At 42.1% G+C, this 108,170-nt stretch overlaps 1 protein-coding gene and 1 pseudogene across 5 annotated transcripts; one reads left to right on the forward strand and one right to left on the reverse strand.

The window, feature by feature from the left end:
- Positions 1–28,521: 28,521 nt before the first annotated feature.
- On the reverse strand, positions 28,522–30,325 carry LOC121433237 (annotated as a pseudogene).
- Positions 30,326–54,708: 24,383 nt separating this feature from the next.
- Positions 54,709–107,736, forward strand: Dync1i2 (dynein cytoplasmic 1 intermediate chain 2). 5 transcript variants are annotated; one of them, XM_041631485.1, is made up of 18 exons: positions 54,709–54,869; positions 57,169–57,285; positions 60,132–60,249; positions 71,029–71,046; positions 71,836–71,926; positions 76,605–76,664; positions 78,856–78,971; positions 89,600–89,695; positions 89,913–90,075; positions 90,180–90,279; positions 90,718–90,843; positions 91,839–91,985; positions 92,368–92,481; positions 92,795–92,928; positions 93,848–93,992; positions 102,933–103,073; positions 105,368–105,493; positions 107,077–107,736. In XM_041631485.1, the coding sequence occupies exons 2-18, from the start codon at positions 57,178–57,180 to the stop codon at positions 107,188–107,190; spliced, it is 1,917 nt and encodes a 638-aa protein (XP_041487419.1). In that variant the 5' UTR covers positions 54,709–54,869; positions 57,169–57,177; the 3' UTR covers positions 107,191–107,736. The 5 variants fall into 5 exon arrangements, with proteins under 5 accessions (XP_041487419.1, XP_041487418.1, XP_041487421.1 ...); XM_041631484.1 differs by lacking the exon at positions 54,709–54,869 and adding an exon at positions 54,941–55,092; XM_041631487.1 differs by lacking the exons at positions 54,709–54,869; positions 76,605–76,664 and adding an exon at positions 54,941–55,092.
- The last annotated feature ends 434 nt before the right edge of the window (positions 107,737–108,170 follow it).

The raw sequence follows: 108,170 nt of genomic DNA on the forward strand, positions 1-108,170 counted from the left end.
CGGAAATGACACCAATTGGCCCTGAACAGTTTGGAGGAGGGGGTTGAAGTGAGGAACTCTGAACAAAAGCCTGGGAGATAATTTCAGCTCTGGGGTGAGTTCCCTGGAGGCTGTCTAAACACTTGGTCCTTTGAGCGTACATTCATCATTTCTCAGGCCAAACTGAATCATATTTATGAGTTTGCAATCACTGCTGTCGAGGGAGAGAGAAAACCGAGTGACTTTATTCCTGAAGGTTTGGTACTTGTGCACAATGGCTACGTCACAAGCTCTGACAAAGGGGGAAATGTGAGCCAGGGTCTATAGAGGCTGGTGTTTGGCTCAGTGGGAAAAGCAGCGTGAGTTAAACACGGACATAAAGGATACAATAGCATCAGGGGAAGCTATCTTTGTGTTTCTCAGAAGATATTCCTATACTCTGCTAGGCACCATGGTTTGCCCTGTTCTGTTTCTGGAATATTCTGATTTGATTGTGCTTCCTGATTGCACAATGGCAACTTTGCTAAATCAATTACTGCTTTCGGCGACACTCAACTGGAAAATAAACCAGCGGAACACGTGCTCACGTAAGGTTGTGAACTCATCACTCACGTGCAAACACGCCTGCATACGGCTGAGGAGGGGTATCCAAGAAACGTGACACATTCACCAAGGAAAACAGATCTACTAACGTGGAAGCATAATTTGTAATTACAATCCCTAAACTCCTTTGTGCAAAACTTGGAGACCACTCCCTCTTTGGGAGACCAAAGAACTCAGTGTCATCGTGTGTCAGATCCCCTGAAGTTGTCCTAGGCAAATATAGGCTTGGTCAGGTGAAAGGTCGCTGTATAGGGACAGGAATACACAGATTTTCATGGAGATTCAAAGTGAGATGTTCCCGGTCATTATGACAGTTTGATTTGTTACACAAATCCTTAAAGCAAGATAAATTCATACTTCACTATATAAAATAAATCAGATGCCTGATGTCTTCTTGTATCAAAAAAGGAATGCTCAACAGAGGTCATAAATAATGTACCATATCATGGCAGTGCTTTAGAGATTATACATTACATATCCTGTAATTAAATATTTACAGCGCAATCACTTTATGGCCCCAAGTCTGATTCCACTTACTGACGTGTGAAAACTTCAGGGGCTCTCTCAAGGTGCAACTCCATCCGTACAATGGAGCTGAGGTGACTGAAGTGCATACATGCACTGCTGGCTGAGCAGTAGCACATGCACATTGCTGGATGAGCTCTAGAACACATGCATTGCTGGACTAGCACACATGCATTGCTGGCTGTTCTTGATTGTGGATGTGATATGGCCCTCAAGCTCCTGCTGTTGATCCCCGTGGATGGACAGTGACCTGGCGGTGTGAACTAAAGTAAACCCTTCCTCCCTTAGGTATTTTATCACGGCCACAGGGAGTTCAGCCAAGGCCTCGGAACTTCTTTGTGCTGTTGTTTCAGTTTTGTGAGACAGGGTCTCTCTCTCTCTCTGGTGCCCAGGCTGGCCTTGAACTCAAACTCTCAAACACAAGGTTCTGACCTCAGTCTTGGAAGGGCTAGGATTACAGGAACCCACCCCCAAACCCGGAAGTACTGTGCTAATTATGGAGTGTTCTTTTGGGGTGCTGGTTGTGAGAACCCGACCAGCTCGTCATTTGGTGACGCCCCATTGAACAGCAGCCACACAGAGCAGTAACAGGCTGTCTGACAACAGCTGCAGATGGGTCCCCAGGTCATTGTGGCATAGTCACTGATATGTGTGCAGGTACACATCGTCCCATCTCTGGTCACCTCAGCTAACGCCGAGTAGGGAACAGAAAGGGGTCCCTTCGAATCCTTCACAACCTATAGATTCATAAGCAGATAGATATGGTTTGAATTATCTTAGCCCTAACGAAAATTGAAAATGTGGCAGTGACTTCAGGACTGGCTGGGAGGTCTTCAGAGAAATGTTAGTGAAAGCATCATTGCTCTTTATTATTACTGTTGCTGTTGTATATTTATTGTGTGTGCCTGAGTGTATGCACATGTGCCCTGTGTGTGCAGTACCCACAGTAGTCAGGAGAGGGAGCCAGATTCCCTAGAACTGGAGTACCGGCCACCATGAGCCACTTGCCGTGGGTGCTGGGAAGTGAACTCAGGTCCTCTGGAAGAGCAACCAGTGCTCTTAACTGCTGAGCCATCTCTCTAGTCTTGTTCTTGACTTTAATAATGTCAGGGATTCCTGAGGAAAATGTTACTGGGACAGGACCAGAGGAACAAAAGTTTGGCAACACTGTCGCCTGTGGTCTCAAGAAGAATGAAATGATGGCCTACCTGAGGGGATTGTTTCTGGAATGGAATGGAAGGTACTGCCTGGTTTCCCACATTGCTTGCAGTGAAACAGCATCCAGAGGACGGAACCCAGAACACTGCCAGGTCACTCCAAGGGCAAAGTCAAGGGTTTAATCATCTAACTGTCGACTGCCCAGGGGTGCTTAAGGGGTCACTTCATAGACCTTTTAAGTACACATGAGGCTTGCAAGCCTTAAGAGAGTCCCATGGAAGCTTTGGGGGGTTCTGAGAGAAAGAGGGGTGTGCATTCTGCCCAACAGAGTTGATTATAAATCAATTCATATGGTTTTAGTTTTCTAATGAATTATGATCAGCTAGGACTGAAAGGAATATTCAGACTTTGGAATCTCAAATATCTGAGAGCAGAATGCCATCTAAGGAAACTCTTGGGGGAGGATAAACAAGTCCTCCCTAAATGCTCCTTTGGGGTCTTTCTTTTACCTATTCAGAAAGCGTACAGACACATTATGGCTCCGAAGAGCTAGTCTTTTGTGGAAGGAAAGTCTACACCTGTCTATGATCATAAGTAGCAAAAGCAGACAGAAACTTCTCGTTTCTAATCCCCCAACTCTTTGTCTGAAAAGGAGAGATAGGCTGTGACGCCATTGCTGGCTGTTGCCTGGGAAACCCCACCTTCATCACAGGGCAGCTCTTGTCCCTCCCCAGCCTCCCAGAGCCTGTGGCACCTCCGTGGCTCCCAGGAGCCCCGGTTCCTTTGTTTAGATAGACAAAGCTCAATTATTTGGCCGTCTGTGAGTCCGCAGTACTCTAGATTTTCACGTCAAGGTCTTGGGCCGTGGGCCTGATTCCAATTCTGCAGGGGATGCACTGTTTAAAGGCCTTCAGGTGGGTGTGAGTGAAATTGCAGCTCGAGGAGAATGTAAAGAACTCATCTTCTATGGGATGATTGTAATGGCCTTAAAATATGGCTGAGGATCCTTGTAAGTCCTTGTAGGGCTCACAGGTCTACCCCTCCTCCCGGGGCTCATATTGAGGATGCTTGCAGTTTTTGGCAAAACAACACCCTGTTTTTTTTCCTGCGCTCCCTCTGCCCCCGCTGGGCCTGGGAATTTCCCACCTGCCTGGGGGGGGGGGTTCCATTGTGCAGCAGTTAGGTATATAAGGCTTTTTCTAAGCTTGAATAAACTGAATTCGGCACTCTCTTCACGGATGAACCATGCCTCTTGTGTGTTCCTTAATCTCCAGGCCCTTGGCTCGCGAACCGTACAGTATCACGAACTATACCGTAACACAGGTGTTACAAGTCCTCCCAACAGAAGGCAGATCCAGCTGCACTCCTTGGGCCTCCGTGTCTTGCTTTCAACAGACTGGACATGGTAGACGTGGTTACTGTATGTCCTGGCTAGTTTTACATCAACTTGACATGAGCTAGAGTTATCTGAAGGACGAGAACCTCAACTGAGAAAATGCCTCCTTAAGATCCAGCAGGAGGGCATTTTCTTAATTATTGATTGGTGAGGGAGGTCCCAGCCCATTGTGGGTAGTGCCATCCCTTGGCTGGTGGTCCTGTGTTCTGTAAGAAAGCAGGCTGAGCAAGCTATGGGGAGCAAGCCAATAAGTAGCACCTCTCTATGGCATCTGCATCAGCTCCTGCCTTCGGGTTCCTGCCCTGTTTGAGTTCCTGTCCGGACTTCTTTTGATGATGAACAGTGCTGTGGAAGTGTAAACCAAATAAACCCTTTCCTCCCCAACTTGCTTTTTGTCATTGTCTTAGCTAGGGTTTCCATTGCTGTGAAGAGATACCATGACCATAGCAACTCCTACCAAGGAAAAACATTTAATCCGATGTCTTACATTTTCAGAGGTTCAGTCCATTATCATCATGGTACGACATCGTGGTGGGCAGGCTGACATGGTGCTGAAACTGAGAGTCCTACATCTTGATAAACAGGCCACAGGAAGTGGTCTGAGATACTGGGCGTGACTTGAGCATATATGAGACCTCAAAGCCCACCTCCACGGTGACACCCTTCCTCCAACAAGGCCATACCTCCCTTTGAGGTTCCCTTTTCTTTCAAACCACCACAGTCATGGTGTTTCATTGTAGCAATAGAAACCCTAACTAAGACACTACACGTCTTCTCAAACAAGGCCACAGAAGGGGACACAGCTTTTGCCTTCTTGTCTTTGCCATTAGGATGTCAGCCTTTGGATCTAGCTGCTGCCGTGTAAGGACATCAGGAAGCTGTAGAGAAAGAACCTGTGGAGATGCATGTGTCTCTCAACCATAATGATAAATGGGGGGGGGGTCAAGTTACAGAGTGAGAGGAAAGATCTGGGTGTAGCTCTATGGACAGAGTCCCCACCTGCTACCCATGAAGCCCTGGGTTCAAACCCCAGGACTGTATAAAGCAGGCCCTGGGGGTACACACCTACAGTCCCAGTACTCAGGACGTGGAGACAGAGACAAAGTTCTGGATCATCCTTAGCTACATAGCAGGCCAATCGGGGATATGTGAGACACTGAAAAGAGGCACGTAGGGTGGGGGAGGCAGATGAGTAGACAGAGTGTATTTAAACACAGAGTTGATGCTTTGTACATTGTAAAAGCAATGTTTTTAATAATAAAAGTATTAATACACAGCTCATATCCATGCCCCTATGGGTGGCCCAGTTAAGCCTGGTAGATCACAAAGGAAAAAAAAAAAAGACAAGACATGAAAATGGGTTGGGGACTCTGTGACAGAAGGAGGGGACTGGTGGGGGCAAGAGAGGAATTAGATAGGAGGGGCGGTGACCGGAGCGCATCACATACATGTGTGACATAGTCAAGGAACAAAACCCCTTTGTTTAAAATTAAAGGGAAAAGAAGCTGATGTTTTATACTATGTCTGGATAAAAGTGCAAAGAAGTTAATAGGAATGGTGAACATGGGATTCAGGGAGTGAACACTACAGGAGCTGTCTGTTCTGCAATAATCAAATTAGAACCAACTTGAAAAAGGTTTCTCCTTAAGAAGATAGCAAGGGAGGGTGGCCTCACCCTGCTGGGGATATGACCTTTGGAATGTCAGCCGGAGGGAGTGACTTGCTGCAGATGTAAGTCCTGCCTTTGATGAGCAGACGAAAACTCATTCGGTTTAACATTCAGCGTTCTGATGCGTTTATAAATAATTCCAATAGTAACCTTTTTCATTGGGGAAACACCTGTACAGTGCCAGCTCTGATTACTCCCTGTGGATATTGCTTAGCTCAAAATTAATATATCATACTTTCAAGAATGACAGACTGTGGGCTGGAATAGGAGAAAACAGTAATTTATAAGATGGAGTAATTACTGGAGAATCCAGGTACTATTTACTGACTTTCTTCTTTGTTCTCAAGCCAACAAAATTATCGAGTCCACATTCCAGAGTCCTTTATTAGCCTTAATCTTAGGTTGTCTATCAAAAACAATACTGTTGTGGATTAATAAACACCACAAACCCATAATAAAGCGCGCAGGCTCCTGGTCTTCCCAGGTAATAAGTGAGCTCAGCTGAAGCATTATCAAAGTGACTGACTGGCGGTCCTTTCTCCCTGGCTGCTCACTCCGCCTGGGACGGCCTCGCTGGCTGCGCTACCAGTAACATCCACCAGGTGGCAGAAACCCCACGACTGCCAACCGCAGCGGCCTTAGAGGGCGACAGAGGCCACCTCTGGATACTCAGCCACCGGGAAGGTTTAGCTCCAGAACTAGGTTTGGTTGTTTCTTCGAGAGATGGGGTTTGGGGAAATATTGTGATAATTTTCAATTAAAAACTATTGATGCTAATTACAACAAAAACACAGCAATAATTTGGTATATAGCCATGAAAGTCTCCCCTCTCTTCTCTTTGTATAACATAGTAAATTTTTATTTTTGACAATGTGACCAGGCAGAAATATGGGGACTATAAAAGATTTTCAGGGGTTGAAGATACTATGATATATAACACACAGAAGACTTTAGGGAAAAGAAAATCTCTACCTCTGTGTGTGTGTGAACGTGTGTGTGTGTGAACAGGGACTCTTGGCACCTCTATTCGGTGTTACTATGGGTCCGAACTCTAAAAACAACAACAACAACAACAACAACAAAACACCCACATTCTGAAAGGGCATTAGGCACGTGAACATTTTCGGGAAACGCACGTCAAGGGAAATCCACATTTAGAATATCCAAAGAGAAGCCTCTTCCTACCAGACAAGCCAGTGATTATAAAAGTGGAATTTGGCAGTTATTTTAATGATCGTGGGAAAGGCACACATTACAGGTTTATGGTCAGAGAATTATAGGAATGAACCACGAAACATGTTATGGTCGGTCAACTCTTGGAACCTATGAAACAATGAAAACTGGGGTGTGTAAACACCAAGGTTATAGAGGAAGAACAGGTCAGAAAAACAAGCTGGCCTTCAGATTGGGACGTGCTTAGAGACTAGCATTATGTTTAGCTAGGAGAAGGAAGAAAAGCATGGGGTCAGCTGGCTCTTAATAGTCCCCGGCGCGTAAAGATTAACAGCAGCTACTGGACCACGTCCTAAACCGTACAGGGTCTCAGTGCAGAGAAGTGTCTCCTCCCGTCTGGCCAAGGGACTGCTCTTCCAAAGTTCTGGCTCTCTGCTTCCCCTCAGATCAAGTTACCCTAAGAGGAGGAGAGTCTCCCCCGGGATAGAGGGAAGAGTGGAGGTTCTTACAGGCCCTCAGAGCACATCCTTTAACCAGCGTTGCCCTGGAATCTTTTTGGGGGGTTCCCAGCAGTGTCTGAAAGGCTGCTGGCGGAGGGGCTCAGTACGAGAGCAGACCACTTGGAACTTGGACTGTCTGGTGGCACTGAATGTCATCTTTCTTCTCGGTGCATAAACGGAAGTTAACTGTGTGGCAACTCTTCTGTGTTAAAGGGTATGCTTTATTTCTTACATTATTTTCCTCTTCTGTCTTCCAACCATGAGTCTGCCGTGCAGGTTTACCGGTGCTGGGAAACTGAATCTGGAGGAAAATAGGAAGCCCAAGAACAAGAAGCCTTTCAGATTTTTAGAAGTGTGAGCCATTTCTCAGAAAGCCCAAAAATTGTGGCCCTATAAGTTTTCACAGTGGAAGGAAAGCCAGAATAATACGGGCAACTTCTGCATTGTGCTTTTAAGAGGAAACGAGAACCCCTCCTTCAGCTCTTTTTGCAATCAGGAGAGTGGGGGGTGAGCACGAGGCATCCGGGTGTTATAGATGAGGGCAGTCTGACCAAGAAGAAAGAGAAACCTGGGCCTTCCGCCACAGCGGCACAGAAAGTTATCAAAGAAAATAGTCTAACTGGTGTTAAAACCGGTGGACTCCTTTCCCTCTCTGCTGGGGTGAGTTTGCTTTCCAAAGTCTTGGTCTCTCAGCTCCCCGAGTCCCTTTCAGGCTCTGCCCTCTTCCGCACTGTAATCAACGAGGTCAGGTTCAGGTTCAAGAGACCGTTTGTTCTGTATGTTCCTTCTTTGCTCTCTGAGACCTGCAGTTCTCAGCTGTGTGCCCCGTAACAGCGTCATACAATGTTTTCTGCTGAGCTCCATTCTCTCCGCCAAGCTCTCGGGCAGCCAATCAGCACCTGCCACTCCGCCGTCCGCCAAACTCTCTAATGAGGCTCCAAACCTCTGCGCTCCTTCTATTCGGGCTGTAGTTCCATGTTTCTGTCTCTCACTCTTGACTGTCTGGTTGCACAGTAGATTGGGGCCGCTTATCACCTGCAGAAAACTCTACTCACGGGCTCTTACGTAAAACTGCCAGGGCTGGGGGGTTACTAACCTCCGGAAAACAAATACTCTCATGACACAGCCACTCTTAGAACTATCTGTACCTAGACAAGGCGGATCCAAAAGCTGATACCAGGGGCACACAGTCTCCCCATAGGAAAGCTACCTCTGGGGTTTGAGAAAACAGTGCCTCCTAGCGGGAAGCCAGCTTTTAATGCAGGGTACAAGAGAGCTCCCCAGCTGCATCTTCTCGAGAGTGGGTAGCAAAAACAACTGGGACAAGCTTTGTTTAGACGGCACCCGAGAGGGCTGGACTCAGAAAAGCTGTGTCCTGGAATGACTGACAGTAACAGGCGCTGGGCCTCTATCCTGTGGGCGCCATGGGCTCTGAGCACTCTCTTGAGAGTTCTCCAGGGTTAATAACGAGAATACAGCTGAGTGCGGTGACGCATCCCTGTAATTCAGGCACCTGAGAAGATGAGGGAGGGGATTGCCCCAGGTTCAATGCTAGCCTGGACTACACAGGAATATCTTATTTCAACAACAATAACAAAATTCAGCTAAACAAACAAACATACACCAACTTAAACAACAACAGGAAAACAAACTGTAGCTATGACACATTGAGCTGTAAAGGGCAAAGGATCAGGGCTGTCTTCCAGACATTAGAACCAGGGCTCAAGGGTATGCCAGACCAAGAGCAAGAGCGAGGGAGTTCCAGATTCTCAAGGTATATCACTAGCAAAGCTTATTCTATAGTAGAATTATAGTATGGAAGAGCGGGGGTGGGCTGTGCCCCGCTGCCCTGCTAGCTTAACCCCCGAAATAACTACACAGAAATTGAATTAATTAAATTACTGCTTGGCCCATAAGCTCTAGCCTCTTATTGGCTAACTCTCATCCCACCATGTGCTCCTGAGTCCTACACTCCAAAAGCAATGTAGACTCCACTGACTTTTTGAACCATAAAAAAAAAAGCTAGACATTGTATGACAGATTGTACTCTTGGCACTGGAAAGGGAGGGGTAGGCAGATCCCTGGGGCTCAGTGGCCAGCACTTCTATCCGAATTGCTGAGCTCCTGGTTCAGCCAGAGACTCTGTCTCGGGAAGAAGGTTGAAAAGTAATTGAGGACAGTTGGTGTCAACCTCTGGCTTCCTCAAATGTGCACACACAAGGACACACACAAAAGAATTTTAAGACGATACAACTATTCAGACTGCAGCGATGAGGTAATGTTCTTTGTGTTGTCGTTTTGTTTTCGAGACAAGGTTTCTCTGTGTAGCCCTGGCTGTTCTGGAACTTGCTCTGTAGACCAGGTTAGCCTCAGACTCACTGAGATCTGCCTGCCTCTGCCTCCTGAGTGCTGGGATTAAAGGCGTGCGCCATCACCACCTGGCTATGAGACAAGTCCTTAACCAACAGAGAGGGGAGATTTAAAGTTGACCAGATCGCATCGGATCCACACAGCATGCCAGCCCTGGTTGCGCTCTCAAGTGGTCCCGATGGCCCCGCTGTCTCATTTGATCTCCATAATCAGATTATGAGCTAACGGCCCAAAGAAAAACCCGTCTACACGTGACACACACAGGAAAATTATTATACAAAAAAACCAAACGGACTTAATAAGAGGGGTAAGTTTGCTACAAATAAAATCAATATGCGAACTACAACTTCAATCTATACTTTAGTGAAAATATGATTACAAGACACAAGTTGCAAAGGCAACAGAGATGAAGGCTTATTAGAAATTTTTCTTTACAATATACATAAGATTTTTATGGTGAAATCCACAAAGATAAAGTAAAATATACCCAAAGACACAATGAGGTAAAGAGGATCTTTATGACCAGCAGCAACTTGACTGGGGACTCCTGTAGCCCCATGTCCACGGCTCCTCTGAAGGCTGAGTTTAAAACCTCTATAAAGTCTGTTCGTAATTTAGAAGTTGCTGTCCACAGTACATTAGCTTCAAAACTCAGCTCCCATCTCTAGGAGCTTCACAGTTCTCATTCTTTCCACAAGGAAAACACTAGACCTAGTTAGTTCCAAAGACTAAGGCAGCACTCAAGAGACAGCGCAAACCGCACCCAAATCCTTCAGACAAAAACAGCAGGATCTGGAGCAAAGTGGCTTCCAAGTTTGGTTAGAAGTCTTAAGGCAACATAGGAAGCTGAGGCAGGGGGATTCTCTTGAGCCTAAGAGTTCAAGATAGAGTGCATAGATAGAGAACCCCCCTTTTCTCTTTCTCTCTCTCCCTCTCCCCCCCCACACACACATAAAATAAAGAGTTTAAGTGGCTGCTTCCTGACCCAAGCAGAAAAATAGCAGCAAATGACCTTGCAGGTGTCATCCTTAAGAGGAGAAAAAAGGGGAGGTCTATTTTAGGATGGGTTAGGACTGGCGGTAAAGGAGGTAGGGGATGATAGAGAAGGAGACAAGAGAAAGGGGGCAGGAGTATTTGTCCTGGAGGGACAAGGGACTGCCTCAGGATAGAGGGGAGACAGATGTAGTCCATAGGCAAATGGAGGTTTATAAGGTAAAATGGGAAGTCCCCATTAGGATGAGGTGTTTAATTTTAATTGGGCATGTTAATTAGGTGAGTCAAACAAAGAGGGCTTACCAATTCATCCTCCCGAGGCTGTCTACAAAGACCAAACAAGGGAACAGACCTTGGTGGTTAGATTATGTAATCTAATAGGTTTTAGCAAGGCAGGGGAAATGGGGGAGAGGGACAAGGCCTGCCAGAGCCACATGCCCGAGTAGGCTAGTGTCTCTTCAGCTAGCTTACTGGTTGAATAATAAGCACATTTACCCCCATAATGAATTCACTGTTATCCATGAGAGATTTGTGCCATTCCCCACGGATGCAGGAATCTGGAGATGTTCAAATCTCTTATAAGTGATGCCTACATCCTACAATTCCCTTTAAGTCATCTCTTACATTACATGTGGTACCCAATACAATATGCATGCCATGTTAACAGTTACATGGTGTTGTTTAAAGAACTATACGGGAAAAGAAACCTACACGCTCAGTACAGATGCTGTCTAAAAAACGTTTTCAACCTATGATTGATTGATTGATTTAAGGATGCAGAACCTTCAGCGAGTGAGGGCTGACTAGCCTCCTCCACAGTCCCAGGCCTTGGCTCCAGGCCAACTAGTTTCTTGCTTTTGTTATTTGCAACAGAATCCAGGATTCAGGGTGAATAAAAGAATTGAGCAGAAATATAATTCTCGATAATATTGTCTCTGTACCGTCTGCGCTTATCCTTTCTGTGTCTCCCCAGGGAGAGAGCAGTTATTCCTCCTTATGCTAAATCCAGCTGTCTCCCCCATGGCGGTCATGTAAATCCTGGCACCAAGCATGCAGTGGAATAAAACCAAGGCTGTGGGAAGCTTTTACTGGAGAGCAACAGGCGGCCCCAAGCCCCAAACTGCTTCAGCCATTTTCTCCTAAAAATGTAGGGTTCTATTCATCAAAAACTTTTATATATTCTTGTGATTTTCCTTAAAAAGAAAAAAAAAAGGCCGAAGAAGAAAAACCAACACGATACACAAGCTAAGAATAAAGCCTCATGGTTCACAGACCACGACATTTTTTCATTTTCCAGAGTAAGTAAATAATTTCGGAGAGGCCTGGCACAAGACTGGGGAAGGAGGGATGTGCCCTGCAATGACACAGCTAAGTGGTTCTATTTGAAGGGAACTGTCTCCTCCCCAGACCCCTAACAACGCGAATTACCCAAGGGCCAGGTGTGGCACACTAAAACTTGGTTTTTAATGTAATTTTGAAACATCAGACTTCTTGCCCTCGCTTCTCAAGCAAAAGAGAACCAATTACTTAGACATGGCTAAAAGTTGTGCCCAGTTGTCTGGAAATGCCAGAAGAGGGTATTGAAACTCTTAGGATTAGAGTCATAGGTGGTTGTGAGCTGCCATGTGGGTGTTGGAAATCTTTCAGGCCCTCCGGAAGAACAACCAGTGTTCTTAACCACTGAACCATCTCTCCATCCCCTAATACTTTTTGAAAAACCATGCCTTATCCTTATGTCTCCATTCGTTGATATCTTTGTCAGATAGAGAACGAAGGAAAAGGCTTCAAGCCAGAATTTGCAGTCTTCCCAGATAAAATTGTTCATGTTTATTCTGCTTGTGCCATTATAACAAAACACCTGGGATGGGCACTTTGTAAACAACACATGTTGATCACAGCTGTGGAAAGAAGGAAACAGAAGATCAAGACAACCATAAATGACTTGGCTGACAAGGGGTCCTGGTCTTCAGGTCTTCTGGATATTTTAGCTAAAGAACCAGAAGCCTTCAAACCATACAAGATTATGAATAGATTTCCTGTAATGCAATAATAGGTCTCTTCACCAATACAGTAAGCCAGATCAAGCCAAATTGAAAAAGCAAAAGAACAAGTATATTTGAGCAAAGCAACTCCCGGATGAGTCCTCCAGCCCCAGAGATTGGGGCCAGAGAAGTCACACAGTCGAACTAAAGCAGAGAGCTTATATACCCTGTAACAGAGGGGGTGATGATATGTCCCTGCTGGGTTTGTGCCCAAGTATGTCAAAGCTGAGCTGGTGTGGGATTCCCCTCTGCATGCTGTGAATTTATTTTATTATCATTGGTTAATAAAGAAGCTATTCTGGCCTATGACAGGGCAGAATACAGCTAGGCCAGAAAACTAAACTGAATTCAGGGAGAAAGAAGGCAGAGTCAAGGAGACGCCATGTATCTGCTGAAGAAGAAAGACACTGGAACCTTACCAGTAGGCCACAGCTTCATGGTGATTACACAGATTAATAGAAGTGGGCTAGTTTACCATGTAAGAGCAAGCTAGGAATACACCTAAGCTATTGGTCAAACTATGTCATAATTAATATAGTTTCTGTGTGATTATTTGGTCTGGACGGCAGGAAAACTAAAGAACAGTCTCCACTTACACTGAACACTTATGTAGGGTTTTGGGCTACTGGCAACTCCAGGGGAGGGGCTGCCGCAATTGCCAAGAATGCAGAACTGGGCTTTTTGGAGCCTTTTCTTTCTTGGCGATTCATTGAGAGGGTGGGGTTTGGAAAGAGAGGAATGGGGCTTTCTGGATCAAGCAAGAGTGAGCTGGAGGCTCCAGTAGAACGATTCTAATTGGGGAGGTGATGAGAATCCCTATAAAATGAGGTAGTTGGTACTGTGGCTTCAGTAGCTAGTTCAGTGTAATAGAAACTTAACTGAACTACCGTAGTTAGAGACGGGGTGTTCAGGAAGTTCCTGAGTTTAAATAAAGCTGCTAGAGCGGAGGCCCTGGTGGTTCCACAAGGAGAGAGCACACGGTCATTCTCTTACACTGCCATGAGCCCAGACTCTGGGGTCAGCAAGGTCACTCAGGGAAGACAGCTGCCACCAAGGCTGACAAATCCGAGTTCAATATCTGGAACCAATATGGTGGAAGGAGAGATTCGACTCCAATAGTTGTCCTCTGACCTCCAGGTGTGTGTGCGCGCACACCCCCCCCCCCCCCAATACAGACAGTGATATTTTATTTTTGTTTTAATAAATAAAACTTGCCTGACGATCAGAGGGTAAAACTAAAGCCACTATAGGCCAGGCTGTTGGCAGGGGGCGGGTGGGGGGTGGAGTCACACACCTTTAATCCCAGTACTAGGGAGTCACACACCTTTAATCCCAGCACTAAAGGGAACAATAAAACAGGAAGAGACAGAGGCTCAGGGCTCAGTCTGCAGCCACCCAGCCTTGGTAGAGATTTAGACTTCCCTAGAGGCTTGACTGCTTTGCTTTTCTGATCTTCAGCTTGAACCCCACTATCTGTCTCTGGGTTTTTATTATTTGTACCACACATACACACGCATAACTAAATGCAATAAAGAATTTTAAGGCATACTGAGCAAGGGAGAGTCCATAATTCACCCAGGACAACCGGCAAGAGCTAATCATGGGTGGTAGAGTGCTGACTGGAAAAATTAAAGCTAACGTGGCAAAGGTGTAGACAGGAGGGGTTGTGCCTTGCCACAGGGTGTCAGACAGCAGGGGTTGTGCCTTGCCACAGGGTGTCAGACAGGAGGGGTTGTGCCTTGCCACAGGGTGGTAACTGAGGAGAGCCCCAGGAGAGCGCCCCATCCAGCATTGCTTCTGAACAGATATGGGGTAGTGACGGTTGGGGAGCAGGTCCAGCACAGCAAGGTGTTCTCTACTGGACTGGGCGGTGGTGGTGCACGCCTGTAATCCCAGCACTTGGGAGGCAGAGACAGGCAGATCTCTGTGAGTTTGAGGCCAGCTTGGTCTACACGAGCTAGTTCCAGGACAGGCTCTAAAAAACTCCATAGAGAAACCCTGTCTCAAAAAAGATGTTCTATACTGGATCAAGGTGTCCTCTCTTAGCCCAGAGAGGGGGCCAACATGGCTCAGGGAACACACCCAAGAAAAGAGATTGCAGAAGTGACTCCCTCTGACTCGAACGTAGAAACAGCTAGACTGTGGGCCCTGCTTCCAAGATGTTGGGATTAAAGCCACCAGCTGGACACCTTTTTATAGAGCCAAGACCATCCGCCCAGGGATCGCACCACCCACCATGGGCTGGGCCCTCCCCCATTGATCGTTAAATAAGAAAATGCCTTACAGCTGGCTCTCATGGAGGCATTTCCACAGCTGAGGCTCCTTCCTCTGGCGACTCTAGCCTGTGTCAAGTTGACACACAACACCACCCTGTACAACACCTTTTAAAATAAAATAAAACACTAGATTTTTCTATCTTTGTAAATCAACTTGAAATCCATAGGTGTGGCTGACTGGTGGCTACCGTGTGGGATTCAGATTGGACTGCGTTTCAAGAACCCGCTGTAAACAGTTGACTTCCACTAGGGGGCGCACAACGCCTGGGTGTCTCCCACTGCAGGGCAATATTATTTCGCGATAATTTCTTTTGAATTAATGAACTTCACTCTATCTAGAAGAACTTCCTCCTATCGATGATTTCATCGTTTTGAGGGGTAACCATCAGCAAAGGCGAAGGAAGGCTTCTTCCCTCTCACCCCAGAAAGTGTGATTTGAATCAAAAGACCAAAAATTGTGTTTGTTTAGTAACATTGTAAACCGACTTGAATGAGCTTCAGTTTATTGCAGCTGATATCCATTATGATGCCTGAATTGCCCTCCACTTGATCCGAGGAAACCTCGCTGCATGAACATCTTAGCCATGACCTTAGCGGTTTTTACACCTTCCCTGTCTTTTATATGACTAGATGTTCTGGCTGTAATCATTTGCTGCTCAGATTAGCTACTTTTGTGAGAAGTACTGGTCCTTTTGGGAGGGAGCGGGGGTGAGGTGGGTGAAGAATTGTGTTCAAACAGCACAGCAGTCTGGGTGCCCAGACTTGCAGTAGAGAGAGCTCAGGATTGTTTTCCCTTTTAAGATGCACCGTGTATTGAGATTTTCAGTTCAAATTTAGGACTACATGGTGTTTACTGTCCTGATTTTATATGTAGCTTTTGTGTTGAGCATCTCAGTTCCTAATGGATGTGTGACTTTATCTTATTACATGCATAATAGTTTAGAATAACTATAGTCATGCTACTTCCAGTATCACTCCTGGGAGAGATGTCAGGAGGCATCACAAGGGGGGGACAGGACGGGGAGGGGGGACCGGATGGGGAGAGGGGGTGGGACGGGGAGGGGGGACCGGACGGGGACGACGACGACAAGGACATGGGACCCGACTGAACAGAGCAGTGTTCAGCAGCAGAGAGAAGCAGAGCTAGAGACATAGAGCAGGGCCCCTGCGGACAAAGGAGTATGTCAGGCTTCAGTCACCACTGGCTCACTTTGCCCGTTACCACTTACTAGGATGGTACTACCGCTTGGCCTGCTTGGCCCGCAGGCCTTGTGTGCTCAGCCTGTTGGATGAGGGGATCACCGGGCCACTGTGCTGCCCTCAGGCTGCAAACACCATGGTCATGCCTGGGGTACAGGCGGGGAGGGCAAGGCAGCGTGCGTGCGTGCGTGCGTGCGTCCGTGTGCGCAGCAGCTCTGTCTGGTTCTGCCCCCCACCCCATGTACTGCCCAGCTGCACGATAACCCTGACCCTGAGCAACAACAAGATATCCAAGATGAAAATGGTTCACTTCCTTAGTTAAGCCTCCTTGAAAGATTTCTGTGAGTTGGAAACCAGGTTGAGGTTCACGATCCTGCTGCCGCCAGCTGCCGTACCCGGCGAAGCTAGCTTCTTTTGTAATGGTATAGAGGCCTACAGAGGCAGAACTGAAAATGAGAGACATAGAAGGCTTCTGTGCCGACCTCTTCCTGCCCCCCTCCCCAAATGAAACAATCCAGAAAGGAAACTATGAAAAGAGCCCTCAAAAGTTGTGATACAGATGATGAAGGGCTTGCTCTTCACGGTTGATGGCTTCTGGTGGGGGTTGTGGGGAAGGACTCAGTTTTCTTTAAGGGGCTGGCGGCTGGGAGTTTGATCATGCTCTAATGAGTATACAAAATGAGCTGTGTGGTGTTGTGTGCGTGTGTATGTGTGTGTTGGTGGGGGGACTGGTGCATAAGGGTGGGAGGGTGGATCCAGGAGGAATACGAAGCAAGTATGATGGGGTGCATTGTATGAAATTACCAAATTGTTGGGAGCAGTGAAACCCCAGATCCTGAATTTCTTGTAAACAACGTGTTTTCCCCTGATCTGAGTGCCTACAGCTGCTCTGAGCACGAGACCCTCAGGAGTTCCTGATGGCAGGGGAATGGTTTCTGGTGCGTTTCGCTGGGACATGGCTATCCTTATATAAGCTGCCCCGTCTGCAATAAAGGGGGCATTCTTGGGGCGTTCTGGCATCAAGGATTACCTGTGTCTCTGTCTGTGCTGACTGTCTCTGTGTGTCCTTGTGTGTTTCAATCTCCAGTCCCTTGCCCAGTTCACAAACGGCATGGCGGTGCATAGAGCACAGATGGGCGTAGTGCGCCGCACCAAATAATTAATACAAATATTATGTTTCGGTTGGTGTGTGTGGGGGGAGATGTCAGAGGTTGAAAGTGGAAGCCAGCAAACCCCTCTGAAAATGAAGCTTTCGAAGGCTGGGAATGCCGACCTGGTTGGCTGAGAGCGTACCTAGTGTCTGAGTCACGGTTCTGTTGCTGTGAAGAGACGCAATGATTTAATTAGGGGCTTGCTTACAGCGTCAGAGGGCTGGTTCATTATCACCATGATAGGAAGTAGACAGGGGCGGTTGCTGGAGCAGCAGCTGAGAGCTTTCCATCCTGACCACTGGTTACAAACTGAGAGGGTGACACTGGGCTAATGTGGGCTTTTGAAATCTCAAGACTTCTTTACATCTGGATCTGAAAGTAGGAGGGAGGGGGAAGAGAGGGAGGGAGGCAGAGGGATTGGGAATGGTGATAGTCTTCTGACACCTCAGAGCCTGACCCTCATCACACACCTCCTCCAAGGCCACACCCCCAATCCTTCCCAAACAGTTCATCAATTGCGGACTAAGCTTTCGAATATGTGAGCCTTTAGGGTGGGAGCATTTCATTCAAACCACCACACCTAGAACCAAGGTTACATTCCTGATCAAACACACAGATACACACACACACAGACACACACAGAGACACACACACACAGACACACACACACACACAGACACACACACACACAGACACACACACACACACACACAGACACATACACACACAGACACACACACACACAGACACACACACACAGACACACATACACACAGACACACACACACAGACACACACACACAGACACACACACACAGACACACACACACAGACACACACACACACAGACACACACACACACACACACACACAGACACACACACACACACAGACACACACACACACAGACACACACACAGACACACACACACAGACACACACACACAGACACACACACACAGACACACACACAGACACACACACACAGACACACACACACAGACACACACACACAGACACACACACACACAGACACACACACACAGACACACACACACAGACACACACACACACACACAGACACATACACACACACACACAGACACACACACACACAGACACACACACACACACAGACACACACACACACACACAACAGACACACACACACAGACACACACACACACACACAACAGACACACACACACACAGACACACACACACACACAACAGACACACACACACACAGACACACACACACACAACAGACACACACACACACAGACACACACACACAGACACACACACACACACAACAGACACACACACACAGACACACACACACACACAACAGACACACACACACAGACACACACACACACACAGACACACACACACACAGACACATACACACACAGACACACACACACAGACACACACACACACAGACACACACACACACAGACACACACACACACACAGACACACACACACACAGACACACACACACACACAACAGACACACACACACACACAGACACACACACACAGACACACACACACACACAGACACACACAGACACACACACACACAGACACACACACACACACAGACACACACACACACACACACGTGTGCAGTTTTGTTTTGGCAGTTCTATTTGCTGTACATTACATCCCAAGCAAGTTATATTTTAAAACCCCTTTCAAGCTTTTTCCTATGTAGTTCAGAATTCACAACTTACTCTCTAATAGGTTTGGAATTTTCATGGTTCTTTTAGTCATAAAAACAATTTCACCAGGTGGTGGTGACCCAGCACTTGAGGAACAGAGACAGGCGGATTCTCTGTGAGTTCAAGACCAGCCCTCAGCTAGGGCTGGGACTTCATGAGGCCCTCCACATTCAGGCTGGGATTTTTGGCTGGCTTGGTCTTGTGTGTGCTGCCACGGCTGCTGTGAGCTCCTCCATGCAACAGCAGTGATATATCCAGGAAATACCACTTTGCTGTAGATGGCTGTCACTGCTGGCCCTCACAATCTTTCATCCCCTGCTTCCACAATGATCCCCGAGCCTTTGGGGAAGAGTGTGCGATATATTTGAGCACTCCACAGTCTTATTCTCTGTGGGTCTCTGTGCTACCTACTCTCTCTCTCTCTCTCTTTGAGACAGGGTTTCTCTGTGTTAACAGGTCTCTCTGACTGTACTGGAATTCGCTCTGTAGACCAGGCTGCCCTCAAATTCACAGAGATCCAACTGCCTCTGCTAGAATTAAAGGTGTGTGCCACTTTAAGAAGATTCTCTGATAAGGGTTGAAAGACACATTGAGAAATGGGTATAATGATGAGGATTTAGAGGGGGCATTTTGTTACTACATGAATTTTTAGGAAACCAATAAGTAGATTCTCCCTGGGACCTATAACATAGTCAGTCATGGGTTTTTGGCCCAGTTAAGGGTATCAGGTACGAGTTTTGTCTTGTGGAACAGGCTTTAAATGCACCCAGAAAGCGATTGGTAACTCCCATACATTCCTACCAACGCTGCACATGTGAGCATGTCTTGCCATGATAATATGTATATAATTGATTATTATAGCGCACAGTGGTCACAGCTGGGTAAAACAGTTGCTTATTTTCTCCGCTGCTAGCCTGTATAGACCCTCCCAGCACTGTGAGAAACAGCTAGCAGGAATGAGGCTTCTGGACAGCCATTTTAAAAGTTAGCCTTGGTTTGGGTTTATCTCTCTTACTCAGATTAGTAAATCTGACCCATAAAAGATTATATAGTCCTATGAGCCCCCCAGCACGCCTGCTTCCTCCCAGGGATCCCCGCCCCCGCCACTTCTTCCTTTTGATTTGATCAAAGTGAGGATAATGGTAGCGATGGCCTGCGCGTCTGCTTTGCATAAGTGCGGGTCTGAGCAGCGGCTGAAAATACCAAATGGCTTCGTTCTACGTTTTATGTTTGTTAGGGTCACAAAATAGAGATGAAGTCATCGCACATTTTCTGCGGAGATGCGCTTTGCACGCGAAGCTTAAGATGATCGCGGCAGTGAAAGAGCAGCCTCGAAACTCACCGTCTTCAGAGAGAGATTTGGGGGCGCACTTAGGGGTTCCAGAAAAAGATGCCCGAGAGAGGTCGCTGAGTTCCTCCTTACCTTGTTCACCTCTGCACTAGGCGATCTTAAGGAACTGGCGATGCCAAAAAGAGATTTGCAATCCAGCTTCATGGGTGGCAGCCATGCCTGGCAGATCCAGAGACATAAGCTGAGAGGGCTCCAGGCACTGACATGCTCAGGAACCCACGGAAGCAGTGGATGGTGCTTCTAAAGTTCCCATGGGTCTGAGGCTATGGTCTCATGGTCTTCGACATGCCCATGCCAACAGCACACAGACACTCAGAACTTCATTCAAGGCTTCCTCTACTCCCCACAACATCTGGCCTGGTGTTGTCTGTGTCCCCATGCTTCTTACATTCTTCGCCATGCCTGCTGCTGTCTGCTAGATGGAGGCAGAGGACTCTGGAGGCCTACAGTGGGGGTGATATAGAGGGAAAGAGAATAAACATTTTAGGTTTTGTGGTCTGTGGTCTCTGTGGGAACCACACTACCAAGGCACCAAGGCAGCCGTCTACAGCACATGCACTGGGTGTTGTTCCAGCACAAATTTTATTTCCTCAAGCAAACAACACAGTGGAGGTCTGGACTTGCTTCCTAGGACTAAGTATTAATATTCCTGTGGCTATGGTCGTGGCTACCCCCTGTAACATGTCAGACTCAGATCTTTATCTGTGAAGTAAGTTGGACTGGATCTCAGCTCTTTAACAACTCTGGTTTGCCAGTTTTAGGACATCAGCCATTATGGCTACTCTACTTCTAGCCAGGATAGAGAGAGAGAGGGAGTGTGTGTGTGTGTGTGTGTGTGTGTGTGTGTGTGTTGGGCATGCATGCATACAGTTTGAGATGCTGTCAACTTTCTTACTTCATACTATCCCCCCACAAAAAATCAAATGAGATTAGCTCAAAAGGGCTAGAGAGATGGCTCAGGGGTTAAGAGTGCCTGCAGCTCTTCCATAAGAACCGGTGTGATTCTAAATACTTATGTCTGGTGGTTCAAAACTGCCTAATAACACCTTTTTCTGGCCCCAGTGAGAACAAACACACACAGAATCTCTCTCTCTCTCTCTCTCTCTCTCTCTCTCTCTCTCACACACACACACACACACACACACACACACACACACACATTGGGGAAACTGGAGCAGCCACCCATCAAGCGACGAGGAGAGCCTCGGGTCTGCCTACACTTCTAGGATGGGACAGATGAAGCAGAAAGCACAGAAGGATGAGCGCAGATTCTCATTGAACCAACCCACAGGGTGTCGGAGCCGGATCACAGGCATCCCCTGGGAGTAAATTGGGAGTGTTTCTTTGGGAGCTCTGCAGTGTCCTTTATTGAATAAGCACCCTGGGAGCTGGAGGATTGTTTAGCTCGCCAGCATCCAGAGGCATGGAGAAGAGTGATGGCAGCGGTCCTTCCACAATGGAGCAGTTTGCTCAGAGGAGGGAAGTTAATGTGTTAAAAGGAGCCATCAGCTGTCACAGGGAGGACAAAAGCCTGGATCCGTGTCTGTGTTTCGGGAGCAAGTTACTTCCCAGTATCCCTGAGCACAGGGACCCTCTCAGCCACACACAGCTAGAATGACAACAAATAGTACACTAATATTATTAAGAAGAAGAAAGTCTGTCAAGACACTAAAATCACATCGGTGTCTGCCCTAGGTTCAATATGTGCAGTACAACTTCAAAGGACAGTATTTCCTGGAAGACTAGAAAGTAGTCACCCCCTCCCAGAATAGTTATAGTAACTTTTTTTAATTTAAGATTTATTTATTTGTTTATTTATTTATTTATTATGTATACAGTGTTTGGCCTGCATGCCAGAAGAGGGCACCAGATCTCATTATAAATGGCTGTGAACCTCCATATGGTTGCTGGGAATTGAACTCGGGTCCTCTGGAAGAGCAGACAGTGCTCCTGATCTCTGAGCCATCTCTCTAGTCCACTGTAAAATTTTGAATGATTTATTTTTTTGTGTAGGTAGATGCATGTGAATTCTGTGTCTGCAGAGGCCAGAAGAGGACGTGGGATACCATGGACGCAGTGTTACAGGTGGTTGTGAGCTTGAAGACCTCTTTCCAGAGGTATCCTCCCTACATGGTTTAAAAAAAAAAAAGAGTATCAGAACTCAAACACACACACACACACACACTCATGCACATGCACACTCATGCATGCACACGCACACACAGACTCATGCGAACGTGCGCGTGCACACACATACAACGTGCGTGTGCACACACACACAAACATTCACATGCACCTTGCTGAGTTGTCCCAGTGCATTTCCTTTAGCTCACACATTGTTGCTACACTCCCAACTATCCCTGACTACCCCCCTTACACACCCAACCTAAGCATAGTTTCCCTCTTTGGGGAGATTTTACTTTTGTAGTGTGAACTCCTGTGTCAGATAAAACTGAGGAGTTGTTTTATGAAGTGCACCGCACAGGTTTCCTGATGATAAAAACATAGGTGAAAGGGGAGGTCATCTGGAGGGAGGTCAGGCAGTCAGGAGAAGGCTCAGTAGTTAAAAGCACATACCGCCCTTACAGAGCTCCTGAGTTTGATTCTAAGCACCCACCCACACCAGGGGGCTTGTAACTCCAGGTTCAAGGGATCCTACACTCTCTTCTGGCCTTGCAGGCCCCTGTATAACTTGAGGCAGGAAGATACACTTTAATCTGGGCATATCTTCTGCTGCAAGCCTATATAAGGACGTAGAAGAAGGAAGCTTTTGCTCTTTGCCTGCTTGCCGTCACCTGCCACCACATCCATTCCTTCACCAGCACTGAAGCCTACTTCTCCGAGATTCTAGGATACACTGAAGACCAGCTGAGAAATCCAGCTTTGTAGACTGAGCAACTGCTGTGTTCTTGGACTTTCTATTCACAGCCAGTCATGGTTGGTTTAACTGGACTGCAACCTGAAATCATTCCAATAAATCGTGTGTGTGTGTGTGTGTGTGTGTGTGTGTGCATAGAGAGAGAGAGAGAGAGAGAGAGAGAGAGAGGGAGAGGGAGGGAGGGAGAGACCATTCTATAAGTTCTGTTACTCTAGAGAAAACCCTGACTAATACAAGGGCTATATAATCTCAGTCACTTGGGAGGCTGAGATATGAAGATAGCAAGTTCCCAACTCTGCTTGGGCAGAGAGAATTCAAAGCCAGACAGGGCAGCTCAGTTTGACTGTCTCAAAAAGTAAAAAGAATGAAGAAGGACACTTAAAAGAAATCCCACACTAGCTCAGAATTGAGAATAATGGAGGGTTATTTATTCAGGCATAGACTCCCAGATCACAGTTCTCTGCTGGAAAGGGGAACAACAACCAAATCCCAGAGCCAGAAAAGAGGTTGGATGTGCACTTTACATGGGCATACCTAGTATAAGAGGTCACGGCCAAGTGGGCAGGTAACTTAAAGGCTACTGGCGGTAGGAATTCCTACAGCAAAAGAAAAGGAGGGCAGAGCAGCTGACTCAGTGCAAGAGCACTTGCCTTGCATGCGGAGGATTTCAGTTTCAATTCCCAGCAGTATTAAGACCAACTTAAAGGGGGGCTGTCAATGCGTGTTTTGACTTTGTAATATGCTTCATATACATTGGTAAGATTTTGTGCACTGGAAATGGACTCGGGCCCTTGCCTAAACAGTCCCGTAAGGGGGATACTATCCCACTCCTGTCCCCAGTCCAGTGGACCATTGATGAGAACGGATTGCGCATCCGCACGCAGTTCTAAAATACTTTTCCCACGAGCACCTGGTTTTTAGTGTTGAAGCAAGTTTCCCAATAAAACTCAACACTGGAAGAAGGGTGAGAAAAAAAGAAGTTATACTACTTTAAAAGACCCACCCTTTTTTGATCCTACTGCACGTACTGGCTTTGTGGGAGCCTAGGCAGTTTGGATGCTCACCTTATGAGACCTGGATAGAGGTGGGCAGTCCGTGGGCTTCCCACAGGTCAGGGAACCCTGATTGCTCTTCGAGCAGATGAGAGAGGGGGACTTGATCGGGGGAGGGGGAGGGAAATGGGAAGCGGTTGCGGGGACGAGGCAGAAATCCTTAATAAATAAATAAATTTAAATAAATAAAAAAAATAAAAAAAAAGACCCCACCTTGCTTTGAGCACAAACCCTGAGCCCCCAACATTATCAAGAGAGAATTTTCTTTTTAGAATTTCCTTTTAACTTTACTTATTTAGTTGTGAGGTTGTGTGCAAGTGGGGGTCACATGTGGGGGTCAGAGACGTAATTTGGGGAGTCAGTTCTCTCCTTCCACAAAGTGGGTTGCCAATAGAACACTCAGATCATCAGGTTTGATGACAAACACCTTTCCTGACTGCACCATCTCCATAGCGGGAAAGTGAATTGTCTTAGCATCACCAGAGCAAATATACTTTGTATTCCAGCCAACAGCAGGACCATTCAAATACAATTGATGGCTCTGATAGTGGCAGAATTCTCATAGGTCTTCCAATTGTTTCTTTTATTGTATCACTAGATAGCCCAGGCTGGCCTTGAATTTCTAATCCTCAGGCCTTAGCTTTCCAGTCCTGGGAGTGTGGGTATGCTAAAAAATCATGCCCATCCTGAAGAAGGACAAAGGATCTGCTAAAGAAGGTCAGAGGAGCTAGCCACTTTAAGACCTGGAAGGAAGTGCCCGCAGGGTTTAGGGACTCCAGGGTTGGCAGGGTCACGGAAACGTCCCATCTCAGGAGCAAAGGGATACACAGTTATTAAAATGCCTGTTGGTAAAGGCGAAGCGAAGACGGCTTACAGAACTTCTGCCGCTAACTCAGCGGCATTGCCGTTGGTCTCAGGCAACTCCCTTGTCCAACTGAAACTGAAGGTGCAGAAGCGAAGCAGTGAGAGCTTTGAGGAGAGCTCATCCGAGAGGAGAGCCCATGCCGTTAAAATTGTGATCTTTATGTAATTTAATTTCAAGCGCTCCGGAGCCGTTGCAGAGCGAGGAGTCACTTAAAGCTGTATCTGAAGTAGAGCAGGAAAGTGAAAGGGAAGACACTCAAGCGAGAAATTATCAGTGAGCAGAGGAGAATGTTGCTTCGCAGGTCAGTGGGGATGCTGTTTTAGAGGAATCCAGGACACTGAGATGATGCCCCTCCATCTTCAGCAGATAGGTTTTTGTTTGTTTGTTTTGTTTTTGTTTTTCAAGACGGGGTTTCTCTGTAACAGTCCTAGCCGTCCTGGAACTAGCTATTGTGACCAGGTTGGCTTCGAACTCACAGAGATTCATCTGCCTCTACCTCCCAAGTGCTGGGATTAAGAGCAGGCGCCACCGCCGCCCAGTCGTCTGCATCAGATGAAACAGATGTAGAAATTAGAAAGGCTGAAGAGTTAACTACGCATTTCAAAATACAAGAGCTCCGGAGACCAAGAATAAAAAAGGAAGAAGGAAACTTCCCAGCAGAGAAAAAGGAAAGAAAGGGAATGGAAAAGGAAATCTTCCCAACAGCGAAGAGGGAAGGAAATAAAAGGAAACTTCTCAGAGGAAAAAGGAGAAATGCTTAATCAAGAAAAAGGGGGTTTTCCTGTAAAGGCGGGGGGGGGGGGGGGAATATCGATTCAAGGCCTAAAAATTAGAGGGGATTAGTAAGAGAAAACTAAAGGAAAGGAAAGACCCTGTAGAAATGGAGGAAGAGCAAAAGGATCTTTCCAGTAGAAGAAACTGAGACCTGAGGCTAGCTACAGCTCTATGCTCTGCCTGCCTGTCAGCTCTCTCAGATCGGCCTGCCAGCGCGCAGCCGCAGCTTCTGAGTTAGGAAGAACCCACCTCCCTGCTGCAGCCTCCCTGCTGCAGCCTGAGCAGAGCCGCAAAAGCCAGAGCTTGGAATATTTTTATCTGTTTGTTTAACTTTGCTTAAAAAATTGTTGTTGTTGTTGTTGTTTTTCCTGCCGACCACGAATAACTCTATATTAAAGATCCCTTCGTGGAAAATGCTTTTTATTTTTCCCCAGTAGTGAGAATAACTCATTATCAATGGTCCCTTCATGGGAAAAAGAAAGATTTAAAATGGGCCCAGCTTCTAGTAAGAACAATTGCGGTCAGGGCATAAAGTGTTAAGTCAATACTATCTGAATTTCCAAAAATATTGGTAATTCGCTGTTTTGGGAGATGTTCTCTCTTAGTTGTCTAATTAATGTTTAAATTAAATGTTTTAATTTTCATAGTAAAGGAACTAAAAGAGCAGAGTTTATGATTTTTTTTTTTTTTTTTTTTTTTTTTTGGTTTTTCGAGACAGGGTTTCTCTGTGGCTTTGGAGCCTGTCCTGGAACTAGCTCTGTAGACCAGGCTGGTCTCGAACTCACAGAGATCCACCTGCCTCTGCCTCCCGAGTGCTGGGATTAAAGGCGTGCGCCACCATCGCCCGGCATCAGAGTTTATGATTTTAAACTATATTATTGGGTTTGCTCTTGTCTGTTTCTCATTACTGAAAATTTGGCTCTGCTCTTAAAGTTGCTTTCTAAAAATTCATGGTTAAATTCTATAAAAATGTTAACAGCTAAAACAAAATGGGTTGCTAGCTTGTTAAATAATGTGGCCACTAAGGTAAAAGCTCATAGAAAGTCATCTTTTACTGATAATGAGTTTGCAAAAATTGTTTCTCCATAAATGAAAGACAGGTTTTTTTTTTTTTGATCTACACTGTTAATAATTGGCAAATTGCATTAACATGTTACTTGGGGCCTACAAAAAAAGAATTCTCTTTTTAAGATTTTATAAAAATGGTCTGTTTCCCAGGAATTCACAAGAATGACCCCAGCTAAGACCCTAAGCAATAGAGGAGAGGAGGCCCAAACTGGCCTTACCCTGAAGTCAGACTGATGAATATCTTAAATATCACTATAGAAACTTCACCCAGCAACTGATGCAAACAGAGGCAGAGACTGCGTTGGAGTACTTACTGGACTGAGTGAGCTCCTGAAGTCCAGTCGAAGAGTGGGAGGAGTGAGAATATGAACAAAGAGGTCAAGACCATGATGAGTACACCCACTGAAACAGTCTACCTGAGCTAATGGGAGCTCACTAACACTAGCCAGACTGGGAAGGAACCAGCATAGGACCACACTAGTCCCTCTGAATATGACTGACAGTTGCATGGCTGGGGCAGACTGACGGACCATTGGCAGTGGCACCAGGACTTATCCCTACTGTTGTACTGGCTTTTGGGGATCCTATTCTCTTTGGATGGATACCTTCTCAGCCTAGATATAGTAGGGAGGGCCTTGGACCTTCCCCAAAGCAATATGCCTTACCTCTCTGAGGAATGGATGGGGGTGGGGTGGGAGGGTATGTGGAGGGAAAGGAAGGAGGGGAAGGAGTGAGAACTTGGATTGGTATGTATAATGAAAAAAGATGTTTGTTTTCTTTTTTAAAGAAATAAAAATAAAATAAAAAGTAAAGAAAAATGATCCGTGAGTATTGCCTAAAGTTACCTCTTAAAATGCTATAGAGATTGTTTTGTTTTAATGCTTTTATAGATGGCTTATGTAAAAAAAAAGATCATGTAGATAAAAGCTGGTGAAAAATTGCTCAGTTGTTATTACTTCCATATTTAAAAGGCAAAACAGCTCCAGTGAATAGGACAGGAGGTTTTGGAAATACTGGAAAAAAGGGATTTTGGCAAATGGTTATCGGTGATGAAAGGCCTTAGATTAAAGGTAAAATTAAGTGGGATTGAGATTAAAGGATTATTGTATTCTTGTGTTGATGTATCTATAATTTCACAAGAATCCACCAAAAAACCAACCAACCAAAAAAAAAAAAAAAAAAAAAAAGCAAAAACAAGCCAGGCGGTGGTGGTGCACACCTTTAATGCCAGCACTTGGGAGGCAGAGGCAGGCAGATCTCTGTGAATTTGAGGCAAGTCTGGTCTACAGAGCGAGTTCCAGGACTTGCTCCATAACTACAGAGAAACCCTGTCCCAAAAAACCAAACAAAACAAAACAATTTCACAAGAATCCCAGGATCCCACTTGGCCCCTACAAGAAGATTCCGCTCAACTTTATAGGCGTTGGAACCTTATCTCAAGTAAATCAGAGTGTAGAGTAGGGTCTGAAGAACAAGTGTAGGACCCAACTATGACAAGCTTAATAGGAGCAGACCACCAAAAGGAAGTTCTTAACTTCTTTTTTTTTTCTTATCAAGGATTAATTTAATTTTAAAAACAAATACAAACTAGCAATTCACTCTTTCTCAACTTGACAGTTCACCAGTGGTCTGACTGTCAGTTAAAAACATACATCTCACAATTTGGTGGTCCCAAGTTTAAAAAACAAAAAACCGCACAACAAAAGCCAAGTGAAGTAGGTGTCTGAGCCAGGAGTATAAATATTGCAAGATGTCATTCTTATTCCTGAATAAAATTTATTAATTTTTATAAATTTATAAATTTTTCCTCAGGAATTTTCTCGTAACAAACCCAGGTCCAAAGTAGCTTCAGAAATGAGGCATATTATGTATGATTATTTTTCTTCTTAAGCTATATCCCAAATTTTTCATATTCTCAAGAAAGTGACTAGAGTGGATAAGAAATAAGTGAAGTAGGTGTTCAAGCCAGGAGTATAAATATTGCAAGCTGTCATCTTACAATATTCATAGAAAATAATCACACACAACGCCCCATTTCTGAAGCCACCCCAGACCTGGGTTTGTTACTAGAAAATTCCTGAAGAAAAATTTAAATATAAGTCTGTGGCTTTGTTGAATTAAGCCCCCCAGTTAAAGATTTAGAAAACACCCATGGTTTGGGCTAATAGTATTGTTGGTGGCACCTATTGTAGCCGGATAGCTGAACAAAGTCTGTGTCTCAAACCAGTGTTAAATCCATCTCAGGGTTCAGAAGAAAACAAGGGGAGTCTAAATCACAAGTGCAGACATGTCTAGGATCCTTGTCCTTCTGGATCCACACTTCCTTCAGGGTCTTCATCATTGTAAATGTTCTCTGCCATCTGCCACATTTGCATGATATTGTCTTCTGATACAGAACAAATCACCCAAGGTTCATTGGGATTCCAGGAGAAATCAGCTATCTTGGCAGTGTGACCACCATGAATAAACAGCAACTCTGGTGGGCCATCTTCTGCATCTTCTGGGGACTGTTCTTCTCCAATTTTACTTAAATCCCACACATTCAACCTACGATCAGTACCGCTAGAAGCCAAAATAGTCTCATTGTGAGGTGACCACTGAACTTGGAATATTTCATCCTTATGTGATTCAAAGGAATGCAACTTGAGTTTCAGATTTCTCAGATCCCACAAGGCAACAGTCTTGTCAGCTGATCCTGTGGCAAGAATGAACTCACTGTAAGGATTGAAAGACAGGCAGTTCACTTCAGCAGTGTGAGCATCGACTGAGTGGCTTGGCTTGGAAGTATTGTTTGAACGAGTATCCCAAATCATAAGTTTCTGGTCATCAGCAACTGACCCAAACAGAGACTCGTGGAGCAGATGCCAGGAAAGGTCCTCTACTACTGCTGTATGCCCCGTGAAGATGGCCTTTGCATCCACCACTTTTCCTTCCTTTGGAACTGCACTGATGTCCCATAGGCAGATGGTATGGTCATCTGAAGCACTGAGTAAGTGCCCGCTGAGATTTGGATTCCAAGAAAGACCATAACCTTCCTTCTGATGTCCGCGGAGACGCAAATCTGGGTTGCACTCTCCAGAAGGGTCTGGTTTAGAAGGATGCTTAGTGTAGTCAAAAACAAGCACATCACTGGATGGAGTCCTTGTTGCATTGATGTAAGGGTTCTGGGGCCTGTACCGAGCCCTGTTGACTTCTCCTTCATGGTTGATCTTGATTTCTATTTCAATTTTCCCACTGACAGAGCCGAAACCTCCAAATTCTCCTTTCTCACTGTCATAGTGTGAGGCATCAAACTGAGCATCATCATTAGAGAGCTGCACACTGGCTATCACCAGGTGGTTTTGTTCATCCGATGTGTGTGTTCCCAGGACAAGTCGATGAATGCTGAAATCTTTCCCCTCAGGCCTGGTAACATCTGGAAGCCACTGGGCAGTTAAACTGGGCCACTCCAGGGCATGGGTCATCACCAAATCATAAAGAAAAGGGGTGTTTTTCTTTCATATTTTGTACTCCTCGTTGATCACACGTTCTTCCACCGCGTCGTCAAAGGCAGCTTCCTTGTCAGCCATGGCGGTAGGCGAGCCGGGAGGGGCTGGGGGGATCCCGGGGTCGTGTGTTGCAGGAGCGACGAGGAGGCGACGGAAGTTCTTAACTTCTAACCATCATCACCTGCCAGAGTAGGACCCAGCCATGATAAGCTTAATGGAGGCCTGCCTGAGTCTCAGTAGTTTACCCTGAAGCAATACCTAGTTGCAGGAAGGACCAAAAATTGAGATTAAGTAAACAGAGAATTCATCTGCAAAAGGTACAGATTAGGAAAGATCAATTGTATCCTCTTAATGATTTTTAAAAATTATTGGGTGATATTAACTAGCTGAGGCCTACAATTGGATTGTCTGCTTAAGAATTAACTAATTTGCTTCAGATTTTGCAAGGTGACTCAGACTTAAACAGTCCAAGACAATTAACAGCTGAGGCTAAAAGGGAATTATCTCAAGTAGAACAAAAGTTACAAAATGCCTATGTGGGTAGATTAGCTCTCACTAAGAGGTGTATTTTAGTAATTTTACCTTCAAATCATTCCCCTACTGAACCCATTATGCAGAGAGAGGATAATATTTTGGAATGGATTTTCCTAGCTCACAAACAGAATAAAAAAATTAAGGTCCTTTGTAAAGAAAGTTTCTGAACTAATTGTAAGAGGGAGAATAAGGCTTTGTCATCTGTCAGGCACAGATCCAGCTGAGATTGTGGTACCCTACACCAATGCTGAAATTATGCAATTGTGGGAGATTAATGATGGTTGTCAAAAAATTTGTAGTGATTTCTTAGGAGAAATTAAGAACAAATATCCAAAAAGTAAGCAGATTCAGTTTATAAAAAGAACTGCATGGATTCTTCCTCACATAGTGAGAAGGGAACCTATTTTTAGGGTTCTTACACTTTATACTGAAGCAAATAGATTAGGAGAGTCTGGTTATAAAGCAGGGAACATCAGCAAGGTTGTTCAAAGTCCACATGACTCAGTTCAAATATTGGAACTTTGTGCTGGTCTGATGATTTTATTAGACTTTAATGAGTCTCTCAAGATTTGCCCACTGATTCTCAATAGGCAAAAAGGGTTGTGTTGCATATAGAAATTGTTGAACTGATTCCTGATAGATCAGAATTGACTTTGCTATTCATGCAACTACAACAGGCATTCTGAGAAAGAAATTACCTACCCTAAATTATCCACATTCGATCCCACACTGGGCTGCCTGGACCTTTAGCCAAGGAAATGAGGAGATTGATCAATTATTGATAGGAAATGTGTTGGAAACCCCAGAATTTCATAAGAAACACCATGTTAATAGTAGAGGCTTAGAGAAAACTTTTCCATTACTTGTCAACAAACTAAGGAAATTATAAAAATCTGTCCTGCTTGTTCTTTTCATAATCAAGTTCCTTTACCTGCAGGAACTAATCCTAAAGGTATACAAAGAAATGAAATTTAACAAATGGATGTATTTCATTTAGCAGGTTTTTTAAAATTAAAATATGTTCATCTAACCATCGACATGTTCCAATGGGCATCTGCCTTAAGTTCTGAAAGGGCAAATAATTAAATGTGTAGGAGCCAGCCATGATAAACAAAATATGAACAGACCACCCAAAGGAAGTTCTTAACTGCCACCTATTATCACCTGCCAGTGTAGGACTCGGCCATCGAGAAATTTGATGGAGGCCTGAGTCTCAGTAGCTTACCCTGAGGCAATACCTGGTTGCAGGAAGGACCACAAACTGAGATTACCTGAGCACCACCCAAGAACAAGCCATCCAAAGGAAATGCCTAACGTTCCAACCACTGTAGATAGGATCACCTGCCAGTACATTCACCAGGACACCGCTGGACAAAGGTCAGCCAATCAGGGGTCCTGAACCTTAGAAACCCCTCATCCCCACCTTTACTACTATAAAAACCCAACTCTAACTGAGCTCGGGGCTCTCCGATTATTCCAATACATTGGACACATGGAGAGACCGAGTGTGCAAACTTGTATAAAATAAAAACTCAGGAAGGTCCAGGGAAGGTCACCAAGCTGTGACTTCAGCAAGGCCCCCCACAGTCGAAGAGAGTGACCCTCACCAGGCCCAGGCCTTTTATTTCTGTATTCAGGTCTTCTCTAGCTCCGCCCCTTGTGCCAAGCAGTCCCTCATAATTGGTCAGCAGAGCTGTGACAGAATTCCTGCAGCAAGAGACCACGTGAGTTACCTGGCAGGACACTCTCCAGTCTGCTAAAATGCCTCTGGGCTGTGCAGTGCACTCCAGGTTTCCAACTGTCACCCAGGCTGGGTTGACTTTTGGTGACACAGATATCTTTGAGCCATTTCAGTCCTATAAGTAACCCCTCCCCCATATTCCCATAACAAACCCTGATGAAACTCATTGGTTCCCTAAGCTGGGCTTCGGGTGGTGTTATTACTTTGGTCTGTTGTCAGTTCCCTATCTGGGGTGAGTACTCATGTTTTCATGTCCCCAGGAATAGTGTCACACAATAGCTTCTGATCCTCCTGCCACAACTTCCTGAGTGCTTGGGTCACGGGCTTGTGACTCCATGCCTGGCTTATAAGGTGCTGGGGGCACAGATGGCTTTATGCATTCTAGGTAAGTTCTCTACCAACTGAGGTACATCCCTAACACACTCAAACCGTTTTATTTAGTACCTTCTAATATATAGCCTTGGTTTCAAACTTCTAAAGCATCCAACTTATTGCCCATTGTGAATGGACAGTAATTTTGCTTATCCTTGCCATTGCTTTTGGGGCCAAAAACCTGACCTAAGAGAGGCCTGTCAGTCAACACACACTGGTTGTGGACACTGCGTTAAAAGTATGATGCAGTCGAAAACAAGAGCAAGAAGAAAAGACGCAAGTACATGAGCTGGCAGAAAATCTCTAACAGCAAGTGCTTCCAGCTGGAGGAGTGGTCCTCCGTGCAGAGAGCTGTCTGCTTGATGACCCCACCTAGAAGGATGCTGGCGGAGGAAAGGAGGGAAATCTTCTTAACTTCTCTGCTGAGAGATGGGGGGAAAACACGAGGCCATAAGCAGTTTTGGAGGAAGAGCAAATTATTTCTAGGGGAAATTAATGAGCCCAAAGAGCAGACAACAGTCCGGGACAAAGTTCGCGTGGTTGGCTTTTGTGTTGTCTCCTGCATGCGACCCTCGCTGATTAAAGGGAGATCCAGGACCCTCACATTTCTGCTGTCCCCATGCTTTGAGAGAGAAAGGAACAGCATCTCTTTTCCTTCTCTCTGTCTCTCCTGTCTTCTGGTAATCACCTAGGGCCTTACTTTCATAAATGGCTATACTTAGGAGAAAAAGGCAATAGCAACAGGTTAATAGTGTGCTGGTGTTACAGGCATGGCTTTTTCTTCTACTTCTTCCCTGTCTTTTCTCTCCTTCTTTCTCCTTTAGCGTCTGTGTTTTTTGATTTTTCTGCAATTAAAATATGTTACGTGGAGTCTGTCGAGATGGATCAGAGGGTAATCCATCTACCAAACCTGCTACCAAATATGACAGCCTGAGTTCAATCCCCCAGAACCCATATGGCAGAAGGAAAGAACCAACTGATGTCCACACGGCCCACATACATACGTGTGCACACTCAAAAGAAATACATACATGTGCACTCTCAAAAGAAATACACAAATATCTCTCTGAAATCCACACGGCACACATACATACGTGTGCACACTCAAATGAAATACATGTAATGTTTTAAAAATAAAAATGTTACATGGATAATACTTTATTTCTCATGCTCTGTCACTGAGATATATTTTCAACTCAAGACCATTTAAAAAATTTATTAGCTCATTCATTTGCTTTTGGAAGCAGAATTTTGTGTATTCCAGGATGGCCTCAAACTCCTGTGCAGCTGAGGATAACTCCAACCTTCTCATCCCTCCACCTCCACCTCCAGAGTCTTGGGATTACAGGCACGTGCCTCCATATTAAGTTTAACGCCATGCTTGTCTTGTGTGTGTCAAGCAAGCACTGTATCAGCTGACTTACATCCCGAAGACCAATTTTAAAAGCTGTTTAAAAAAAAGAAAACAAAACAAAAATGTGAAGGTAAAACTCACAGGCAAGGAAATCAGTGTGTGTGTGGGAAAACAAAACAGAGCAGAACAACATGGCTTGTGTCCAGGATAAACTGGGTTCTTCAGTAACTGCTGCAGGGCAGGGGCCGAGTTGACCTTGGCTCTGTCCCTTCTGCCCCTTCCTGTTTGTGCTCAGGCATTTGTGATCTCAAGGGGAGAATGAGAAAGTCGGGGTGAGAAGGGGGTGACAATACATACAAAGTCAGAAGCGGGGAAGAAATTCACAAAAGACTGACCAGACGGTTGAACAATATATGTATGATTAGACCACCTGTGTTTGTTTAACTGGCCTCTTTTCTACTATGTTCCAAAAGAATGGCTTTCAGGCCCTCCAGAAAAATCATCCGGCTTTGCAGAAAACTCAGCACTTCTCAAAGAAGGAGGATTTACGTGTAAGCCTCTTCAGTAAGGAAGACTGGAGACCCAGCCAGGCATTGGTTGGAACAAGTACCTCATATTTTCACAGTCCCTGAGCTTTTCCAGAGGAGACCACTAGGGGTGAGGGAACAGTAGAGTTGGAGGTCCCAGGGGTGCCAAAACCATCACACAGCTGGCCAAGCTTTCTGGATCTGGAGTGGATGGTTTCTGAGCTTGCGGGGCCAGAGTCAATCAGCAGACACTGTAAGCATCCCTAGTCTGGAAACGCTTACCCCTGTTAGTACTTGATGGAGCCCTCCAGGCTCTCACCACCTTCCTGCCAGGCTTTGTCTCCACGGACTCCCAAGGCTGCAGTTTGTCATCGTTTCCTGTCCCCGCTTTTCAGATCACAAGGTAAACCTTTCTCCAGACCAGGAAAGACTCAAGGTCTGCTATGATTTTGATCTTTCTGTGTCCTTAGGTCTTGGGGATGGTGACGAAGAGAATGAAATGAAATCTGGGATTCAAGAGCTGATTTCCCAAGGCAGTAGCTCTGTTTTACAAAACTCATCACCAAAAAAGACAAGGTCTCGGGCAAGATCCAGTTCCAAGGATCTAAGATTCAACAATGTCTGCCAAACAGTGCAATTAACAGAGGGGCTCAAGGCCTCAGCTCTTCCTGGAGAGCACAGGCCGTTAATGGTGGCTGGGGCAAGGAGGAGTCACATCGGGAAAGCCCTTGCTCACACAAATAATCCACCACCCAAGTTCATATGGGCAACTTAATAAATAAAATGCAGTGGGGCAAAAAAAAAAAAAGAGAAAGTAATGAAAAAATGCTTAATGGATGTATTTGATCAAAGTACATTATATTTGTATAAAATTATGAAAGAATAAATAAAATGTTTATAGAATTCATAAAATAAAAAATAAATAATTATGGGTTGAAGACTCATGTCTAGAGCTGATTTCTACTTAAATGAGTCCTGTAATGTTTAATAACTCAGCAAGATGGAACATGCTACGTTCTTTTTTTTTAACAATGATGCTTTGGACAGTGTGTTGTTTGGTACCTACTTTCCGATGTTGCTCCTGATGAGGATAAACCAGCTTCAGCAATTGGCAGCATTTCCTTGGCTGAAGCTAATCTATAGGCTTATGAGGGGAAAGGGGGAAAAGGTTAAAAGCAATTAGACTGAGGTGAGCTTGTACAACAATCAATTATAAACCAGAAGGGGGCGGAGGACGTACGAAGTTCGTCTGCCACTGCAAACTCGTTTTGTGATGAATGCCCTGACCCTATAACATTAATTTCCAGGGTGCTCAGCCAATCAGACGGAGGCTTCGCCTAACTAGTCCCGCTTAAGACTATTTTAAAGCACAATGTGAAGCTTGACTCGAGATTAACCTTTCTGAAATAAATAGTTCTGACTTCTTGCTGGGGAATGGAAGAGTTGGCTGCTGTCATACAGGTGTATTTTCTCACAAAATGTACAATTATGATTCTTTAACATTTTGAAAAGAGAAGATCAAGGCAATTTGGTTTTAAAACCACAAAAGTTTGATATTTGGCTGCAAGTTAATTTCAGAGAATTTAGCATCTTCGTCATCTGCACTTTGGATGTATCTTTTCCCTTTGGTTAAAAAATTCTTGTTGACTTTCTGCCAGTAAACTTAAAATTCAACTACCAGAGCCCAGGAGAGACTGATCAGTGCTATTATGACTTCAATGCTCATTTGACCTTCGTATTTATGTTAAAACAACAGCAACAACTTTGGGTCTGACATGCAGACTGTTTTCAACATATTTTTTCACTTTCCTTAACTACTTCAATCCCAGTACTCCAGAGGCTGAGGCCTGCAAGTTAGGGACCAACCCAGTCTACATGGAAGAGATTTCCAGGGGTACACACACACACACACACACACACACACACGCCCTCTTTGCTCAATTTTAGAATTTAAAAAGCGGTGTATGCTTTGAAGAGTTTAAAGGATATTGCAATACAGAGATGCGCCAGGAACTGTAGCCAACCCTAGCCAACTGGAAGGCATTTTCTTGGGGCTGGGCAGAGGAGAAAGAATGGAGAGGGTGGCCTCTCAAGGAAAGACACTGACCAACTCTGACTTCTGCCTCCAAGCAGGTCCTTGTGTTAGCGCTTTTGTGGGAGGTGGGGGTTCAAGCCAGGGTTTCCCTGCGTAGCCCTGGCTGTCCTGGAACTCACTCTGTACACAAGGCTGGCCTCAAACTCAGAGATCTGCCTGCCTCTGCCTCCCGAGTGCTGGGATTAAGGGAATACACCACTACCCTGGACAAGCATCTTTTCTGAATGTCAATGTAATGGTTTTTTTCTTCCTTTCTTTTTTTAATTGCTCAATGGTAATTGCTTTTCTGCTACAGTTGGGTTTTTTGTTTGTTTGTTTTCTGGTTTTTTAAATTTTCTTTCGGTTTTTGTTTGTTTGTTTGTTTTTTAGTTTTTCAAGAGGGTTTCTCTGTGTAATGGCCCTAGCTGTGCTGGAATTCCCTTTGTAGACTAGACTGGCCTCAAACTCACAGAGATCCCCCCTGCTGGAATTAAAGGTGTGCACCATCACTGCCAACTGGTTTTTCATGGTTTTTTTGTTGTTGTTGTTGTTTTGTTTTTGTGCACTGGCATTTTGCCTGCATGTATGTTATTGTCAGGGTGTTGGATCCCTTGGAACTGAAGTTCCAGATGGTTGTGACTACCATGTAAGTGCTGGGATTTGAACCCTGTCCTCTAGAAGAGCAGCCAGTGCTCTTAACCTCAGAGCCATCTCTCCAGTCCTTGGTAGTTGCTTTCTTCAATGTAATCATATTCTTAAAGTAAGCAAAAGAACAATGGTGAGTATTTACAATACAAAACAGATTGCAGGGGTTTGCATAGTCAGCAATTCAATATAAATGACAGTTGGGGTCAGGGATCAGCTGTAAATGCGATCAGACATACCAGGACACTGAGTATCAAATCCTCTTCACAAAAAGCAAATCTCTTACTCGAACGATGATTAAATTACAGTAGACATAGTTTGAAAGTGTTATGGATCTGATAAGAAGAGAAGGCAGAAAGATTGTAGGAGCTAGAGGTGATGGAGGACTTTAAGGAAACAACATCTTCCAGTCAGAACAGGACTCATGCACACATGGACTGAAAAGACTGCGCAGCATGTTCAAGACCTTCACAGGATCAAGTCAGAGAGACCCCCCAGTACTGAGAAGGGGACGTGGACCCACCCCTAATTAGGAAGCAATTTAAAATTGATACCTGCTGCAAAAGGAAAGATTCATGTTGTGCTTTGGATTTGGAGGTGACCAAACCCAAATCTGGGTAATTTGAGTAATTTATGATGATTGAACACACATTGAAATCCTTTAGTTCATTACATTTACAAAGACTATTTTTCCAAATGAGGTCCTATTCATGATCACTTACAATGGATGCATATTTCAATATATTAAAATATAGGGACCTGGGGGAAAAGGTAGAAAACAATGTAGGACTCAAGATAATGTTCATACCTGGAGTTTACGCACCGCTTGTAATAGACCTGACATTTGGCTCTCCACATTCTAAATAACTAATAGCAATCACTTAAATAAAACAAAATAAGTCCAAACAAATATTACAGCCCAGTCTGGCCCTGACCTTAAACTCTTGATCCTTCTGCCTCTTAGCTTCCCCAGTGTTGGGACTACAGGAGTGCCTGGTGCTAATCACTTTCATAGAAGGCAAAACAGCAAGACAGATCCTGTAGACAACATAATCTATTTCATCGCAGATGTCAATCTAAACCAGTCACAGAAATTCTATTATCTTTTGGTCATAAGTGGTTAAATCATGGGTTTGTGGCTAAATTTTGACAACTCAGACATAGAGGGAGGTTTTGAGGGGAGGATGGGTTTCTGGAAAAGTCTCCTTGTTCTTATGTTGAGAGACAAGACAGTGTTTATGAGTCTGTCTGCAGTCTCTGCATGCTGGAGCCCAAGGAAGCCAGAAGAGGGTGTTGGATGCCATCCTGCAACTGGAGTTGCAGGCGGTTGCGAGCTGCCTTGTGGGTCCTGAGACTAGAACCTGGGTTCTTTGTGAAAGCAGCAGAGACATGTAACCTCGAGCCATCTCCCCAGCCCACCTCCCTCTCCCAAGGACCTCACTAATGTCCCCAGGCTGGCCTCAGCCTCGTAAGTGTGGGGGAAACTATAGCCATGCATTGTGCCTGGGCTATGCAGTATTAGAGATCACACCCAGAGCTTTGCGTGTGCCTGCAAGCACTCTAGCAACTGAGCCATACTGCCAGCCTCTGGTGCCAATTCTTTGCCTGGATATTGTGTCAGGATATGTTTGGATCTGATGAGCAACTGTCTTGCTGTCACCCTGAAAATAAAGCCAAGATGCAGAAATGGGCAGAACCATAGAGTCTGATTTTTTAGCTTGCTTTGTGTTAATAACCTTGGTTAGATATCTGCAACTTTGACCTTATGCATATCTGTAAAGTTTTCAACTTATGATCCATTTACAGAAACATTCCGTCTAGTTTGAACTTGCTCTGAGGTGAAAATGTAGCTTGCCTTACACTGGGGAGAAATTGTTTTCTTCTGTTAGCCTGAGTAAAAGGAACAACACAGGCTTTTAAATGTCTTACAGTCCTCACGGGACAATAGATATAGTTATGAAGCATATCCTAGTATGTTTTATATATGTTAAAATTATACAACTAACGAGACCACCCTTCTTCCTGACCACCCATAGATATACGTGCCCATAATATTAGATGCAATCATGAGATTACATATACAGATCACGAGAGATTACACACTGCCGTGCAGGTGCTGGGGAGACATCATAGTTGCTTTTGCACACGTGACATTACAGACAGCAGCAACAGTTTCCAGAGTCGGTGGTCTCACAGGCCTTACCCAGATGGGATTCTCCTCCATCAGAGAATCATTCCCCTGGTGGGTTGGCATCTGAACGCTAGTTGTCACCTGCTGCAACTTCCACGGCCTCTGAGAAAATGGTTCATTTAATTACTCTTCTCAGAAACAAGGACTATGCCTTCCTTAATAGCACTCATGTGTTTAGTGTTCTGGGGGTAGTTTCTGATCATATGATTTTTGTATGTGTGGTGCACACTGCACTTGTGCACACTCAGTAGTTAGTTCTTGCCAACTTGACACAAACTAGAGTCACCAGAGAAGAGGGAATCTCAACTGAAGACTTGTCTCTGTCAGACCAGCCTAGGCTCACGTCTGTGGGGCATTTCATTGATAGTGAGCCACGTGGGAAAGCCCAGCCTCCTGTGGATGCTGTGGATGCTGCCACCCCTGGACAGATGTTCCTGGGTTACCTAAGAAAGCAAGCTGAGTAAGCCATGGGAAGCAAGCCAGTAAGCATCATTCCTCCGTGGTCTTTGATTCAGTTCCTGCCTTGACTCCCCTCCATGATGGACTTTGATGTGGAAGTGTAAGCTGACATAAACCCATTATTCCCCACGTCCCTTTTGGTTGCGGTCTTTATCACATCAACAGAAGCCAACCTAAGAAACCAACCATAGAAACCACTATGCATGTGTTCATGTATACATGAGTGTGCTCCTATATATGTGCAAATGTATGTGAGCATGAGGTGTCTTCTATTGCTTCTCCATTTTTTTTTTTTTTTGAGACAGGGTCTTTCATAGAATCTGGAGCTCAAACTTCAGCCAGGTTGACTGGCCGGCAAGCTGCAGGGATCTGCCTGGCTCTGCCTCTCCAGCACCAGAATTGCTGGTGTGTGGCATCACGTCTGCCCTTTACACGGGTGATGGGAGCCAAGTTCAAGCCCTCATGCCAGCCCATCTCCAGCGGAGCCACCTTCCAGCTCCTGTTCTTACAAGTTTGAAAATAAAATTTAAATGGTAATCTCTTTAAAATAAGTATTAAGCGTATACTGTGGTGTACACTGTGCTTGGTTTTACACGGTGCAACATTTCAAATATGTATTTCCACATTTCAATAAATGCATGTCTTCAGTTATATTTATACAGCATCATTATTAACCACTTTCTATTACTCCACTAGATAGAATATGTATGTTTGCTGGGGTATGGGGATTGATGCTTGTGACTTCAGCCCTTAGGCTAACGACAGCAGAGAGTGAGGCTAGCCTAGGCTAACAACAGCAGCAAAAACATGTGAGTTTTATAGGATAAACAATTGCACAGCCCAACCAGAAGTATGGGATTCTTAGACTTCTTCAATAATTTTGTTGTTATAAATAAAATTTCATAATATTTGGGATCCAGTTCCTGTAAACCTTCTCACTAAAGTCCTAACTTCCTTAGTGGAATTGAGGATTCAATGTATTTGTGTTATGCTAAGTTTTAAGTAAATATTGCAAATTTCAACAGGCACTTTAAAACATTTTTATATGTTATATACTTAACTTACAGAAACATTTCCCCTTCTTTCTCCATGTTTAGCCTCATAACCAGCTTATATTAGGCTGGCAGAACATTTATTACTCTGAAATGTAATGGGTTTTATTTTAACTAAAATAAAAAAAAAATCAATCATCCAGCTGCTCTCTTCCTTGAATTCCTTCCATACCTGGCGTCCTAATCATTGGTTTTGTACCCTAATCTTTTGGTTTATTAATAAAGGCAAATCTCTCTAGTAGTTCTATTCATCTTTTGATTAAATTGATCATATTGCATAGAACTGTAAGCTGCCAGTATTCAAGTGCATTCAAAGGAGGTTGTGCCAGGCTTTTTTGATTTGCAAATCTACATGTAAATGCCATTCCACATGGCAGTTAAATGCTCAGTCTTCTGATATTAGCGCAGCATGAAAAGCAACAGTTTTTTTTATATTTGCAAGAATACATTTCCCTTAACAACACGCATACGTTAGTATGCATACATATGTATATGGCTTTTCTATTTTCTACAATGGCCTGCTTTATTGCTTACAGACATGAAATCAATTATTTAACTACCAGACCAACTTACATGCAAACACGTTTGGCTATTGTTTCTTATCTGAATGAGATCACTAGCTAGACGCTTCCTTCTCTTCTACCTCAACCTGGGCAAAGGAGAGTATAATTTAGGAGTTTACTTAATGATGAACTATGTTCAAAGGCTCAGAAAATGCTGATGACCAGAGGGAGAAAGCAGTTCACAGCAAGGACTACTTCATTCACACAAAGCTGAAAAAAAAAGAGAGAAATATGGCCTATTTCGGAACAACTATTATGGCATGTGTGAGTTTCCTTAAGTCACGGGAGCGTGCAAAGGCCATTAAAAGCCAGGATCGTAGGTCAGCATTCTTGGGAGGCATTGTGGGCATGAGATTCTCAGGGTTTGCACATACGTGGGGAAATCCGGTAGTTAGAATCAGCACATGGGAGAGTGGTACCCTGACTTTAATCTTCTCAGTGAAACAATGAACTAATTAGCTGTTATGAATCATTGGTCTACTTTCCACACCTTTGGGGATCCATTTCACCCAGGACTGAATGGAACCAGGCCTGTGTTCTGCTCCCCAGCGGTGACCTCTCTGATTCAAATGTAAAATGCTCTTGCAGTGAAATTCACTAGGACACAATGTCCAATGGAAAGATTACATTTCCAGTGGGCCAGAAAGATATTTGCCAGCATCTCATTAAGGCTTCGATACAAAGTCTTGGATTTCAATCAGAGCTGAGATAGAATGGCAATAATCCAGCAGCAAGATGCAAGCCGGGGCTTTGTTTCCCGTAGCATTATGCACCCCCCTCCCCATCTACAATAAAATCTTGCAAAAATTTCCAGGAGACTAGCTATGGAAAAGAAATAACCCCATAGTCATTTTAATGTCAGCCACACAACACGCTCTATGAAGCCCCCATGGCCTGATAACTTTGCCTCTCACTCTAGGAGGAGAAGAAGGTGACATCATTTACATTTAGTCCAACACGTGAGAGAGGTGGGAAAAAAAAATCCCCGCACCGTAAAGGCTGCCTCAATTCTCCCACCTCTGCAGACCCACCTCCCATCATTAATATGGTCCAGTCATTTCCTACCAGCATTTTCTTCTCTGCCCCTAGAAGTAATTTACTGACTTAATGGAAACGGGAGAGATTTGCTTTAACAGACTTTATGAATGTAAGCAGCTCCCACTGGAACCTTTCCCTCTGGAGAGAGGTTATCCTTTGGCCGGGGGGCATTTGTAATAGTTCAGTAATCAAAAAAGATCTGCTTCCTCGGACTTGCTAATTTGCTCCGTCTCTTAAGTAACAAAAGGGTCTAAACCCTGCCTCTCAATTTAAAGGGAGCCTCGTAAAAGCTTCCAGCTTAGGAAGAAATAGGAGAATTCACATCTGAGCTTTTAGCCCCATTTCAATTTGTGCAAGCCTAATATCACGGGAGCCTGATTTCAGCAGCGGGGAAGGTGTGGCTGTCTGTGGAATTTAGTTCTCTATCTGGGAGGGAGTTGCTGGGGGAAACGTACGGACAGGGCAAACTGCTGAACAGATACAGCGCGTTTTCCTCGGAGGATCGGAATTTCTGAGTCCTCAGCAGGTTTCATGTGAAACTGAAACTTCCGCCTTCAAGTCAGGACTTTGGACTGGGTTTTGATGAGAGGGTGAGGGAAAAAAAATCAACTGCATTCTTCTTAAATTGCATGGTTGCATCTCAGTTAGGCACAGCTGTGTCCCCAGTGTGCCGCATAACGCGGGGCGATAGGATGGTCCAGCCATTGCCATGGCTCAGCCATGGGGAGAAACGTCCTTTGGCCTTGTGTTCTTTACTGACGCCTTTGGACTGGTTGCACTAGCTGGTCCTGCTTTCAGATGCTAAATCCTGAGTCCCAGTTCAGCTAGACAAAACATGCTACTTCGTGGGGAAATGTATGGTGAAGACAGGGAGGGGCCCGTTAAACCAGAAACCAGATGGAATGAAAATCTTTCAATTTATAAATCTGCCAAACAACTTCGAATTTTTCAGATACACAATTAAGAGTCGAGATAACCAAATATGCCAAATCTGTAATGTTATTCTATTTTTTTGTTTATTATTTTGGTTTTGAGACTGTTTCTCATATAACCAAGATTAGCCTCAAATTCACAAACTGCTGAGCATGTCCTTACACGCCTGTTCTTCCTGGCTCTACCACGGAACTGCTGGGTTTACAGGCCTGAGCCACCACATTCTGGGTTGAAATTTAAATATGTTTTCTCACTGTCCCTGAAGCCCTTGCCTAACCATGGGTTCATGCTAAGTAGAATGGTTGGTAGGAAAGGGCCTCTGCCCAAAGCAGAGCTAAATTAAACTAAACTATCTCCTCTGCAAATACCATCCCATGGATTATTGAAAATCACAGTGATTTCATCAGCCGTGGTCAGCTCCTCCCAAATCTGAAGACAGATGAAGACAATCACGGTTGGTTCGGAAGTGTAAGGGAAGAATGGCAGCTAAGGAAAGAACACGTTTAAGGAGCTGGGTGTGGCTGCCTGACGGAAATACAAACAAGATGGTTTCCCTTCCAAAACAGTCTTTGTCTGTGTCCGTATTCTTCCGGAAACGTCCCGGCAGATCGAAGATGAGCTTCCTGATTATGATGTCTAGGTGCCATCCAAGGACTTTACCTGGCCTGGCTCATCGCAGATTGGCATGTTTATTAACACACTAATTCATACTAAAATCTTCCAAGGACCAAAACACAATAAGTAAATCCCAGCTTGGAATACACTTTTGTAGACAATGACTTACAAAGATAGGAGCACGGAGGACTTCGGTTGGTCACGCGCTTCCTGTGTTAGCAGGAAGGACCTTTGTTTCATCATCAGTACCCATGCTGAAATTTGGTGCCGCGCATAGCAAGGCATGCTGGTCATTCTAGAGCGGTGGAGATACAGAGAGGCAGCTCCCTGGGGGTTCACTGGCCAGCCATTCTAAACCACTGGGTAATGCTCCAGACCAGTGAAAGACCTTGCCCCCTCCCCCAAATAGATAAAATAAGTAAATAAAAAAGTGGATGGATAGTGTCTGGGAAATGACACCTGAGGATGTCCATATTCACCTTGCTTCTCTCCATGTCCCTTGACGACTCCGCCCTCTTCTAACCCATGTTCTCTTTTTCACAAGTCCCACCTCACCTTTTCCTGCCTAGCTATTGGCCAGTCAGCTCTTTGCTAACCAATGAGAGTAATACATATTCACCATGTATAAAAGGTTGCTCCACAGCAAACTTTTACCTATAAAGTTAGTTGAACAGCCCACTTGATAGACACAAACATCTCTATAGTGGTGACTTCTAGTCTTTTTTCTTTTTCTTTAGTTTTTTGCTATGAGTTGAATCCAGGGTCTTGAACACACTTGAGATATGCTACGTCACTCAACTATTTCCCCAGTTCACTGACTATAGTCTTTTTTTAAGTTTTGTATTATTACACACTAATTATTTACGATAATCTGTTTCATTATATTTTATATATGTGTATGATTATTTTGATCATATTCATCCCAAGATCCTCTCTTGACCTCTTCCACCTCTGTTTGTAGTAAGAGGTCACTTGCTTGTTCTCGGCAGCTCAGACCCAAAATAACCACACAGAAACTATATTAAGTAAATCACTTCTTGGCCCATTAGCTCTTGCTTCTTATTGGCTAACTCTTACATCTTAATTTAACCCATTTCTAGTAACCTATGTATCGCTATGAGGCTATGGCTTACTGGGTAAAGTTCCGCTGTCTATCTCCAGTGAGGCTATGTGGCTTCTCCTTGGACTCTGCCTCCTTTCTCCCAGCATTCAGTTTAGTTTTCCCCACTAGCTCTATTCTGCTCTGCTGTAGGCTCAAGACAATTTCCTTATTAACCAATGGTATTCACAGCATACAGAGGGAAATCCCACATCACCTGTTGATCTTCTCCTTAACTTGTAGACTTCAATCTTAACAGCACTATAAGTACTGATAAAATTCAAACAGTTTGCTTCAGGATTTTCTAATTTCTTCCACATTCTGGAGTTCTGTGGAAATTTGACACATACAGCCTCAGCCCTCAGTGTCCAAAGACCCGAAATCCCTGACACCACAATCCTTATGTCTGTCTTGGAGGTGATCCTACTAGTGTTGGTCTCTTGGGGGTAGTGGGGGAATGTCTACCCATCTGATAAGAACATTTCCTCCCAGAATCATCTGACTCCTCTAGGGTGCCACCTTGCCTGGCTCGGAAATAATTTCTAAGTAAGACATTCATTTATTTTAGCCCACTGTTTTGTTCTACAATGGCTTGAAAACAATATATTGGGCATCACGTCACATTTTCCTTGTTTACCTTTTTACCATGTGTGACCAGGTTCTTGCCTGCATTTCTAATCCTAGGAACACATTCGCCATCTTACGTCTCCACACCCACCTCGTCACCACCACTGCCTCACTTTCCCCTAGTCTATTGTGTCTCTGACTCTGGAGCTACCTTGGATCTCAGCACTCTGGATTTGTGTGTGCTTGAGATGGTCTCAGGATGATTTGATTCATACTTGCTACAACACCACAGCGGCCCTGCTGGAACCTCTGGAAATAATGGGTGAGGTACCAGTGATGAAACCCACAGTGGTCAGTGTGCGGATGTGGAATTGGGAAGATGATGTTTAATGCCCTGTGGCTTCAGGAACTGAAGAATACAAGATCCCTTCAGTGAGACTGGGAATAGAAGAGGCTTGCTGGGAAGCCTTGTGCCAGTTGAGTGTGAGGAGCCTGTGGAATCTGCAAGAGATACGTTGGAGTCTGGTGCCAGCCAGGACCCTAAATTAATTCTCCAGATCAGAGGGGAGGTGTGGGATTAAAGACACAACTCACATGATTTTATCGCGAGGGAGATTCTCAGTGATCCCTCATGAAATCCTGAGTTCACATCCTGAAAATTTCTCTGTGTTTATTCTCCAAACAGCCTTTATATCAAAACATAAACTGAGGGGGAATTCATTAGCCTTCTGTTTCCTAGGTAACCAGGTGAATGGCTTTAGTCACGTCCATACCTTTGCCACACCTTTCTATGCCCATTTTGTCACGTCTTCCTATCTTCCTGCTCTGTATGCCAGCTCTGTCATGTAAGCTGAATTAACATCTCTTTTCGGGCATCCAAATTACAAAAAAGGAGCAGAACAACATCCTGACCCTTTTTTAGGGTAGCGACATCCTGTCTGGAAGGCTACAGTGACCACCTCAGGTGAGAACTATGGCTTGAGAGCCTGGCTGCTGTACCATGTAGAGTTATGGGCCTACAGAGTTACCCAGTGGGGATCAGGATATACCACTTGAAAGCTCAGGAGACCATGTTACGTTTGTGTAAATATTTCTCAGTGTGTAAGGGTGTGAACCAATAGACACACATGCATATATTTAGACACAGGCCAACACAACACTCTCATAGCAGCCCATGTATCTGCCAGTGATGGAGGTTTCCATATTCATATAGAGATAAATATTGGCTGGAAACATACTTAGTAAATCTAAGTTTCTTTCCTTTTATGCAAATCTAGGCATGTTGTTAATCAACATGCTGAATAATTAAAAGATCATTTCCATGTTAATGAAGAAAATCTTAGCCACTCTGAAATTTTCCTAGACCCAGAAAGGTCAAATGTTGAATAAATATTTATTCAAAGAGGAAGATGACAGGCCAATGCTTCTAACATGAAAATTAATCAATCTGGGTATGGCTCGGATTTTACACATTATCTGTGGTTAACTGCACTTTGGCTAGTGATTAGTAATTGCTGTCCTACATGCCCCATGTTCCAAAGAGAACATACTGAGCATCCAGAGTAGTTGAGAAAAAAAAAATTAATGATTTTATTCTACCTCAAGAAACTAAATCAATACAAGAAGCCTAGAGAGAATGAGCGTCCCTTCACCACATCTGGAGGGTGTAAGTTCCTTTAATGGGGCACTCATAATTCCCATTACAGTTAATGGGAGGGGTGTGTGTGTGTGTGTGTGTGTGTGAATGGAGGCTCACTGTCGCTATCAGAAAATGATTCCTTTTGTGTTGATCTCCTAGCTGTGTTTTCATTCTGCCTTTTAAAACCATTACACCTCACAGAGTTTTGAGAGCATTATAGGTAACTTTAGGAAGCCGTCATTATCTCCTCTCTCTTAACCACATAATAGGGGGTGGAAAAGTGAGAGCGCAGTATATACACCACGCTGAGTACAAGGAACTTGCCTTGAATTTCCGAGCCCCTCAGCCTATTTTCTGTAATGTTCAGTGGTGAATCACACTTAAGTGCTCCATCATTCACTAGGCTATGTGCTTCATGCCAAAGGTTACCAGATTACAAAAGTATCCTCAGCTCAGGAAGGACTCCTAATTCACCATCACCTTATTTTGACACTAAGAGAGAAAATATGTGCATCAAGACAAGTAGAGGAAATAATGGGGGAAAAAACCCATATTAACTTAACAATGCAGCAAACACTCTGAAGGGGAAAAAAATACAGACTGGAAGAATAATAAGGATAATAGAAAAGTAATGCTATTATATTATGAGAGGCTTGCCGGTCAGCTCATGAGCATTCCCTTGAGTGGGTAGGGTTCCTTAAAGAGCTTTCCTTACCATGAGAGGAAATGGGAAAGTTAAGATAGTTCCAAAGTTGGGAGAAAACATTTCTTTTCTGTCAGTGTTTCTGAAAGGGTCAAATACAGTTCCTGAAGGTGAAGTGGAAGAATTTAGGGAAAAAAACATTAAGAACGCGAGCAGCTCAGAGGAGCTATTAACATTTAAAAGATGAACGATCTTTAAGTCCCGGAGGCTGAGCCTCATGAACTTGGATAAGCAAAGTGAGATCTTAGACGACCCCCTAATTAATGTGGGGGAAAAGTAATAAAGATCACACACTTATGCAAAGATCTTGGGAAACATGTTCGTTGCCTGGTGAGAAAGTCACTGAAGTGTATCTTCAACTTTAATAGATTTCATTTTAGCAAAGTTTATCTAACCAAGTGACAATACAGATAAATACCAAATGATGTCATTGCTAGGCTCTAGAGAGACTGCTCACCAGCTAAGGGCACTTATGGCTCTTCCAGAGGACCAGAGTTCACGTCCCAGAAGCCTTATCAGGCAATTCACTACCATCTGTGACTCCAAATGATGCCTCTGGCCTCTGCAGGTGCCTGCACTCACAAGCATACACCCTGCACGCACATACATACAATTAAAAATAATCTTTTAAAAGGTGTCATTGGGCTGGGTGCTGGTGGCACACACCTTTAATCCCTGCACTTGGAAGGCAGAGGCAGGTGGAGCTCTACAAATTCCAGGCCAGCCTGGTCTGCAGAATGAGTTCCAGGACAATCAGAGCTGTTACACAGAGAAACCCTGTCTCAAAAAACCCCAAATAGATGATAGATAGATAGATAGATAGACAGACAGATAGATAGAGCCATTGCTAAAAGGTTCCTACACTGCTAACAGACCACATTTTTCTTTTCCACAATGACATAATTTCTGTGGTCTGTGTGATGTAGATAGACATCACAAGGCTATTGGTAATTGGTGATAAATCCTAAGGTTGACTGTTCAAAAAAGACCTGGTGAGTCCCATGACTCTTTGGAGATCCTGAACCTCTGGGTAGCAGAATACAGCTGTGACCCTTCAAACATCTTCATCTTCCTTTTGACAGTTTGCTCCACTGATCCTTTTTGTTCTTAACGTCTTGATCACTTACCATGCATACATAATAAGGAGGATGCATCTCTTGCAGGATATTTTATCGCACTGTGAACCCCGAGATTGCATTATTTACTGGAAAAACCTGCCTCTAGCTGTGGTGTGGCTCAGCCCGAGCACACACCTTTAATCTAAGAGCTTTCTGCTTGATTACTGTAAACAGAATTAAATAAAATCAACCATAGCTGGAGCAAGCATCCAGCTGAAAGGAAATAACCAAAGAGAGTAAGAGGAAGTCAGGAGGACAGAAAGAGCGATGCACAGGAAACAGGAAGTAGAAGGGAGGGACATCCAGTTGGAGGAGTTTTTGTTTGAGATGGCATAGGAGAAAGCTCTCTCTGTGGAGGAGGAAGCAACTGGGTGCTTTCTCTGCCTCTCTGCGCTCGCAGGTTTACACCCTGGCCTCTTCTGGAGGCAGCATAATCCCTCAATTCAAACTCTAGTACAGAGTTACAATACTGAAAACAGCCTGGTATTGACATAAAAACAGACAGGAGGACCAATGGAACCTAATCAAAGACCCGGATATTAATCCACACACCTTTGAACACCTGATTTTTGACAAAGAAGCAAAAAATATCAAATGGAAAAAAGAAAACATTTTTAGCAAATGGTGCTGTCATAACTAGATATCAACACGTAGAAGAATGAAAATAGATCAATATCTAGGACCATGCACAAAACTCATGTCCAAATGGATCAAAGACCTCAAACCACCACTGAAACCACATAGAACCTCACTGAACCTCATAGAAGAGAAAGTGGGAAGTACACTTGAAGGCATTGGCACAGAAGACCACTTCCTAAATATAACCCCAGTAGCACAGACAGTGAGAGATGCAATGAATAAACGGGATCTCCTGAACCTAAAAAGCTTCTGTAAAGCAAAGGACATGGTCAACAAGACAAAACGGCAGCCCACAGAATGGGAAAAGTTCTACACCAACCCCACATCGGACAGAGGGCTGATCTTCAAAATATACAAAGAACTCAAGAAATTAGTCATCAAAAGAGCAAATAATCCAACAACAACAAAAAAAATGAGTACAGACCTAAACAGAGAACTCTCAACAGAGGAATCTAAAATGGCTGAAAGACACTTAAGGAAATGCTCAACATCCTTAGCCATCAGAGAAATGCAAATCAAAACAACTATGAGATTCCAACTACACTTGTAAGAATGGCCAAGATAAAAAACACTGATGACAACTTATGCTAGAGAAGATGTGGGGTAAAGGGAACACTCCTTCATTGCTGGTGGGAGTGCAAATTGGTACAGCCCCTTTGGATATCAGTATGGTGATTTCTCAGAAAATTAGGAAACATGTTACAAGGAGGGCTGTTTGTTGGTCCCTGGCCATTTAGCCTCAAAATAATCACACAGAAACTGTATTAATTAAATCCCTGCTTGGCTCATTAGCTCTAGCTTCTTATTGACTAACACTTACATCTTAATTTAACCCATTTCTAGTAATCTGTGTATTGCCACGAGGCTGTAGCTTACTGGGTAAAGTTTCAGTTGGGCTGCTGGACATTTTCCAGAAGGGGAGTTAGGGTTGGGGTAGATTTCTTCCATCAAAGATGTACTGGGGAGTTACTTGTAAAACTCTGTTTGAAGTAGGCATTGGTGGACTTTCTGTCTTGTGCTTACCCTACAAGACCACGGAGTTAAGCTAAGACAAGGTTAAGCTATGACATTCACCTATTGCATCTCACCCTGTTTTGCCCTCCATGTTGGGGAATGAATTTAGGATATCATACTCATTAGGCAAACTCTCTTCCACTGAATTATAACCCAAACCTCTTCTATTTTCCCTTATCCTAAGCATTCCTTACTTCCTTTCCAGCACCTTGAAACAAGAAGGAGGGTGTTTTATCTAATAGTTTTAGGTATCTAATGGAAAAGTCAGCTGGGTGCCTACTATGCTTTATTGCTATCAGAGTATTAGTATAACCTTAACGTTTCTCTGATCTATTTCTCATAGTTTCTACTAATAATGCCTTGATTTATACCTTTCTGATTCCATTCCTAAATCTTCCAACACTACCCTCTACTTCTAAACTATCCTCTCCCCTTCCCTCCCCTCCCCCTCCTCTCTTCCCTTTCCCCTCCTCTCTCCCCTCCTATACTCTTCTCTTCTCTCCCCTCTCCTCCTCTCTTCTCCTCTCCCCTCTCCTCCTCTCCTCTCCTCTCTTCTTCTTTCCCCTCCTCTCTCCCCTCCTATACTCTTCTCTCCCCTCTCCTCCTCTCTCCTCTTCTCTCCTCTCCTCTCATCCCCCTGAGAGAGCTGCATTAGTGAGAGCAGGGATAGGGTACAGAGAGCTAAGCAGTAGAACGTGAGAAAACAAGGGAGGGATGAGGCCTGAGGAGATCTGCCATGTGATAATGCTCCTGTACACTATAAAGATTTGTCACTTGTATTGGTTTAATAAAATGCTGATTGGCCAGTAGCAGGCAGGAAGTATAGGTGGGTGACCAGACTATGAGAATTCTGGGAAGAAGAAAGGCAGAGATGCAGTCCCAACCAGATGCAGAGAAACTAAGACGAGAATGCCTTACTGTAAAAGGCACCAAGCCACAAGGCTTTTAGCCGTAAGACCAAACACAGAAAAGAATTATGGGTTAATTTACATTGTAAGAGCTAGTTAGTAATAAGCCTGGGCAATAGGCCAAACAGTTTAAAATTAATATAAGCCTCTGTGTTTTCTTTGGGACTGAGTGGCTGCAGGAATGGGTGGAATGGAAACTTCTGTGTACAGAGATGACTCTGTGGGCAAAGGCACTTGCCACCAAACCTGTTGACCCTGAGTTCAATTCCCAGGACCGTTTGGTAGAAAAAGAGAACAAACTCTTGCAAGTTGTCCTCGAATCTCCACTTGTGCACTGTAGCACAAGAGCACACACAAACACACACACACAAACACACACACAAACATGTAAGAATTTTTTGAAATAGATGAGGTAGCACTCAGTGAATGGCTATAATAAACCAGATGATAAAGAAGTGAACGAGAAAATAGTTACCAGAAGCCAGTGAAAACCAGAGTCATAAAAAGTAACCATCTGGCAGGAGGTAGAGTGGAAATGCTTCGTGTGAAATTATTGCTGGGAATGTAACTCAGAGGGGAAAGAGTGGGAAGAGTTGTCACATTGAAGGCGGTTAGAGGAACATGGGTAGACAAGGAGAGTGACATAGTCTCCCTGAGATGCCAGCCTCTATCCCGGGAAGATACTTTGAGGAGAAACACTGGAAAAACAGGTTAGGGGATGGCATCTAAACAGGACCAGTAGTGGCAAGGGGAGGACCAGGGGCTCTGTAAAATACCCCAACCAGAGTCCAGTCAGTGCACTAAGAACCTTAGGACACCTCCCATCCAGAAAAGAGAAGCTGTTACCTTCTCTTTCTTAAGGCTCGGTCTTCTATTTTCCCCAGACATTCATTTCTTGGTTCATTCCAGAGAACCAGCTCAGTGACTCCCTATATGAAAGACCAGCAACACCCATTACAACAACATCTTCATCTTCCAGCATTGTCTCCTTCCCTGGGACTCCTTGCTTGTTTTTTGTTTTGTTTCGTTTTGTTTTTGTTTTTGTTTTTTTGACAGGGTCTCTCTATTGTGTAGCCCTGGCTGTCTTGGAACTCGCTATGTAAATCAGGCTGGCTTGAACTCACAGACATCTGCCTGTCCCTGCTCCCCACCCCCAGCTGGGAATACAAACCTGTGACACCACACCCTGCAAGAAAGAATCTGAGGAACAAAGAAAACACCAGTAAACTGGCCTTTCTCCAGACCATTTTCAAAGAACTACCCAAAATATGAGCATGATCACGCCTTTCTCCTTTTTAAAATCTTTTCTTACATTTATTACCAATGGTCTCAGTCTAAGCTGGATATGTGACTTTGCCCTCCCACGGCTTCAATCCTCAGTTCTCAGCCTGCTGCCGGGGTGAATTATTTCTCTGTTTTCTACCATCTCATCTTTGTGCTTTAAACATATTTTCTCTCCTCCTCCTCTTCCTTCTGGGGTACCCTGGTACCTTTCTCCATCTTGTTTACATGGTTAACGTCCAATCATGGTTACATGGTTAACCTTCTGGAATCAAAGACTTGTCTCTGGAATCATCTCTTCATGAAATTCTTCCTCTCTTACCTGTTTCTATGGCTTAGTTACTCAATCTTGTCTTAACAGTTCATTGAACTGAGCACCCAGTCTTTTTCCTTGAAGAAGGGCGATGGGTTTTAGTTCTTATAGAATAAAGCTCCATTCCCGGTGCACGATGAGTGACACTCGGAAGAGCTCTTTCAAGTGAAGAGACAGAAACTAATGGAAAGAAGGAAACAAAGGTTGCTTAAATAAACACGCTTTGAAATTTTAGAACTCGAGATAATCTAAATTTAAGCAATGTGCTCTTGTCAGTTTTCTGGAAGATAAGAAATATCATGTTTTGGCATTAGCTTTAATAATTGGTAAATAATGCTGCAAATTGTTCAAACAAACTTTTCAAACCATCTGTGTTAGCCCATACACTTCTGATAATTTATATTCCAATAATTTTCTGCATATTTAAAATCTAATCAGATCCAAAAGTATAGTTTTTTTTGTTTTGTTTTTATTTTTTGTTTTGTTTTGAGACAGGATTTCTTTGCATAGCCCTGGCTGTCTTGGAACTCCCTCGGTAGACCAGGCTGGACTTGAACCCACAGAGCTCCGCCTGCCTCTGTCTCCGGAGTCCTGGGATTAACGGACTGAACCACCATCGCTAGGAATAAAATGTGTTCTTACCAAACATACTTTTAAGAGAAGAGTATTCTGCTATAAGATACTAGAAAATATTTTATATGCTACTTAATATATTTTTATTTAGATCTTGTGCACATGCTACATGAAGCCTCAGTAAACACATACACCTAAAACCCGTGCTCGAAACTTGCTAAAATTCTGTCCACAGGTAAGGTACATGTTTATAAACGCTTTTAAAAGGGTCCCTTTCTCCGTTTCAATATGGAAAACAACATTTCTTAAGATTTTGTTAATGTTGGGCTACGGATCTTAAGAAACAAGACATAACAACATTGTGAGCACTGTACAACCAAAGAAAACACTTTCAAGACAGATACTAGAATGTTCCTACTGTCATTTTAAGGTTCTAGGGGCCAAAAAGTTAAGACAGACTACATATCCCAGCATACCTTGCCTCTATTGGAGGCCTACCAGTCTCATGACTGAGCAATGCGCCTAGTTGCCGGGCCTTGTAGTTCTCTGGGGTGTTGTGGGTTCCGCCCCAGGATGTGAGGTGCAGTTGTCCAGTTTTTGCCAAAGCGGAAACACTTCGGGTCCTGAGGCCGGTGTAGATCTGTTTCACCCGTCAGCTTCTGTTTTACAAAAGGTAAGTAACTCCGCCCAGCCCCGCCAGGCGGCCCCGACTCTGCTTCTGTGAGCGACCGCGTCTCGGCGCAGCCGTTTGTCCCTTGGCTCTCGCCGTAGCGGCCGCCGCCCATCCCTCTTTGTGTGTCTGGGACGCCACGGATCTGCGGTGGTGACTGTTGGAGAGGGACGATCCCGGGAAGTTACCGGCCAAAGGAAGCTTTCTCCACCCCGCCACCTGACAGGTGGGTCGGCCGCGCTTCCTTCAAGGCCCTTTTGCCTCCGGTGGTGGCGTCGGAGCTCGCAGGGCCGGCCGGCCGATCGTTCTGACAGCGCTGGCCCTGGTGACTCTAGAAGGCCTGGGGAGGCCACCGCGGCCCCGCAACACTTCGGGCCGGAGCCTCGGTGCCTCGGGGCTTGCCCTGCATCGGTCCCGCGGTTCCAGGACACACCCAGCCCGGACCGCGTCCTCTTGGCCTTAAGCCCAGGGAGAAACTAATTCCTTAAGTTTTGCTTGGTTGTATGAATAAGGTCGCTACTCCTTGGGTCGGTAGCTTGTCCAGGCACTTGGCGTGTGTGTTGGAGGTCGCTGAACACTGAGAGGTTTTAACACCATGTTAGACACCTTCCTCTTGCCGGCGTTTTAAGAAAATGAGCCTGACAGTCACGGAGCAGTGGCTCTGGCCTGTCTTGAGGATGAAGGAGCTAACTGATTACCGGTGCTAAAGCCGGACAGACTAGTTACAGCTGACTGGAGAGATTACTTCTTTAATCTAGGTAGCAGGTAGTATTTATTGATATACTTGTTGACAGTTGACCGTAAACAGAAAAGAATACGTCCAGCCTAGCATACAGAGTAATGTGTATGGAAGCTCCCTTCAACAGCCCTTAACAGTGTGAAGCTTCTCAGAGACCTGGGAAGGGTGGGTGAAGAGACAGGGGCTCTTGCTTTGTGACTTGGCTGGGAGTTTATGTAAGGTACATATTATATGATTGCATTAAAGGGATTTCCCCTGTCACCTGCTCACCATTTTTTTGTCCACTGGCCTATCAATCCTTCCGGCATACTGTAATCAAAATCCCCCTTTTGTATTTACAGTGGGTGAATCTTGCCTCCTTACCATCTTGCACTTAATCCAAATCTATTGTGTTTGAGGTTTTTCACCCAGTTTCCTAAATCTAAAATATTTATTCTTGAAATTGTACCAAGAGCGACGCTGACAGAGATTAAACCAGTAATGTAGCCAAAGTAACAGATTCCTGGCTCCCATCTCACGCTCAGCCCCTAAGTTACTTTCTAGTTCAAAAAGATCCCAGTTCATCTTCGTATGAAGTCGTGTTCAAGTTTGTGATTCCATCTACTCTACACGTGGGTCACTTAGCCACTGTCATTTTAATGTTACGGTTACCATACTGTAAAAGTAACAAAAATGACAAAAACACAGTCCCAGGCTCAAATAGATGGCAGTCCAATATGGACCATTTTAGGTCCATTCACAGACAATCATGTAAAAAAAAAATGCCATTTGGTTTGATTGTTATGGGACATTGATGGAGCTTACAGGATTTTTAGGAATTCTCCGTTTAGTCATTCAGCCTTTTTATCGAATTTCTAGGAACAAATGCAGAAATATCTGTTAATATGTTTGCATTCGTGGCTGAAGACTAGACATTCTTTAAAATCCTGTCTTGCGGGGTTGGGGATTTAGCTCAGTGGTAGAGCGCTTGCCTAGCAAGCGCAAGGCCCTGGGTTCGGTCCTCAGATTCAGAAAAAAAAAAAAAAAAAAAGACAAAAACCTGTCTTGCTATGTATGGCCCATGCTCTTGGAACTCTTGTCCTGCTTCTGCAGAGCTGGGATTTCAGGTGTGAGCCATCATACTCTAAGACAAGTTTAGTGCCAACCCTGTCTTTTGTTTTAAACACTAGTTATGACTTGATCAAATACAGAGTCATCAAAAAACTTTGGATCTGGGTGTGCTGGCTGACTCCCAGCTCACCAGCGTCTTAGGTAAAAAGATTGCCATGAGGACAGCCTAGGCTACAGAGCGAGACATTGTTAAATTTGGTCTTAGGAACATTAAAGCACCCACTGTGTGCTAGCTATTGTGCTCAAATTTTGGATAATACTTGTTCATAATTTTTCTTATGTCTTAATAGTATAAGTACCTATGTTTTTATTATTTAAAAATATAACGTGTGTTTTCTTAGGTTTCATCGAAATTTTTAGTTTCTTGTCATATTTCTTGAAGTATTTTTTTTAAGTCTGCTACTTTTTTAAATCCATGTAATGATTATTATAAATGTTGGTATGATTTTTAAGGTCACAACCATGTCGGACAAAAGTGAATTAAAAGCTGAATTGGAACGTAAGAAGCAGCGGTTGGCCCAAATCAGAGAAGAAAAGAAGAGAAAAGAAGAGGAAAGGAAAAAAAAGGAAGTACGTTTAATTCAATAAAACAAACAAAACCCTTTAGTATGAATAAGTACATTCTGTTTCAAGAACTTAGACCTTTCTCTAAGAACTTTAGAACAATTGCAAATCCAGCAGCTGGTATTGTCAGTGTAGCAATTATCAGTGAATCTTACTTTAAAGCTAGGTATATGATAATGACAAAACTGGTATAGTATGATATTTTTAACAAGCTAAAAGTATTTCATATAATTTGATGCATTTCTAAGATTTGAGTTATAGAAATTGAATTTATTCATGTAGTCTTTTAGGGATATATGTTTTATGCAAAGTAAGATCACTGCATTATAATACTTGATATATATATGTTTATCATAATAAATTAATTATTTAGATACTTTGATAATTTGCTTTGATATTACTGGCAATATGAGCTATACATGACAATTTATTTGAGTAGTGGATTTGCATGTACTTAATGATTATCATGAGTTAGTCATTGAAATATATTAATGAACAATGGATTTAATAATACCAAAAAGGTACTTTTATCTTCTGATTTTGTTTATCACATACTGTAAGATATAAATATTCCAAATATACATTATCTCTAAGCTGGACACACTTTACTTGTCCTGCATTGACATGTATACACTGTTCCCTGTTGCAGCTCTTGGGGCAGATGTATTTATCTGCATCACAGATACATTTCAAATGGCCAGCATACCGTACCTTGCCCTAAGTTTGCCCGTTGTACCAAGCTTATGTATGTAAATGTCAGGACAACAGCAAGACTATTAGACATCTCTCAGGAGCTGGAGAAAGAGCATTAGCAGAAAAATAAGCAGAGTTTATCACAGTGACTCAAAAGTTATGTGCAGCGTTGCTAAGATACCTAAAGGACTGTGATTGAAGAGTTTCCTACAATTCTTTTCTCCAATCTCCCACCTTTCTGTGCTATACAGAAAAGGGCTGACGCTGTGCATTGGATATTTGATTGGATGGTTGAGACTGGCAGAGTCGATCCAAATAGTATTTATAACCTTAACCTGTTCAGTAGTGAGAGCAAACTTGATTTAAAGCCATAAGTGGCCTCTGAGGAGCAATTACTTACTATTATTTATGATTGATGTCTAACCTGAAATCTTTAAAACATTCTGAGACAATAAGCAGTGAGGGTCAGCTTGAAAACGGCATCTCTTCCACTATATTTTGATGAAAATAAGTTAATACGATATAAAAATATTGTGACTAACAAAATTCACTCGATATATGAGTGTGGTTGTCTACTTGACAAGCTTTCACTGAGAGCTTAAGCTTCCCTTGGTATTTTATATGCTCTAAGGATGTTGAGATTTGTCCAGTGTAGTTAGATTTTTCTAAAATTATATATAAATAACTAAAATAAAAGTTGGCAGCTGGACTTGGTAGTATGTGCCTTTAACCCTAAGACTTGGGAGGCAGAGGCAGGCAGATCTCTGAGTTCTGAGTTTGAGGCCAGTTCCAGGACACTCGGGGATACACAAAGAAACCTTGTCTTGAAAAAACAAAACAACAATAAGAAATTGGTAAAAATTTTTCTAACAAAAATGTTATATGTTATTAAAAAAAAACAAATTTTGGTTTTAACCTGTCCCAGCTGCGTGTTTTTGTGACTAAAATATGACCTGAAAGCTGGCCTTGGTGGCACTTGCTTGCAACCCTCCCTTCTTGGGAGGCTCAGATAGGAAGTTCTCGCAAGTCCGCAGACTTGAGGCCAACATGGGTAACTTGAAAAAAAAAAAAAAACACATAAAATAATGTTAATGTCTAGAATTTAAAAAAATGAGTTTTCTCTAGATTTTTTTTAAAAAAATTGTGTGTGTGTGTGTGTGTGTGTGTGTGTGTTGCCCCAGGAGAAGTCCAGAAGAGAGTCTAACAGCTGGAGCTAAAGGTGGTGTGAGGTGCCAGACGTGGGTGCTGCGGACTGAACTTGGGTCCTGTGCAAGAGCAGTGTGGACTCCCAACCACCGAGTCATCTCTTCAGCTTCTCTAGAAGAGTTTTTGATAAATATTCTTTATATAAATTCTTTGAAAATCTTACGTAGAACTTTAAAAATGTTTTTTTCAACCAATCAAATTTGTTATATAATTTAAATTATCTATTTCCTTCTTATGTCTTAAATTACTCTAATTTTTTCCCCTCTGTCACTTTTCTATCTAAACTTTTGTACTCCTAGAGCTGGAGACTTCCATGATTCCTGTCCCTGGTCATTAGTTTCATCCTATAAAGAATTTGAACTTGACTGTTTTTTAAAGAGTTGTTATGTATTTTAAGGCAGACTCTTGCCGTGTAGCCTTGGCTGTCCTGGAACTTACTATGTAGACCAGGCTGTTCTTGAACTCAGGGAAATTCTCTGTCCACTGAATTCTGGGATTACAGGCATGAACTGTAATTCTGTAATTCTGGCTGTTTTGAAAATATATTTGTGGAGGTACCTTGGATCCAATGAGAATGATGTATAAAAAGAACTTTATATTTAAAACTAATTTTATCCTAAAAGTTTACAGTTGTAACTTTGTTTAAAATATTTTTATATGGGGCTGGAGAGATGCCTCAGTGCTTGCGTGCACTGCTGCTCTCAGAGGACTGGGTTTGATTCCTGGTACCCATACGGCAGCTCACAAACACCGGTAGATCCAGTTCTAGGGGGTCCAACTTCTTTTGGCCTCCATGGGCACCAGGCAAACATGTGGTGCACTACACAACATTCAAACAAAACACCATACACATATGAATAAAAATAAATTTTTTTTTTAAAAGTAAAATATTTTTATAAATAGAAATGTGTTGTATTATTCATGAACTTGTGTTTTTATCTGAAAACATTTAGACTGATCAGAAGAAGGAAGCTGCTGTTGCTGTGCAGGAAGAATCCGATCTTGAGAAGAAGAGAAGAGAAGCTGAGGCATTGCTTCAAAGCATGGGGCTGACTACAGATTCCCCCATTGGTAAGGATCTGAATCTATCTATTTGTGGGAGACAGGCTTATGTTCTGTTGAGCGCAGACATGTCTGAGCTCAGTGCATTGGTGTGATATATACATATGGTCTTTGTCTCAAAAACGTTTATCATTTACTTGGAATTCCTTTTTTCCCCAGACATATTAGTATATAGTTATTTGTTTGAGAGATCAAGATTAATATCTACAAACACATACCAAGCTACCAAATTGAATTTTCTTACTTAAATCAGCAATTTACTGTGCATAATACTATGCTAAACTTAAAGATGAGTACTGTGTACTCGTTTTCATAGACTAGGTATCCAAGTCAGAGATCTGGCACTAGTACTCAAAAGCAAAGGAGCAGGAAGAGAAATTTATAGTATTTTCTCAAAGCAGTAAGAGGCATAATAATACTGGCTGCTTCACTTGGTCTTGTCCTTTTCCTGGGTTATTCATTGTGATGATTATATTAGACTAGTAGGCCACATAGAGATGCTGAGAATGATCTAGCTATACATCAGAAAGCATTCAGTGCTTACTTCATATATAGTTCTGTGTTGGGTGCTGCTATGGAGAATGTATTTAAGTGCGACAATGGCCTTTATCCTTAATGGACCTGGCATTTCAAGGTTAGTTTTTGAGCTAATATCTTTGTGTGTTTGTGTGTGTGCAGGCAAGTGCCCATGTATGTAAAAGCCAGAAGATAACCTTGGTTCATTCCTCGGGTGCTACCCATCTTCCTGACCTTGGGCTTGGAATAGAGTAGGCTGCTGGATCCCCAGTCTCCGTCTCCCTGGCTGGGACTACAGTCATATACCACCAAGCTGGTTCTGGGGCCAGAACTCAGGTCCTCATGCTTGTGTAGCAAGCATTTTACAATTGGAACTACCTCCTTAGCCATATTTCTAGGATGGTGAGGTTTTTGTTTTGGGTTTTGGGTTTGGTTTTTGTGACTGGGTTTTCTGCCCTGTCTGACCTTGAACTCTCAGCCCTCTTGCCTTGGCCTCCTGAGTGCTGGGATTACCAGTGTGTGCTGGCACCTAGACTGTAGGCTGACTTCATCGATCCTAGGGACACATACCAGAGGTAGTAACGCCTGTTGTGGAGCTTCCTGTCCTTAGTAAAGCTGGTGTTTCTAAAAGGTTTTAAGATGAAAAGCCTCATTAGTCTTAGGATCTGTTCATTGTTACTTCTTCCTGCTCATGGTTTTTCTTTATTGATAGTATTTGAAGACTATATTATTTTATATTATACATTAATTTTATATCTTTAATAATCCTGTGTTATATACTTTGATTTTAAAAACAAGTTAATTAGATTTTTTTGTTATCCTAGTAACTGAACCATATAACTTATTAGTTGTACAATTCTTGAGGGGTCTTGATTTTTATTTTCTGTGCCACTGTGTTATTTTTTTTTCCTTCCCTGTTCTTTTTGCCCCCTTGGGCTTCTCCGTCACTTGCTCATCTGTCTTAATTCATAGCCTGCCTCTGCTGTTGATTCTTGTTCTTTAGAGATGGTGTGGAGAGGCTCGCCCTCTTTCTCCACTTCTAGTTCTAGTGGTGCATAATGTAACCACTCTCTGCGTTTTTAGAATATAGGTTCTTTGGGTCTGTCTTCTGAGTCTGCATTTCTAATGTCTTTCATATTTGTGTGTGTTTAACATTGATGACATTGTACTGTCTAATTATTTATTCCATGTTGCTACATACTTACTTGGCTAGTTATTTTTGATCTATATTATATTCCATTATGCATTATATTTCACTTCCCCAGTTCCCTGGTACTGTGTCCTCAGGTTGCTAGTCTGTTTTAGTATCATAAATAGTGTATCTCCTCCCTTTGAAGGAAGCAGAAGAGTTTCTCTGGGGATGTGTCCAGGAATTGACTTGGCTGTGATGCTTTATGCAGGCTTACTTAGGTTCTACTTATCAGTCTCAGAAGTATCTACAAATATTAACCCTCCTGCGTCCATATTTTCACTGACTATTATCCAAGCTGCTGGCTTGGTGGGCATTTCTGTTGCTGTGATAAAATTTCCTGACACAAAGCAACATAGGAAGAGTTTACTGTAGCTCCCTGTTTGTGGTCACAGACTGTCAGAGGGAAGTCAGGTGGCAGGAACTCGAGCTAAGCTAGTCCCATCCCAGCCACAGCAAGAGCAGAGCCAAATGGGTGCGTGCCTGTGTGCTGCTCGCTCGATGGCTTGTGCTGGGCTCAGTGGTTCTGCTGTCGCACAGGTCAGAAGCCCCTGCCTACAGAGTGCCATTATCCACATCAGTTAACCTCTTGAAGACATCGCCCACAAACACGCCACAGACCAACCTAATATAGACGATATCCCATTACGACTCTTCCCAGGGGACTCCAACCTGTGCCTGACTGACAGTTAATGCTAACCGTCACAGGTAGCGATGATAAACCCAATGTTTTCAGTGCACACATACCCAATTACAGTGACGGAACGGCTGTCTCTTCATTTAACTGTTCCCATTCAGCTTGTCTCCTCTGGAATTTGCACGTGTGTTACTTTTGTTTGTTTATTATTGAGGTTTTTATCTTTTGATTTGTAGAACTTTTGTCTTCATGGTTTAAAAACAAAAACAAACAACCTTCTCCTAATCGGTTACCTGTTGACTCTGTTCTTAATCTTTATTGAAAAGAGTCCTCCATTTTCTGTACTCACATCTACCAATTACCCTCCTTTCTGATCTTGCTGTATAGCTGTCTGGAATCTGCTATGTAGACTGGGCTACCCGGTGTCTGTAGGCTTTCAGTGTGTATAGATGGGAAAGGAGAGCCTTTCCATAGAAGAAATGTGAGCCAAGACAGGGAAGTGTACTCAGAGAAATAGCCCATGGTTCATTCACTCTGCTGGATGACAAGGTAGGCAGAGAGAGGCTGTCGGAAATGAAGGGTCCAGCTAGACATGGAGAGCTTTGGGAGGCAGTTCCAGGTTTACCCAGGAAAGTGTATGGTCGGCTCTTCTTATCAGCTGCAGTTGTGGGCGTTTGTTTGGAGGATTTCTTCTTTTAGATTTTTTTTAAGTGTCTTTGAGTGTTTCACCTACATGTATGTATATGTATTATACATGTGCCTCAGAGGCCCGAGAGGATGTAGGATTCCCCCAGAACTGGAGTTAGGGATGGTTGTGAACCACCATGTGGTTGCTGGGAGCTGAACCAAGGTTCTCTGGAAGAATAAGAGTAAGTGTCCTTCTTTTAAATATTTTAAATATTTGCTGTTATTAGTGTATGTACCACATGGAGTGTTTGGAGGTCAGAGGACAGCTTCGTGAAGTTGGTTCTCTTCGCCTTCATGTGGATAAAGAGGATCAAATTTAGGCCTGTAGGCTTTTGTGGCAAGCACCTTTTCACACTGAGCTGTCTCACCACTATTTCCTATTCACTTTTGTTGGTGGTGTTGTTTGTTTTTTGCCTTTTTTTTTTTTTTTAATGAGGCAGGGTCTTCCTGATTGTCCTGGAACTCACTATATAGACCAGGCAGACCTCAAACTCACAGAGATCTGCCTCCTACCTCTCAAGTGCTAGAATTAAAGGCTGGCTTCTTTCTTTGTAATGAGAACTTAGTAAACATTTTACATGATCATAATTTCATTATAAAATTAATATGGTATAAATTTATAGTATTTAGACTTCCCATAAGTTTGACTTCCCTTTTGAACTGTGAAAAGTTTGAAACATTGATTTTTGAAACTCAAATTTCTGATATTTACTTTTACAGATTTTTAAGAAAAATTTTGTTCATCCACTCATTAATTCAGAAAATATTAAGAACTTTTGATAAGCCAGTCTTGGGGATGGACTTCTGAGTATAGACAAGGCCTTGCAGAGTTCCTGTAGTGGAGCTGGATATATCAGCGTGAGACTGAGGGCTGCATTGGATAGGGTGTTGGAAAAGCTGTGTGAGCGAGGACGGAATGATCAGAAGGGGCTCAGCATGTTAAAACTGTGAGTAGGAGCCATCCAGGTGGAGGCAATAGTGAGTACCAAGTCCCTGGGTAGATCCAGGCTTAGCTAGGCGTGTGTGATTGCAATGTGATAAGCCAGAGAGAAGCAAAGAGCGAAGTGGGTAGAGGCCAGGTGATTTAAAGCCTGGAGTAGGATACAAGAGTTTTGTTTTTTAACAAAATCAAAACCTTTATTAGTCTTTTAGAAAATAAACAAAACAAAACAAAAACAAACTACAAGATAACTATGATTAGCTTAGGCAATAGCTGTACATCTTTAAAGTATTTCCCTTTAACATAAACTTATGCTTATAGAATCTAAACATTAAAGGTTTTTTAAAGATCCAGAATTTAGCATAAGTCAAGGAAATCCATTTGTACTTCAGGTCTTTCTCCAAGAACCAGCGTTGCTGTATTACTGCCATTTAGTAGAATCTTATGTAATTTAGTAATCCTTCTTCCGTCCACCATAGCTTCAAATCCTGAGATATTGCCCAGCATCATATTGAAAAACTCCAAATCCTAGAAGTATACCAACAATTCCATTTTTATTCTTCATCTGTGTCAAGTCTTGATCCTGTGCACTTGTGCACAAGCTCTGATGGCAGGAGCCGCAAAGAGTAGCTTAGCAACAGGAACCATGCTGACAGTCTGGAGGGGTTTATAAGGATTTCAAGCCAAGACTTCCTTAAATAGAAACTGTACTCATCAGAACTGTAACTGGCCTTCAGCCGTGGATTTTGTATCCTCTCTTAGGTGACACTTGAGTTTGAAAGTATGAGGCAAGTTGAGTCAAATAAAAATGTCGCTAAGTCACTGTTCCTAGGCAATAACAAGCTGAATAAGAACCGGTTTTAGCTGGGCAAGTGTAGCACATGGAGTGTCATTTTGTATCCAGGTAGCACGTGCATGCTTAGGTAGAGATCATTTCCTTGCTGTTTTCTGTTAGTAGCTTCATTTTGATCGTATCACTGTTCTGAGGGGTGGCATATATGCCGGGGAACGCTTTGTGAAGTCAGCTCTTTTCTTCTACCTTTACCTGGGTTCCAGGGATGGAACTCAGGCCTGCAGGCTTGCACAGCACGCATCCTTATTGGCCAGAATGTCTTAAAAAAATCTCTTCTTTATTCAATTGTTTTGTTCTAAGTGTAGACATGAGAGAAAGGTGGAAAATGAAAGGTAAAGTATTGCTAATCTTCAAGCCATTAGTTTGGTGTTTTTGCTAAATTAAACTATGGAAAGACTGTAAATAGCTATGCTTTTTCTTTTTAATGAAAATGCTCATGAATGTGAGTGGTTTCTGAAAGATTTTGAACTTTTTAAATATTTTTCTTTTATGTGTATGTGTTTTCCCTGCATGTATGTATGTGAACTATGAGCATGCATGCTGTCTGTGGAGGTCAGAAGAGGGTTCAGCCACCAAGTTAGTGCTGGGAACTGAATTGGGAATCGTCTATGACCTAGTTAGGGTTACTATTGCTGTGATGAAAAAACCATGACCAAAGCAACTTGGGAAGGAAAGGGTTTATTAAAGCCCTATGCTTCCACATCACTGTTCAATTGAAGGAAGTCAGTCAGGACAGGAACTCAAACAGGACAAGAACCCGGGGACAAGAACTGTCCCCAAGGCTTGCTTAGCCTGTTTTCTTATAGAACCTATAAATTGGCTGCCCCCCCCCCCCAATCAATCACTGCTTAAGAAAATGCCCTACAGGCTAGCCTACCCACAACCAGATCTTCTGGAGACATTTTCTCAACTGAGGCTTCCTCTTCTCAGATGATTCTAGCCTCTGTCAAGTTGACATAAACTAGCCAGCACATTTTGTTAGAGCAGCAAGTGCTCTTGACAACTGAGCCATCTCTCCAGCCCCGGGATCTTGATTAAGTATAATCTTACTATTTGACATGGGAATATTTAGCCTCCTGTAAGAGTACAAAGTTAGATCTGGCCAAAAGGAACAGTTTAGTGCACAGTAAGTAAGCAGGATTTGGGAAACAAGCTAAGTGTCATTGCTTTATTGTAGCTTACAGTACTTATAAATAATGTAAATATGAGATCATGTTTACAGCAGAGCATAAGCTGATACACAGAATTAAGAATATCCTTAAATAGCTGCTGTGGCCTGGACTCTGTTTAAGATTTTAGCCTTTCCAAGTCCTCGTGGATCACTTTGTTATTTCTAAACTATTTTCCATCTCTTAGCTGATTTAACATAATGAAACCAATAAAGGGCTAAACACATTATGGTGATATTGTTGCCTTTAAACATTAGGCCAAAGTTGGGGGCAGGGACGGAAGGACAAGAGAGATGGCTCAGCAGGTAAGACTGTATACTCTAGCAGAAGACTTGGGTTAGATTCCCAGCACCCATGTAGGTAGATTACAGCTCCCTGTAATTCCAGCACCAGGGGATCTGATGCCCTCTTCTAACTTCTCAGGACACCTGCATTCCTGTGTACTGTGGCCACAGAAACATACACATAATTAAAAATAAATCTTAAAAAACAATTAGGCAAAATGCATTTCATAATCCTTAAAACATACACTTATAACCCCAATATTAACGCCTAGCACTTCTTTATAATTTGTCATGAAGAGTACAAAATACAGATAAAGTTGTTACTGGTTTTTTTGTTGTTGTTGTTTTTTCAATAATTCAGTTTCAAACAAACAAACTAACAAGCAAACCCAGAGGCTGGAGAGATGGCTCAGCAGTTAAGCACAGCTAGTATTCTTGTGGAGGACTCAAGTTCAGTTCCTGGCACCCACATGGTGGCTCACAATCATCTTTAACTCCAGTTCCAGGGGACTGGACTCCTTCTGACCTCTGAGGATACCAGGCAAATGTGATAATTTTTTAAAAGTCTAGTTTGTATCATGACCTAACGTATAGACATTTGTTGTATTTTCTCTATAAAAATTTCTTGAATCACTATCAAACATATTTCTCTTTAATATGATTTTTCTTTTTTTTAAATTCAATTTTTTTTTCTTTTGAGATGGGGTCTGATTATGCAGTCTTGGCTGGACTGGAATACACAGAGATTTGCCTGCCTCTGCTTTCCGAGTGCTGGATTAAATGTGTGCACCACCATGCCTGACTAGTTCTTTCTCTTCTTTTTCTTCTACATCTTTTTCTTCTTCTTTTATTTTTTAAAAATTTATTTTATTTTATTTTTATCTTTTTTTGGTTTTTCGAGAGATGATTTCTCTGTATAGCTTTGGAGCCTGCCCTAGAACTAGCTCTTGTAGACCAGGCTGGCCTTGAATTTACAAAGATCCTCCTGCCTCTGCCTTCCGAGTGCTGGGATTAAAGGGGTGTGCCACCACTGCCCAGCCTTTTTCTTCTTCTTAATGTCACTAATAAAACCTCTCATCATATTTGCTGGTAGATTGTTACTTAGTTGGCCATTTGGCTGGTTTTTGTCTGATTGCTCACATTTTAATCCCTGGTGCCAACACAGGCTACACTTTAAATATTTGTTCAGTTTAAGACCTACTTGGAAAGACCAAACAAAAGACACCCTTCTTTAAGATGTTGTAGGCAAACACACAGCAGATATTGAAATTTGAATATGTCCTAGAATAATGTTTTAACTTTTTAAAAAAATATTTATTTATTAATTTATTGTGTATACAATATTATGTCTGTGTGTATGTCTGCAGGCCAGAAGAGGGCACCAGACCCCATTACAGATGGTTGTGAGCCACCATGTGGTTGCCGGGAATTGAACTCAGGACCTTTGGAAGAGCAGGCAATGCTCTTAACCTCTGAGCCATCTCTCCAGCCCCCAATGTTTTAACTTTTAAGAGCTAAGTTTAAGCACAGCTTTGCTAGTTAAGTATTGTTTTCCTCTTCTGAATTTTCTTGTAACTTTTGGATATTTAAAATCATATTTTTAGAGAAAACACCATCCATGTTGCCAGGTCATTTTTTTCAAGTGTAACTTAATTTTTAAAAAGAATTTCATGACAAAGAATATTTGTTCTCTATGGTTTTTTGTTTTGTTTTGTTTTTAGAGACGGAGTTTTTCTGCATAGTCCTGGATGTCCTAGAACTGACTCTGTAAACCAGGCTGGCTTTGAACTCATCTGCCTGCCTCTGCCTTCTGAGTGCTGGGATTAAATATATATGCCACCACCACCAAGCTCTTTATGATATTTTAACACTATAAGATTATTTTTATTAACTTTATTTAAATAATTAATGCTTGGCCAGGCATGGTGGCCCAGGCCTCTAAAACCAGTGCTCCAGGGGCAGAAACAAGCAAATCTCTTGTGCATTTGAAGTCAGCCTGGTCTACAGATCGAGTTCCAGAACAGCCAGAGCTGTTACACCGAGAAACCCTGTCTCAAAAAAGTAAACAACAACAAGAGCAAAAACACATAAATATTCATTATCAGAAGAGGGGTATTATAAATGGAGAAATTAGTATTTCAAAGGTTAATATTTAAATCAATGTTTCATAGAAGGACAAAAGATGTGGATAGCTTAGATGTTCAGTTTTAGGGGGAGCATGTGTCCGTCCACAAGGGGAATGAGGCATGAGTGTTGTGTGTATTGATGCAGTAGCCGGGAGACCTCACGGCCGTGGGTGTATCCACTCACCATCTCTGCCAACGTTTGCAGTCTCCGCACTCCCCTGCCGTGGCTGCCTGTCTCTCTATGCTCTTTCTGGCAAATGAGCTTTTCCCAGAGTCTCTTGTACTACACACTGTCCTTAACCTCTGAGGCTTCTGTGAGTGGTGGATCAGAGCTAGTGTTCATTTTAAATCTGAGTGCATTTTTAGCTCTTTATGGTTAAGAATATTCTAGTTATTTCTTCACTGGTCAAATTCTGTAATGTTAATTTTATATCTTGGAAAACCAAGGTCTTAGGTGGTGGGTAAAGCCTTCTTAACAAAGCTTTTTGTCTGAGAGACTGAAACAGTTCCTCATTTCAGTGTTATTTATGTGGTCAGTGTTTTGTTTTCATTCCGTACTTCTTTGGTGCTGTCTTTGAACTTCTGTGTAGCTTAAATCCATTAGCATATTCATATGTTCTGACAATGCAAAACCTGTTATTGGCTTTTTTATAAACAGAACTTGAAATAAAGACATTCTGATCAAATCACTCACTATCTTACTAAGCAAATCATATGTGAAATACTTGATTACATATTACTACATATTAATGGCTTATGATATTTTTGAAGCCAATTATATTTACAAGCCATCGTTTAAAATGAATTCCAGAAGTGAGTCTTTTCTAAGACTTAGTAGCTCAAAAGTTCAGAGTCTTCTCCTTGCTGTCATTATTTCAGTCATTTGTTGAAGTCTGAGAGTGTAGTGGCATTGCCTCATTGCCTAATTCCCATATTCCTTTATTTTTTTCTGAGACTAATTGAGTACCGTGTGGTAGTCAGTTAGTTACCATTCCCTTGTTTTACATTAGCTTTTCAAAACCACCCTTTGATAACAGTGATTTGCATTTCCCAGGTAGTCCCTTCTGAGGCACATTACTTTCTGTTACAAGATGAAGTTAGTCAGCTAGATAGGAGCTCAGACTCTGTTGTGTGTCCTCTCCACCACTTGGCTTTAAGCAGCCTCTGAGCACTGAGAACAGAGTTTGGGGATGTTGGGGAGGAGATCTTTTTCTGAGTGCACGTTTAAAGTCACAGTGATATTTCTCCTGGCTGAATCACCGTGAGAATTTGGTAGCCCTGTCACTCTTGATTTTTTTTTTTCTGAAACATTCATTCCAGAACTGGTTAATATATTTTATTTATGTACATGCAATTTCTACTTATCTAAAGAGTTTTGCTGACATTTTTAATGCAGTCTTCACAAAGTGAGTTATGATTAAACTTATTGAATAGAATCATTGATACTTGAAATCACCAGAAAGAAGAAAAGACAATGAAAATGAAAAATATTTCTGATGCTTTCTACCAGAGAAATGTATTAATAATAACTTTACTATTTTCCTCAGTCTTTCTAATATGTATCTGTAAAGAAATTTGTTTCTCAATTATAAAATTATATATATAATTTAAAGAACATAGACTTACTATATTGGAGATCTTTGATATGGAAATACAGTGCTTCAATACAATTTAATAAAAATGTATTTGTGGGTATAGCACAGTAGACAAGCAGCTGTTACACAGTGCCATCCTTGTGTGCAGCTCCCCATGACAGGACAAGAAGACAAGGATTTTCACACCGCTACTTTACTTTAGATCCATCCCTTGTCAGCTATACTGAATTGTAGGTGCAGCACCTAGCACAGTGCCAGCCACAAGTGAATAGTATCAAGTTCCATAGGTTGCCTAGTGGCTTCTCTTACATTTAATCAAAATGTTAGAAATATTGGTTTTGTTTTTAATACTGTTTGAAATACAAGCAAGGCTCAGAAAACAAACATTCTAGCTGTGGCTTTTTCCATATATTACTGATTATATAATTAGGAATTTACCTTTTGTTTAGTAGATATTAAGTGAAATCAGAGCAACATGAAATGTGTTAGTCACTTAATGTTGCACACTGAAAGATTATTTTTAAAAGATAATTAGGATTGGGGACATGTGTGGTAAAAAGAAAATTTAACCAGAAGGTGGCAGTGATGAGCCTCCTGTTCTTCCTACTACGGTAATCAAAAAGTTTTCCAAATGTCATAACATGAAATGTGCATGTTTAACTGCTATTACATGGTGTTGAAACATTGGAGAAAAACAGTTGCTATTGCTTTATAAACTATGAAGAATGTATGTTTTCTCTAAGAAGGGATTAAGAATATTTTGGGTGTCTGTATCTTTGTCTGTACGTTCAGTTTTTTCTGAGTACTGGGGTAAGAAGTTATCATACATCTTACTGTGTGTAATTTGCATGTGTTGCTTTATGTTATGCATCATGTCTAGAAGGCATGCTGTTTTATGGCCTGCTTGCATTTTCCATCCAAATTGCTGGAAACTAATGAATGTTTTAAAGGAGCCATTCCTTTATCTATATCCTTTCTCTAAATTGCCTATTTTCAATGGAGAGAAATGGATTGATGAGAGAAATGGATTGATCTTAAATACTAATTTTTTGAGGCACTAGGGATCAAATCCAGGACTTTGCGCATGCTCAACAGGCACAGAGCTACGTCCCTGATCCTAAAATTGTTTGAAAGAAAATTATTAGACAAAGTTTAACATTTTAAAACAAATCTTAGAAAATTACTTGAAGCGTATTTCGAAGTTTTAATTTTGGCAGGGTAATCACAATTAACACATAAAATAGGATGGTCTTATAAGAGTGATGTTAAAAAAGCAAGAAGGAATGTTCTCCTTTGAAATTAGTGGCCGCCTTTGGTGATGGACAAGATGAAGATACATCTTTGCATAATCGTGCCCTTTAAACATAGAAAGCCTAGGTGCATCTTGCCAGAGAAATTGCATGAGTCCTCAGCATGATTGTTGACTGTCTTTTCCCCTTTCTTCCTGCTGTTCATTTTCACCCATAGATTTCTGTTGTTTGATTTCTTACCATGTTTCCTTTTTGTTAATTGCTTCATGTTGAATTATTTTTGAAACACTGTAAGCTAAGCAAGCTCCCCGTGTGGTAACAGCAGATACCTGTCTGTTTCACTGTTTAGTTCCTCCTCCTATGTCTCCATCGTCCAAATCTGTGAGCACGCCAAGTGAAGCTGGAAGCCAAGATTCTGGAGATGGCGCCGTGGGATCTAGGTATATAATTCTTTTTTAATATTTTAATGATAGAACAGAATGCATTCAGTGCCACATGCTGTCAGTGCTTTGGAAGGAGTCTAAATATTTATGTTGACTCATTACTTCTTAAAATCTAAACAGCATAGAAATACTCTTGTAAATTGGGGTAAATTTTTGCAACAGTATTTTAGCTGTCACACATTTATAGTAAATTGTTAAGTGGTTTTTATGATAATTTATATTAAAAATGGAGGTGTTCATGAATTTAAATTTGTTCTACTTAAACAAATGTACTGGTTATTGTGTGACTATTTTGACTACAAATAATATAGAACATCTTTGTTATGCTTCATTCCCAGTTGCTATTGAACATTGAAACAATTCAATTAAGCAGCCCAATTTTGTTTTATTAAGTAGCTGATTCTGTTAAATAGATAAAAAATGACCATAACATAAAATATCAGAGCTGGGTAGTTAAGAACACTTGCTGATCTTGCAGAGGACTCGGTTTAGGTTCTAGACCCACATCTGTCAGCCCACAGTCATCTGGAACTATAGTTCCAGGGCATCCAGCTTCTCCTGACCTCTGTGGGCACTGCACACACATTGTGCACATACAGACAAGCACGGTACATACACATGCACATACATAAAATAAAACATAAATTATCAGTGTTAAAGAATTACTACCAAGGAAACACTGATTTACTTAGAGGTTGTATTGAGCTTATGTCTGCCTCATAAAACTATATTCGTGCAGTTAGAGTAAATTAAGCTGGGTTTTGTATATGTGTGTGCCCCATACCTCAAAGCAAAACTACAGGTGGCATTGAGCACATTGGCCTCTCTAGTTCAATTTCTGGTTCTTTTTCCTTGTCGAGAAGGTAGAAGTTATCAGATCTTTTTCAAAATGTTATCATGGGATCAAAGAAATGAAATCTTTTGATGTACAATAAATATGAACATGTTATAACAAAACAAAAACTTGATTTCATGTTTGTTTTTAGGATTCTGCATACATGTTGAAATTTGTTTTTCAGAAATTTAGTAGTATTTCATCTTTTTTCTAAAAGCCATGTTGAGGAAAGTGTTGTCAGTTCTTCCTGTGCCTTGCTTGTGCATGGCAGTTGGCAGTTTCTGTTCAGCAGCACCCCTTCACTGCAGCTGAGACAAGTAAACACGACAGGTCAAATCCACAGTTGATTCAGAGTCCTTATTTGGGGCCAAAGTAAAATATCCTCCTCAGAAAAACATCTTAGCATCCTTTTAAAGGCCAAGTTATAGTCAGCAATAATGACTTAACTGGCATGTGCGAAGCCCTAGCTGTTGATCCCCAGCACAAGAAAAAAGGTTATTAAAATTTCTCATCTTTTTTTTCCCCCGTGCATGTGTGTGTGCCTCTCTGATTAAAAATAGACAATTAACTCTGAGAGGGAAATGAAACAAACAAAAACCCCACAACAAACTCTGCAAGTAAAAGGGGCTGGATGGCCCCAAAAGTCAACACTATATTCAGTTCTGAAATATCAGATTGTCATTAACAATTGAAGGTACAGAAATGGGCTGGAGATATGACTCGGCAGTTAAGAGTGCATCTTTCTCTTGCAGAGGACCCAGATTTGGCTCCCAGCACCCACACTGTGGCATACAACCATCTCTAATGCCAGTTCCAGAGAGTCTAATGCTTTCTTCTGATCTCTGCTGGAATCAGACACATATGCAGGCTAACACTCATATACATAAAAATAAAATCTAAAAAGATACCAAAAGCAAAACTTGAATTTGAGATGTGATTTCTGAAAGTGACCAATATAGCAATACTATTGTTGCAGGTAATGACAACTTTTATTTAAGAAAAAAATAAAGCTTTCTTTTGACAAGCAATATTACTCTATATAGAAAATACATATAATGAAGGCAGTTTAAATTAATTTTTATGACTACAGCTATTTGGTTTATGCTTCCATGCTCTTTGTTTTTAAGACAGGGCCTCAGCATGTAGCCCTGGGTGGTTTGGAACTGGCTCTGTAGACCAGGCTGGCCTCCAACTCAGACTCACCTGCCTCTGCCTCCACACTTGGCATTTCCACACTCGTCTATGCAAATATGTCAATATTTCTTTAAATACCTAATAAGCAGCTGATATTTTCAAGTGAAAGGGTTTTTTACTCTTCTACAACCAACATTTTAACAGTGAAAATATTTCTCACATGTTACTGTATTTTCTAAATTCTTTAGTATTACATGTTATCTTTATTTGAATAATTTATACTTTATGAGCTCATTGTTCCTCGTTTCAAATAGGAATAGAGGGATTATTTTAAAGCATTGTCAGTTTTTTTTAAAGGTAGTGTGTAACATTTATTTAATTTTTAAAGTTACTATGAGTTAAAAAGTGTTATCCTCCATGAATAACCTAGAAACTAGTAGAGAGGCCTTGGGCTGTTGTGAATTGGTCTGGGAGGGAAGTACTGGGGAGAAAACTGTTGTGTTGAACAAATAGATGTTCATAAAATTGCCAGCTTTATCTTAATTCCTGTAGGTTACCATGGAAGACAGATTCTCTGCTTTCACAGAATGCCATTCTAGTGACTGAAACATTAGCTTAAAGATGCTTTTTCTAAATGTTCAAAGGCGATTATGTATCTGTGCTTAATGTAAGGTATATTTTATGACTTTCTGTAATTTAAGAAAGCAAGTATCTTGAGAATTTTCAAGGTATTTGTTCTTACTAGAGGAAGAAAATAGTTTTTATATAAGTTTAGCAGGAAAGAAAAGAACTTTTAAATCCTAATTCAGTGTCCTGTGAAAGCACTGACTTACCTGAAAAAACTTTCAAGAGGGCTGTTTGTCCATCTCACACATAAAAATAGAAACCTGAATTTTGTTGATTTATCAGCAAGTTCCATAATGGGAAGATAATTTGTAGATGCTTAAAACTGTAGTAAATGATGCATTTCTAAATACACGGAGCACACACTGAGCAGCAGGGATGGTGGAGGAGTGCGGACAAAGGCCCCAGGCAATGCATGCAGTTGTTAAGGTGGCCCTGTGCACGCACCTGCAGCACCTGCAGCCGCTGGCCAGGGAGTCCAAGTTAGTTCTCACAAACAGGCGAAGGTAGAGTGGACACTGCAGCACAGGCTGCTGTTTAAATGACAGACGTTTCTGCTGGTGCTGCGGATCATTTGCAAGGCAGCAGAAAATGCTGCGCTTTCAGTTTTGCATGTTGGAAGTTGTGTTTCATTGTTTACTGTCTTAATCACTTTTGTTCTAAAATTTAAGCGATAGCTGTTGAGTCAGGCAATCCAGGCTTATCTCCCCCCCTTTTCCCCCTACTTTTGATTAGTTTATTTTTAAGAATTAGGATTATACTTTATATGATTAAAAAACCTTTTAATACATATAATCACTTATTTTGGATGGAGTATTTTTTAGTACTTGCTGTATTCTGAAATGAAGTGTTGCTCAATTTTAGACTAAAATGGCATTCTCAACAAGGAGGTTTATGTTATTGGTCAGCCTTTGTGTAATGTAGAGGCTGTTGACAGAACATTCCTTGGAGACCATCTCATCAAACTGCTTTTGGTTTAACAAAGCCTAAGTTTGTTGCTGTTCCTTGCTCAGTACAAAGTCGGTCTTCACTGCCCTCTTCTCTCATTGCATACATACAACCCTTTTAAAACCCAAGAGCTTTCTTCGTAAGAGGAATGAGTTCTCTTATTTCATCTAATTGTTTTTCATTGATAAATTATGCAGGCAAGCTGAGAAACCATTTGTTGTATTAAAATTTATAGAATTAAAGCTAGTTGTGTGTTTTATAACTTGTATAAATGAGAGGCAGGTACCCCACAAAATGCTGCTGTTACATGGAGAGCTGCACGGTGCCTTTCATCTGGAGCTGTGGACTTGACAAGTGTGGCCAACACACAGAAATGCCCGTGCGATAAAGTACCTTTTGTCTTAGGTGGAAAAGATCAGATAGAATAAAACAGCACTGACTTTATTTAGGATTGAGATTCTCCAAAAGTTAGGTAAATTTTTTTGAAAGGGAAAAAAAATCTATTTTTTTCCTAGATAAAGAAATCTTAGTTCTTTTCTAAAGCAGTGACATGTAAGCCCAAGGCAGTGCTTAACCCATGAATTACAGCAAGGTCACACTTTGGAAACGTTAGCTACTTTGTGTCCCAGTGGAATAGTCTTGGTTTTCTTACCAAAAGGCTTATGTGTTGACTCATTTCCTTTACCAGTATGGCAATTTCCTGCACACATTTAAAGCTTTGGGCAAGAATATGTTAACTATTTTTACTAATCTTTTTTTCATTAGGAATCTCAAAACTCTTTTTAACTCTTTCATAGCCTGTTTTGTTTACCATCCATAAATAATGTATATTTGGTTTGTGTGCCATAGCTGTTTGTGTCCCTTTTTGCGCAATACTAATTTCCTACATTGTGAAGATACATTGAATTGTTCTGGGTTATATGCCTGAATGCTTAACCACCTTGATGCTTTTTGTGTGCACTGGAGCATTGGAGTGATACCTAGTGTGAGGGCTTTGTTTGAGTCTTACTAACAAACACACGTAGTTCTTAGTTGTAAATAGTGCTTTAGTATTAGCCGTTTGTAGAATGCATTTGCTTGACTAACTTCTGACCTTTTTCACTAATGCTTCATGGTTGTCCTACAACCATTTAGGACGCTGCACTGGGATACAGATCCATCAGTTCTTCAGCTTCACTCAGATTCCGATTTGGGGTATTGCATAGATTTATTACCTTCTCTCTTTAATAATTCACTTGCTTCTTTGTGAAACTGTCCTAATTTTACTTTGCTTAAGTTTCTAATATTGTGTCTAGTTAAGACTAGAGTTATGTTTTACTGTGACATCTCATTTATCCTTTTAATTGAATAATTTATCCTTGTAATTGAATATTTTCTGAGTTACTTGATATGAAAATTAATTTTTCTATAATAAAATGAATCAGAAAGTCTAAAGTCCGGAAAGGAAAAGGATACGTTAGTCCCTATGCTCTGGCCCTGGACTCTGCTTGTTTGCTTATTGTATCACTGTTTCAGTCATTATTCTGGGCTCCAGCACAAATGAAAGTATTTGCTGTGGCCATTGTACCTGACTAAGATAGCTCTTTTCCCTTGGGGATTTGCAGATTCTGAAATATGTACTTGAACATTGCAGCGGAAGCAAGAATAGATAAGCCTAGATTACATACAGGGAAGTCTGCTTGCTCTGTCTTCTCCTCCTCCTTCCCTTGGTTCCTTACTTTGTAAATGTTGCTTTTGGAGACGTGAGGTATTACCTTTGCTCTTCTAGAAAGTCTTAGAATTAAAAAAAAAATGTTGTTTCCTTTTGCTATCAGGTTTATTGTGCTTTCAAGGTAGTAATTTGTTCTTAATAATGTTAGCCCGCCCTCCTTCTTCTAGGTAAGTGAGCGCTTTATTCTTTAACCGTCTGCATCTTAAAAGTCAAGAGTATAAAATTCTTATTTCAAACTTTATTCTTAGACTACTCTAGATTGCTTCAAGTATTCTTAAATTTTACCATTTAATTATTTGAAAATACTTTTTCTCCCATGACTAAGATATTCCTGAAGTAAAAAACACATTAAAAATGTTTCATGGCTCACATAGAGTACCTTAGAGCAAGAATTTTTGTTTTTTTTTTTTTTTTTTTAATTTTCTTCTTTTGAGATGATGTTTTCTGTAGCCCAGGCTGGCCTCAACTACTGAAACCAATGCTCATGTCTCCCAAGTACTAGGATTACAAATGTGTGCCACCTTGCCTGGCTCACGAATTAATTTTTCAGTGTGTTAATTTTATTCCATTTTTAAAATAAAGAATATAATATAGTCACTAAATAAAATGGAAAATATTTATATGTATTAACAGTGACAAAAATTGAAAAAGATATGTTTATAAAATGTGAGACATTTATTTCAGATACTAGGAAAGTTGCAATAATGTCTGTATTAGATGTCCTTTCAAGAGGATTTCATGATTAAGAACTTTTGGCAGTTGGGAAGCATACTTTAGTTTATAATTTAAATGCCTAACAACCAAGTGAAAATTCCCTGAATAGCTAAAACGAGATATTTTTCTTTTGGTTTATATTTCAACTCTCCTGCTATTTCCTCCATTTCACTAAATCAGAAGAGACTTCTGTAGTTTCATCATATTCAAGAAACCTGTTATTTAGGCTTAGAATATTTCAACCTTAGTTTGTTCACTATGAATCACAGATAATATTGACTATGTAGAGTTTGAAAAAATTAATAATTTATTTTAAAATCCACACCGATGTGATTCTAGTGTCTACTAAAAGTAAGAAGTAGAAAAAATGTCTGTCGAGATGGCTTGGAGGAAAGGCACGCCATGCTAGCCTGGCCACCTGAGTTCAGTCCCTGGAACCTGCATCAGGCTGATGGAGAGAAGTGACTCTCAGAGTTGTCCTCTGACCTACACGCATGCACACGTGCACACGCACACTATAAAAACTTTTCAGTCTTAAAGTCAGAACCTGGCACTGGTGAATGCAACTACACAAGGCCTGGGTGAGGTATTTGACTCTTCATAGTTGCTGGTTCTTCCAGCCTACCTACCATGTTTAGGAGTCCATTCTGAAACTCCTATTCTTTCAAACTGTATACATAATAAATAAATAAATTGTTGATAATAATAAAAACACCAAATTGGTTTTTAAAAGGAAAAAAGGTGCCCTGAGTGATTTATCTTTTGTCTGTGCTGCCTTCTAATCCTTTTGCTAAGATAAAGCCGGTTCATCTCTCACCTCATATTTCTCTAAGTAACACAGGGTTTTACATTTCAGTGCCAGATACATGTGAATGTTCGTTCTTAAGTTTTGAAAATAGCAAACTTGTTGTAAAATTTATCTTTCATTGTGTTTAAATGCATTTCTATTCACTCATTTAGACGAGGACCTATTAAACTTGGAATGGCCAAAATTACTCAAGTTGACTTTCCCCCTCGAGAAATCGTCACGTATACAAAGGAGACTCAGACCCCCGTTGCAGCTCAACCCAAAGAAGGTGAGTTTCTGTCCTTAATATGGCTGCCGTTACGACTGTGTTAAGTGAGTAGATTGGGTTAAGTGAGTAGACTGTGTTAAGTGAGTAGATTGGGTTAAGTGAGTAGATTGGGTTAAGTGAGTAGACTGTGTTAAGTGAGTAGATTGGGTTAAGTGAGTAGATTGGGTTAAGTGAGTAGACTGTGTTAAGTGAGTAGATTGGGTTAAGTGAGTAGACTGTGTTAAGTGAGTAGATTGGGTTAAGTGAGTAGACTGTGTTAAGTGAGTAGACTGTGTTAAGTGAGTAGATTGGGTTAAGTGAGTAGATTGGGTTAAGTGAGTAGATTGGGTTAAGTGAGTAGACTGTGTTAAGTGAGTAGACTGTGTTAAGTGAGTAGATTGGGTTAAGTGAGTAGACTGTGTTAAGTGAGTAGACTGTGTTAAGTGAGTAGATTGGGTTAAGTGAGTAGACTGTGTTAAGTGAGTAGATTGGGTTAAGTGAGTAGATTGGGTTAAGTGAGTAGACTGTGTTAAGTGAGTAGATTGGGTTAAGTGAGTAGATTGGGTTAAGTGAGTAGATTGGGTTAAGTGAGTAGACTGTGTTAAGTGAGTAGACTGTGTTAAGTGAGTAGATTGGGTTAAGTGAGTAGACTGTGTTAAGTGAGTAGATTGGGTTAAGTGAGTAGATTGGGTTAAGTGAGTAGATTGGGTTAAGTGAGTAGATTGGGTTAAGTGAGTAGACTGTGTTAAGTGAGTAGACTGTGTTAAGTGAGTAGATTGGGTTAAGTGAGTAGACTGTGTTAAGTGAGTAGATTGGGTTAAGTGAGTAGATTGGGTTAAGTGAGTAGATTGGGTTAAGTGAGTAGATTGGGTTAAGTGAGTAGACTGTGTTAAGTGAGTAGACTGTGTTAAGTGAGTAGATTGGGTTAAGTGAGTAGACTGTGTTAAGTGAGTAGATTGGGTTAAGTGAGTAGATTGGGTTAAGTGAGTAGATTGGGTTAAGTGAGTAGATTGGGTTAAGTGAGTAGACTGTGTTAAGTGAGTAGACTGTGTTAAGTGAGTAGATTGGGTTAAGTGAGTAGACTGTGTTAAGTGAGTAGATTGGGTTAAGTGAGTAGACTGTGTTAAGTGAGTAGATTGGGTTGTTCTTTTCCTTATCTTTGGTTTAGTTTTTGCTTTTGCTTTTCAAGACAGGGTCTCTGTGTAGTCCTGGCTGTCCTGGAACTCATTTTGTAGATCAGGTTGGCCTCGAACTCACGGAGAGCTACCTGCCCTTCTCTCCTGAGTGCTGGATTAAAGGCGGGCACCACCACCAGCCTCTTCTTTTTCTATGATGTTTGGCGTTTAGGGGTGAAGGAGTGTGGAGTGTGGTATATGCATGCACACGGAGGCCAGAGGAGGATGAGTGTCCTCTATCACACGGAGGCCAGAGGAGGATGGGTGTCCTCTATCACACGGAGGCCAGAGGAGGATGGGTGTCCTCTATCACACGGAGGCCAGAGGAGGATGAGTGTCCTCTATCGCACGGAGGCCAGAGGAGGATGGGTGTCCTCTATCACACGGAGGCCAGAGGAGGATGGGTGTCCTCTATCGCACGGAGGCCAGAGGAGGATGGGTGTCCTTTATCACACGGAGGCCAGAGGAGGATGGGTGTCCTTTATCACTTTGCCTCATTACCTGGACACACAGATTCTGCCTCATTGAACCTGGAACTACACTGGCAACTAGCAAGCCCCAGCTATCCTCCTGTTTCTGTCCTTCATAACACCGGAGGTAACAGGCACACACACGTGGTCCTGCCTGGCTTTTTTTTTTTTTAATGTAATACAGGAACATGTATAGACCTAATTCTTAAGCTTCCTTTTATTATTTAAGAATTCTGTTGAGGGCTGGCGAGATGGCTCAGCGGTTAAGAGCATTGCATGCTCTTCCAAAGGTCCCGAGTTCAATTCCCAGCAACCACATGGTGGCTCACAACCATCTGTAATGACGTCTGGTGCCCTCTTCTAGCATGTGGGCATACACGCAGACAGAATATTGTATACATAATAAATAAATAAATATTTAAAAAAAAAAAGAACTCTGTTGATTATTGAGTAGCCTTTAATAAGGGTGTGATTCAGAGCCCTGTGGACAGAGCCTCATGTTAAATGTGGAGGCTCTTAAACCGGAGTACTTATTTTTAAGAGGATTAATTTTTAAAGTATCATTAAAAAGTTAATGGCTCAAGCACAAAGAAATATGATCACTTTTTTTTAGCCAGCTAAGCTAATGAGTTTATGTTACACATAAGGAGACTTAAATAGGATTCTGAGTGTAGGTCCACAATCTCTATCTAAAACCTTTGGGGCAATATATGTATTGGGTTTGTAACCATTCAGCTTTCAGGAAAATGGTAAAGTATATTACCATACATTACAATGTCATCTTGGACATTTACGTTCCAGAAATAAAAGCTGGAAGCATACTAAATGAAATAAATAATAATTACAAATAGCTTCTCCCATGATCTGTCAGTGTTAGCCACTAAGTAAGTTAGGTTTTTAGAACTGTTGACAATTTGGGAATTTTGCATAAGGCATTGTGGGCACATTAAAAACTACTCTTCTAATGGCTCATGTATAGGGAACAATTTTTCCTAATGAATTATAGAAAATCAAGTGTGTAAATGTAACCTAATGTTTAATTTATCTTTAAATTTTCAGTTAAAAAAATTACAGGAAATCAAAAAAAAAAAAGAAAAAAAAAGAAAGAAAAGAAAAAAGAAAAAGAAAAAAATTACAGATAAGTTGAGGGCCCACAAGCTCAAGATAAAAACTTTTTTTATTTTGTTTTGTTTTTCCCCAATTTTGGAATTATGCAGGGTGAGTGGCCTTTAGCAGTATTTTACTTTAACTTTGCCGACTTTTCCCTGAGCCTAGGAACTATTTCTTCTTGCTGTGATGCCTGTGTGTAGCATGTGGTGGGGACTGACTGCCCACGGTAGTCAGTGTTACCTGTTTAGGAGAACACGCTTCACCTGGGTACTTCATTCTCCTGCTTTCATGTGTGTTCTTAGGCTCAGAAGGGAAACCATTACATAGTCTCCTGGATAGCCTTCTTGAATTCCATTTTGTGTCACTGTAGAGACTTAAGCACGTGTCCACTTTGTGTTCTTTGTGGCCCTCTGATCTGAACTCAGTTGAATCTGTCAGCATCTCTTAAGTATATTATTGAAGCTAGCTGTTTATAATAGTCCTCGAAATGCTTAAATCTTGAGAATTTTTTAATTCTGTTTAAATCAGTGGCTGAAAGTCTAACTGTGCAGTCCTCACCACACACTAGGTATTGTATTTCTAACCCTGTCACCAATCTTGAAGGTTGGGGTCGAGAAGACATGGCTCAGTAGGTCAGAGCTCTTGGTGCTCTTCCAGAGATCCTAGTTACCACATTGCGTCATCTGCACTATCTCAGAAATCCTCATCCAGGGTATCTGATGCCCTCTTTTGGTTCCTGTGGCCATGTATACACAGGTGGTACCTGTATGTAGGGCATGTGTGTATACACACACATTCATGCCCGCTCACACACATGCAGCAACCCCAAATGTTAAGCCTTGATTCTTTTTTTTCTTAGATTTATTTATTTATTTATTTGATGTATATGAGTGCTCTATTTGCATGTATGATTTTATGCCAGAAGAGGGCATCAGACTCTACTACAGGTGGTTGTGAGCCACTGTGTGGTTGGTTGCTGGGAATTGAACTCAGAACCTCTGGAAGAGCAGCCAGTGCTCTTAACCACTGAGCCTTCTCTCCACCTCAAGCATTGATACTTATTTACACACAAAGAAGCTTAAAAATAAGAGGTAGTTATCAAGGCTTACCAGCTAGTAACTACTATTTCAAACCATGTTTAACCAATTCTAAGATATATATTGTCTCATGTTGCCACAAAGCAGCAAACTTTGTTTTTGTTAGTAACCTATACTAAGTAGTTTTAAGTTTTGTTACAGTCTAATACAAACAGCTATAAATAATGAATTTTTTAAAAAATAATACCATCTTTTTTTCACTATATCTCCTTTTCAAAAAATACTAACTCCAAGGGCCAAGTTTATTGGTGTAGAGCTATAGTTTAGCAATACTTCATTCAAAAGGAGAATGTGGCTCAGACAGTGCATTGCTGTGTCTGCATCTGAGTAGCATCATTTTAGTGTGACCTCCAGGGAAGGAGGAAGCATGAAGCCCTCTCACCGATAATAAATAGACTTTTTCTTCACTGACGGAAATGAAAGGGGAAGATAGGTGAATGGAGCCCATTGCAGAGGGTGCATCCGCCCACTCCAGCATCCTTTAGAGTTCTCCTGTGTAGACTACATATAGAGGCTTACTTTATAAAAACCCATGTTTGTTAATTTACAGCCTATCAAGTGTTCACGGAGTTTATTGTCTGCCGTCTGCATCTGAAGGCACTAGGTCACCTTTTCCTTAGTTTTGTGCTTTAGTTAGAGCTTGGAGTATCCAAGTGAAGAAGAATGAGAAGCATATTCTAATAATGTAAAGTCAATCATAGCCTTTGCAACTACTTACAAAAATTAGATAATTTGTTTTTTTAATGTCATTACAATTAATTTCATGACATTAAATTTCATTCCCATGTTGTAGAAATTCTAGAGGCAAGACAAAAAAACATTAAATAAGATTTTTATAATGAGAACACTTTGTGTTTAACCACATCCATTGCTTTAATTGAGCACTCCTCAAACTGAGCCAGATGGTTACCATTTAACAATTACTTAAGGGACTCGGAGTCTTGTTTCGTGGTAGCGTGTTTGCCTCACATTATGGAACACTGAGTTCAAGCCCCAGTACTGCAATTTTTTTTATTGTAATTATCTGAGGGAAAAAAAGTTCACCATGAAACAAATTTTTACTCTCACAACTGGCGTGTAACAAGTAAATTCAGAAGGTGGGCGGTATGGTCAGTGCGGGAGGAGCCTGAGTGAAAACTGGCCTTCAGTCTTACAGCCTGCCTTTTACTTACATGGTTAATCCTGCCCTTTTAAAAGGCAGCTTCATTTTGCGTTGTTTTTCTCTAGTCTAGCTATCTTCTTACTGTCAAGTTTACACTGAGTTATGGTACTGTTTCTGAGCTGCCTTAAAGCACCTACTGTGAATGAAATTGACTAAGACCACGTGACCTCAGTCAATTCCCTTCTCTGCGGGCAGGCAGCTTCCAGAAGGCAGAGTGCTGCCCACAGGCACACTCTTACTTTCTGCCATTTCCTCTTAAAAGTTTTAACTTTTGAAGATAGCATTGTTTTGTTTTTTTTTTATTATCTGCCTCTTCAGTGTGGATTTTTGTTTTGTAGTTACAAAAAGGATTTAAAGTATAAAGAAATCCTGAAAGGCTGGCTAACCTCCCCAGCAGTTTACAGTCTTTAAGCCGAGGTCCCGGAAAGTTAGTTGATGAACCTGAGTCTGCAGTGAGAGAAACTCTGGGGTTAGAAGCGGAGCAGCCTTGCTGCTCGACTGCTGTGAGAAGCCGTCTCCTTCCTACATTCACTTCATATGTGGAGGGATTTCTCACCAATTGCTTCTTGGTTTAATGAACCAGATATTAATGTTGATTAGTGTTTATAATGCACAGAAGCTTGTTATATGTGAACAACTTATGATCTTTTGTTGTATGATCTTATTATCTAGAATCCACACTTCCCACCTGTAGACTAAATTTGTGGGACTTCTAGTTAATAATTTAGTATTAGCCTTATCTAAAATGGAGTTATAAAAAGCTTCAAAGTAAATTATTTAATGAGTTAACATTAACCTTTAATATGTGAGAGTATAAATACAGCTGGACATTATGTCATGTGTTCTTAATTTTGAATTGAAGAATTTAAATCTGAATAAAACTATGACCCAGACAAAAAAGCAATATTTAATGAGATCACAGATAACTGGATTACTAATAATACCAATTCAGCCAAAATGAAATCCAAATTTTCTATTTAAGAAAAGTTATGTTGAGAGGGCTAGAGAGATGAGGTTAAGAGCACTAGTTGCTCTTCTGAGGACCTGAGTTTGACTTTTAGCATTCCAGCTGTCCCGTGAGCCCAGCTGTCTCGTTCCAGTCCCAGCAGGATCCGACACTCTCTTCTGTCCTCCACAGGTCCTGCACAAATGTGCTATACAGACATACATGCAGGCAAAACAATCATACACACAAATCAAAATACTTATTATTAAGATGTCAGCTCTATTTCCCTTGTTGAAATCTAAATTATTAAGCAAATAGAAGTGATCCTATTCAAACAGCAAGAAAGACAGGAAGACAGGGTTTCTCTGTGTAGCCATTGCTCTCCTTGAACTCACTCTATATAGATTAGGTTGGCCTAACACTCAGAGATCCATCTGCCTCTGCCTTTCAAGTGTTGGAACTAGAGGTGTGTGTCACCACAGCCCAGGAAGAAGGAATGAATCTTATCAGTACGTTGATACAACTTTGTTTCATTGCAGGTTGTTTTAAATAATCATTTGATTTGAAGGTGTAAGAAGACAGATGTATAGGGGGCAGGCAAGATGGCTCAGTGTGTAAAGATACTTGCTGCCTACTTTGATCCCTAGGACCCACATGGTAGACTTAACTCCCACAAGTTGTTCTCTGGCATTCTCATGGGCACCATGGCACAACACGGACCCAGGCATGGACCTACCCACATACCTGCCCACACTAAATAAATAATAAGTAAATAAATAAATCTTAAGGTTATTTAGAAAATATTACGGGAAAATTGCTCCTGTCTAGTCTGGATTTTTAAATTAATTATTGGGGAATCCTCACTGCTGGTAAATGTTTACAGCATTATTCGTTAGTTGAATTTTTATAAGCTGGATCATTTTTATGAGCAACAAATTCCCTGATTTAAGTTAGCAATTCATCATAAGATATTAAATCATCTTAAAAGGATATATGTCAGTATAATAATGCTAACAATGAACTGGTTGCCAACAATTATATTTCCTGAACAGCAATGCACTAGCGATGGGATTTATTAGCTTTATATTGAAAACTATAAGTGATGGATTTATAAGTTGCAGTGTTTGTTTATTATGGATATTCTAAGATCTTGCATACTACTATCTAAATGTGGTTACTGTAAAATTATTCAAAAGAATACTTATGGCTTCTCAAACATTTCTGAAGTATGAATGGCATGTAAATGAGAGCTCTATTCAGAAGACACCTTCCTTGAGTTTAACAGAAACACCCATTTCACAGATGATTTAACTGATTAACCCACTGCTTTGCTGATTATTCTAGCAACCAAAACTTCACTCCTTGGTGTTGTCTCTAGGTGCAGTTTAATTTACAGAACAGTTTTCTTTCCATCTCACCAAAATGCCTCACAATTTTGGTGTTAACTCGCAGTAAAAATTCAGTGGTTCATTAAACCTAGCTTTAGCATGCATTGACAGACGTGTCATTTTGAAAGTAACTGCTATCTCTCTGCACTTTTTACTGCTCAGTCTGTAACCTTAGCTTCTCTGTCAGGGAAAGCATGGAGTTAACCACTTAGCATGTAGTCATGAATATTCATCAGCAAATTGATGTAGCCTGGCAGTCTTCCTGTTCACTTACAGTCTTCCAGTTTTAAGTATGTTATAGCTTACCACATAACAGGGAGTGCCTTGAGACCATCTTTTACAACTGTGCTATTAGATCTAGGGCCATGTTAGTGGTTCTGTGATAGCTATGGCTGTAGAAGTTCTTAGTTAAGAAGGGCATATTGGCTCCAGAGGAATATTCACATATATATGTGATTAGGAAATGCTTTATAACAAGAATTATTCACTTTGTAGTATATTTTAAGCAGCCTATTGTTTTTATATTCCTGGAAAATTAGTTTAATGACCTTTCTGAAGCTTGATTTAAGTACTAATTATAGTATTTCAATCCATATGTAATCATTGTAGAAAAGGATGTGTGTTCATTGATTCTAAAATAAAATTCCAAGAGACGTGTTTACAGAATTGCTGCTAACCATCCAGCTACAGTATGGTTTAGCAAATGCTATGTACAGACAGACAGACCAGGAGCTAACGTACTTGATGTATATTTAATATTTCAGAAGGAAAGAGTGTCTGTAAACAAGAGCCTTTCTGTTAAATATGCAAATTAGAAGGTCATTTAGCACTACAATTCTGACTCTGTGCATTAGGGCAGGAATTTGACACCTGTCTTTGGAACTGTACTTCGAAGTGGTATAATAGAGCAGAGAAGAGATAGGAGATGTGGGCAGGAGCCCGCAATTTATAATCCACCTTGCTTGAGAATGACTTGTCCAGGGTGACTCAAAGTGTACATCCTTAATTTTAGAATTTACATACAGTGAACCCGCTAGTTAATAGAATTGATTAGGAAAGCTGAAAGTGTTAGCAAAAATTGAGGTATATTCTTTTCTCACACTAAATGTAGAAAAGAAAGAAACCCACAGCACTATAAGAGCAACACCCATACTAAATTTTTCATGACAATATGATCTCCTGTTATTCTAGAAGTCAGCTTATATGTAAATGTAATTAAATTATTTCATCAGTATCTCTGCAGATTGTCTTATGGCAGAATCACATCCTAATGTTGGAACAAGAGGGTAGAGTCACCATCAGACACACTGTTTTCAGATTAATAATCCTTTGTGTATGAGAATTCATCTAAGAAGGAGTAGTGTCTTTCTGTTTCTCTATGTGATTATTTTGCCCAAAAAAAGCTTTCATTTTTTTAAGTAGCACAAAAGCTGTAATTGGCATGCTTTGTAAGGAAGTGTCAGTGTGCAGGAGAGTGGCGATCACTAAGAATTCTTCTACGTGTTCTTTCCCCTTTGCGCCACCGCCTCCTCAGCAGGGTCACTGAGATCACTAGCTTTTCTTGAAATGGCCATTTTCACTGGCAGGTGCATTATACCCTGTATTTTCAGATTGTTTTTCCATTCTGAATGTTTGGCAGGTTGATTGCTCTGGCTGCATTGACGGAGAAAGGGCTGACAAATGCGGTTGGGCTGGCTGAAAAGACAGTGATTACTGTTTTCCTTTGTGGCTGATTGAGGCCCTTGAAAGGAAAAATTTTAACCTTCACCATTTGGTTCAAAAGTATGAGCATATATTGAAATCACTCGTGCCATTTATCCCAGTTCTGTAAACTTGTCAGACGTAAAAATCGCTCAATTTCAAGTAATGTAGGATTGGCATACGTCATTATCATTCTGATTAAGTTGGAGGTTGTATCATTGTGTGCGTTACACAGTGTCATTTAAAGCTTTCTGTGCACAGGTACAGTTATATTTTTATTGCTTATACTATAGAGTTGGAAAGATTTTCTTAGCTCTCTAAATCTAACACTGTGTGTGGTTTGGCAGCTGGTGTGGCCTACAAGCTGCATTTTGTTTGCAGGGTAAAGGCTTGTCTGTAGCCTCCTGGAGTGTGGGTAATTGCACAGGCTCACCATTGGGGAGAGACACGGGATTGGAAGCAGTCAAGCGGAAGAATGTTATGCCATCCCCTTGCCACCTTGCAGCAGAAAGACACAATCCCAGCAGTGCCATCTGGTTGCTGCTATCTAGTCAGCTGGCCTGACTGCTGGGACTGGGACTTGGCAGCTGGTTCCCATCCTTGACCGTTCTTTTGTGTCGGTTGTGTGCGTATGTGTCTTAGATCATTCTGTACATGGGTCAGAGAAATGACTATAGCAGACAAGGAAAGTCCCTTTATTGAATAGGCTTTCATTACTTGAGACACACTCTGTTGCAGATGCCTGCTGCCATTCCCTAATAGACAGCTAGGATGTGCTTAGGCAGTAAAAAAACATCTTTTCTTCATGAAATCTACCTTGGTTTGTAGCTAAAAGAGATGGTAGACAGGGTTATATGTACTATAACATTTTAAAATAAGCTATTTTAAGCTATATGCTGGTTTGGGGATTTATGAGATTTTGTACTTTTTTAAAAAGTCTTATAAGCATTACATATTTCTGGATATTTTTTCAAATTAAAGAAAACTGTTTTAAGTACTATCGCCACATCATACAGTGATAGATAATGAGACTTGCATTTAAAATGACAGAATACAAAATGTGATCTCAAAGCTATTATCTTTAAAATCTGCCTCTCAGATAGCAACCTGAGAGTTAATGTAAGCATCTTTATGTCCTAGGAAGACCCATCAGACACTGATGGTTTCAGCTCACAAGTAAGCAGCCAAGCTCTGTGGGCCGTTTCAGACGTTTGATTTTCTTCATTCTGCAGCATTAATGTGTCAGCATGCTCTACAGAACTGTGTAGGAGTCACATGTTGTTCTGACTAGAATAGTAATGCGTGTAAGCTTTTAAAGACTTCCACGAGAAATCCTCCTACTTACATACCTCGTTCATGTTTTATGTAGTTACAGAATTTAGGATAACTCTTGATGAGGTCCCACTGGTATCTCTAAAAATCTAGAGTTTCCATTTCATTGGTTAAGTTGGTGCTGGTAAAATTCCCATGGTTTGTAAAGGGTCTTGACAGCAGTCTGTTTCATCTTAGGGGCTTGTGAGGCTTCTAAGATATTGCCTCAGAATCAATCGCCGGCTGTTTGTATTAAGCTAATCTTTGTTATTGTTCCATCCTTGTTCAGATGAGGAGGAGGAAGATGACGTAACAACTCCTAAACCTCCTGTTGAGCCCGAAGAAGAGAAAGCCTTAACAAAAGACGAAGAGAGTGATAGCACAGGTACCCTAATGTAGTTAAAGCTTTGGCTTTCTCTGCTGATTCCTCTTAAAACTTGTTTTACTGTTTATGAGCTAAAGTAGAATTGAATGCCTTGCATCACAGAGGCGAGTCTCGTTTAAAAAGAATGGGTGGCATTTCTTGATCCAAACTGTAATTGACAGGGTTTGGTTGGCCTAAAACCATACTTTAAAAAAAAAAAAAATGTTTTTTTTTCCAGCTCCCCCTCATGAACTAACAGAAGAAGAAAAGCAACAAATTTTACACTCAGAGGAATTTCTAAGTTTCTTTGACCATTCTACAAGAATTGTAGAAAGAGCCCTTTCTGAGCAGATTAACATCTTCTTTGACTACAGTGGGAGAGATTTGGAAGACAAAGAAGGGTAATGTTTAATCCCTAAGAGCATTGCTGCCACAGTCTTAAAGTATGTTAATATGAAGAGTGACTCGCTATAACACTATCTGGGTGTGTGATATCTTTCTACAGAGAGATTCAAGCAGGTGCTAAGCTATCATTAAATCGACAGTTTTTTGACGAGCGTTGGTCAAAGCACCGGGTTGTTAGCTGTTTGGATTGGTCATCCCAGGTAAAGTATAGCAAAACTCACTTTTTAATTCTAATTAGCATATAGTTTTAATTTAGAACTTTTGTAATTAAGTCAGTATGTACCACTTAAAATAAATAATAACAGTGATGGTTCTAATGTTATCATTATCACTTTAATTTGTGTGTATTGGAAGGAAGAATTGGAACTGCTTTGAGATTTAAAATTCAGGGCTTTAAGCCCAAATCCAATTTTGCTAATTTAATTACCCACTGAACACTTACATAAAATTTAAACATTTTAATGAACTGTTTTAACATTTAAAAATTTTAAATAATCAATTGTGCTAACTTAAACTTGGGCTAATATCTTGGTAAGACTAACTATAATGATAATTTTCAGAGCAATCTGATGATAGGTAAGAGCATAATAGTTCTTATTATTCTTCAACTTCATTATCTATTTGATTCTTGTGAACAGTATCCAGAGTTGCTTGTGGCTTCCTATAATAACAATGAAGAGGCTCCGCATGAGCCTGATGGTGTGGCCCTTGTGTGGAATATGAAATACAAAAAGACTACCCCAGAGTATGTGTTCCACTGCCAGGTAAGATGGCCTTTGAGCTGTCTCCCCACGTTTAAGAATTCATTCATGAATGTAGACAACTGCCTTTTTTCTCCTCTTGTCAACATGATGATTTCATTGGATTGGCATTTACCAAACCACTCCATATTTGCAAACAGATGTCAGCAGAAAGCTGAACACTCTCAGTTCAATATGAGCTGCCTTTTCTAGCTCTCCTAACGCCTCGTACCACGTTAAATCACACCTAAGGGCCTTTGCAGTTGCGACTTCCGTTATTGTGACTGACCGTATAAAGGAATCTTTTGGAAGTTGTCTTTCCCACAGGGAGCGTCTCAAGAACTTATTGCTGAATGTATAATTAGACATGGCCTGAGGAGTTGCAACTCTGTAGTTTTAAGTAAAAACATATGGTTGAAGTAGGAAGCAGATGTAGATTTTTTTTTAAGTGGATTTAGCAAAAGATTAGAATTTGTGACTCTTTCTGGTTGTATATATTAAAATCTTAATAGTGTCCTAATCCAAAGTAAACACTCTGAACCCAAACCAGCGTGTTCTTTACTGTCATATTACAGTCAGAGGCGTCACAGCCAGCTCTCCTTTCAGAACTGTAGTTGAAGCAACTTTTGTTTTGTTTGATAACTGTGTAAACATGTAAACATCATATTTGACTTTTGAACACAAAATATTCTTACTTTTTTATTTCTTACAAAATTAAAATTGAATGGATTGTTTTTAAAACTTCTAATACATTAAGCAGTAGAGAGGGAAATATTTTAAATACTATATTTGTTTTTCTAATTTTTCAGATTTTTCCCACTTAAATCTTTTTGTTTGGTTGGTTTGTTTTTTGTTTTGTCTTATTTTGTTTTGAGACAGGGTTTCTCTACCTATCCTAGAACTCTGTAGACCAAGCTGGCCTCGAACTCAGAGATCTGCCTACCTCTGTCTCCTGAGTGCTGGGACTCACGCCTGGCTCCCATTTAAATCTTAAATACAAAAATTTTACTTCTTTGCAGTCAGCTGTAATGTCTGCTACATTTGCAAAATTCCATCCGAATCTTGTCGTTGGTGGTACATATTCAGGCCAAATTGTGCTTTGGGATAACCGCAGCAATAAAAGAACCCCCGTCCAGAGAACGCCGCTGTCAGCTGCTGCACACACAGTAAGTACGGAGTTATTCCATTTGACTTCTGTGTGTCCTCACTACTGACCATGTAATAGTCTCCAGCAGCATGGGTTCCGAACATGCTTCCTTGTATGTGGGGTGCATATGTCAGGAAGTCATCTTTTGTTAATTGTTGGGATAGCAACCCATTTCACATTCAAACTAATCCCAGGGCTGAGGCTGTAACTCAGTGATGGAGTGCTGTCCCAGCAATGCTCAAGGTCTTGGGTTCAGCTCCCAGTAACAACAAAACAAAAGTTGTCAGGTTGCAAAACTGTTTTGATAAGAAGTGGAATGTCTGTAATTATATTAATCTTTTCTGGTTTGTTTGTTTGTTTGTTTTGAAATAACCTCTGAAAACCCTGTTTCACATTTTTAGCACCCTGTCTACTGTGTGAATGTTGTTGGAACACAAAATGCCCATAACCTGATTAGCATCTCTACCGACGGGAAAATTTGCTCCTGGAGTTTGGACATGCTCTCCCACCCGCAGGTGGGTTAGACTTAGGAATGTGGAGTTTTCGAGTAAATGTTAAGTTTTTAACTGTATATAACCCCAGTTTTATTTATAACATTTTTATCATTTATAGCTATTTTTATATTATACAGATTATAAACCTTAACGTGTGTTGATAGTTTGAATATATTTTATCAAGCCTTTTTTATTTAGCTGAGGTAGGTTTATAGTAATAGTATGTTAAAGCAAGAACTTACAAACCAATTAAAAGTAGAAGCTTTTTTTTTTTTTGAAGAATTGAAATTAAAGCTTTACAAAATAATTTATTTTCTTACTTTTTTCTGTGTAGGATAGCATGGAGTTGGTTCATAAACAGTCAAAGGCAGTAGCTGTGACATCTATGTCCTTCCCTGTTGGAGATGTCAACAACTTTGTTGTGGGCAGTGAGGAAGGTTCTGTATATACAGCGTGCCGCCACGGCAGGTAAACACAGCAGGAACTCGCCGTTATTCAAAACTTTTCTCTTGATTCATCTCACTAAAGCAACTTGCTTCTTATTTAAGTAGAATCCTATCCTAGACTTGTGACATTAAATTCAGGCCCCTAAAACCTAAGTTTGTTTAACAGGAGTAGTTTGGGCTCATGTGTTTTGGATTGTGTGGATTGCGGTACATTGTAGGGACTTGTGTGTGCATGCACTCACAGAAGCTACTGGTAGGAGGCGTTCAGCAATTAGAAACGCAATGTGCATATACCACAGTTGGCCTTCAGGTTTGTAACTGTGACTGTCGCCTGTTTCTGTTTGCATTAGTGCAAGCCTACTGATAGTAGAGTGACGGCACCACGTGTGTTAGCTGACTAATAGTGCACCAGCCGTTCAGTCTATTCGAACTTGTCTAGCTGTTCTTTAAAACCACCGAGCATCTGGACCTCATTTCCAGTGTAGATCACCTTCACCTCAAAGCATCTCTGTGTCCTTATTCTGCCAGCACGCATACTGGACTTTTGAGTTCTCTTGTCAACAGCATGGTGTCTATGGCTCCAAAATGTCCCCACTATTTCAGTAGTGATATCAAATCTGAATCCAATAGTATTTGGCGTAAGTTATGCAGATGAACTATGAACGTAGAATTGTGTTTGAAGTTAAATCAAGATCTGGTATATAAACCCACAGTAAGATACACTGACTGGGTGTGATGGTGCACACATTTAATCTCAACACTCTGGAGGCAAAGGAAGGTGGATCTCTGTGTGTGAAGCTATCCTGGCTATGTAAGTTCCAGAGCAGCTCAGGCTACATAGTGAGACCCTGTCTTTAAAAAAAGAAATAAATAAAAATGATCAGAAAATATGTGGTATACTTACAAGAGAGTTCCCTAACATTTTCACTTTTATGAACTAGCAAAGCTGGAATCAGTGAGATGTTTGAGGGACATCAGGGACCCATCACTGGAATCCACTGTCACGCGGCTGTTGGAGCAGTAGACTTCTCACATCTGTTTGTCACTTCGTCATTTGACTGGACAGTAAAACTTTGGACAACTAAGGTATCTGAAATACTGCTTTCTGTGTATTCGGCCAGTTTCCTGACACAAGGTGGTGCTCTAATACTGTAGGGAAGACTCGGGTCTTGGCTCTTAAATGTCTTAGAACTGTATCTCAGCACAGAGAGCTTGGGAAGAAGTTACACCGTGTGCACTCGAGTGCACTGATGTTAGGGTGTCAACAAATAGGGGACCTCACAAAAAAACTGAAGATCAGTCTTCCTGCCACTTTAGACTTTTCAAGCCCACATCTGTTTGCTCTGCATTGAGTTGGGGAGAAGTCCCTGGGTGTCTCCCATATTCCCTCATATAATCTCATCCCTCATATAATCTCATCCAGCCTCACACAAAAGCTATGCATTTGCTCTGTGGAGAGCTACGAGCCTTAATTCAGAACTGCAGTGACTCACAGAGCTGATGGGAAATATAGAAAACACAGAGACTAGTTGCAGTAAGTCCTGTACAGTAAGGCTACACAATAAACTTGAGTCGTTAGAAAGCACTGTGAAGGCATGTGTGTGTTTTCTTAGTCTAGTATAACTAATATTGTTTACTGGGGCTTAGTAAACCAGTTACTTGAAATACCACTTAGTGATGAAAATGCTTTCTAGTCCTCCAGTGGTTCCATTAGACAGGGCTTACGGAACATGACCTCCCGATAGATATAGACTTGGTCGTTTTGCTTGGCCTATTTTATAATTATACTTAACTTGCTCTCTAGTTTTTCTGCAGGATCGTAGTGCTGTCTAGTAAAAACTGCACGTTCAGTGTATCCAAGTCTACGGAACTCCTGCTAAGCTTTATCTTTCCTGTCCATCTACTTTATCTTAATGTTGACTCTTTGAATCCTTCACCATGGAACAAAGTTTAGACTTGCTGTGGTTCTTGGCATTCTCTGAGGAAATCTCTGTGCCCTTTACTGTGGTGAGCTCCTGTTTATGTAATTCTGGCCTAGTGTCCAGAGCACACTCACAGAGTTCGCTCTTGTCCTGTCTTGGGGCCCTTTCCAGTCTCATATGAAATGATTTAAAGACAACCTTGCAAAGCTTCCCTTAAACTGAGCGTTTCCGGCTTTGACACTAACAGACACAACAATAGCACTTCCCTGAAGTCTGATGAAGGGAACGTCTAGAAGTGCTTGACGCAGTGTACAGCGTGTTTAACAGGCATGACTCTAATGGGGGTCAGAGCCTAAATGCATCTAATCAGGTATCCCTTTCACCCTTGGGTCACACACTGCACACAGTCAGAGAAAGAAGTTCTCATAGTCACGACCTACCGCTCTGCCTATGTGAGAAAACACATAACCTGCTGCTAAAACAAAGCAAGAACCAGAATGACAAAGATAAAACCTACTGTTTCCATGTAGGTCTCATATATCCATGTAAGTTGTAAGATTTCTGGGTGTGCTTTCTCATGTACTAGACCTATGAGAGTCCAGAGAAATATTGCATTGTTGCTGTGTTCTTGGCCGGCTTCTTTCCTTTTTTGGCTATTGAAATAGTCTTCATTTGGTGACTGACTGAATGATTTTTAAATGGCAGATTTTCAGTTTGCTAGCTTCCTTTCTGCTTGAAATTTGAATGTACATGAACAGGATTTGAGAAAGAAGAGCTCGGCTCGTCTTGCCTCTTAGAGAACAAACTTCCCTGTGATAGTAGACTAACAGGCATTTGCTTTTGTTGTTCTACACAGATCTTCGTTAATAGTTCATAGTTTTGTTTCTGTATTATTGTTTCAACATAGATGTTGCTTTTATTTACTTGTTTTTCTGTGTGTGATGTATGTATTGTGTATGTGTGTGAATGCAAGTGTGCTGTGCCACTGCACACAAGTACATGTCAGAGGACATCTTCAGTTACTGGCTCTCTCCTGCCACTCTGCAGGATAGGGGATGGCACTATGGTCGTCAGACCTGCGCTCAGGCACCTCTGTCCAGCCAGCCATCTCCCCTGTCCCAGAAGAGATTTGACTGAGAACGATAGGCAGACATAGCTCTTTGTCTTGCTAATTAGGTTGTTTTATTGCTTCTTTTATTCATTCTCAAATATGATACATACCTCTCCCTGCCTCTAACACCCTTCCTAGTGCATGGGCCTGCATAGAATAGTATGTTTTCTATCATATATGAGCAAGAACCCCCTAAAATGTTACCAGAAGAATTGCCTTGGCCTAGGTTGTTGTTACATAGTGATAGTTCACTTGTCTACTGTGCATGAGGTCCTGGGCTCAGTCCACAGCTATGGAAGATAAAAAGATTAAGAATTATTACCATTTAGTCTACCCTTTTTGCATACAATTCTGTTCTGTGAAGGGTCAAACAGCAATAGTCTGTTAGGTAAATTTAAATATATGGCCAGCCTTGACTGAGTCAGACTTGAGCTTACACTTCCTAGTTCCATTGTTGGTTCTAAATAACCTGATTTAGGCCCTGCCTGTGCTGGGATAGTGAGGAGTAGACATACATGTTCATGAACAATGAATGCTAATGAATAGTAGGCAGTGTCTTAAAACAACTTTAAAAACATTATTCCGATTCCATTTTAAGCTTTTTTTGTTTGTTTTGTTTTTTGAGACAGTTTTCATTTCTTTGTGTAGCTCTGGCTATCCTAGAATTCATTCTGTAGACCAGGCTGCTTTGAACTCAAAGAGATCTGCCTGCCTCTGCCTCCAGAGTGCTGGGATCAAAGGCATAAACCACCAGTGCCTGGCCCATTTTAAGCTTTTAGTTTTAAATATTTTGGATTAATTTATTTATTTTATGTGTGTAGTGTGTTGCCAGTCTGTATGTCTGTGGCCCACATATGCCCAGTGCCTGCGGGGGGCCAGAAGAAGGCATCAGATCACCTGGTTGTGAGCTACCATACGAATGCTGGCAGTTAAACCTGGGTCCTCTTCAAGAGGACGTAATATTATAAACCACAGAGTCCTCTCTTAAGGCCCCCATTTTAAGCATTTGTGTGGAAGGGTTATTGCTGCTGAGACAGGATTTCTCTGTAACCACTCTGACTGTCCTAAAGCTCACTCTGTAGGCCAGGTTGGCCTCAAACTCACAGAGATCCACCTGCCTCTGCTCCCCAAGTGCTGGAATTAAAGGTGTGCACCACCACACCCAGCTCACCACTTTAAGCTTTTAAAACCAGTTGCTCACATTCATGCACTGAACAGACTTCAAGTCCTGCGTCTCTTTCTCTCATTTTTAAGTGCTCTCCTGCCCTGGGAACTGAGCCCTGTAAATGGGAAGGATGAATCATTGGGTGCTGCTGTGTCTCTGTCCACTATGATGTGGCTCTGATTCCTCCTCTGTCTCTCTTTGTGTAAGTCCTGTAAATGTGGCGTGCAGAAACCTCAGTATGGCACTGCCTCAAATATGCTTCAAATACTTTAGTCTTCAGCGTAGAAGTCTCTAATCTTAGCTTGGTTGGAAAATTTAATACCTAGCCCCACGGTTCCGTTTATCAGATTGCTTTGGCTGCCTTTGACTTAAGCTATTTGCATTGTAAAAAAAAAAAAACCCACATATTGATGAACTTTTTGTTGTTTTTGATTTTTGAGAAAAGATCTCTCTACTTAGTCCTGGCTGTCATGGAATTCACAAGGTATCCAAACTCACAGAGATCTGCCTGTCTCTCCCTCCTAAGTGCTGGAATTAAAGGTATGAACCACCATGCCCAGCTCTTTCATATTGGTGAAATTTAGCCAAGATGTTGCTTTAAAAATATTTAGAAGACACCATTAAAATCTCAAAACACCAAATTTGGAAGTTCACAATAGAAATGCATTAGTGGTCTGGAAAACAGGAGGGAGAATGAATGACCAACGGCAGTTTCTTGGGGTGGCCCGAACAATGGCAATTTCAGTTCTAACATGGTAATTAGATGAATGTTCAAGCACATCTTAATATACCTGTCATAGGTTATTCTTAAAAGTATATTTACAGGAGATGGTATTTTAATGTATGCATAATGTATTGTAGTCTCAGAACCATATTTACTATGAGATAGCAGAGTTAGGATTGTTAGTAGGGTCATACCTTAAAATAGTTTTTAGATTTTCATAATCCATTTGCTACTTGAACTTTTCATAATCCAGTGTTTCAGTGCCCATCTTTAATCTGGCAGCATGATTGCTTAACTCTCAGCAGCACTAGCATTAAGGAGGGTTAAGAGATCCTACCAGTGCTTGGGAAAAGAAGTGTTTACGTAGCAGACAAGTTAAAATGAAAAGATGCTTTGAAATTGAGGGCATGTCTGAGGGGAGGCTAACTGATGGTCTGCCCAAGTCCCACCTGGTGGCGCTTACCTCTGTGACTTGCTGCAGGCACGTGTCTAGCCTCCTCTGCATATTTAAAAGTCAATTTTGTCAGCTACTGAAATTGATTAGACAGAGGAATGCCGACTGTAACTAACAGGCTCCTAAGACACTGGTACATTGGAGAATGTCAATTTATTAATTTACAGTCAGAAACTTAACTGCCAGAAGGCCCAGATCCTCCTGCTGGCCTGACCAGCTCATTGTTCCCCTGTAGACTACCCACATGGGAAGCCAAATTATAATCAGAAGATCCCTTGGGGAACAAGGACTTAGAACAAAAGAAGTTCTAGCATTTGAATATTCAGTGGCATCAAGCTAAGATAGCTTGATTCATTCATCTTCAAGTAAAGATAGCCTTGCCATGGGGTAGTTGATTCTCACAGTCTGTTGTCTGAGGCTACTTCTCTTATGACCAGTGTTGAAATGGTGCTATCTTCATTTGTTTTTTAAGACTTGGTCTTTCGTTACTTTTAATAGATATACTCTGCAAAGATTATCTTTAGTCAGGTAATATGGGAAGTTATTTTCGACCTTGTAATGATTTTTGATGTGTGCGTATGTATGCATGTGGGTATGTATGCATGAACAATGAGTCAGAAGCATTGGATTCCCTGGAGCAGGAGTGACAGGCAGTTTGCTGGACATGGGTGTTGTCCTCTGAGAACAGTATGTGCTTTAATCTCTGAGCCATCTCTCCAACCATGTAATGATTTCTTGTCAAAGGAAATTTGTTTATTTCTCTCATCATCTACATTGAGGTCATAGTTCTTTCCAGTTCACTGTTAATCCTGGTTTATTTACTGCAGAGACTCTTGTTACTAATCTAGAACTTAACAATTACCCCAGCTTTGAAAAAAAAGAAAATCTGTATTGGAGTCTTATCACATGGCAGCCTAAAGTAACAGAAATTTGTCCCCACAGTTTAGGGGTGTGGGTGGGCTGCTGACCCCGGGCGGGCCTGGAGTTTGTTCTGTACTGTCTCCTAGCATCTGCTGACTGTCAGGAGTGCTTGGTGTTCTTTGGCCTGTAGCTGTGTCCCTCCAGTCTCTGCCTTTGTCGTCACCACGTGACCTTCTGAACTGTTTGCTTCATTAGGTCTCTGCTCCAAATTTCCTCTTTTAAGAACACAAGTCACAGGAGATGTGGGGTCCACTGTAGAACAGTATAACCTGTTTAACGTGGTTACATTTACAAGGACTAGTAGATAGGAATTTTAGGGCGGCGCCATTCAGCCCACCCTAGACCTTGAGCTTAGGAAAGGCTGTATGGCCTGTCCCTGGACCATGACCACCCTAGACCTTGAGCTTAGGAAAGGCTGTATGGCCTGTCCCTGGACCATGACCACCCTAGACCTTGAGCTTAGGAAAGGCTGTATGGCCTGTCCCTGGACCATGCAGTGTTCACTGCCACAGCAGAACCAAATGCTTGTTCTTTTTATTCAGATGTCTGTTCTTGTTTGTTTTGTTTTCACAGAAGCCCTTTGTCTTGATTTCTTCTTGGCAAATGTTTTTGCAGGTCGTTTATGAGTAAGAGACCTATTATGCATCATTTGGCTCAGACTTTCTCATTCTTGGTCATGCGCCTGAGCAGCTTTTTAGACTTTAAAGTGCTCTCTGATATCCAGACCTGTGAAACCAGAGCCCGAGAGCCCCACACACTGCACTGGAAACTCTCTAGGTGGCCACTGCGTGCAGCCAGCTTCAGAGCCACCAGTGCGAAACCTTTGTTTTATAAACAAGGGAACAGGCTTAGGAGAATGAGTGACTTCTCTCAGAGCCTTGAAGCTGGTTGCTGACTGGACTGAAACAACAGGCTGGGTCTCCAGTCTCCTGCCGCCTCAGTGCCAGTAAGACACAAGTGCTCTTCAAAGTCTGGGAAGACAGAACTTTCAAAGATATTTTACCAGGCCCACTTAGGATTTTAATTTGCAGTATTACATACTAAATTACTGTACTATGAAGCATTATTTGATGTTAAATATGTGCATTTTCTCTGTGGGGTAAAACTCTGGCTAATCCTTAGATAACTCTGGTTTTTAAAATTAAACTAGAAAAGAGTTTTAAAATGTCACATTTTTAAATTGAAGGACATTTTGCTTTTTTTCCACATAATTTTTAAAATTGTGGTCTTTTCAACTGGGCAGTAGTGGCATATGCCTTTAATCCTAGTACTTGGGAGGCAGATTCTGAGTTTGAGGCCAGCTTGGTCTACAGAGTGAATCTAAGATAGCCAGAACTACACAGAGAAACCCTGGCTCAAAAACAAACAAAAAAAAATTATAATAATAATAAAATTGTGATCTTTTACCCGAACTGTGTAACAATCCACTGAGTAAGTTAAATGCTTGATCTGACCGATTCCTGAGACAATTAGCAATCTTCTTATTATCATAAACGTTTTAATCTAATTTGCATATTGCTTTAATAGTTTGTAGTTTATAGAAAGGAGTAGGTTCTCATTCTGGCTTGCTGAGCACCGTGATGTGAGTTTCATGTTGCTGAGTCTAGCTAGAGATCATTTCTTTTTCAGCCATGTAAATAAAACATAGTTTATGTGTCCACTCTGCTGATGGTGTGTGTGTTACTTCAGTTCTGCTAGGAGCACAGTTAGAGTTATCTTTCTCCCTTGTGGATTTTTTAGGTAGAGTCTTGCTGTGTAGCCCAAACATAGGCCTCAAACATAGGATCTTCCCAAGTACTGGGATTACAGGTGTACAGCACCATGCCAGGTCATAGTTGTCTTGTGCTGGCCATAAACAGTTCTGTTGAGCATATGCCTAGCCTGAAGTGGCTTGGTCAGAGGACATGCATATGTATTCAGAGCAGATAGTACTGGCAAGTCCAAGTGAGTCTGCCAGTTCCTAATCCACCGTAGCAGTGTGTATAGGTCCGATTGCTCTGCATCCTTGTCCGCACTTAAGAGTTTCCTGATGTTTTTCCTTTTAATCTTCAGTGCGTGAGTGACTTTCCTGGGTGCTTTCATTTGTCATTGTGATTAAGCACTGGGTGCTTCCATGAGCACCATTCACAACCCACGCTGTGAAACGTTCATTCTCTAGCTCTTTCTTGCAGTACTGGGCTTGAACTCAGAGTCTGGTGCATGCTAGGCAATTGTTCTACCCTTGAGCTATGTTCAGCACTTAGACCATCACTCTTGTTTCCTTCAGTGCTGAGATTGAATCTAGTGCCTCCAGAATGCAAGGCAAGTGTTCTGTCACTGAGCTGCTCCCCCAGTCCCAAACCCAGTCCCCAACACACACATTTTTATTGAATATATGAATATGATTGGTTTGAGGTTTTTTGTTGTTCTTGTTTGAGACAGTTTCTCTGTATAGCCTTTGCTGTCCTGGAACTAATGATATAGACTATGGTCCAGGCTGACCTTGAACTCACAGAGATAGATCTACTTGCCTCTGCCTCCCAGTGCTGGAATTAAAGGCGTGTGCCACCACTGCCTGGCATGAATATGGTTGTTAACAACTTTTTTTAGGTTTTTGATGATAACCCTTTCAAACTGCCTGGAAATGCGATGTTTGAAGTATACTATCGCCTCAGTAGTCAAAGGCTTTAGGATCTTTGGCATGCTAGAAATACCACTGACGTGTACCCCTGGGGTGGCTTTTTATAGCTTAGCCGGTGATTGTGTGCCCGTTCCAGGCTGGGCAAGCTGGATCCTTACTCTTATAACAGTGCCTTTAAAAGAGGGGGGAAAATCCTCTTCTCTGTTTGGTTTTGTTTGTTTTAGTTGAAAACAAGCATTTTGGGCTACTACAGTAATCATGCTATTGACACTAACTCTCATATCTTAAAATTTTAAACTCACACTTTAAAATTTATTTTTGAGCTGGCAGGATGGCTTAGCAGGTGCTTTCCTTGCTTCCTACTAAGGCTGACAACCTGGGTTCAGGCCCCGAGACCCACAGAGGAGATAGAGAGCTGCCTCACACATGGTGTCTTCCAGCCTCCACACTCACACTCAAGTCTATCAGTTTCAAGTGTGTGTGCAGCGTAGGCGACAGCCTGAGACCGAGCTTGAGCCATCAGCACCTGTGGTGTTCGTTACACATGGGGAGACGCCGAACTCCCCTACTTTCTGCTGTTCTCGGGCTGCTCATCATGGTACCAAGTGGGCGTCTATGCCGCAGCCGTCAGTCACTTCTTCCACGCAGATGCTAGGGCCGTGTAGGTCTTGTGGTTGGGAGAGCTTGGCTCCCCTTTCTTACAGCTGGAATCTGTTTCCTTCTGCTGGAGATGGTGTGTGAGGCTTTGCTTTCTCTGTCCTGTGTCCTTCTCTGCTTCTGTGGAGAGATTTCCAGGTGATTCAAGAAGTACAGCGGTGGGGCTGTCGTCTTCCCGCAGCCGCTCACTGACAGGTGCTTTGAAGCATATTCTGTTCCTCTCTTAAAAACAGTAAGACTGCTACAAGCTAAAAGGAACTGCAACCCAATACTTGGCTCTTAGTGTATACTGCCAGGTGACTCTGTAGTGGCACAAACCACGGGACCACTTCCAGGCTGGGTTGGTGTGAAGCTGTTCAACTACAGCATCTGTTGTGTCTCAGCGATCAGTAGTTAAGGGTTTCTGTGCGTGTTGATGCTGACAGTGCTAAGAATTAGTTTTTCTTTTTCAGAATAACAAGCCCTTGTATGCGTTTGAAGATAACTCAGACTATGTTTATGATGTTATGTGGTCACCCACCCACCCAGCCCTGTTTGCCTGTGTGGATGGCATGGGGAGACTGGATCTGTGGAATCTCAACAATGACACAGAGGTGAGCAGGAAAATAACAGAAAATCGGAGATTTATTGAATAATTTGTGAAATTTCTTTTATCCTGAGGAATGTAAAAGTGCTCTGTGATTGTGGCTTCATCACAAAGAAACTGAGTAAGCTTTGTACCCACACAACAAACAGCACGCTGTGTGGAGCTGAAGGGAGGAGCGGCACCACCATGAGCACGGGGCATTCTCTACTTCTGAAAAGCAGCGTCGTGTCTGCTGTCCAGGAGATGGATGGCCACGGGGCTTTGCGTACGCTTTCATTCTTAGGCTAGACAAAGATAGCTACAGAAGTAGAGTATGTTAACCGTAATTCTGAATTTCCTACTAGCCTTGAAAGGGTTTTGTATCACCCATAAATGCTAGTGCTCGCCTGACTTGTTGGAAAGAAAGGAAATAGATTTGGATGACCTTTTTCCATAAAGGGTTAAGATTAACTTAAAGCGAATATGGAGGTAGGCATGGTGTCCCAAACAGGTAAACCCAGCACTTAGGAGGCAGAGGCAAGGGTATCACGAGTTAGAGGCCACCTATGTGGCAAGACCCTGTCTCAAAAATGCAAGGTCCAAAGCCCAGTGGTGGTAGCTCCAGCACTCCGAGAGAGAGGCAGGTGGATTTCTGTGAGTTGAGGCCAGGTTGGTCTACAGAAAGAGTTCTAGAAGAACCAGGGCTACACAGAGAAACCTTGTCTGGGGGTGGGTGGGGATCCTAAGGTCTTGGCATGTAAGTCAGGGTAAAACATTTGCTTAGCATGTGCAAGACCCTGGGTCTAATTCCCAGCGCCATAAATGATGATAGTGTAGAAACCATCCTATTTCCTAATTGCTATACCAGATTTGGCAATGCAGTATAACTCTGTCTGTGAGTTATCCTTAGCCAGTTGATAAAGGCTTAAAATGTTCTTAGGTCCTTATATTGGCTACAGGTCACTGGTTAGCAGAAGTGATGCTACCAGCTGTCAGTAGTGGTTGTGGAGGTGAGCCCTCTCATTTCCTCTGATTCCTGGTGGCATCTTTCTAGATCCCTGTAAGTCAGGTGCTTGGTTATACAAAGATGAGGAAAGGAGAAATATGTTGGAAATGCAAGAATTTTAATTCTGTTATCTACTGGTTCTGTGCTTTTTTTGGGGGGGGGGGAGCATTCAAATACTGCTAGGAAAAAAGTGTAAGCTGTATAATTAAATTTTGATTGTACATTTTCTAGAATGGTACCAATTTGTGTATGTGTTTGTTTGTTTGTTTGGCAAGCTCAGTACATAACCCTGGTACTTATGTAAGCCAGGCTGGTTTTGAACTCACAGAGGTCTCCGTGCTTCTACCCTCCACACCCACCCCAGGTATGGGGATTAAAGGCGTGCACTACTGTGTGCTACCCAAGTTTGCTTTCTTAGTTTAGATTTTGCACCAAAGGTTTATGACTACAATTGAGTGCAGGTCTGCCGCCCTTGTTGCTGTTTTCCCCTCCCTTCTTTGGGACGGGGCTTGGGAAAGCTTATCGTACCCGGGTGTGCGCTGTACCCCGGGTGTGCGCTGTACCCCGGGTGTGCGCTGTACCCGGGTGTGCGCTGTACCCGGGTGTGCGCTGTACCCCGGGTGTGCGCTGTACCCCGGGTGTGCGCTGTACCCCGGGTGTGCGCTGTACCCGGGTGTGCTCTGTACCCCGGGTGTGCGCTGTACCCCGGGTGTGCGCTGACCCCAGAGCTGCTGTCCATCAGATCAGGTTCCCGCTGGGGAAGGTGCAAGCTGCAGCGGTGATCCCTGCCTCTAAAACCCAACTGTGGTCTGTTTATGGGGCACTGGGAATACTGTCCTTTAAATGTTTTAAAATGGGTTTTAGTCTCATATTTTTAAACAGTTTGACTACTTAAAGTTAAATACAAAACCCCTCCACCGATGAGATATTTGCAGCCGTGTGAGAATTTCTTAGATAAAACTGGCTATCTCCCCAACTCCTCTTCAAGGGTTGAAGTTAATGTCATCATAATAAGTCTCTGAACACAGGGAAGGTGGGGAGATGCTTTTGTTGTTGTTGTTTGGGTTGATTTGGGATTTGGGAGTTTGGCTTTGTTCTTCAACCCTGGGTTTTTCTGTGTAGCCCTGTCTGTCCTGGAACTCGCTCTGTAGACCTTGAACATAGAGATTCACCTGCCTCTGCCTCCCAAGAGCTGGGGTTATCTTTTACCTACAAACGTCTGCTTTTTAAAAACACAAATTGGAGAAGAATTACTGTTCTTTGTGTTTAGAAACTTTGATGAAACTTTTAACTGTCCTGTATTTTAAATAACTTAGGTACCTACTGCCAGCATCTCTGTGGAAGGAAACCCTGCTCTTAACCGTGTGAGATGGACCCACTCCGGAAGAGAGATTGCCGTGGGCGATTCTGAAGGACAGATTGTCATCTATGATGTGGGAGAGGTATGGGGCCTATAATTTTGTCATTGGTGTTGTGGTAGCTAAGTTTGTCATGGGCCTCATGCGTTGTATAGTTTACGTGGTTGTGCACTTCAGCACAGAGGCAGCTCCTGAGGCTGTCTCTACCTGAGCGTCTTGAGTCCACATGCAGCAGACGAGAAGGTGGTGCTGTGGGACACACACCGCGCTTCCAGATTCCTGCTCTTCCAGAAAGTCCTTAGATGGAAAAGGAGACGTGGAGTTTTATAAAATTGATGTTGAGATAAAATTCATAGATCTGTTTGAGCCAGATAGTAGAAATCAAAGATGCCATCTTTTGATAGGTTTTTCCCCAAAAAAATATTTAATGTGTTTATGTATGCCTGTGTATATGTATGTGCACTGTGTGCAGGCAAGAGCCTGGGGTGGGGATGGGGCTCAGAAAAGGTCATTGGATCCCCTGGAACTGGAGTTACAGGGTGCTGTGAATCACCTTGTGGGTGCTGGAACCAAACGCTGGTCCTCTGGAAAAGCAGCTAGTGCTCTTAGCCATTGAGCCATCTCTCCAGCCCCTTTCCATAGTTCTTCAGTAACTGAGACAGAGTTCAGCAGGAGGAGGCGAGTTCATTGTCACTGTGCTTGACTAGGCACAGCACCCAGGGACACAGTGCTCAGGACTGAGTTCTTCCTTTTTAGTTCTGACCAGAGCCTTGTGGACCTTTTCTTCATTAATTTTCCCCCATCTTGTCCTGATACTTTGTGGCTACAGCAGTCAGATCCTCAGATCCTGGGGACGAGAGATTGGATCATTTATAGCACCAGTCAGATAGTGTGCACAGATGTTCTGTGTCTATAGGTCGTCGCTAGCTGCACACTCCTGTTGAAGAGCTGTGGTTCGTCAAGCTCAGCAGTGATTGTGAAGTGGTTTTTGGTAACTGCCCTATTAGATCCTGCAGAAGGGGAAGCGAGTTTGTTCGCTGACAGCATTGTCACGGCAGTGTTAGTCTCTGTGGTAGAAAGCAGCTGTAGGGAAGTTTGGATTGCCTCTGGGAGGCAACAGCACCATACACTTCATTTTCTTCTTTGCTCTTGATTCAACACTGCTAAGTAGCAACAACTCCTCACAAAGGAGTTAAAGCCTCGAGACAGAGTACCTTACATTCCCAAAAACCCTGTGTTCAGGAGGCTGACTCGAGAGAATCACGGATTGGAGGCACCCTGGGCTACACAGAGAAATCCTCACTCAGAGAAGAAAACAAGAAACTTACTTCCATGCTAGTCATAGTGCAAGAAACACACTGCAAACTTTGGGAGGGATTCCTCTCCACCGGCAGGGTCACAGAGGCGCAGGAAGTCTGCTGACAGAGCACCACTGTTGCCACCCTTGCACTGTGGTGGGAACAGCACACTCGTGTCTGCGCTGTCACGACACGCTTTACAAACACCGTCTTCTGTTTAGAAATGTTGTTAGAGTCTCTGTGATTATGGAAAGGCCCTTTAGGTCAGTTATTCATTTTTAATGGGAAAGTTATTTGAAAACAGAGTACTAGTAGATAAGATGATTTTTTTATTTTGTTGCTCAGCAAACATTGTCTTTCTTTTAACAGCAGATCGCTGTTCCCCGCAATGATGAATGGGCAAGATTTGGCCGAACACTTGCAGAAATTAATGCAAATCGAGCTGATGCAGAGGAGGAGGCAGCTGCTCGAATCCCTGCCTAGCCCTGAACAGTGGACTGTATGCAACCTTAGCAGATGTGGCAAAGATGATTAAGTAGATCCTAAACTATTTGCATGCTTCTGATTAAATGAGTATTAAAAGGAAACTCCCTGGATAAACTGGGTTTACTACAGGAAGCAAAGCTTACAATGCCGCTTTTATATTCATTTTGTTTTGGATTGGTGTCATTTTTAATACTGCTGACGACTTTACAGAATGCAGCCTTTTCTGGATTCTAACACATAGGTATATATTGTTAATTATTCTTATGGGTTCTTTTCAACTTGTAATACTATACATAATTCTTACTAAAGCACAGACTAAATAAGTTCTGCATATCTCTAAATAACCACGATTCCTTATTATGCAGTACAGTACACAGTTCTTCGTGCATTGTGTCCTCACTGCCTTCACTGTGTAGGAACATACTCTTTCCCCCAGCATGCATTTACCTACCTGTTTCAAGTTTCATTTGATGCCCTTTTCCTTCTCTATAGTTCTATGGTAGTTATCTATAAATAAAAACGAATATGTGTTAACTTTTCAAATTTTCATTTTTACTTCTTGAAATTTGAAATTTTCTCTCACAATTTTTTTGTTAAATTTTTAAAAGTTCTTAATGCAAACAGCCACCTTATCTCCCATGTGGCCTTAAATAGACACCATACAGGGATAATGTAGCTCTCCCTAGTCACTGTGAACCAGTGTTGGGTAACTTGTCAGTGGAAACTCTCTTTTTGGTTAGCTTTTGCCTGACTCTGTTACTTTCCTTCCATCTGATAAATGCTTAGTGTCTTCATTTGCCCTGATTGCGACACTGTGCATATAAGCTCTGACAGTGAACCATGTTGGAGAGGCGCTTGCCCGTGGATGCAGCAGCCACGAAGGCGCTGTGCTCAAAGCCCACACTCTGCCTTAAATCATCAGCTCACAAATATGCAAGGCAGATGACAAATGTCTGCATGGTGCGGGAGTCACCTGT

This window comes from Microtus oregoni, unplaced genomic scaffold (genome assembly GCF_018167655.1).
Source record: "Microtus oregoni isolate MIOR12 unplaced genomic scaffold, Mior012 000037F_ref0000500, whole genome shotgun sequence".
Taxonomy (NCBI): domain Eukaryota; kingdom Metazoa; phylum Chordata; class Mammalia; order Rodentia; family Cricetidae; genus Microtus; species Microtus oregoni.

Bases quoted from the DNA above. Each gene is read 5' to 3' on its own strand.
- Dync1i2 (XM_041631485.1), top strand. From the start codon at position 57,178: ATGTCGGACAAAAGTGAATTAAAAGCTGAATTGGAACGTAAGAAGCAG. The intron at 91,986-92,367 runs GTAAGTACGGAG...TCACATTTTTAG, and splicing joins TGTCAGCTGCTGCACACACA to CACCCTGTCTACTGTGTGAA. The intron at 103,074-105,367 runs GTGAGCAGGAAA...TAAATAACTTAG, and splicing joins ATCTCAACAATGACACAGAG to GTACCTACTGCCAGCATCTC.